This window comes from Coregonus lavaretus, assembly GCF_964263955.1.
Source record: "Coregonus lavaretus genome assembly, chromosome: 16".
NCBI lineage: Eukaryota > Metazoa > Chordata > Actinopteri > Salmoniformes > Salmonidae > Coregonus > Coregonus lavaretus.
In genome coordinates this window covers 21782640-21926818 of record NC_140003.1, presented here as the reverse complement: position 1 = coordinate 21926818, position 144179 = coordinate 21782640, and the positions used below count along the sequence as shown (strand labels likewise).

The 144179-nt window shown below is 43.1% G+C and overlaps 3 protein-coding genes across 4 annotated transcripts in view; 2 read left to right on the top strand and 1 right to left on the bottom strand.

Moving 5' to 3' along the window:
* Positions 1-25794, bottom strand: part of LOC311144057 (voltage-gated delayed rectifier potassium channel KCNH8-like) — a gene marked incomplete at its 3' end in the record, with an annotated part of 201314 nt that extends 175520 nt beyond the window's left edge. Inside the window, exon 1 of the mRNA XM_084179997.1 lies at positions 25569-25794. Coding sequence (XP_084036123.1) covers positions 25569-25644 — 76 coding nt within the window. The 5' untranslated portion in view covers positions 25645-25794. The remainder of the gene's footprint in view (positions 1-25568) is intronic.
* A 4558-nt stretch (positions 25795-30352) lies between these two features.
* On the top strand, positions 30353-52655 carry idh1 (isocitrate dehydrogenase (NADP(+)) 1). Of its 2 annotated transcripts, none has more exons than XM_084179625.1 (9): positions 30353-30498; positions 36162-36291; positions 48401-48692; positions 49752-49854; positions 50252-50429; positions 50694-50845; positions 51187-51327; positions 51534-51696; positions 51863-52655. In XM_084179625.1, the coding sequence occupies exons 1-9, from the start codon at positions 30465-30467 to the stop codon at positions 51954-51956; spliced, it is 1287 nt and encodes a 428-aa protein (XP_084035751.1). In that variant the 5' UTR covers positions 30353-30464; the 3' UTR covers positions 51957-52655. The 2 variants fall into 2 exon arrangements, with proteins under 2 accessions (XP_084035751.1, XP_084035752.1); XM_084179626.1 differs by lacking the exon at positions 30353-30498 and adding an exon at positions 31576-31681.
* A 6585-nt stretch (positions 52656-59240) lies between these two features.
* Positions 59241-126445, top strand: plekhm3 (pleckstrin homology domain containing, family M, member 3). Its single transcript, XM_084179518.1, has 9 exons — positions 59241-59270; positions 63804-64789; positions 95099-95342; positions 95604-96391; positions 108345-108490; positions 110432-110625; positions 117124-117187; positions 123691-123848; positions 125662-126445. The coding sequence occupies exons 2-9, from the start codon at positions 64279-64281 to the stop codon at positions 125822-125824; spliced, it is 2268 nt and encodes a 755-aa protein (XP_084035644.1). The 5' UTR covers positions 59241-59270; positions 63804-64278; the 3' UTR covers positions 125825-126445.
* Positions 126446-144179: the final 17734 nt, after the last annotated feature.

Sequence of the window (144179 nt, the reverse complement as noted above, 5' to 3'; positions counted from 1 at the left end):
TGTACTGTAAGGACCAGCAATGCCAAACAAGATAAACCTCGCTTATTCTCAAGTTATGCCAATACTTGTTACAGTTATAATTACAATCCAGTGAGGGATGCCCAAATGTAGAACCTAGAGTAAGGGATAAACGCTGATGTTCTGTACATTACCTTGGAAATAATGGACTCCCTTTGCGGAGTCCATTTTTCCAAGGTGATGTACAGGACGGAGGCGTTTATCCCCTACTCATTGTTCTAAACAGAGGCATTTATCCCACTTATACCACCGTTGCCAAAGAAAACAATACTAAAGAACAGATTTACCAGTAAAAATCTTGAAATTTTCATTTTTATAAGAGAATTCATACTTTTTAATCTTTCGGTTGCTAGAGACACGACCCAGTTGTTCATTTTATATGTTCCGTTGCCATGCTCCCTGGCAATGTTCTTTAACCCTTGCTTGCTTGCTAGCTAGCCAACTAGCTACGATTAACACACGACCTCTGCAGCCAATTGAATACATTTCAATTCTATATCTGACATGGTACAGGTAGGTGTCTTCTTTTTTTAAGCCAATAACCATGTGTGTGAGGTGTATACTTTTCTTTCAAAGTAGATGTGTTTAAGACTACCAAGAAACACTTTGTATGATACTGATTTGGCCAACTGCAGTAAAAGGTTAACATTTTTACATTTACATTTTAGTCATTTAGCAGACACTCTTATCCAGAGCGACTTACAGTTAGTGAATACATATCTTTTTATACTGGCCCCCCGTGGGAAACAAACCCACAACCCTAACCCTGGCGTTGCAAACGCCATGCTCTATCAACTGAGCTACATCCCTGCCGGCCATTCCCTCCCCTACCCTGGACGACGCTGGGCCAATTGTGCGCCGCCCATGAGTCTCCCGGTCGCGGCCGGCTGCGACAGAGCCTGGATTCGAACCAGGATCTCTAGTGGCACAGTTTGCACTGCGATGCAGTGCCTTAGACCACTGTGCCACTCAGGACGAGGAGATCGCATTGCATATCAAACACTAGGCTAGACGATAGCTAAATAGTTTGTTCCTAGCAAAACTGCCAATATTACAACCAAATTCTAAAATATTAGTTGCTGAAAACAGCTGGTCAAACTCTAAAAATGTGGGAGGATTTGACAGCATAGCGGCAGAGGGGACCGGAGACATTCATGTTCATCATTCACCACGTTAGGTCATCAGATGCTCAAAAAAAAAGTATCTGCAAAAACAAATCAATGCTAGCTAGCTAGCTACATTTTTCCCTTGTTGGCCATGCGTTTACAATGTATCCAATTTCAGTTTGTGTGGTCATTGATTTAGCTTTCTGTAACTTTGTAGCAAGTACAGTCTGCATGTGTAGGCGCATATTGTGCCATGATCGCAAGGTGTCCCGATATATTTTCAAACTGTCCCGTTATTTGGTTTTAATGTCCATTCTAGAATGCCCTTCTAGCCAATCAGAAACAAGCATTCAACAATGCTGTGGTATAATTAACCAATAAGGCCAGGGGAGGTGTGGTATATGGCCAATATACCATGGCTAAGGGCTGTTCTTATGCACGATGCAACGAGGAGTGCCTGGACACAGCCCTTAGCCATGGTATATTGGCGATATACCACACACCCTAGAGGTGCCTTATTGCTATTATAAACTGGTTACACACGTAATTAGAACAGTAAAATAATGTTTTGGTCATACCCGTGGTATACGGTCTGATTTACCACAGATTCAGCCAATCAGCATTCAGAGCTCAAACCACCCAGTTTATAATGCCATTTATACCATGGCATTGTTGAATACTCGTTTATGATTTGGCTTGAAGGGCATTCTAGAGTGTTTATTACTTCCCTATAACGCACGGTATTTCAGCACAGTAGAATTCAAAGGCTATAGTTCATTCTGATATGTTATTAGTTTGAGCTGCTTTTGAAAGCAAAAATCAAATTGAAAATATTATTGGCATTGTTGAATTCGATTATCATAATAGCTAGCTAGGACTGATGGTTTGGTTAGCTAAACATAAACTCAGCAAAAAAAGACACGTCCTCTCACTGTCACACCCTGGCTCTGGGACTCATTATGTTGAGCCAGGGTGTGTTCATTCTATGTTTTCTGTTTCTATGTTGGGTGTTCTAGGTTGTTTATTTCTATGTTTGACTGAGTGACTCCCAATCAGAGGCAACGAGTGTCAGCTGTGTGCTGGTTGTCTCTGATTGGGAGCCATATTTAACTGTCTGTGTTTCACTTTGTGTTTGTGGGTTTTTGTTCCGTGTTTGGTCATTGTCACTGAGGACTTCACGAGTCGTTTATTGTTTTGTGTAGTGTGCTTATTATCACTGACGGTAATAAAGTCAATCATGTTCGCTCAACACGCTGCGTATTGGTCTACTTCTCTTCAAGACAATCGTGACAGAAAAACCCACCATAAAAGGACCAAGCAGCGTGTCCAGGAGCAGGCAGACTGGACATGGGAGGAAGCGCCAGGAAAGGAGATGGAGAGGCTGGCGATGGCCCAGGTGGGCAAATCGTGGTCCTGGGAGGACATGCTCGGGGGCAAGGGACCTTGGGGTAGGATTAAGGCCCTGGCGAGAGAGGAGCAGCGGCGTCAGCAGTGCCATCGTCGGACGGACGAGAGGCACCCCCAATAATTTTTTAGGGGGGGGCACACGGCATGGGCGACTGGGCAGCAGGAGGCTGCCACAGGGCGAAATGGGAGACGAGGAGAGAAGGCCACCGGGTTACGGGAGCCATTGGCGAGAGGAGGGAAGGAAGTTGTAGAGGCACGGCGAGAGGTACTGAGGTGTATTGCCAGTCCGGTCCGGCCCGTTCCTGATCCCCGTTTAAGGCCAGTGGTGTGTGTTCCCAGTACGGTCCGGCCTGTTCCTGCTCCACGCACCAAGCCTACGGTGTGCGTCGCCAGCCCGGTCCGGCCTGTCCCTGCTCCACGCACCAAGCCTACGGTGTGCGTCGACAGCCCAGCCCGGCCTGTCCCTGCTCCACGCACCAAGCCTACGGTGTGCGTCGACAGCCCAGCCCGGCCTGTCCCTGCTCCACGCACCAAGCCTACGGTGTGCGTCGCCAGCCCGGTCCGGCCTGTCCCTGCTCCACGCACCAAGCCTACGGTGTGCGTCGACAGCCCAGCCCGGCCTGTCCCTGCTCCACGCACCAAACCTACGGTGTGCGTCGCCAGCCCAGCCCGGCCTGTTCCTGCTCCACGCACCAAGCCTACGGTGTGCGTCGCCAGCCCTGCCCGGCCTGTTCCTGCTCCACGCACCAAGCCTACGGTGTGCGTCGACAGCCCAGCCCGGCCTGTCCCTGCTCCACGCACCAAACCTACGGTGTGCGTCGCCAGCCCAGCCCGGCCTGTTCCTGCTCCACGCACCAAGCCTACGGTGTGCGTCGCCAGCCCTGCCCGGCCTGTCCCTGCTCCACGCACCAAGCCTACGGTGTGCGTCGCCAGCCCTGTCCGGCCTGTCCCTGCTCCACGCACCAAGCCTACGGTGTGCGTCGTCAGCCCAGCCCGGCCTGTCCCTGCTCCACGCACCAAGCCTACGGGGTGCGTCGCCAGCCCGGCCCGGCCTTTCCCTGCTCCACGCACCAAGTCTACGGTGCGCGTCGCCAGCCCGGTCCGGCCTGTTCCTGCCACTCGCACCAAGTCTACGGTGCGCGTCGCCAGCCCGGCCTGGCCTGTTCCTGCCACTCGCACCAAGTCTACGGTGCGCGTCGCCAGCCCGGCCCGGCCCGTTCCTGCCACTCGCACCAAGCCAGGGGTGCGAGTCGTCAGTCCGGCACAACCCGTGCCTGGGTCATCGGTGCCAATTCAGGTACCGCTCTACTGCTCCACTAAGGAGCTGAAGCCTACCGCTCCTGCTACGTCCAGTCCAGCTCCAGCCAGCGGGGCCAGACCGGACCAGGGGCGCTATGGGGGGTTTGTTGGAGGGTGGTGGGCAAGCCCGGAGCCGGAGCCGCCGCCGAGGAGGAATGCCCACCCAGCCCTCCCCTGTTTTGCTCGTATTTAGGCGCGGTCGCAGTCCGCGCCTTTAGGGGGGGGTACTGTCACACCCTGGCTCTGGGACTCATTATGTTGAGCCAGGGTGTGTTCATTCTATGTTTTCTGTTTCTATGTTGGGTGTTCTAGGTTGTTTATTTCTATGTTTGACTGAGTGACTCCCAATCAGAGGCAACGAGTGTCAGCTGTGTGCTGGTTGTCTCTGATTGGGAGCCATATTTAACTGTCTGTGTTTCACTTTGTGTTTGTGGGTTTTTGTTCCGTGTTTGGTCATTGTCACTGAGGACTTCACGAGTCGTTTATTGTTTTGTTATTTCGTGTGTATGCTTTAATTAAATAAAGCAAGTATGTTCGCAACTAACGCTGCGCTTTGGTCCACTCCTTCATACGACGTTCGTGACACTCACTGTCAACTGCGTTTACTTTCAGCAAACTTAACATGTGTAAATATTTCTATGAACATAACAAGATTCAACAACTGACACATAAACTGAACAGGTTCCACAGACATATGACTAACAGAAATTGAATAATGTGTCCCTGAACAAATGGGGGGTCAAAATCAAAAGTAACAGTCAGTATCTAGGGTGGCCACCAGCTGCATTAAGTACTGCAGTGCATCTCCTCCTCATGGACTGCACCAGATTTGCCAGTTCTTGCTGTGAGATGTTACCCCACTCTTCCACCAAGGCACCTGCAAGTTCCCGGACATTTCTGGGTGGAATGGCCCTAGTCCTCACCCTCCGATCCAAAAGGTCCCAGACGTGCCCAATGGGATTGAGATCCGGGCTCTTCACTGGCCATGGCAGAACACTGACATTCCTGTCTTGCAGGAAATCACGCACAGAACGAGCAGTATGGCTGGTGGCATTGTCATGCTGGAGGGTCATGTCAGGATGAGCCTGCAGGAAGGGTACCACATGAGGGAGAAGGATGTCTTCCCTGTAACGCACAGCATTGAGATTACCTGTAATGACAACAAGCTCAGTCCAATTATGCTATGACACACCGCTCCAGACCATGACGGACCCTGCACCTCCAAATCGATCCCGCTCCAGAGTACAGGCCTCGGTGTAACGCTCATTCCTTTGACGATAAACGCGAATCCAACCATCACCCCTGGTGAGACAAAACCGCGACTCGTCAGTGAAGAGCACTTTTTGCCAGTCCTGTCTGGTCCAGCGACAGTGGGTTTGTGCCCATAGGCGACTTTGTTGCCGGTGATGTCTGGTTAGGACCTGCCTTACAACAGGCCTACAAGCCCTCAGTCCAGCCTCTCTCAGCCTATTGCGGACAGTCTGAACACTGATGGAGGGACTGTGCGTTCCTGGTGTACCTCGGGCAGTTGTTGTTGCCATCCTGTACCTGTTCCGCAGGTGTGATGTTCGGATGTACCGATCCTGTCCAGGTGTTGTTACACGTGGTCTGCCACTGCGAGGACGATCAGCTGTCTGTCCTGTCTCCCTGTAGCGCTGTCTTAGGCTTCTCACAGTACGGACATTGCAATTTATTGCCCTGGCCACATCTGCAGTCCTCATGCCTCCTTGCAGCATGCCCAAGGCACGTTCATGCAGATGAGCAGTTTTTCAGAGTCAGTAGAAAGGCCTCTTTAGTGTCCTAAGTTTTCATAACTGTGACCTTAATTGCCTACTATCTGTAAGCTGTTAGTGTCTTAATGACTGTTCTACAGGTGCATGTTCATTCATTGTTTATGGTTCATTGAACAAGCATGGGAAACAGTGTTTAAACCCTTTCCAATGAAGATCTGTGAAGTTATTTGGATTTTTACGAATTATCTTTGAAAGTCAGGGTCCTGAAAAAGGGACGTTGTCACGGTCGTTGAGAGACGGGTCGGACCAAGGTGCAGCGTGAAAAGCGTACATGTTTATTAACTCAATAAACATAAAACAAAACAAGAAACAACGTAACGTGAAGTCCTCAGGCTATACACATACAAGCCTAAACGGAACAAGATCCCACAACTAAGGTAGGCAACCAGGCTACCTAAGTATGATCCCCAATCAGAGACAACGAGCGACAGCTGTCTCTGATTGGGAATCACACCCGGCCAAACATAGAAATACAACCTAGATCTACCACATAGAAATACACTAACATAGATATCAACAGAAAACTCACACCCTGACCCAACCAACGAGAGTTCTCACGATCAAGGCGTGACAGACGTTTCTTTTTTTGCTGAGTTTATATAGCAAGTCTGTTTGTTTGGTTACTAAGGCAATTACTGTAGCTATCTAGTAAACTTTCTACCTACTTTAATGGATGTTGAACACATTTCTACCTGCAAATGAACAAATGTTTTGTGGTAAATGTGTTAAATTATAGCCATGGTATAAAAGGGATAACCAACTCAGGGCTTTATGCATTCTCTGGAAAATAATGCAACTCCGTGGAAGGTAGTTCCACTCCGCTAGAGCGTTGTGGAACACACCTTCCACGTTGTTCATTATCTTCCATAGAACACATAGCCTCTTGTTGATTATCCCTTACATAATGCCCATCTAGTCCATAAACGAACACATAAACACACACACGCCCACTTAGCAGGTACACACACACTCAGTACACACACAAATCCAGGAGGAGCATTTTCTGAGAGAGAAGAACTACCTCCTCTGGCAGCGTCTGAAATAGTTCTGTTTACCTTCCATCTCATCAGTGACTGGGACGCTGATGGGAGGTGACAGTCCCCTGGCTGAGTCTGCCATGTTGATTTACTACTTACAGGACTTCAGTCACTACCAACAAGACAGGACAGGATGAAGACAGGACAGGACGGGACACTCCCTGCTTGGCTCAACACTTAAGTCACACAATGAGAGTCCATTGGAGTCGCTCATTGAATGAGAGACCAACTGTAGTCGTTGGATGAAATCCAGACCTCAGGCCATGTAAATGCTTACTTTAAAAGCCCAATATTAACCGTTAAGGTTCAGCTAAGGGTTGAGGGCTGGGAAGGTACGGGAAACAAAGTAGTGGTGGAGACTGGGTACATGGTATGGTGCAGGGCTCAATAACCACATCTGTAAATCTGTAAATGATTGGCCAAGCGCCTGTGAGATAATTGATAGCATCATCCCCAGCTTCCAATTGGCTCATTCATCCCCTGTAACTATTCCCCAGGTCGTTGCTGTAAATGAGAATGTGTTTTCCATCAACTTAAAATAAGGGTTAAATAAAATCAAATAAAAAATCTTATTAGAGATAGCAGGTAGATTAGTACAATTGATAATCCTAGGAATTTGACATGAAATTGATCAATGATGGTATACTTAAAGCTGCAATATGTCACTTTTTGGTTGACCCGATCAAATTCACATAGAAATGTGTGTTATAGATATGTCAGTTATTCTCATTGAAAGCAAGTCTAAGAAGCGGTAGATCTGTTCTAGGTGCGCTTCCCGTTCTTACGTTTCGGTTTTGGGTCTTTTGCTTTCGGTTTTGTACACTAGCTTCAAACAGCTGAAAATATAATATCTTTGTTATAGAAAATATATTTCACAGCAGTCTAGATGGTACAATGATTCTCTACAATATACTTGCTTGTTTTGTCACATAAACTGTAATTAAGTGAACTATTAGAATTTTTGCAACCACGAAATGGCGGAGCAATTTCTGCATAGTGCATCTTTAATCAGAACATTGTACATACATGGCATAGTATAATTTGAGATACTGGTTCCAATCAGGATCTTGTTTAGCCCCTCTCTCTCTCTCTCTCTCTCTCTCTCTCTCTCTCTCTCTCTCTCTCTCTCTCTCTCTCTCTCTCTCTCTCTCTCTCTCTCTCTCTCTCTCTCTCTCTCTCTCTCTCTCTCTCTCTCTCTCTCTCTCTATCTCTCTATCTCTCTCTCTCTCTCTCTCTCTCTCATTCCTTCCTCACATTTACATGTCTATGATAGCAGCCTGTCTTGTCTCCCCTTCAGCCAGAGGCCATTGGAAGGCCTGTCTTGTCTTGGCTGTTCATGAGGGAGGGTAGCCAGGGTAAAGGAGACAGGGGGTTGGCCCCCGGTGGCCGCAGAGCTCCATGGAGCTTCATCTGTTGCTCAGCCTCCCATGCAGCCCCAGTTATTCATCCAGACTGGAGGGGCTGAGGGGAGATACAGGGCTGTGCTCTCCCTCTCACACACTCCACTGCCTCCCACCCAGTCCCTTCCTTTCCCTAGCCTGGCCCAGCAAGCCTCAGGAGTTTGCCTACCCACATATTGTGTGTGTCCCAAATAGTAGTGCACATTAAAAGGAATAGGGTGCCATTTGGGATGCAGCCATGGTTTGAGTGCATTTTCAGAATAACTAATAACAGGCTGGATGGAGGCCAGGATATCCTCCAGGCATCTGGGGAAACAGCTCATATACTTGAAGGGATTTGTCTCTGATGTTGGTCCACCTTAAAGGCTCTATCTATTTGCCTTTCTTGCCTTTCTATGTGCTATGAAGCCATCAATGAGTGGCAGGGCATTTCTTCCCCAGTGGACCTATGAGGCTAATAAAGTACTCTCTCTCTTTCTCCCTTTCTCTCAGTATCTCTCTCCCTCTCTCTCCCTCCCTTCTTCCTCTCTCAGTCCCAAAGAACACAGTGGCCTCCATCATTCTTAAATGGAAGAAGTTTGGAACCACCAAGACTCTTCCTAGAGCTGGCCGCCCGGCCAAACTGAGCAATCGGGGGAGAAGGGCCTTGGTCAGCGAGGTGATCAAGAACCCGATGGTCACTTTGCCAGAGCTCCAGAGTTCCTCTGTGGAGATGGAAGAACCTTCCAGAAAGACAACCATCTCTACAGCACTCCACCAAGCAGGCCTTTATGGTAGAGTGGCCAGACGGAATCCAATCCTCAGTAAAAGGCACATGACAGCCCGCTTGGAGTTTGCCAAAAGGCACCTAAAGGACTCTCAGACCATGAGAAACAAGATTCTCTGGTCTGATGAAACCAACATTGAACTCTTTGGCCTGAATGCCAAGCATCACATCTGGAGGAAACCTGGCACCATCCCTACGGTGAAGCATTTTGGTAGCAGCATCATGCTGTGGGGATGTTTTTCAGTGGCAGGGACTGGGAGACTAGTCAGGAATGAAGGAAAGATGAACGGAGGAAAGTACAGAGAGATCCTTGATGAAAACCTGCTCCAGAGCGCTCAGGCCCTCAGACTGGGGTGAAGGTTCACCTTCCAACAGGACAACGACCCTAAGCACACAGCCAAGACGATGCAGAAGTGGCTTCGGGACAAGTCTCTGAATGTCCTTGAGCGGCCCAGCCAGAGCCCGGACTTGAACCCGATCGAACATCTCTGGAGAGACCTGAAAATAGCTGTGCAGCGATGCTCTCCATCCAACCTGACAGAGCTTTAGAGGATCTACAGAGAAGAATGGGAGAAACTCCCCAAATACAGGTGTGCCAAGCTTGTAGCGTCATACCCAAGAAGACACGAGGCTGTAATCGCTGCCAAAGATGCTTCAACAAAGTACTGAGTAAAGGGTCTGAATACTTATGTAAATGTAATATCTGTTTTTTATTTTTAATACATTTGCAAACATTTCTAAAAACCTGTTTTTGCTTTGTCATTATGGGGTATTGTGTGTAGATTGATGAAGAAAACAAATGATTTAATCGATTTTAGAATAAGGCTGTAACGTAACAAAATGTGGAAAAAGTCAAGGGGTCTGAATAATTTCCGAATACACTGTATCATATCTAATTTCATTTGTCACATGGGCCGAATACAACAGGTGCAGTCTTTACTGTGAAATGCTTGGTTCCCAACAATGCAGAGTTAAAATAATATATATATAAAAAGAAAAATAGTAACACAAGAGGAATAAAATACACAAGAATGGAGCCATATACAGTGAGTACCAGTACCAGATCAATGTGCTGAGGTACGAGGTAATTGAGGTAGATATTTACATGAAGGCAGGGTTTAGTGAATAGGCATCAGGATAGATAATGTGCTGAGGTATGAGGTAATTGAGGTAGATATTTACATGAAGGCAGGGTTTAGTGAATAGGCATCAGGATAGATAATCTCCTCTTATGACACTAATACTTTAGTATGGCCATATCTAATCGGCAATCAACAGGAGAGGACATCATTCACTACAATGTCACTCTCACTTTAAGCCCATTAGGCTTTTGACAGCTAGTGTCATTAAACTGTTTTGTTTTTAAAGTAATGTATTACCCCCCAGTCTTACAGGGCTCCTGAACATCAGTTCGTCTTGGTGTTCGACATTCCCATCACTTTTAATTCAGTGGTGAGACCATCAATATTGATTGGCTTAAACAAGGTTTACGCAGACAGTCATTGTTAATAATACATATGTGTTTGGGTATCTATTGATCCCAGAGAAGACAGCCTACTGGCTTCTTGACATGTAGTACTGTATATCTGACCTCACCCCAATTACTGGTGTGGTGAATTAGAATACATATGCAGAAGATACTCCAATGGTACTAGATAGGTGTACCTAATAAACTGTACATGCAATAGTAAAGATGCACTTTAATTAGGAATGCAAGAACAATAAAGAAATGCGCTGCTATAGTATAACATGCAAACACTTGGATATTCACACAGCAGAAACAGAGAGAGAGAGAAAAATAACTCAAACACACTTTCAGCAATGATAATGACCACAACACTTATTAGCATGCACAGGGTACATGCACAAACAATGCTAGCATTTAATGGTGCTAGCAAACAACATTACAACTTATCTTACTTATCTACAAACACCTAGCGCATCACACCAACTATTCCCCAGAGAATGGATGCACAACACTTTAGTTAGGAAACAGCATGTGAAAGGACCGTCAGCATCAAACACTTGCTTCTATCTCAAGACGACAAAACAGGCTCTAACATAAGTTGTGCGGGGCGGAGCCCTGGAGTGAGTCCAAGCGCCCTGATTGGTTGGAATGAGTGGAGGCTTGAAGGGTGATTGACAGGTGGGGACCCCTGGGCGAGGCCCATCAGGGATCCGAAGGCAGGGGCCAGCTGGGCCCCAGAGATGAGGTCAGGTGGTACCCCAGGTGCGAGGGCCGGAGGGTCTTCCAGTGCAGGAGGTGGGTGGCACCCCAGACCTGGAGACAGCAGGACCCCGGGTCAGGGAACAGTGGGTTCCCCAGGTCAGGGGACTGAGGGCCTAGCAGGGCAGGAAACTCAGGGCCTGACAGGGCAGGGGACTTGGAACCTACTACTAAGTGAGGACTGCAAGCCAGGTATGGCGGGAGGCTGCGAACCTAGCTGAGCAGGGAACTTGTAGCCTAGCGCTAGTATAGGAGACTGGGCGCCGACAGGGGGCTGCAAACTGGCTAGGAGCAGGGACTGCACACCTAGAGGAACAGATAACTCAGAGCCTAGCTGGACGGGACACCCAAGGCCTAGAACTATAGCAGGCGGTTTGGCGTGTAGCACTGAGGGAGCTGAGGACATCCTGCCAACTTGACACAACTGTGGGAAGCACTGGAGTGAACATAGGCTAGCATCCCTGTGGAACGCTTGATGCCTTGTAGAGTTCATGCCCTGACGAATTGAGGCTGTTCTGAGGGCAAATGGGTGAGGGCGGCGTGGGTGCAACTCAATATTAGGAAGGTGTTCCTAATGTTTGGTATACTCAGTGTATATACATACAATAGTAAAGTTGCACTTTACCTAATTAGGAATGCAAGAACAAAGAGATGCACAAACATATGCATACTGCTCTATTGGTCTAAATGTTTTAACGTGTATTTTTCCATATATAGACACATCCTATGTGTTTTAATAAAATCAACTATATGCATTGACCTTGTCTGATGTTTTAAGCTTACGGTTTGATGAAATAAGACAAATGCCTCAAGAGGGCACCAGAGATCTAGATAACGAGAAGAAAGAGAACGGACCCAACTATTCTCCTCCCACTCCTGCTGGCTTTCGCAGATTCTGCCATTACTCTCCTGAAGTTGCCGATAATAGGCTACACGAGGAGTCGGCAACCTTTCTCATGTTGAATGCCAATTTATCTTACCATTTCTACCCAACTGCGTGCCAGTTATGGTTTTCATATGCACATTATCGTGAAACAGTTTCCTTTAATTTATAATAACGTCTTCATATCTCAACATTGTCATGTGGTTAATCAACATTCTATCCAAATCTAAATGAAAATGATACAAACCTAAAAAGTAACTTCTATTGCCATTGCCAACTATGTAAAAATAGCCTACAAGAAGCTAACAAATAAAAACATTGCAGCCTGCAGGTAGAAAATATCCTGATAAAATAAATATCCTTTAAATCACATTGGCTACACATGGCCTGTCTGCAACTAACTTGACACATTGTATCAACTTGAGTCAGGCCAGAAGCACTAGCGAACTTGCAACATTGTATAAAATATTCTCGGCCCTCATGCCTCGCCGACAGTGTCACTGCATTTTGGTACACCAGAAGTACATTCATTTCCAATGGAACGCTGCGTTTGCCGTGCAGCATTGCATTGCAGAGGCAGTTGCAGTGGGTTCTGTGTGGTGCATACATTGGATATATCGAACGTATGCGTCAAACTGTATGCATTGACGGCTTGACAGAAATGGTAGCAGAAGGTGAATATTGAACTTATATATCCACATAATTTTCCTTCCTCATGATGCCATCTATTTTGTGAAGTGCACCAGTCCCTCCTGCAGCAAAGCACCCCCACAGCATGATGCTGCCACCCACGTGCTTCACGGTTGGCATGGTGTTCTTCGGCTTGCAAGCTACCCCCTTTTTCCTCCAAACATAACGATGGTCATTATGGCCAAACAGTTCTATTTTTGTTTCATCAGACCAGAGGACATTTATCCAAAAAGTACGATCTTTGTCCCCATGTGTAGTTGCAAACCGTAGTCTGGCAGTTTTATGGCCAATTCCCCCTGAAATAACAAAATATTATGTTTTACAGTGAAAATACCTGATTTAAACATATGTAAAGGCTAATGAATAATGTAACGGTTGGTGTGAGGTGTGACCCAGGTGCAGTGCAGGATATACAGTAGGCAGTAGGCAGAGAAGGTGAAACAAGGATCTTTACTGGTGGTCCCAAAGCCAGAAAACAAAATAACGGACTTATCACGATAAAAGAAAGGCGGAGCAAATAAGTCTCCAAAAACCGGCTGACAGCCTAAATAAGAAATACTACCTAAGACTGAAACAAATAACGAAACAGGGAGAACACTTCTCAAGTACCTGTTCATTGATCGCCGATCAGATACTGCGTAGTACTGCTGGACATAGAGAAACTAGCAGAGAAAACTGAGCAAGGGCATAAATACACAGTGAACAGGTAGACACAGGTGACACCAATAAGATAATGATTAGTCCAGACTATGAGTGAGGAGGTGCCTAAGGTTGTCGGAGGATGACACCTAGTGGGTCGCTCCAGAACTGCGACCCCCTCCTGTAACAAAATAATGGTAAAATGATTTCTAAGATCATCTTGATCAAGTATATACAGAACCCAAATCAACTTCAATCTACTGAAAAAAGAAATAATCTGCTATGATTAAACATACAGTACATAATAAGTTAGAGCCACTGTATTTTCCCATTGGTCACAAATGTGACCGCTAAGATATTTTCATATTTTCCACGAGCATCATGGATTCAATGTCTTAAACATGAAGGCACATATGTAAACTAGACCCTTTAAACATTATATTTACAAAGAAAATAAGCTTTTGGTGCCAAATCCGTCTTTAAAAGTAGACTTTGGAGATTTATGCTTGTGGTCTTATGACCATTTTGAGAAATCATATGAAACTTCTCTGAATCAGACTACACACCTTAAAAATGCATAATAATGACTTATTTGTTGATAAGTACTACTTTAACTTCTCTAGAGACTTTTCCCCCCACTATTGTGACCGATGGAATTAAATGGGTTAATAAAATATTTCACTTGTGTATATTAAAATGTTTTATTTGATGACTTATTAAGTCATCATCTCATCTCTGCTCAGGCAGTAGCAGCCAGTCTATCTCAGTGTTCCTCAAAGAGTCATCCTATTTAGGCTGGTAGCCTAGCTGGCTACCTGCCTGATGTCTGACAAAATCACTATTTTAGTAGTTCTTCAAAGTAGAGAAGGCATACTTTTAAGACTGCTGAATTACAACTATCAATCAATCAGATGTATTGTCGGGTAAAGATACCCAAGGGCAACGCTGAGACTCACTTTAAAAAGTATACCAAACAAAAACCATTGATTTCAAAGTTTAACAAACCATACAACTCTATGCACAAAGACTACCTTTGATAATTTTCACTGAACATTTTACAAAAACACATTTACAGGAAGAACTGTGCAGATACAAAGTTTGGTAACAGAAAACAACTGAGGGACATTTTACCGTAATTCTGTTACCAAACTTTGCATCTGCACAGTTTTTCCAGTATGTACAGTACCAGTCAAAAGTTTGGACACACCTACTCATTCCAGGGTTTTTCTTTATTTTTACTATTTTCTACATTGTAGAATAATAGTGAAGACATCAAAACTATGAAATAACACAAATGGAATCATGTAGTAACCAAAAACGTGTTAAACAAATCAAAGATTATTTTATATTTGGGATTATTCTAAGTAGCCACCCTTTGCCTAGATGACAGCTTTGCACACTCTTGGCATTCTCTCAACCAGCTTCATGAGGTAGTCACCTGGAATGCATTTCAATTAACAGGTGTGCCTTCTTAAAAGTTCATTTGTGGAATTTATTTCCTTCTTAATGCGTTTGAGCCAATCAGTTGTGTTGTGACAAGGTAGGGGGGGTATACAGAAGACCAAGTCCATATTATGGCAAGAACAGCTCAAATAAGCAAAGAGAAACGACAGTCCATCATTACTTTAAGACATGAAGGTCAGTCAATACGGAAAATGTATTCAACTGTAGTCGCAAAAACCATCAAGCGATATGATGAAACTGGCTCTCATGAGGACCGCCACAGGAAAGGAAGACCCGGAGTTTCCTCTGCTGCAGAGGATAAGTTCATTAGAGTTAACTGCACCTCAGATTGCAGCCCAAATAAATGCTTCAGAGTACAAGTAACAGACATATCTCAACATCAACTGTTCAGAGGAGACTGCGTGAATCAGACCTTTATGGTCGAATTGCTGCAAAGAAACCACTACTAAAGGACACCAATAAGAAGAAGAGACTTGCTTGGGCCAAGAAACCCAAGCAAAGGATATTAGACCGGTGGAAATCTGTGATTGATTCAACCACTCAACAAATTTCTGGTTAACAAACTATAGTTTTTGCAAGTTGGTTAGGACATCTACTTTGTGCATGACACAAGTAATTTTTCCAACAATTGTTTACAGACAGATTATTTCACTTATAATTCACTGTATCACAATTCCAGTGGGTCAGACGTTCACATACACTAAGTTGACAGTGCCTTTAAAAAGCTTGGAAAATTCCAGAAAATTATGTAATGGCTTTAAAAGCTTCTGATAGGCTAATTGACATCATTTGAGTCAATTGGAGGTGTACCTGTGGATGTATTTCAAGGCCTACCTTCAAACTCAGTGCCTCTTTGCTTGACATGGGAAAATCTAAAGAAATCAGCCAAGACCTCAGAAAGAAAATTGTAGACCTCCACAAGTCTGGTTCATCCTTGGGAGCAATTTCCAAACGCCTGAAGGTACCACGTTCATCTGTACAAACAATAGTACGCAAGTATAAACACCATGAGACCACGCAGCCGTCATACCACTCAGGAAGGAGACGCGTTCTGTCTCCTAGAGATAAACGTACTTTGGTGCGAAAAGTGCAAATCAATCCCAGAACAACAGCAAAGGAACTTGTGAAGATGCTGGAGGAAACAGGTATAAAAGTATCTACATCCACAGTAAAATGAGTCCTATATCGACATAACCTGAAAGGCCGCTCAGCAAGGAAGAAGCCACTGCTCCAAAACCACCATAAAAAAGCCAGACTACGGTATGCAACTGCACATGGGGACAAATATCGTACTTTTTGGAGAAATGTCCTCTGGTCTGATGAAAGAAAAATAGAACTGTTTAGCCATAATAACCATCGTTATGTTTGGAGGAAATAGGGGGCGGCTTGCAAGCCGAAGAACATCATCTCAACCGTGAAGCACAGGGTGGCAGCATCATGATGTGGGGGTGCTTTGCTGCAGGAGGGACTGGTGCACTTCACAAAATAGATGGCATCATGAGGAAGGAAAATTATGTGGATATATTGAAGCAACATCTCAAGATATTAGTCAGGAAGTTAAAGCTTGGTCACAAATGGGTCTTTCAAATGGACAATGACCTCAAGCATACTTCCAAAGTTGTGGCAAAATGGCTTAAGGACAACAAAGTCAAGGTATTGGAGTGGCCATCACAAAGCCCTGATCTTACTCCTATAGAACATTTGTAGGCAGAACTGAAAAGGTGTGTGGGAGCAAGGAGGCCTACAAACCTGACTCAGTTACACCAGCTCTGTCAGGAGGAATGGGCCAAAATTCACCCAACTTATTGTGGGAAGCTTGTGGAAGGCTCCCCAAAATGTTTGACCCAAGTTAAACAATTTAAAGGCAATGCTACCAAATACTAATTGAGTGTATGTAAACTTCTAACCCACTGGGAATGTGATGAAAGAAATAAAAGCTTAAATAAATCATTCTCTCTACTATTATTCTGACATTTCACATTCTTAAAATAAAGTGGTGATCTTAACTGACCTAAGACAGGGAATGTTTACTAGGATTAAATGTCAGGAATTGTGAAAAACTGAGTTTAAATGTATTTGGCTAAGGTGTATGTAAACTTCCGACTTCAACTGTATGTGGGAACTCCTTCATGACTGTTGGAAAAATATTCCTCATTAAGCTGGTTGAGAGAATGCCAAGAGTGTGCAAAGCTGTCATCAAGGCAAAGGGTGGCTACTTTGAAGAATCTAAAATCTAAAATATATTTTGATTTGTTTAACACTTTTTTGGTTACTACATGATTCCATATGTGTTATTTCATAGTTTTGATGTCTTCACTATTATTCTACAATGTAGAAAATAGTAAAAAATAAAGAGTAGGTATGTACTTTTTCACTGTGTAAATTGTTCAAAGTAGTCATTGTGCATAGAGTGTATGATATGTTAAACTTTGAAATCAATGGTTTTTGTTTGGCATACATTTTAAAGTGAAAAATCGGAGTCTCAGCATAATTCCGTTACCATGGAATTCCCCCTAAGCAACTGCTCTCTTTAGTGATGTGCAGGTTGCAAACAATTCTTTCTTTTTGAACGACTCTTTTTACTGACTCGAGAGTCATGATTCGTTTTTTCTGAGTAACTCGTTCATTTTAGTAATTCGTTTGACCTGCTGGCCGCAATGAGTCCTACAGCAGGATTGATACACGCTCCTCCCGCTCAGAGGCTCCAGAGACGTGATCCAACCAACAACTGTCTGCCATATATGCGCGCAGGAAAATAGATTGAGAAAGACATGTTTAGAACTGATAATTGATCGCATGTTGCAAGAATGAATTCAATTAATTGATTACTGAATGTTATGATGGATACAGCTTTATAGAACCGAAACATACACCACCTCTGTTCAACAAACTCGAGAACGAATCGTTTGGGGGGCTGCTGTTCGCAAACGATATTGTGCTTATCACCTTCACGGCAGTCAAGCAATGCATTCCGCCACGATTCGTTCACAATCTAGTCCGGTTGCAGCCACAACTAGACCTCGTTTCAAATGTATCAAGAAATAATCTTATTTGTATGCCTAGCAATCAACAATGCACACTTTTACAAGTCTCAGTCACAAATGACAGCTCCAATGAATAAGCCCCCTATGGTGAACGACATGTGAATGAGAGGTTTGCAGAATCATGACTCTTTCGAGTTTTCAGTTCATCATTCGCCAGTAGGGGGTTCTGCGCACCCCCTATGGTGAACGAGATATGAACTAGAGGCTTGTAGATTTATGACCAATGTTTCCTCTAAGCTGTGGCAATTGTGATCGAATCAACGCAATATTAACCACTTTCAATGCAACATACCTAAACAAAACGAACTATGCAAGAGATTTAGAGATTTTGTTGTAGGCAGAACGCATCGGAGTAGGATTCTATTGCATTGACACACATGACTCAGCCGTACTCTACACAGACCAGTGCGGCATAACCAATCAGAGCTGCAGTAGGCCGATATGCAAATAGATCATTGCCATATATGGATCTGTGCCATTTACTTTGATCTGGACTGTGTTTACAGCTGTGGTCGTGAGTAGATGTGCTTGTTTTGAGATCAAAGCGAGATATGCATGTATAGATCATTTGTAGTCAGCAATAGGGGAGGGACTGCTTCCTACAAGAGCACAAAACGTGTACATTTCTAGACATCTTTGAAAAGCGAGTCAGGTAAAAAGCTTTTTTTTATGTCTTAAAGGGGCAATGTTGTATTTTGAGACAGGCTTGAATAAGCTAAGTAGCCAATAGGCAGAGGATAGCATAATTTGTCTGATTCTCTGTAATAATGGTATGGGAATAATAATGCATTTTATTTAGTAAAGTGGTTTCTTGCATCAAACAACACAACACCATTTTCAGCCACCTCCATGTCTGAAGGACAAGTGGATAAACAGGTTAATGTCAAGCCCTGCATGTTTTTTTCAAAAGTCTCATGGAATGTAGGCCTACATTGAGCACCACACATTGGCTGCTACTGTAAGTTGAATGATATAACAGCTATTTCCATTTTAATGTTATGGGATGCATTTTCTCCATTGTTTTTTATGGTAGGCCACTCTGGTAGGCCTACATTATGATCAAATAGCCACAGTAGCCGACTTGGGTACATCCTCAGTGTTCACAATGTTCAAGTTTGCGCTCAGCAGACCTGAAATTTGCTCAGTGCCGTGAAGAATTAGAATTAGAGGGAACATTGATCATGACTCTTTTCAGTTTTCAGTTCATTATTCGCTGGTAGGGGGTCCTGCGTTCTCTGGACATTACTGACTCAAATCAAAAAATGAGTAGAAAGATTTGTTCCTCTGACTGAACGAGTCGAAAAGATCTGAGTCAGTAAAAAGAGCTGAACTTCCCATCACTACTCTCTATGAAAATGTATCCACTCACTAACTGTAAGTCGCTCTGGATAAGAGCGTCTGCTAAATGACTAAAATGTAAATGTATGCCTCTCGTCGACAACGTGTTCTGTTCCTCTCTGTGTCTGTCTGCCGGCCCCACAGGTTTGCCCGGGCAAGAACCAATGAGAACAGGCAGCTGTAGGCGCAATGGATTCTGGTCATTGTAGTTAATTACCATTGGACTGTTGAAAACTACACCTTCCTACAACGTCCCACAGTTGAGAGGAACGGCGCGTTGAGATCACAGAAAAAAACGACCTAAATGGAATTCAAATAATTGAACCGACGTCAGTCAATTAGTTATTTAAAAACAGAAAATAAACAAAAATGTTGACTAATCGCTCAGCATTGCTATGTAGGGAATAGGGTGTCATTTGGGACGCAGACCAATCTTCTTCTCATTATAAATGTGCAAGAGCAACCCTAATTGATGTGCTCATTAATTGTGCTCTTAAATCACAGTCTGAATGAAAAATGCAGTTAGGCTATTGTGTCTCTCAGAGACATGAAACAATCCTTGCTGTACTGCAGCAGGATCATGAATGTGTGTGTGTTGTTCTGTGTTCATGTGTCAAATCTTCTCTCCTTCCTCTCTCTCCTCTCTTCACCCCACTCTCCCGCCGTGAGGCCTCTTCCCTGGGGCAGCCATGATCCTGTCCACAGCTGATAATGAGAAGCAGATTGTGCCTATGACCTGGAGCTAGTGTACTGCCCTGGGGAGCAGCCTGGTACAATACAAACACGCAACACAACACACACTCTTTATACAACACTACACTGCTTCCTCCTGCCCTGCAGCCGTTTACACTGAGCCAAAACTGCTGAAATGGTGGCTGGCTCCATTCTTATTGGGATACGCTGTTGGTCCTGCGTGGCCATTCTTTCAATTAAATTATAGATGTTTCATTGACCATTCATCGAGAGACTACTAGTTGTTTCTACACATTTTCAGATAATAACATGCTCTTTGTATCCAGACAAAATGTGTAGTGTGCATCGTTCCTGTCAAGAGTGCAGAGTGCAGTACATACACTACAGCATGTTTCAAACCAGTGGCTACACTAAACCACTACCACTTCCTCATCACAATCCCCCCCCCCAGAGAACACAATGACTATTGTCTAAGACAGCCCTAGGAAAGACACCTGGCTGTGATAACCATGCTCCATTGCTAATCGGCCCAATCTCACGCCCTGCTTTCATCACCTCACAATGGACCACTTCAGCAGAGCTATAGCCTGGAGGTGTGAGCCATACAGGAAACAGTCAATGGGAATGGGTGGTGGGGACTGGAGGAGAGGGATGTAAGGGATGGAGAGGTGGTGGGAAGGGAGGTGAGGGGACTGGGTTTAGGGGAGGAGAAGGGAGTGAGGGGAGAGAGAGAACGACTGGCAAGTGAGAGAGGAAGAGGAAGCAAAAGGAGAGAAAGCAAGGTCTGGGGAGAGGAGAGGTGGCGTCTGGTCTGGTCTGTCCCTCAGAGGTCCATCTGCTGAACAGACTTACCCTAACCTGATTATCACAGACCAGGATGACAGAATGAATATGGATGATTGACGTATTACAAATCTGAGTGGTGCATGTCTGAATAAGGGGTTTTAAGGGAGAAAGAAAATAAAGTGAGCAGTGATATGGATGAAACCAATGAGATTAAAATGAGTCTGGACAGCCAGTTCTCTCTCTCTCTCTGACTCTAATCAATATAGGATTTGCAAGTGATGGTCATGGTGGTGGTTGTGATGGTCATGATGGTGCTGGTCATGGTGGTGGTGGTGGTTGTGATGGTGCTGGTCATGGTGGTGGTGGTGGTTGTGATGGTGCTGGTCATGGTGGTGGTGGTGGTTGTGATGGTGCTGGTCATGGTGGTGGTGGTGGTGGTGGTTGTGATGGTGCTGGTCATGGTGGTGGTGGTGGTTGTGATGGTGCTGGTCATGGTCATGGTGGTGGTGGTGGAGACATAGGGTTTGGCAAATGGCAGCTGTACATCCCAAAATACAGTCATGCTTGGATGGGGATGTGAGAGTGGGTGATGAGTCAATTCCGTAACCACACCATGATATGCAGACAGACGCTTTGTAGCTTGGCCTGTTGTTGTATATCAGAGAGTGGTGGTAAATGGCATGCATCACACCAAGAGGGTTGAAAGAAGGTGCAATCGTGCTCAACCGATTAGGGAAAAGTAAAAGCATGCGTCATACGGAGAGGGGCCGATAAATAAGGTCAGCATCATCACGTTTCCAGAAGTATGATTCAGGTTCAAGGTGTGACACTGGCGAGACAGGAGTGTGAAACTGGGGAGACAGGAGTGTGAATGTGAGACTAGGCATGGGTTGGCTATGGCCTTTAGGCCCCACAGCATCTCCTACAGTGTTATGATAAAGACATGAGGTGGATAAACCTTCCTTGTGAATCTGGAGTCTGGCAGTTGACCGTTTGGAGCCAACTGGGTTTGAACCGTTGTCTCCTGCGCCCTGTGCGCTACAAGGCTGTTAAAGCAAGTCTTCCAGTCTGGAAGGTTACTCATCAAACCAGTCTATGGTCCCTGGTCAAAGGTAGTGCACTATATAGGGAATATAGTGCCATTTGGGACACATCCAGGGATGAGTCCGTACAGACTGGAGACTGGGACAAAGCTAAACTCTGCTTTGATTCTCTCTCTCTCTCTTTTTACTGTGTTATCGTTGGCTTAATGAGAGCTTTAGAAGGAGGTGGGTTGCTCTGCATCTCTGTGTCAGACCGTTTATAAAACACAAAGCTCTGTGTTTGTTTGTCACAGGCAGCAACGAGATGCAAGAACAAAATGGCTTTATATTTAGCTCCGCGGGTGCTTTGTAAAACGTTTAGGCTCTGACTCTCTGCAGATCCAACTTCAGACAGCACCACGGCCACCATGAATCCTTGACATCCATGGGAGTTAATTACAATGACTGCACTTAGATTGCTGGAGGTGGATAATTACGGAGAAGAGTGAACCAACACTGCAAATGGAAAGAAAAGAAAGGCCTGTGTCTTTGTAGCTCTAAGAAGAGAAATTGAGTGGATCTCTTTTGGATGAGCCAGAGTAAATTTGGATGCTGGATAGTTGGAAAGAAAGTGTGTGGATGGATCGCTGTTGGATGAGCCAGCATTCGTTAATTGTTAATTGTCATTGTATAGCCATTTGAAGTTTAAACAAAAATATATATATATTATTATAATGTTGTACTTTTACCCCCGTGATATCCAATTGGTAGTTACAGTCTTGTCCCATCGCTGCAACTCCCCTACAGACTCAGGAGAGGCGAAGGTCGAGAGCCATGCATCCTCCGAAACATGACCCTGCCAAGCCGCACTGCTTCTTGACACACTGCTCGCTTAAACCGGAAGCCAGCCGCACCAATTTGTCAGAGGAAACACTGTCCAGCTGGCGACCGAAGTCAGCTTGCAGGTGCCGGCCCGCCACAAGGAGTTGCTAGAACGCGATGGGACAAGGAAATCCCGGCCGGCCAAACCCTCCCCTAACCCGGACGATGCTGGGCCAATTGTGCACCGCCTCATGGGTCTCCCGGTCACGGCCGGCTGTAACACAGCCTGGGATCAAACCCGGGGCTGTAGTGACGCCTAAAGCACTGCGATGCAGTGCCTTAGACCGCTGTGCCACTCGGGAGGCCCCGTCATTGGTAGTTTAAACACAGGACAGACTTTTTCCCTTCTGAGTTCTGGCTGTTCAGTGGGTACTTGAGTCACTTGGTTGGTTTGGACTACAGTCTAACCGTTGAAGCGACTACATTGTATACTTACGATTGAAGGTGCCAAATTAATTAGGCTAAATGGTTAGGATAAAGTCGGTTACTGAGGGTGGGTGTTCAAACTAATGGTAGGCCTCAACCAAGCCTATATGGCAAATTATTTATTGTGCTCAATGAAAGTCTATGGTTTAATACCAAAGAACCTACCAGCAGAGATCAATTGTTCATGGGGAGTCACATCTTTGAGGAAATCTTGGTTTGAAAGACCCCTGAAATGATAAGCAAGGTCATGCATTCTAACTCAAAAATGGAACATCTTGCCTGCTCTCAAGAAAGACCAAGGACTGTTTTTGCTCTTTAATTTAGTTTAGTTTTTCTAAGGAGAGCTCTCGTGGAGTCATACAACACAATGGACACACATGCCAATGACAGAGAATTGAATACAAATCATTGCAGACAAGGGTGAGCAGAGGAAATGTCTAGGAAATCCATTGATTGACAGGTGAAGCACACACACACTCTCTCACACTGCAGCATACACCATTCAAAAATAACAGATCACCCTGATTGCCCATATCTATCTATGTAGGCCTATGCTGGAGTTCCAATACAACAGTCCTTGTATTACAGTGACTAAATTACTGCATATACTGCTGAAGAGCCACATTAAGGTAGAAAACACAATTTGATCTTATCCAAAATTGTCAACAAAATGAAACAAGCCCACTAATAAGATTAGTTATAGCCTAAAATGTCACCAATTCCCACCAGCAGTGCCGCCTCTGCCTATACGCAGACTACGAGCTGTGCGTAGGGGCTCCGACCACTAGGGGGACCCCGACCAATTATTTTATATGAACATGGCATAAATCATGGCAAAAGGGCCCTCAAAACACAAGACGGATCGCGGCCCCGTCCATCAGACTAAGTTATTCCACATCAATCACAAGTGTTGGTAAGATGAGCTGCAGTGAGTGAGTGAGCCTTGTTCGTCTGCTCTTATCTTCCTCTAGAGGAGAGGGTGAGGACGGATCGTTGGAATGGATGAGATTGGATCTGCCTCTAAGATTGTTTGCTCTGGTGTCAGATAGCGCTTTTATCAAGCTTTCACACATAAATGGTTTATGGGGAACACTCGTTCACCCAACTCGCAAACTAAGGCAGGCTCCATCACAATGGATCAAAAGGCATCTGCAAGCTTATGATGTTATTTTTATGTTTGATAATCCAAGATTCTCCACTAACAGTATGTGATGAATTTGTTTATAATTCTTGCTAAATATTAAATCCATGAAATGAAATCCTTTCAGAAAAAAACATAATATTCAATATTTTTAAAGGTTCAATTAAATAAATACTTTGCCACATTGAATAGGCCTAATAAACTCTGTAATAATAAGAAAGTCATTAAATCTATTGATAGGCCTACTCTTGTGTTTTTGTTTGTGTGTATCTGTTGTGATGTTTTGTGTTACAATTTTTACGAAGGATGTATAGATTTTTGTAACACACCTGAATTTGTATCCTTCAAAATGCATGGAATTTCAATAAAAATCACACAAGGATCGAGCGCCCTGCTTGGAACTTGACCGCCCACATCCCCAGCATGCGCCCTAAAACCAACCAACGCGCACGGGCTGCTCATCGCATCTGTTCACAACTACCCTCCTCTGACAGAACCTGTTTGAAACTCCCGCTTTCATAAAGTGTTTACTGCTTTAATGATATAGAAATAGAGGCAGCTTTAAAAAACATGAATGAACATATCGTTTTCTGATCAAATCACATACCAAAGTTGGAGACAGCTGAGGTGAATGGTGATGTATGGACAGTAGCATCCAGTGCATTATTAAACAATGGACCTCAGTATTGCAGTTTAACAGGTGCGCTATCTCGGTATTCTCAATCACACCGACACTTATGAATCAAGCGAGCCCTGTCTATCCACGTGCACAAATGTATTAAAGCTTGGAAATGGTTTTATGCAACGTTGAAGATCCAAGCATGCGTGCGTGTGCATGTGCGCGCATCGGAATCATAAAACTAGCACCTATATTTATGAATAACCAACCCAAACATTTGTTTTCTGACCAAAGACACCATGATAACAAAACGCATATTTTCTTGGTGTTTTATTTTTCCTCTCGACAAAATAACGTCCGTGATGAAGTCCAAATGTTGAAAACAAAAACGGATTTTCTGAATGTGAAATCAGTCATTCCCGATGTAGCAATAACTGCATTTTGCTGTTTATTATTATGCAGCACATACTTAATAGTAAGCAGAGAAAGGGTTAGAATAAGATGTGTTTACAAAAGGATACATAGACCACAAAGCACCAGAACGTGCTGCCCTCAGTTGCGCCAGACAGAAACCATTGAACAAAGAAACCACACAAAAAAAAGAACAACAAAAAAAAGAAACCACACAAAGCTAGCCTACGCCAACTGTTCGTTTAAGGCAATTTTCGAAAAGGTCAGCTATCGATTATAATAATAGGTGAAGTCCAGACAATGCTTTAAAGCACGAAAATTGATGAATATATATAGGCTACTGTCAATACATTGAAGTGAAATCAATGTGGGTGCTTTGTCAATCACAGCGTACTGGGTAGGCTATAGTGCAGGCTCTGAAAGTTCAAAACAATAGAGGTTTTTAGGAGACCTATGACCTGGAGTTTGGTTACTTACGGGTGCCATCGAAGCGGGTGGCGATGGTGTCCAGGAAGGTGTTCTGCGGGGCCAGCAGACCCCTCATGACCGGCATCCTGGACCGGGTCGACTGGGTCCTCCTGCCTCGGCGACCCGGGGCAGTGGACTCCTGGTCAGACCCGAACCCGGGAAAGAACCTGGACGTTCCGGGCGCGCATCCTAGCCCCTGGAGGAGCGCGCCGATCCGAGATACGCGTGGCTCCACTTTGAGACCGGGGTTGTGACCATATCCTTCAAAAGAAAACGTGCATACTGGGTCTTGGAGAACACAAACCTGGCACCAGCTTTTAGCTATAGACAACCAGCTATAAATAACTTAGTGTGTTTATCTTTTGCAATGGCTCTGTTGTTGAACCAGCACAGGGTAAGGACAGCGCAAGTTTCGGTGCTGAGGCTGTGAACTGAACTCCGGAGGCAAGCTCCTCCTCCGCAGTATACAGTACAGCGCGCTCTCCCCCTCGCTGTTCCCTCTCCCCCTCGCGGTTGCTTGGTTTCTCTTGGTTACTACTTGGAGCAGATGTCATGTCACGTGATACATTTGGGGGACTACTTCCAAAGACCGATGCTCCTGAGTGCATTGGAGAGGCTTGGCAGGGTGATGATCCGTTGTGATGCCCACGGACTTTCCTTTGGGAATGGATGGGGATTTGACAATCGTAGGGCCCTCTTTTGAAAAGAATAAAGGAGACCCACTGTTGTAAACATGTCATATGCTATATCTCTCCAACTCACTCCATCATCCAAAAGGGTCATTCCATGAAATTAGTGCCTTTTGTGTCCCTTTGATATTTTAAGTAGAAATTGTGCACCAATATGGAATTTAAAAGCCTGCTATATTAAATGAAGTGCCCTTTAAGACCACAGAGAATTCAATAAATCCGATTTTTTAAATTAATAATGACTTGCTAAAGTGCCAAAATTCTGCATTTTGACAGGTCCCTACATGCACCCTCTGTGACTTCCAGGAAGATTTTAATCCACTTAACCCCAACGTTTTCAGCATCATTGTAAGGCCCTAGTTATTTTGTTGCTTTGACAAAGTCATTCATGAAGATTATTTATTTAATTTGATTAGTGATTAATTTTGAGGTAAAAAAAAAAAAAAGTCCCTCAGTTTAAGGGCAACCCTGTTATGTGAACTGAACTCTCGTTTTAATATGGTGAAACTATTCCTTTTCCCAGAAAAATTCTAAAGAAACATTGAACATCTAATAGTCAAATCATAGTGTAAACGCAGGTGGACTGGTTCTACCCTTTTTGGCAATTTTCTGGTGTTTTGTGGTGGAAAACTGAGTGGGTCAAGCATAGCACGTCAACCCTGTTACCCATAGACAGGCTAGACGTTTTTAAACAACTTCATCTTTTGTGAAGCTTGCATTCAATTGCCCATCCCTGTTGCACACAACAAGATTTCCATTCCCCCTGTCACAAGGGGATTTATGGCTGATTTAAGATGAATTGTCAACCCTGTTACTTTATTTGGCAGTTAATAGGCACTTACTAGTCACTTTTTTTATTTAACATCTTGAGATGGTAAAATTCGTTTTTTAATAAGTTGAACATGTGCGCTTTATGACAGAATGTTAAAATTAGGTGAACTCCAACGTTTTTTTCACCAAGTTACACATCTCAAAAGGCACCGCGAATTGGTGGAACGACCCCGACCCAAAAATATAGGCAATTTCCAAGAAGAAATCCAATTATATTTTTTTCTGGCTTAAACAAAATCAGGCCAAAAACAAAATAATATGCGTGGATAGGCCAAACAGCCCCAAAATATGTTTCTCTCCCGTGCACATCTGTTGCAATTGCTATGGTGGCAGGCAGCTGCTGCGCTTCAATGGAGCCGGTCAGATTCGGTAATCTATTTTGACCTGTCCCAACATACAATAACAAAACAAAAATAGGCCTGTAAAACATGTAAAGCATGTAGTACAGACGGTTCATCATCAATGAATAAACACAACGTGTATTCAGTCCAACATACTTCCCTTGAAAAGTAATTTGATGTGTTCATGTTTTAGTATTGACTAAAATAAAAGTTGGTTGAGAAAACATATCTCCAAGGCTTAAAAGTCCATAACGGTCCTCCAGAGAGGCCGCCTTTCTGCAAGTAAAGTGAAATCCTGCCATCTTCTGGCCAAGTTGTTCACATGTTCCTTATGGCTTCCCCTAGATAACACAGCCACAAAGTCACATTCCAATGCCACAAAGTCTAAATGTTATTTTATTTTAATTTAGGCATAAGGTTAACAGTGTGGTTAAGGTTAGGGTTAGGTTTAAAATCATATTTTAGGAAGATAAATTGTAGAAATGGGCGTGGTTGAGCCAAATGTATGACTTTGACATGTTAACACTAGAGGACTAACAGCTGGCGCTTTTTTGACGCCACCGCAAATCCGTTTTGGTACTCCTCCTCCATTGTAGAAATGCATTTATTAATGTCTACATTCATTTTTGACAAGTATATTCTATTACAGACACCTTAATGCATACTTTTAAATTATATTAAGTGAACTGAGCATGAATTATTTATTTTTAGAGTAGGCTTACTGTCCCCACCCCCCAGAAGTTTCACATTTTTGTTTTAACCTTAAACTGGCACACCTGATTCAATTAGTCTTGACAAATCATCAAGCCTTTGACTAATTGAATCAGGTGTGCCAGTTTAGTGTTAAAACAAAAATTTGAAACATCCGAGGGAACAGAGGAGAGGATTGGCAAACCCTGGTATGGAGGACTGCTCCTTCTCGGGAGTACCAATACGGCGGCCGGTGGCTTCAAAACCTCTCATTGGCTATTACATAGCATCAGCAATCCAGGCTTTATACACATCATTGGTGCTGTAATAAGATTTTCAGCCAGGCTGTATTGAAGTATGCCTCTGTGCCTTATAGCCTACAGTTTTAGTTATTTCTCCAATGTATTATTGGCTCAATACGACCTCAACCTACCATATAAGGAGTTGAAGGAGCCTATATGTAATTAGAAATTGTCCTTATGAAATTAAATGTGTTGGTTAAAGGGGCAATCTGTGGTTCAAACAATAACAAAGCAGCTCTCTGCCACAAGTTGAGAGATGGGGCTGGAGAAATGTAACCACTCTCAAATTCATAGACAGAGCTATGGATACAAGGACTGACCATTTATGATATAATAATTATAGTTAACCATGTTTTGAGGCTATACAGTATGTTTACAACTACATTGTTTATAAACAATGTAGTAAAACACGCTTACATTTTGGGTTGTGATGGGGTACGCGAGTTTAACTAAGTTAATGTGGCATTTAAAAGTTATATTCTTCAAGAATCAATGGATATACATTGAGTGTACAAAACATTAGGAACACGTTCCTAAAATTGAGTTGCACCACCTTTTGCCCTCAGAACAGCCTCAATTCGTTGGGGCATGGACTCTAAAAGGTGTCGAAAGCGTTCCATAGGGATGCTGGCCCATGTTGACTCCAATGCTTCCCACAGTTGTGTCAAGTTGGCAGGATTTCCTTTGGTTGGTGGACCATTTCTGATACACACAGGAAACTGTAGTGTGAAAAAAACTGCAACGTTGCAGTTCTTCACACACTCAAACCAGTGCTCCTTGCACCTACTACCATACCCTGTTCAAAGGCACTTAAATATTTTGTATTGCCCATTCACCCTCTGAATGGCACACATACACAATCCATGTCTCAAAGCTTAAAAATCCTTCTTTAACCTGTCCTCCTGTTCATCTACACTGATTGAAGTGAATTTAACAGGTGACATCAATAAGGGATCATAGCTTTCACCTGAATTCACCTGGTCAGTCTATGTCATGGAAAGAGCAGGTGTTCTAATGTTTTGTATGCTGTGTATATATATATTATTAATATTAAATTCCAAAAATGGACGCACCAATCGCAGATTGCCCCTTTAAGCCAAAATAATAATAATAATTTAACCATCTCTCATTTGCGTATTGTTGCACTTGTGCAGACCAATCTTTGGCATGTAAAAGTCAATGTAGGCTAGGCTTAAAACGCAATCTACGCACAAAGCAATGCATTTTGGTCATTGTTATTAGGCTAAGCCAGATCAATAAAACCAGGGTTATTTTTACAGTGGAAGAGTTGTTTGATATATAATGTTTGATATTTCCTAAAGAGTCTTCTTACTGCAGGTGCATAGCCTATCATCTCCATTTTACAGTGGTAATGAATGACAGCCATAATCTCTGACACTGAATTAGGCTACTAATCGACCTAGAACAACTGTGGTAGCACATATTTTCATATTAAATCATGATAGGCATATGCTTTCCTGGAAGTAGCAGGAAACAAGTGAAATAGTGTAGTTGATAATTAGACCTATATAACACAATCCACACGCACATCATTATAGTAGTGCATGTTGTAGACTGTGGAACCGCAACACACGTTATCATTTATATCAAAGGCGGTTTATTGGACCCTTCCAATTATTCATTTTGCCTATAAAACTATCCCGATTCAGTGAAAATAATAATACAATACATTTTTTTTAAAAACTTTAGGTGACATCTTTTTGTCTGCGGACCCATCACACCTCTTTGCTTAGCTTATCTGAATACAGTATACGGGTTTTATGCACCAACCAAACTTCTGGGAGAGCAAGATGATCCCCTTTTGATTGTCTATCAACTTGTTCCCTGAGTTAATCACATTCTATCTAGCCAAATCACCACCGGCACCCCACCCAGAATGCTCGTGTTCAATTGTGTTGCACAACGTTGCACTCTGAAACGAAGCCCCCCCACGCAATAGCAACGACACGGCCGGAATAATTGTATTTCCTAAATGTGAAGAAACCAACAAGGCTCCTAACAGATTAGGCTCCTTCGTTTACCGGAGAGGACATGCTCTGTGTCCCAGAGCGGCTACGGTTTGGAGGTCAGAATGAATTTTGTTCGTAGGCTACATTTTCACAGTTATACATAACTGATGCCACCTTCTCTTCTGATTAACCGGTTAGCAATGTCTGCAGACGACGACACGCACGACGATAAAGTAGGAACGCCAGAATTATGAGATAACACAGATAATCTTATTAACGATACTTTAGTTGCCGCTCTAACAATGGAAACGAATGTCTTAAAAAATCGAAGGCAGTCGGGAGGAGGCAAGATCAGGTGGGACCATTTTAGCCAATGAGAGGGCAGATAAGCGTGTTTAACAGGCACAATGGTTTCCACTAGTTGCCAAAGTCAAAATTGACTATATCATAAAAATTCATGAAAACAGAAATGTGCTTTTTGGTATTTAATTAAGGTTAGGCATAAGGTTAGCAGTGTGGTTAAGGTTAGGTTTAAAATCACTTTTTAAGAAGATCAATTGTAGAAATGGGTGGGGTGTGAAGACCAGACACAACTCCTAACTTAATTTTTTTCAAAGTTACCGGGATTTCACGTGTCCTACTTATCAGTACACTCGTAACAACCTAATCATTACGAAACGTATATTCGATCAAATAAGCCACGTAGCAATAAACCATTCAATTTTTTGTTAACCAAATTCGACACTCATTGACCTCCATACAAAAACTCATCACTTGGTGAACGAAAAGCGCCACCTGCTGGAGAAGACAGATTTTGGGCCCAGTTATCCCTCTCGCTTAACCCGTTCCTCTCTGGTGATAGCCTAGTAACTAAATCTATTGAAATAGGTTTATTTGAAAGCGCATGAATGTCATGTGACGCAATTTTTTTTGGGACAAAACCTACCGCAGATGATCTGATCTATAAATCAACCGAATTTCTAAATAACTTTGATATGAACAGGTCCTTATGTTGCAACAATTAGCATAGCACAAACATCTACCCGATACGATACCCGCCCATAAAGACCCTCCCACAGCTGTGTGGGGGTTACTTTATTGGCTGTTTTAGATTATACATCTCCGTTGATTGGTACAGGGAGTGTCTTTCGAGCGGGCGGATGCACGGTTGCCGACAAGGTTGACGCCTCTATTTATATGGGACCGCGCCTCTCTTTCTGGAACTCGGTGTAGAACAAGACGTTCCACTGCTTCATCGAGTATTACTTGTTCAGATTGGGGTTCAGTTAGAAAACGAAGGTAGGCATTCATAACATCTTCTTATGCATTTCAGGAGAGTCGCTCATTAGGCCGAAAAGCTTATATTTGTGCTCATCGCAAATCCCCATTGTGTTCTGCAACTGTAACCATTGTTGGATTTAACATAAGCTATCGGGTCCTTTAAACCAGTGCCCTGTAGGGTACTTGATACGGGAATATACACTACAATATGCATTGTAATGTTGCTTTCAGATCGTTTTAACGTAGCCAGAGATGTAGGCCTTTTGAAAATCAATCACAAGTGTTGAGCTTTGTCCTAAAGGATGATAATGACAGCTCTCTTCACACCCGGCTGATTGTGCACACATTCAGGAAGTAGAAAATCAGGATGAACATTAGGTCATTCAGACAGACTGTAACGTTAGATCTTAAGTGCACTAAAGGTTATAACTTCGTATAGTCTTTGCCAGTGTATCCCTAGACCACTAGCTCCTCCTCATCATACGATGTCCATGTGTGTTATCATGTAACATTCTGGGGCAGCTCTTTCTGGGTCAAATGTTGAAACATTGATACAAAGTTTTCAGAAGAAACAATGTAGACTATCTACTCCAAACTGTAGCACCAGTACTGCATTGTTGAGTAGTTATCTCAAGGGTTGTTGTTGGTCGAAGTAACTGAACAGATCCTGCCTGTCATGTATCCAATGTTCACACTTCAGAGAAATAGGAAATAGTTGTATAAATTAATTTTGGTCGAGGTATTTGTTAGACTTGTGAAACTACAGATTGCTTCGCATCCAGAGTTAACTGGGTTCATGTTAGTCTGATAAATCAGGCTGTAATACACAATTAATTGGCCTGAAACTAATGCCTGCAAAATCGTGTAAATGTTACTTAAAAGCCAGAATGTTGAATACAATTACATTTAAACTTACTCTACCGGTTTGTCCTTAAGCTGCTCGAAATTTGAGACAAAATATCCACAGGAAAGTATGGTTTACCAGACTTTTTAGAGAGCTGGGTTCCAGGGACCTAGGAAAAGTTAGTTTTATATTGGATATTCGGTTTTCTCTCGTCAATAGCAATTGAACCAAGCATGCAATGAAAATGGGGAATGGAGAACAAACCACACCTTATTTCTTGTTAGAATTTTTAAAAGATTGAAATCTGAATGAAAAAATATACAATTTTCGTTGTCATGGCATGCTTGGTTCAATAGCTATGGACAAGGGAACTGAATAGCCATTATAAAAATAACTTTACCTAGGTGCCAAACCTAACCATATAACTACCAGCTTTCCTGTGGATATTTTGTCTAAAATTTCGAGCAGCTGAAGGAAAAACCACTCAGACAACCAGTAGAGTAAGTTTAAATGTAATTTTATTCAACATTCTGGCTTGTAAGGAACATTTACATGCTTTTGCAGGCTTCAGTTTCAGACTGTATATACCAATTAATTGTGTATTACAGCCTGATTAATTTAGGAAAGGGCCCATTTTAGCTAGCTAGCTAGCTAGCCACTGGAGGACAACAACACAACGAGATGCAACAATTCAAGTTTTTCTGTCAATGACTTATACTCTCAATTTAATTTAATCAGAGTGACGCCAAAATCCACGCCGGCTTCCCTTGCCACCTTTTTTTTGGTGCGCCAGAACCATTCACAGTTGAGCATGCTCAGTTTAGCTCAACACTGATTGTCTAATTGTGTATACCTTTTTTATCAAGGGAGGCCAAATGCTCGCTGGCTTCCCTTGCCTTCAATGCTATGGGTGGTAACAATGTCATACTTGTTTGGACCAGACAGCATCAGATAGAAGGCCTACACGTAGAGAGACAGAGGGACGCGGTTTCGCTCACTCGGATGCTTTCTCCTATGAGTTACATTCAGCCTCTTGCAAATTGAAGGAAAATTATGAAACACAGAGAGACGAAAGATATGTATTTATTTTTTATATACACTACCGTTCAAAAGTTTGGGGTCACTTAGAAATTTCCTTGTTTTCCATGAAAACATACATGAAATGAGTTTGAATAGGAAATATAGCAAAATGCATAGGAAATATAGTCATTGACAATGTTAGAAATAATGTTTATAATAGAAAAAATAATTGTGTCCTTCAAACATTGCTTTCGTCAAATAATTTTCAGCAATTACAGCCTTGCAGACCTTTGGCATTCTAGTTGTCAATTTGTTGAGGTAATCTGAAGAGATTTCACCCCATGCTTCCTGAAGCACCTCCCACAAGTTGGATTGGCTTGATGGGCACTTCTTACGTACCATACGGTCAAGCTGCTCCCACAACAGCTCAATAGGGTTGAGATCCGGTGACTGTGCTGGCTACTCCATTATAGACAGAAAACCAGCTGACTGCTTCTTCCCTAAATAGTTCTTGCATAGTTTGGATCTGTGCTTTGGGTCATTGTCCTGTTGTAGGAGGAAATTGGCTCCAATCAAGTGCCGTCCACAGGGTATGGCGTTGCAAAATGGAGTGATAGCCTTCCTTATTCAAGATCCCTTTTACCCTGTACAACTCTCCCACTTTACCACCACCAAAGCACCCCCAGACCACATCGCCTCCACCATGCTTGACAGATGGCATCAAGCACTCCTCCAGCATCTTTTCATTTGGTCTGCGTCTCACAAATGTTCTTCTTTTTGATCCGAACACCTCAAACTTTGATTTGTCTGTCCTTAACACTTTTTTCCAATCTTCCTCTGTCCAGTGTCTGTGTTCTTTTGCCCATCTTAATCTTTTCTTTTTATTGGCCAGTCTGAGATATGGCTTTTTCTTTGCAACTCTGCCTAGAAGGTCAGCATCCAGGAGTCGCCTCTTCACTGTTGACGTTAAGACTGGTGTTTTGCGGGTACTGTTTAATGAAGCTGCCAGTTGAGGACCTGTGAGGCGTCTGTTGGGGCGGCAGGTAGCTTAGTGGTTAAGAGCGTTGTGCCAGTAACCGAAAGGTTACAGTGGTCTAAGGCACTGCATCGCAGTGCTAGCTGTGCCACTAGAGATCCTGGTTCGAATCCAGGCTCTGTCGTAGCCGGCCGCGACCGGGAGACCCATGGGGCGGCGCACAATTGGCCCAGCGTCGTCCAGGGTAGGGGAGGGAATGGCCGGCAGGGATGTAGCTCAGTTGGTAGAGCATGGCATTTGCAATGCCAGGGTTGTGGGTTCGATTCCCACGGGGGGCCAGTATGAAAAATAAAATAAAAAATAATGTATGCATTCACTAACTGTAAGTCACTCTGGATGACTAAAATGTAAAAATGTAAATGGTTCTAATCCCTGAGCCGACTAGGTGAAAATTCTGTCTGTGCCCTTGAGCAAGGCACCTAACCCTAATTGCTCCTGTAAGTCGCTCTGGATAAGAGCATCTGCTAAATGACTAAAATGTAAATGTTTCACAAACTAGACACTCTAATATATATGTCCTCTTGCTCAGTTGTGCACCGGGGCCTCCCACTCCTTTCTATTCTGGTTAGAGCCAGTTTGCTCTGTTCTGTGAAGGGAGTAGTACACAGCGTTGTACGAGATCTTCATTTTCTTGGCAATTTCTCGCTTGGAATAGCCTTCATTTCTCAGAACAAGAATAGACTGACGAGTTTCAGAAGAAAGTTATTTGTTTCTGGCCATTTTGAGCCTGTAATCGCTGATGTTCCAGATACTCAACTAGTCTCAAGAAGGCCAGTTTTAACAAGCACAACAGTTTTCAGCTGTGCTAACATAATTGCAAAAAGGTTTTCTAATGATCAATTAGCCTTTTTAAAATGATAAACTTGGATTAGCAAACACAACGTGCCATTGGAACACAGGACTGATGGTTGCTGATAATGGGCCTCTGTACGCCTATGTAGATATTCCATAAAAAATCAGCCGTTTCCAGCTACAATAGCCGTTTACAACATTAAGAATGTCTGTACTGTATTTCTGATCAATTTGATGTTATTTTAATGGACCAAAAAATTGCTTTTCTTTCGAGAACAAGGACATTTCTAAGTGCCCCCAAACTTTTGAACGGTAGTGTGTATTTTTTTGGTCCATTTTTTTGGGAAGCCTGGCTTCCCTTGGCATCCATGAATATACGCCACTGGTAAGCGGTAGGTAGCCTAGTGGCTTTGGGGCAGTATCCGAAAGGTCTCTGGTTCGAATCCCCAATCCGACTAGGTAAAAAATCTGTCGTCGTGCCCTTGAACAAGGCACTTAACCCTAATTGCTCCTGTAAGTCGCTCTGGATAAGAGCATCTGCTAAATGACTTAAATGTAAGAAAATGCTGACTCACTGGTCTGGTAACTTGAAGTTCCAGGTATGAATTAACTTCATTCATTCTTTATGTAGCTGGCTAAAATGGCCTTCACAGTATCACTCCTGAAATAACTTCCAATGCTCAAAAGGCTTGGCAGTATAGTCTCAAGCTTGTCAGTTGCCCCTTTCTTGTTACTATTGAGTCTGACTCTCTCTCCCCCTCTCCTGTCTCTCTCCCCCCTCTATCCCCCCACTCTCTGGCCCCCAGGTTCCAGGATGTCTCAGAAGATCAAGGCAGGGTCGGTGGTGGAGATGCAGGGGGATGAGATGACCAGAGTCATCTGGGAGCTCATTAAAGAAAAGCTCATCTTCCCCTACCTGGAGATGGACCTGCACAGGTGAGTTACACATGCTGATACACCTGGTACTGTATTCATTAGTGAACACTGTAGCAAAGCGTTTTGCAATGAAAATGAGCGCTTCTTATTGGACAAATTCAGGTAGCCCCTCCCGGTTTTGGCACATTACCCCCCCCACGTTTGCTTTCTAGTGACTATGACCCAGCTGACACACACACCTGGGACAGTGGGGTGCAATTTTTATAGAAAACACAACAGATACAACTAGAATGTATAGAGCTCAGTCGGATTTGTTCTGAATCTACGTGATAGGCAAGCATGTGTTTTTCTATACAGTATATGTCTATCTGAAGGTTCTGTAACAATGCACCAATGGGAGGGGAGGTAGGGGGTTGTTAATGGGGGGTCGGGGTAGAAGACTTGTCACACCAGATGAGCTTGTCAACACCTGCTTCAGCTCCTCTGTGATTCAGGTTTTACCTGATTGTCAATACTCTCTGTAATGCCCAGAGTTTTTCCTGGTCAGGTCAGGTCCCTATAGGTTTCAGGAGTACACACATGTGATGTGGAAATGCTAATAGTAGCTGTGCACTTCGCTAACCCTTGACACTAGCACAATATCTGGGTGTAATTGTAGTAACATACAGGAACTCAAGTCCTTTTGTTCACCCGACCTAGAATACCTCACAATCAAATGCAGACCGTATTATCTCCCAAGAGAATTTTCCTCAGTTATAGCCATGGCTGTTTATATCCCCCCTCAAGCCGATACCACGACGGCCCTCAAAGAACTTCACTGGACATCATGCAAACTGGAAACCACATATCCTGGGGCTGCATTTATTGTAGTTGGGGGTTTTAACAAAGCAAATTTTGAGGACTAAGCTGCCGAGGTTCTATCAACATGTCGACTGTAGTACTCGCGCTGCTAAAACACTGGACCACTGTTATTCAAACTTCCGCGATGCTTACAAGGCCCTCCCCCGCCCTCCTTTCGGCAAATCTGACGACAACTCAATTTTACTTCTCCCTTCCTATAGGCAGAAACTCAAACAGGAAGTACCCGTGCTAAGGACTATTAAACACTGGTCTGACCAATCGGAATCCACGCTTCAGGATTGTTTTGATCTCGCGGACTGGGATAAAAAATAATTTAGACGAATACACCGATACGGTAACTGAGTATATCAGGAAGTGTATAGGAGATGTCGTACCCACTGTGACTATTAAAACCTACCCTAACCAGAAACCGTGGATACATGGCAGCATTCGCGCAAAACTGAAAGAGCGAACCACCGCATTTAACCATGGCAAGGTGACTAGGAATATGGCAGAATGCAAACAGTGTAGTTATTCACTCCGCAAGACTATCAAACAAGCAAAACGTCAGTATAGAGACAAAGTGGATTCGCAATTCAACGGCTCTTACACGAGACGTATGTGGCAGGGTCTACAGACAATCACGGACTACAAAAGGAAAACCAGCCACGTCGCCGAGACCGACGTCTTGCTTCCGGACAAGCTAAACACCTTCTTCGCCCACTTTGAGGATAACACAGTGCCACCAACTAGGCCCACTACCAAGGACTGTGGGCTCTCCTCCTCAGTGGCCGACGTGAGTAAAACATTTAAACGTGTTAACCCTCGCAAGGCTGCCGGCCCAAACGGCATCCCTAGCCGCGTCCTCAGAGCATGCGCAGACCAGCTGGCTGGTGTGTTTACGGACATGTTCAATCTCTCCCTATCCCAGTCTGCTGTCCCCACATGCTTCAAGATGGCCACCATTGTTCCTGTACCCAAGAAAGCAAAGGTAACTGAACTAAACGACTATCGCCCAGTAGCACTCACCTCTGTCATCATGAAGTGCTTTGAGACTAGTCAAGGATGACATCACCTCTACCTTACCTGCCACCCTAGACCCACTTCAATTTGCTTACCGCCCCAATAGATCCACAGACGATGCAATCGCCATCACTCTGCACACTGCCCTATCCCATCTGGACAAGAGGAAATCCTATTTAAGAATGCTGTTCATTGACTATAGCTCAGCATTCAACACCATAGTACCCTCCAAGCTCATCATTAAGCTCGAGGCCCTGGGTCTGAACCCCGCCCTGTGCAACTGGGTCCTAGATTTCCTGACGGGCCGCTCCCAGGTGGTGAAGGTAGGAAACAACTCCTCCACTTCGCTGATCCTCAACACTGGGGCCCCACAAGGGTGCGTGTTTAGCCCACTCCAGTACTCCCTGTTCACCATGACTGCACGCCTCCAACTCAATCATCAAGTTTGCAGACGACACAACAGTAGTAGGCTTGATTACCAACAATGACGAGACAGCCTACAGGGAGGAGGTGAGGGCTCTGAGAGTGTGGTGCCAGGAAAATAGCCTCTCACTCAACGTCAACAAAACAAAGGAGATGATCGTGGACTTCAGGAAACAGCTGAGGGTCCACCACCCCCCTATCCACATCGACGGGACCGCAGTGGAGAAGGTGGAAAGCTTCAGGTTCCTTGGCGTACACATCACTGACAAACTGAAATGGACCACCCACACAGACAGCGTGGTGAAGAAGGCGCAACAGAGCCTCTTCAATCTCAGGAGGCTAAAGAAATTTGGCTTGGCACCAAAAACCCTCACAAACTTTTACAGATGCACAATTGAGAGCATCCTGTCGGGCTGTATCACCGCCTGGTACGGCAACTGCACCGCCCGCAACCGCAAGGCTCTCCAGAGTGTGGTACGGTCTGCCCAACGCATTGCAAAAATCTCTGAAGCTGGAGACACTTATCTCCCTCACTAACTTTAAGCATCAGTTGTCAGAGCACCTTACCGATCACTGCACCTGTACACAGCCCATCTGAAATTAGCCCGCCCAACTACCTCATCCCTATATTGTTATTTATTTTGCTCATTTGTACCCCAGTATCTCTATTTGCACATCATCTCTTGCACATCTATCATTCCAGTGTTAATACTAATTGTAATTATGTTGCACTATAGCCTATTTATTGCCTTACCTCCATAACTTGCTACATTTGCACACACTGTATATATATTTATTTCTGTTGTATTTTTGACTGTTTTGTTTTACCCCATATGTAACTCTGTGTTGTTGTTTTTATCGCACTGCTTTGCTTTATCTTGGCCAGGTCGCAGTTGTAAATGAGAACTTGTTCTCAACTGGTTTACCTGGTTAAATAAAGGTGAAATTAAAAAAATTACAGGGGGCAAACTACCCGCCCTACAGCACCCGATGTCACAGGAAGGCCATCAAGGACATCAACCACCCGAGCCACTGCCTGGTCACCCCGCTATTATCCAGAAGGAGAGGTCAATACAGGTGCATCAAAGCTGGGAACGAGAGGCTGAAAAACAGCTTCAATCTCAAGGCCATCAGACTGTTAAACAGCCATCACTAGCACATTAGAGGCTGCTGCCTATAGACATAAACTAGAAATCACTGGCCACTTTAAGAAATGGAACACTAGCCACTTAGTGTTTATATATCTTGCATTACATCTCCCGAGTGGCGCAGTGGTCTAAGGCACTGCATCGCAGTGCTAGCTGTGCCACTAGAGATCCTGGTTTGAATCCAGGCTCTGTAGTAGCTGGCCGTGACCGGGAGACCCATGGGGCGGCGCACAATTGGCCCAGCGTCGTCCAGGGTAGGGGAGGGAATGGCCGGCAGGGATGTAGCTCAGTTGGTAGAGCATGGCGTTTGCAACACCAGGGTTGTGGGTTCGATTCCCACGGGGGGCCAGTATGAAAATAATAATAATGTATGCACCCACTAGCACCCACTAACTGTAAGTCGCTCTGGATAAGAGTGTCTGCTAAATGACTAAAATGTAAATTACTCATCTCATATGTACAGTGGGGAAAACAAGTATTTAGTCAGCCACCAATTGTGCAAGTTCTCCCACTTAAAAGATGAGAGAGGCCTGTCATTTTCATCATAGGTACACGTCAACTATGACAGACAAATTGAGAAGAAAAAAATCCAGAAAATCACATTGTAGGATTTTTAATGAATTTATTTGCAAATTATGGTGGAAAATAAGTATTTGGTCACCTACAAACAAGCAAGATTTCTGGCTCTCACAAACCTGTAACTTCTTCTTTAAGAGGCTCCTCTGTCCTCCACTCGTTACCTGTATTAATGGCACCTGTTTGAACTTGTTATCAGTATAAAAGACACCTGTCCACAACCTCAGTCACACTCCAAATTCCACTATGGCCAAGACCAAAGAGCTGTCAAAGGAAACCAGAAACAAAATTGTAGACCTGCATCAGGCTGGGAAGACTGAATCTGCAATAGGTAAGCAGCTTGGTTTGAAGAAATCAACTGTGGGAGCAATTATTAGGAAATGGAAGACATACAAGACCACTGATAATCTCCCTCGATCTGGGGCTCCACGCAAGATCTCACCCCGTGGGGTCAAAATGATCACAAGAACAGTGAGCAAAAATCCCAGAACCACACGGGGGGACCTAGTGAATGACCTGCAGAGAGCTGGGACCAAAGTAACAAAGCCTACCATCAGTAACACACTACGCCGCCAGGGACTCAAATCCTGCAGTGCCAGACGTGTCCCCCTGCTTAAGCCAGTACATGTCCAGGCCCGTCTGAAGTTTGCTAGAGTGCATTTGGATGATCCAGAAGAGGATTGGGAGAATGTCATATGGTCAGATGAAACCAAAATATAACTTTTTGGTAAAAACTCAACTCGTCGTGTTTGGAGGACAAAGAATGCTGAGTTGCATCCAAAGAACACCATACCTACTGTGAAGCATGGGGGTGGAAACATCATGCTTTGGGGCTGTTTTTCTGCAAAGGGACCAGGACGACTGATCCGTGTAAAGGAAAGAATGAATGGGGCTATGTATCGTGAGATTTTGAGTGAAAACCTCCTTCCATCAGCAAGGGCATTGAAGATGAAACGTGGCTGGGTCTTTCAGCATGACAATGATCCCAAACACACCGCCCGGGCAACGAAGGAGTGGCTTCGTAAGAAGCATTTCAAGGTCCTGGAGTGGCCTAGCAAGTCTCCAGATCTCAACCCCATAGAAAATCTTTGGAGGGAGTTGAAAGTCCGTGTTGCCCAGCGACAGCCCCAAAACATCACTGCTCTAGAGGAGATCTGCATGGAGGAATGGGCCAAAATACCAGCAACAGTGTGTGAAAACCTTGTGAAGACTTACAGAAAACGTTTGACCTGTGTCATTGCCAACAAAGGGTATATAACAAAGTATTGAGAAACTTTTGTTATTGACCAAATACTTATTTTCCACCATAATTTGCAAATAAATTCATTAAAAATCCTACAATGTGATTTTCTGGATTCTTTTTCCTCATTTTGTCTGTCATAGTTGACGTGTACCTATGATGAAAATTACAGGCCTCTCATCTTTTTAAGTGGGAGAACTTGCACAATTGGTGGCTGACTAAATACTTTTTTCCCCCACTGTATATACAGTATTCTATACTATTCTACTGTATCATAGTCCATGCCGCTCTGACCGCTTGTCCATATATGTATATATTCTTAATTTATTCCTTACTTAGATTTGTGTGTATTGGGTATATGTTGTGAAATTGTTAGATATTACTGCACTGTCGGAGCTAGAAGCACAAACATTTCGCTACACCCGCAATAACATCTGCTAAACACGTGTATGTGACCAATAACATTTGATTTGATTTGAATATCACCAAGGACACACCTGTGTGTTAGTTGTCACTGTATATTATTGTGCATTATACAATGGGTGGGTCTAATCCTGAATGCTGATGAGTTAAAACCGCATTCCAGCCGGTGTCTATTCTACAAGTTACCACTGGCTAAATCTATGACGCTTACTCTGTTCCATCTGACTGCACAATCCACTGTCTCATCAGCCAAGCAATTTATAATATTGATCTCCACTATAAAAAAAAAAACCATCTAGACATTATCTCACATTTCTTTTAGACTATCATTTAGTTTTCAACAGCGGAGATTTGTATGAACCTTGCTGTCTGTCTCTCCGACATTTGCAACATTGTTTCAATATTTAAATTAGATCTCCAAATGTCCCGTAGTAATGAACGTGTCAGAAGTCGGGACGAGACAGACAGGCAGGCAGCTTTTCTCAGCCAGTCAAAATCATGAATTAGCTGGCATCATTTTTATGGATGTATACAAAGAAATGTCAATTGAAAAAGGTCAAACGAAACGAAGTGCAGCTATTTTGCAGTCTTTCCAGCTTCAGTTTGAAGTGATTGTGTTAGCTGTGTTGTTGGCTAGCTCATCTGAACAACAGTGTCCTGACGAGTGAGCACATTTTCTATGCCAGGCGAAATCACACCTCATTAGCTCATTGTTATGGCTGTAAATTAGCCGTAGTTGTCTAGCTAGCAAGCAAGGGATAAGAACGTTGCCAGCCAGTATGGCAATGGAACATTTAGAACGAACGACTGGGTCGCGTCCATAGATACAGAACAAAAAGACTGAACGACTGGATTGCTTCTTTAGCAACCGAACTGATAGAGAGAACGACCAGCCGGCTTGGGTAGCAACCCTAGATTTGTGTCTGGACTATATCTTGTGGAAGGATGAAAGGGTATGAATAAATTAATAAAAATAACGTCTTTGACATATTTACATTAATCATTATTTGAATATGTTGGTAACCCGTTGTATAAAAGTGATAATGCCCTTGAAGCCGGTGTTTGGAGGATATATTGGCATGGTTTGCAGGCCCTTGACCACCCATTCCAATATACCTCCAAACACCGGCTTCTCTGGCATTATCACTTAAACGTGTTCTTTATTGTACTCTTAAGCTACCCTGTGTTAGATGTCTGTTCAGCATGTGTGGAGTGTTAGATAAGAGAGAAGTGTGCTTCTGTTGTGCTGCCCAGATCAAGGGGATTTAGTATAATAATTGATCACTTGAATAGACAAATGCATATTCAAATTCTGAGGACAAGTCTGTCCCTAGGTGTAGCTGTTTTAAAGAGCAATGTATTACCCAAACCCCCAGACAATCTGATCACATGACATTGGCAGTCTAGTTGCTACTCTACTGACTGACCTAGGACAATCAAGAAAATATCGTTTTCAAGATGTACAACTTTGGTCTGTAATATCTGAACTGTTAGAGTCCTATTCACTATTACCGTTCATTGTTTCCCATTCCTCCTTTTTACACTAGACCTTTAGACTGTGGACTGATGACACACTGCCAGGTCGCAGTTGTAAATGAGAACTTGTTCTCAACTGGCTTACCTGGTTAAATAAAGGTGAAATAAAAAAATTATTAAAAAAACACACACACATACACCAGTGTTCATTTTGGCGCAATTTTTTAGATTTAGTCTTATATCATTAAGTCTTAGTCACATTTTTGTAATTTGAATATTGATTTAGTCTAGTTATTGTCAAAATGACAAACAGTGGGCCATTTTAGTCAACTAAAAGCCCTTTCATTTTAGTCACATCACATTTTTATTGCCTCATTAACTTATAGTAAACATAAATCACTTACTTCCATGTGCACAAACAGCCTTGTTCTACAAACAAATTTTTCTGCATTGCATCCTATTGCATGATTCTCTTCCCAACAGCCAAATTGGCAGAAGAACACATTACTCAGCTGCAGATTAAAAATCACCCATTGACAGGGCTCCAGACTAACATTTTCTCCTGGTGGCACTGGTGCAAATTACTTTTTCAGTTGGTGGCACCAGCCCATGATTTGGTTGCACCAATTTATTTCCCCTGGCGTTACACAATAGAAAATATTTGTTATCACCTTATAAAGTCATTCACAGTGCTTTAGACTGTGTAATAGACTACTGAGATGGTAGGCTATTCAATAAATAAGTTATTTCATCTAACATGTCCAAGCAGGAATGCATGATTCACTCGCAATGGCCGATGCCAATAGTTGCTATTGAGCTCAATATTAAGAGATGACAAATAGGAAGTTGAGAACAACATTAGTTGCATCCAAGGCTATGTATTTCCCGCAATTACATTTTGAAATGTACAACCAGAAGCTCACTCATCAATGCAGCAGGCCCCAGCAAAACAGGCCCAGGAGCTGGGCAGACTCTTTCATTACAGGAATTGTGAGGATAATGCACTTTACTGTTTGACCAAATCAAAAAAATTGAAAGTTTTTTGAAACTTTTGAGTAATGTGGCCATAATGAATGTTCAGCTGGCGCTGATGTGACCAATTCAAAATGTAACTTGCACAACCAAGTCAAAAGGTCTCAAAATGCGACTAAATGGTCGCAGTCTGGAGCCCTGCCCCTTGACATACTGTAGCTATATTGTAATCAAAGTTCTGTCATAAGTAGTGGTCTGTTAGGTTGTAGCAAACTAACTAGCTAGCATTATCAAGCTTTTATTACCTGAACATATACACACAGTATATTGGGATGGTGCACTTTCAGATTTCTCTTGAGGTTGGTAGTATTTTCCCCCCCAAACTACTTAAGTCGTACTTTAAAGTATTTTTACTAAGTACTTTACACCACTGGTCTTCTCCTGTGGAAACGTTGCATTCGGTCTTGTTTGAATCGACATGATAAGTAAAGTGTCTCCAAAAGTTGCCCCCTTTTCTACCAGGAGCTTGTGCCATGGAGAGTAGCCATGGCATGTGCCTTATTTGCATCAATGATGTGTTGCCGCCAGATTGGAGAGCGGTTGAATCTCTCCAAAACTCTTGTCCAGTCAGATTTTAGTCACAGAGATAATTTACTCTTCTCATTTTCGTCAACTGAAAATAAACAATTATTTTTGTTTAGTTATAATTTTTTCTAGGTCTATTTAGTCAGTTATCGGCTCGTTAATTGCCACTGAAGAATATGTGTTTGACCAATATTTTCATTTTTTTGTGTGACTAAATTAACACTGACACACACAGGACTTTGGCTGCAGTGCAGTGAATATCACAATTTACATGACCTTACCCTCTGTCTTAACTAAACTTCAAAACTGAGTTTTGAACTGTTAAGTTAAAGGCCCGGAATAAATGCATAAGGTCGGTTTGTAAGAGCTTATGAGTTCTTACTTATTTCACAATATTTTCAGTATTAATGCAAGAGGATTTGGTGTAATAGTAATTCTATAACCAACAGGGCCACATGAGCACGGTCAAGTCATGATACAAACCTCCCAGTGTTCCAAACCCATGACCTAACCTCTGTCATTACAAATGTCCAGGGAAGTTTTTTGGGAGTAATTAAAAAATATCAAATTATGGCATCTGTGAAGTTGGTCAAGCAAGAAGGCCTAACTGATAGCTTGAGGTGGGGGGGTTTCTTGGTGGGTTGTGTTATTCCTGCTGTCTCGGTTTCTGTGTGTCTGAAGGGCACCCTCATTAGTTTCAAAAGTCTTAGGAATGCATTCATTGTGATGTGGGTGGGGGATGTGGGGTGAGTGGACAGGTCATCTTGGTCAATCACTCCGACTGCATACACAGCCCTCTCAGGAGGCAGAGCAGCTTATCTCCATCACACACCATTACACAAAGCCTGTAGTGCTGTGTGTAACTACCTTGTGTGCTGTATCACACCGTCTCAGAGATGGTGTGTGTTTTTGTGCTGATTTCACAGTGACATTGAGTTACACCTCTACTGTGTGCTGACCTGTGGTTGTAAATAATAATAATATAAATAATATGCCATTTAGCAGACGCTTTTATCCAAAGCGACTTACAGTCATGCGTGCATACATTGTGTATCCTAATATTTCTTATCTAATGTACAGTAATTCTGTGGAGCAGCACATTGTTGTAATATTAGGCTAAGGGGGAGGGGAGGGGAGTGGAATGAGAAACTGGGTGAAAGGTAGTTACAGAAGGCCCAGTTTCCACAAGGAAATGATGGGTATTTATGCTTAGTTTTGCCTTTTTGGAAGTATGAGTGCACACACAAAGTTCTATATTTGTGGAGTGATGAAACTAGTGTTCCTTCCTACACTACCTTGTTTGTGTGAGCAGAGCATCCCCATCCCCTGCGAGGATGTGTTGGGTCTTTCAGAGGAGTAATAAATTAGTTCAGTCATGCAGCAGCCTGTAAAGACGGAGTTCTTTGTTAGCATCTTCTACAGTGCCTTCAGAAAGTATTCACACCCCTTGACTTTTTCCACAATTTGTTGTTACTAAGTGGGATTAAAAATGATTTAATTGTAATTTTTTGTCAATGATCTATACAAAACACTCATGTCAAAGTTGATATGAAAAGCCCCCCCACACACACACACACACACACACACACACACTAATATATCTTGATTAGATAAATATTCAACCCTGTAAGTCAATACTTGTTAGAATAACCTTTGGCACTGATTTACAGCTGTGAATCTTTCTGGGTAAGCCTCTAAGAGCATTCCAGACCTGGATTGTGCAACATTTGCCCATTATTATTTTAAAAATTCTTCAAGCTCTGTCATATTGGTTGTTGATCATTGCTAGACAACCATTTTCAGGTCTTGCCATAGATTGTCAAGCAGATTTAAGTCAAAACTGTAACTCGGCCACTCAGGAACATTCACTGTCTTCTTTGTAAGCAACTCCAGTGTAGATTTGGCCTTGTATTTTAGATTATTGTCCTGCTAAAAGGTGACTTAATGTCTGGTGGTTTTTATTCTGGAAGAACTCCCAGGTCCTCAACGATTACAAGCATACCCATAACATGATGGGGCGGCAGGTAGCTTAGTGGGTAAGAGCGTTGTGCCAGTAACCGAAAGGTCGCTGGTTCTAATCCCCGAGCCGACTAGGTGAAAAATCTGTCGATGTGCCCTTGAGCAAGGCACTTAACCCTAATTGCTTCTGTAAGTCGCTCTGGATAAGCGCGTCTGCTAAATGACTAAAATGTAAATGTAATGCAGCCACCACTATGCTTGATAATATGGAGAGTAGGACTCAGTAATGTGTTGTATTGGATTTGCTCCAAACATTACACTTTTGTATTCAGGACAAAAAGTGAATGAATTGCTTTTCCACATTGTTTTTTCAGTATTACTTTAGTGAGTTGCAAACAGCATGCATGTTTTGGAATATTTTTTACATTTTGTACAGGCGTCCTTCTTTTCACTCTGTCAATTAGGTTAGTATTGTGAAGTAACTACAATGTTTTTCATCCATCCTCAGTTTTCTCCTATCACAGCCATTAAACTATGTAACTGTTTTAAAGTCCCCATTGGCCTCATGTTGAAATCCCTGTGCGGTTTCCTTCCTCTCCGGCAACTGAGTTAGGAAGGACGCCTGTATCATTGTAGTGACTGGGTGTACACCATCCAAAGTGTAATTAATAACTTCATCATGCTCAAAGGGATATTCAATGTCTGTTTGTTTTTTTCATCTACCAATAGGTGCCCTTCTTTGTGAGGCGTTGGAAAACCTCCCTGGTCTTTGGTTGAATCTGTGTTTGAAATTCACTGTTCGACTGAGGGACCTTACAGATAATTGTATGTGTGGGGTACAGAGATGAGGTAGTCATTCAGAAATCTTGTTAAACACTATTAATGCACACCGAGTGAGTCAATGCAACTTATTATGTGACTTGTTTAGCACTTTTTTACTCCTGATCTTATTTAGGCTTGCCATAACAAAGGGATTGAATACTTCTTGACTCAAGACATTTCAGCTTTTCATCTGTAATTAATTTGTAAAAAATTTGAAAAACATAATTCCACTTTGACATTATGGGGTATTGTGTGTAGGCCAGTGACAAAAAAATTGAAACCGAAAGGCTTTGTTGTTTCCTGGGTCCCATGCTGCTTCGCTACAGTGTGGCTCTGTGAACTGTTAGAGCAGGGGACTCCATGGTGAGGTGGTTCAGTCATCTGAGGTAGTGGTTTGGATTGGGAATCCCCACTGACTTCATTATAGAAGGCTTAAAAGCAACATCAAACAAAAACACACAGTAATTGTATCAGAATTAAATATGATTGCATCATAATATAGCCAACTGTAAAACAAATAATATAATGTCACAGAGATTAGTTTCACAGGCCCACACACATTTCATGGCATTTGTCCTCCCATAAAACCTGAATGTAACTACATTCTCCTCCTTTCTCCCTGCCTCTCTCATCTCCCCCTCCCTGCTCCTCTCTCCTGCTACCCTCCCTGCCTTTCCATCAGCTACGACCTAGGCATGGAGAACCGCGACGCCACGGACGACAAGGTGACCGTTGAGGCGGCAGAGGCGACGCGACGATACAACGTGGGCATTAAGTGTGCCACCATCACGCCGGACGAGAACCGGGTGAAGGAGTTCAAGTTGAAACAGATGTGGCGCTCACCCAACGGAACCATCCGTAACATCCTGGGAGGCACCGTGTTCAGGGAGGCCATAATCTGTAAGAACATCCCTCGCCTGGTGCCCGGCTGGGTCAAACCCATCATCATCGGCAGGCACGCCCATGGAGACCAGGTAACCTTTTTAACCAACCGTTCAGCAGTATAACCCTTACTAACCATTCATCAACCCTTCTTTACTCCCTGCACCCCTAATGAGTGTCTCTCAAGGTTGCTCTCTAGGCCCTTCTTCCTCCCTCACTTCCTTAAATCTAACCTTTTGAAGGTAATTAATTACCTCAAAGGTGGAAGTCTGGATGCTAGGCCGTAGGTAGACGAAGCAATGTGTTAGTGGTTCCCTGTCTCTGTTAACACATTTTCAATGAAGGGAGATCTTGTACATTCCCCAGTTGATCACATGTTAACTTCATGCCGACTAGAGATGTGGTTGTCAGGCCTGCTCACAGAGAGACAGATGGGCAGGCAGGGGACTGGTGTTGTCACTGAAGGCTCAGTCAGTCACTGATTTAAATGGATGTGTTGCCCTTTGGACCATGATGTTGACACACTATCTCCCTGGATCCAAGACTCAAACTGCTACATCATTCATACTGGACTGCAACTAGAGGATAATAGAACATGTACGTGGCACCATGCCATAGTTAATATGCTTGAACTCAAATGAGAAATGTCGTGAGCACTTTGGGTTGGTTACGGATTTTGAGAATCCTGTCACGTTACGGCCTGGATGCATGATAAGCAGGATACATGTTTTGTATTACTGCTATTTCCGATTTGCTTTTTCTGTTGCATCCACACTCCTGATTGGTAGAAGTCATTCGGAACAATGTTTCATATTAGCCCAATATATCTGTTCCTCAGCTCTACAACAGCATTGTAACCTGTCATCTATTCATAAAGAACTGTTATCTAACCAGTGGATATTAGTAATAATTAGGTGGGTGCTTATATTTGTCCTATTTCATACACGTACAAGTGTGTATTAATACGCATGTGTGAATTGGAAATGTGTTTTTAGCATATCCCCCTGAGACGCCCTCGGAGAGTGGGGTCACACCCAGGGTCTGCCATTATTACCTGTTGCACCAGATGGGTTGCATTGCTGTTTTTCTCCACTAGATGGAGCCCTGTCTGTATTACATCTATTGACCTCTCATCCTGCCTCTTTTCACAGTACAAAGCCACAGACTTTGTAGTCCCGGGGCCTGGGAGATTGGAGATGAAATTCACACCGAAGACTGGGGAGCCAATGAACTTTGTCGTCCATGACTTTGAAGGTAAAACCATCTTTGTGCTTGTAAGGGAAATAATGTCCAGTACAGCTTGTCTCCCTTACATAACATTGTGTTAGTCAATACGAGATAGCCTATGGTGCCAGCCTGGGTATCTTTACATATGTTTGCAGTGTAAATATTACAAAATGAGAACATCGTTATCTGATTTAACTCTGCTTGAAGGATAAATCACCCATGTACCTCCCTTTCCTGAACATACTCTTGACAAACATTGAACTTTGATTAAGGTTGGCTCCATCGTTCTGTTTGAACCTTCAAAATGAGGAAAGGCTGTCTTAATGAGGCTGTGTGTGCATGCATGTTTCTTTGTGTGTGTTTATGTGAGTGTGTACAGTATCTTCATGAGATTGATGCATGTGTCTGTCTCTCTTCTCTCCAGGTTCAGGTGGCGTGGCTCTGGGGATGTACAACACAGACAGCTCCATCAGGGACTTTGCCCACAGCTCCTTCCAGATGGGCCTGGTTAAAGGCTGGCCTTTGTACCTCAGCACCAAGAACACCATCCTCAAGAAGTACGACGGACGCTTCAAAGATATCTTTCAGGAGATCTACGAGAAGTAAGACTGCCTAACCTCAGAACATTTAATCAACTCGAGTAAATCATTGTCCCTATTGGCAATATAATTTTCAGGAAGTAGACAATACACATGAAACATGATCATCATAAACAAAGTATGGTTGATGATATATGGTCAATGGCAGACAAGCCCCCCCAACTACCATGCCTCTTTTCAATGTATGACTCACAAGTTTAGAATGGACAGTTTTAAGGTTTAGGTGTATAAACCCTGTTCTCAGACCTGTTCCTGTGTGTGTCGTAGGGAGTACCGCTCTAAGTTTGAGCAGAAGGGGATCTGGTATGAGCATCGTCTGATTGATGACATGGTGGCTCAGGCCATGAAGTCTGATGGAGGATTCATCTGGGCCTGCAAGAATTATGACGGAGACGTCCAGTCTGACTCTGTAGCACAAGGTGAGATGGTCTACATGTATACTACAGTAGCTAGCTCTGAGGGATATACAGTATTACGTGATGATTTACTGTTTAGCTAGGCTTTCTGAATGAAAACAATGTCATTGGCTACATTGCTATATTTCTCACCTTTTAAATGTAGGTTTAAGGCAGACTATACACTGTATTCAAATAGAAATTGAGTTACACTTTTAGCAACAGGAGTTCCAGGATAATGAGGAGAATGCTTATTTAGTTGTTTTTTTCCACAGTCGCCCATTCTGGCAGAACAAGCTTTTAGATCCAGTTTGCTGTTAAGCACTTTGCGACAGATATATTTAATGCATTTGTGTGTCCACCAGGCTATGGGTCCCTGGGTATGATGACCAGTGTGCTCATCTGTCCTGACGGTCGTACAGTGGAGTCAGAGGCTGCCCACGGCACAGTTACACGCCACTACAGACAGCACCAGCAGGGCAAGGAGACCTCCACCAACCCCATTGGTAAATAACACACTTATACAATGAAATGGAACATATTATATTGTATCTCTCTGACTGATACCTGCTAAAAACCTCTAAAAACCTCTAGCCTAGCTTCTTCCTTTTCAGTGTTTTTAGATCTGAATGTACCAGCCAAGAGAAATAAAGGCAATACAAGGACCTAGGAAAAGATGGCCCTTATGTGTTGTGGTTGTGTGTGTGTGCAGCGTCCATCTTTGCGTGGTCGCGGGGGCTGCTGCACCGGGCGAAGCTGGATGACAACGCAGAGCTGCGTGTGTTTGCTGAGGCCCTGGAGGTTGTCTGCATTGAGACAATCGAGGCTGGTTTCATGACCAAGGATCTGGCTATCTGTGTCAAAGGCATGGCAGAGTGAGTATCTCTCTCACTCTCTCTCACTCACACACAGACACACAGACACACAGACACACACACACACACACACACACACAGTAAACCTGATTATGAAACTAGACTGATTCAAACTTTCTTTCTTTCTCCTCCTTCATCTTACTTTTCTCCTCTCCTCCTTTCTTAGTACCAAACGCTCAGACTACCTGAACACCTTTGAATTCTTGGATAAGCTGTCAGAGAACCTGAAGATCAAGATGTCCAACCAACCCAAACTGTGATCTCCTCATCTCCCAATCACACACACTGTTGATACCCGGACTATGGGCCCCAAGCCAATACTGAACCACTGACTGATGATTGTCATGATTTAAGAAATCTGAGAGTTAAGTGTGAGTATCCAAGTTAGGATTCCGCCAAGTAGGATCTTATGACTGTCAATACCATCACATACAGAGGGCTCCAGAAATCAGACTGGACACAGAAAGAGTCAGTGATATATTTTGCGATAATTGCACGATGGTTTTTTTAATGATGATGTGTGTGTTTTTAAGTGTTGTCTGTCAGTGATCAGTACTAGGGGATTGTCCTGCCGGAGTTTGTCCGAGGGTGGTCTTAACCTTGTTGCCTTATTTGTTTTATGTCAAGTAATCGATCTCAGTCTGTCACACATAATATATTCCATGACAACCACTGTAGTAGACAAAAGCCTGCTTGATTTTTGATTATGTTGACGGTGTCTTTGATTCACATAAAGGTATTAGCATCACTTACTCCTTATGGATGGTTGTGGAAGGGGTTGTTGTGAGCCTGCTGGTTGTCTTTGTGTGTATAATCCATAGCTTAACACTTTACCCCTCAAATACAGAAACCAGTGTCAATGTACATCTGCCAGTAAGCACATAGTATCAGGGGTTGTAGGTTTGTACTCAACGGTGTGTGTGGTTAGAATATCAACTCAATAAATGTTTTTATTTTAAGTATTTGTCTATTACCACATCGATCACAATGTTAAAAAATATATAACTATGTTTATCTAGCTCCACTATATCTTACAAGAACAGCTTTGGAAGTTTGTAGAAATACATTTTCCTCTTAAAGTTTGCCACCAGATGGTGCCATTGTAATCCATGTGACATTGTCATGATTGAGCGTCGTGATGATGTCTGTGCATATTGCTTTCTTTAACTGCTCTCAAAACACTGAATATAATGCTAGGTTTGCAAAGTAACACCTGGTACAAAGCAGTATCAGAGTAATCATGCAAACCAATATGACTACTATTAATGCACAATATCATAGGTTGACAACCTGGACTAAGCCTGTATTCAGTCACTGAAGTGGAATGAATATATAATCCATAGCTTCTTTAATTTCATGCAGAGATAAAATAATACATTGGATATGAATAGCCTATTGTCTATCAGTTGCAGCACGACATCCCTATAATCCTAATATAGCACTGTCTGGATGACTGACTGTGGGTGATGTGTCCACATGGGGAGGATAGGCCTACAGCGGTGCACTGTCCTCACATACACACTCAGGAGCACCCTTGACATGATTAGCTTTTTGCAACAGATGGAATCCACTTGGTTAATCCAACGGAAACAGAGATGGATAGATGGACCCAGAGGAAAGGAAAGCAGAGGCACTTGGACATCCAATGGTAGATGGAGAAAACCAAGGTTTCCAAAAAGGTATCAAAGCCTGCAGGGCTGCTACTATTGTCCCAAAATAATTGGATTTTGTCCGGGAGAAGGAAGTCTCATTTGCCAGTCTGAGACTCCACAAAGATGGCTGTGCCACTGAAAGACCAGGATCATTATCTGTGAATGTGAACAGTGGTTACTGTTTTCAATCAGGGATGGATGGGCCAACATGGCATGTTGTTGATGTCTCTGTCTTATTGATCTGTCAGCCCTCAGAGGGAGTAAACCCAGCTAGCACATAACATTCAGAAAATGTTTCTTAGAGCTTGGTGAGTGTGTGGTTGTCCTATGGTTATTTTGCATTCAATCGTCCCAAAACTTTCTGGGAATGGTGCAGGATAGTTGCTTGGCTTTGGAACATTCTCAGCACATTTAAGGAACTTGATAAAAAAATAATTTCATTACTTGAACAGAACGTTTCCTAAAAGTTTAAACATGGTTACATTTAATTTTGGTTGTGTTCTTGGAACATTCTCCAACTGGTTTGACATTGGGAATGTTTTCAGATTGTTCCCAGAATGTTAAGAAACAACATTCTTCTGTGGGAATTTCAATACTTCAGCATAATGTTTCCTACAGGTTTCCTCATGGTTCTATTTAAAGTCATGTTCTCATATTGTTCCAAGAACATTAAGAAAACATTCCATAAAAACCACAACTTTAGTAATGTTTAGAGAACATTCTAAGAATGTTATTTAAAAACATACGTTCCATTCTTAGCATCAACAAAACTCTATCCTCTGTCCTGTTTAGGTGTGTTGGCCTCACCCATTAATTGGCCACAACTGATCTTAATGAGTGCTGTTGCTGTTTCCTTTGAAATGGGGTCTGTTTGAATAGACTAAAATTAACAACTTTGTAAGCGTAAAAACGCTAGGCACTACCTCCATCCTGGTGGCGCAGTGGACTTATTCCATTGATGGAGAACAGAAGATTATAGGTTTGAATCTCACTGGTGCTGCTGAGGAGAGGATGGCTCATAATAATGGCTGGAATAGCGTGAATGGAATGGCAGTAACACATGGAAACCATGTGTTTGATGTACAGTATTTGGTACCATTCCACTAATTCCGCTCCAGCTATTACCACAAGTCTGTCCTACCCAATTAAGGAGCCACCAACCTCCTGTGCTTTCTAAAGCTGTATCTCTATGGAGACTACCCAGCTAGCACATCATGTTGTGAAAACCATGTTTCTTAGAGCTTGGTGAGAGCGTGATTTTCCTATGGTTCTTTTGCATACAACCTTCCCACAACTTTCTCGGAATAGTGCAGGATAGTTGCTTGGCTTTGGAACATTGTCAGCACATTTAAGGACCTTGACAAAAAATGTTATTTACTTGGTATTTCATTAATGTAACTTTATAGGTGTCTAAATTGGAATGCAGTGGCTGTACAGTAACATGCTATACGTGACGTCAGCGCTCAGGATCTCCGCTTTACAGCTCTGATTGGGTTTTGACTGACAAGACGTTGCCCCCATCCTTCCCGCTAATTGGGCAGCTTTTGTAAAATTTTTTGTTGTTTCAGTGAGGGAAATGCTGTAAATTAAGTGAACTCAATGTATTTTGAAAGATGAGACATTGAGGATTATAATAAATACCGCTTTGATGTCATACAAGGAAGCCATACACCCGTGAGTCAAAATGTGCACTTTACATTTCCATATCATAAAACTCATGTCATATACAGTGTCAACGTTTATGATCACTATGTTTGATGTACAGTTACAAGATGACATGGCATTATACCCTGGATTGTCCTGAACATAATGAGCCTGTTTGTTATATTGTGAAGAAACTTTGCTGCGGACCACGCATCTGAATGCACTCATGACTCCATTCTATGCGCACCAAAATTACGATCTGCTTCTCTGAATTGCCTTGTGAAAGCCTAACACACTGTATTTTATAATTTACCTAGTAGAACAAGCTTTCAAATGATGCCCACTGACCCAGATTGCGATTTATAATGGACCGTTTTGGGATTGTGTAAACAACAACAGTAATTGTGATTTTATTTTATAAACTTTTATTTAGCTTTTTACCACTTTTTCTCCCCAATTTTGTGATATCCAATTGGTAGTTACAGTCTTGTCCCATTGCTGCAACTCCAGTAAGGTCTCGGGAGAGGCGAAGGTCGAGAGCCATGCGTCTTCCGAAACACGACCCTGCCAAGCCGCACTGCTTCTTGACACACTGCTCGCTTAACCCGGAAGCCAGCCGCACCAATGTGTCGGAGGAAACACCGTACAACTGGCGACCGTGTCAGCGCGTATGCGCCCGGCCCGCCACAGGAGTCGCTAGAGCGTGACGGGACAAGGACATCCCGGCCGGCCAAACCCTCCCCTAACCTGGACGACGCTGGGCCAATTGTGCGTTGCCTCATTGGTCTCCCAGTCGCAGCCGGCTGCGACACAGCCCGGGATCAAACACGGATCTGCCATATAGGTCAATTCCCACTAGTGTAAAGGGTTAATAGAACGTTTCCTGGAACTTTAAACATGGCTACATTTAATTTCAAATTTGGTAATGTTCTAGGAACGTTCTCCAACTAGTTTGACATTAGGAATGTTCTCAAATAGTTCAGAGAACGTTAAGAAACAACGTTCTTCTGTGGGAATTTCAGTACTTCAGCATAATGTTTCCTGCAGGTTTCCTCATGGTTCTATTTAAAGTAATGTTCTCAAATTGTTCTGAGAACGTTAAGAAAACTTTCCATGAAAACCACAACTTTAGTAACGTTCAGAGAACGTTCTAAGAATGTTATTTAAAAACATACATTCAGTTCTCAGCATCAATTAAACTCTATCTTGTTAAGTGTGTTCAGGTGTCTTAATGAGTGCGTGTTTCCATTGAAATCTGTTTGAATAGACTAAAATTAACAGCTTTGTATATGTAAAATCTGTAAGTCGCTCTGGATAAGAGTGTCTGCTAAATGACTAAAATGTAAATGTAAAAAAAAAAACATGGCATGCTAGCTCCATCCTGGTGGCGCGGTGGACTTATTCCATTGATAGAGAACAGAAGATTATAGGTTCGAATCTCACTGGTGCTGTGTCACAATAAATAAATAAATAAATGTGTTTGCATGATGTCTAAGGAAATTAAGTTCCATGTGTCCTATGTGCTTGCAGTTCAGAAAAGTTAACCCCAAATAAACTAGCAGTGTTAATAAAAGTCATATTGAAACATTCAGTGAAAGTTAAGGAAGTTATTAAAAAACCTCCAAATAACCTATAATTTCCGTTCTCGGAGTGTTAATAAAACCTCCCAGGAAAACGTTCAAGGAACCAGAGTAAAACGTTCTCAGAACCTCCCTGTAACCTAAAAATAACATTCCCAGAAAAGTCAGGAAACATATGGCTTTGTTCCCACAACCAATGTGAAACCAAAAACATACGTTCCCACAACTTCCAAGGAACCAAATGTGCTAGCTGGGTACATCCAGCCAGGAAGCTGTCTCTTCAGGTTGGTCATATGTTGATACTGTTGGTTTAGTCAGTGCTTTGAATGAACAGATTCAGGTTTAGTTTTGTGGTCCTAAATGTTTACTGCTATACATTGGGCCCCCTTTCAATTAAGTATTTGTCCATCCTCCCTCTCATATCCTATAGTCATGATATTCATAATTATAACATACTATGCCCTTTACAGGCCCCTGTGGAACAGCATATATAATGGCAACATAATGGCATGATTATGATTGTTCTCTTTTACCTTTTTACATAGGGATTGAAATGTACTAGATGTCTACCGGTATGTGACTTAGCATTGCATAGCAAACAGACATCCTGGCAAAAAATGCCATTCTAACATTTAAAAAAAACAGATCATAATACACAGTCAAATTGCCCCTATTTCTCCTGAAATCACTTCCTTTTCATAGATTTATAAGATAAGAGCTGTGTTTTCCTTTGTGTTCTTCTGTCTGTGTTCAAACTCTGTCTCTGTTCTGTGGTGAAGACACCTTGCTCTGGTAGGGAGGACATAAGAGGCCCGTCCTGCCGTTTCCATGGGGACCCAACAGCCACTCTACTCTTCAAAAGCGGTCGAGCAGAGCAGAGGTAGCGGGCCCTTTGTGTTGGAGAGGGAGAGAGCAGAACAACACTGGCCAGATGAAAGCACTGCCATCCTTAAACCCAATCATAATTTAGTCATCAGTACAGGAGGGTATAATCAAAATACAGGGGGAGATGGATGGGAGAGACAGAGAGAGAGAAAAGAGATATAGATAGTGGAGTGCGTGGGTCAAGAAACGAGGGAGGGAAAGAGTGCTGTTAGATGGAAAAATGAGGGGGATATGGATAGAAATGGTCTTGTTCTTGATGTTGATACTCAACCTTATTTGCAATGTCAATCTCGTATCCAGGCAGTGCACTTAGATTGAAAGTTTTGTTGTGTCTTGCTGGATACAGACGCTGTGGGAGGAAGATGACATAATATGCATTATTGTATTACACAAATATAATCATTATGTGACAAATTTGTATTTATACTTTACTTGATGAATGAACAATATTTTCTTCAAGTCTCTGAAGGAAGCAACCAATACCATTCAATGTTAGTAGTGTTCGTGCTTCAACTGTGTTCAATGCCATGGTGTCCTTGAGGTTAACACATTATATACTGCTCTATTTATTTGTATATTATTTCATTATAATCCCATTTCAAAGGGTATTTATCCATTATAGTATTGAGCTATAAAACTGAACTACAAATCCTTCTCTGCCTCCTCCTGCATCTCTCCCAAAAGCAGCTAGGCCTAATCCCTGACTGCCATAATTGACTCTACTCTCAGAACAAAAAAAAAGAGAGGAGAGTTTGCTGGGACAAATAGAATTTAGCAGGAATTCACATGCAGCTCTATGTAGGTCATGCACAATATGGCGTCTGCAAGTTTACACCTGGGGCTCATAGCGCCATTATCCCACAACAATGCTTCGGAGAGGAACTTATTTGAGCCCATTAGCCCGGGCCAGTCCCCCTCATTAGAGAAGGCTTTTTTAAAGGAGCCTAGACAATAAGCACACAGAAAGGGTACAGTGGGGCGCAGAGGGACCGAGGGAGGGGAGGTCGGAGGTTTAGCTGAGAGAGCCCACGATAATTACTGTGTTTCTCTCTCTGGCCTGAAAGAGACTTGAATAATGTTTCTCTTTCTGTGGGACAAGTACAATGGACGCTGGGTAGCTTCAAGCACCGCTAGCTCTGCCCTATTAGGAAAAAATATGCTCTGTTCTCTTTCCTCCACCCCTCCACTCAGATTCATCATTAGAGAAATGTCTTTATGACCTCTGTAGGAGGACTTTCAGTTTGAAATGTTCCCCCCGCTGCTGTCACCTGCTTTAGTCATTAGATTGGTATTATACTGGTCTTGAAGCAACTGTAGGTTAATTTGTGTGAATTTAAAAATACAATAAATGTTCAATCTTTTTTTTTTTTTTTACAAAGGGGGAGAATGAGACAGGGGGATAGAGGATGAGGCAGTCACTGAAAGGTTTGGCAACTCCCCAGAAGTTTGTCAATTATTATTACACACATGTTGTTTCCATTCATGTTGAGATTATAATAACACCAGCATTATCATGTTAGTATTACCATACTATTATATTATTACTTATACAATAATTAATTACTATGCATGATATTGCAGAATTTACAACTGTGTACAGTAATTATTCTGAACTGATCTGCGGGAAATGAATGTTTGAGAATCAGGACACCGCTTCTCTAGAATGCATGGCAAACTCACACAAGCTGTAAGACCAGGAAATAATTTCCTCTGAAGAATTGAGACGGAACATTTAATGACGGAACTATCAGTTCCATCCGGTGAACGTTTTCGCTGACGGACCAGAAAATGTCATATTTGTAAACAGATTCAGGTGAGTCACGACTTTTATATTTTTTTTTTGTCGAAACCGCGGATGTGTGTATTTAGCTAGCTTTATGTTGTTTTCGAAAAACCATATTAACAAATATTGATAAATATTTGCGCGTGTAGATGGTTTTACCCCTGCAATCGAAATGACATTGTTCAAGGATGGAGGCTAGCTAACGTTAGCTATCTTGCTAAATTAGCTAGCTACAGTAGATGATGGACATTCACACCTGCTAGCTAGCTGAGTCGTTTATCTAGCTAGGTACCGTTAGGCAAGCGCTACTAGCTAGCTACTTAATTATTGTTTCAATGACGAATGTTGGAAGTGATCCAATATTATGTGTTCGTTTGGGGCTGGCTAAATAACTTGCTAACTAGTTATGTCAGTGAACCACTCAACCAAGATGCAGCTGGTCAGGATGTCTAACGTTAGGTAAATCGGAAACTAGCTAGCTAGGATACTTGCGTTGATAACAACTAGTCGACTGAAGTTATAAGAAAGACACCTGTCTTGACAGCGCTTTCCCCTTGTATTGATCAATGGATTGCAAACTACACTAGAGCCACTTCCTCTGTTAGCTAGCTACCTCCTTCATTTCAAATGAATATACACTACCGTTCAAAAGTTTGGGGTCACTTAGAAATGTCCTTGATTTCGAAAGAAAAGCAATTTTTTTGCCCATTAAAACAACATCAAATTGTACCCTCAACACCAGTCTCAACGTCAACAGTGAAGAGGCGACTCCAGGATGCTGACCTTCTAGGCAGAGTTGCAAAGAAAAAGCCATATCTCAGACTGCCCATCTTAATCTTTTCTTTTTATTGGCCACTCTGAGATATGGCTTTTTCTTTGCAACTCTGCCTAGAAGGTCAGCATCCCAGAGTCGCCTCTTCACTGTTGACTTTGAGACTGGTGTTTTGCGGGTACTATTTAATGAAGCTGCCAGTTGAGGACCTGTGAGGTGTCTGTTTCTCAAACTAGACACTCTAATGTACAGTCGTGGTCAAAAGTTGAGAATGACACAAGTATTGGTCTTCACAAAGTTTGCTGCTTCAGTGTTTTTAGATATTTTTCTCAGATGTTACTATGGTATACTGAAGTATAATTACAAGCATTCCATAAGAGTCAAAGGCTTTTATTGACAATTACATTAAGTTTATGCAAAGAGTCAATATTTGCAGTGTTGACCCTTCTTTTTCAAGACCTCTATAATTCGCCCTGGCATGCTGTCAATTAACTTCTGGGCCACATCCTGACTGATGGCAGCCCATTCTTCCATAATCAATGCTTGGAGTTTGTCAGAATTTGTGGGATTTTGTTTGTCCACCCGCCTCTTGAGGATTGACCACAAGTTCTCAATGGGATTAAGGTCTGGGGAGTTTCCTGGCCATGGACCCAAAATGTCTATGTTTTGTTCCCCGAGCCACTTAGTTATCACTTTTGCCTTATGGCAAGGTGCTCCATCATGATGGAAAAGGCATTGTTCGTCACTAAACTGTTCTTGGATGGTTGGGAGAAGTTGCTCTCTGAGGATCTGTTGGTACCATTCTTTATTCATGGCTGTGTTCTTAGGCAAAATTGTGAGTGAGCCTACTCCCTTGGCTGAGAAGCAACCCCACACATGAATGGTCTCAGGATGCTTTACTGTTGGCATGACACAGGACTGATGGTAGCGCTCACCTTGTCTTCTCCGGACAAGCTTTTTTCCGGATGCCCCAAACAATCGGAAAGGGGATTCATCAGAGAAAAGGACTTTACCTCAGTCCTCAGCAGTCCAATCCATGTACCTTTTGTAGAATATCAATCTGTCCCTGATGTTTTTCCTGGAGAGAAGTGGCTTCCTCACTGCCCTTCTTGACACCAGGCCATCCTCCAAAAGTCTTCGCCTCACTGTGCGTGCAGATGCACTCACACCTGCCTGCTGCCATTCCTGAGCAAGCTCTGCACTGGTGGTGCCCCGATCCCGCAGTTGAATCCATTTTAGGAGACAATCCTGGCTCTTGCTGGACTTTCTTGGGCGCCCTAAAGCCTTCTTCACAACAATTGAACCTCTCTCCTTGAAGTTCTTGATGATCCGATAAATGGTTGATTTAGGTGCAATCTTACTAGCAGCAATATCCTTGCCTGTGAAGGCCATTTTGTGCAAAGCAATGATGACGGCACATGTTTCCTTGCAGGTAACCATGGTTAACAGAGGAAGAACAATGATTTCAAGCACCACCCTCCTTTTTAAAGCTTCCAGTCTGTTATTCTAACTCAATCAGCATGACAGAGTGATCTCCAGCCTTGTCCTCGTCAACACTCTCAACTGTGTTAACGAGAGAATCACTGACATGATGTCAGCTGGTCCTTTTGTGGCAGGGCTGAAATGCAGTGGAAATGTTTTTGGGGGATTAAGTTCATTTTCATGGCAAAGAGGGACTTTGCAATCAATTGCAATTAATCTGATCACTCTTCATAACATTCTGGAGTATATGCAAATTGCCATCATAAAAACTGAGGCAGCAGACTTTGTGAAAATGAATATTTGTGTCATTCTCAAAACTTCTGACCACGACTGTATTTGTCCTCTTGCTCAGTTGTGCACCGGGGCCTCCCACTCCTCTTTCTATTCTGGTTAGAGCCAGTTTGCGCTGTTCTGTGAAGGGAGTAGTACACAGCGTTGTACAAGATCTTCCGTTTCTTGGCAATTTCTCGCATGGAATAGCCTTCATTTCTCAGAACAAGAATAGACTGACAAGTTTCAGAAGAAAGTTTTTTGTTTCTGGCCATTTTGAGCCTGTAATCGAACCCACAATTGCTGATGCTCCAGATACTCTTCTAGTCTCAAGAAGGCCAGTTTTATTGCTTTTTTTAATCAGCACAACAGTTTTCAGCTGTGCTAACATAATTGCAAAATGATTTTCTAATGATCAATTAGCCTTTTTTAAATGATAAACTTGGATTACCAAACACAACGTGCCATTGGAACACAGGACTGATGGTTGCTGATAATGGTCCTCTGTATGCCTATGTAGATATTCCATTAAAAATCAGCCGTTTCCAGCTACAATAGCCATTAACAACATTAACAATGTCTACACTGTATTTCTGATTTTTTTTTTTATGTTAAAAAATTGCTTTTCTTTCGAAAACAAGGATATTTCTAAGTGACCCCAAACTTTTGAACGGTAGTGTATAAAATAAAGATGTGGATAGCTATATACTATATGTTCATGCTTACAGACAGACACACACTGATGCTAGCTACTGCCCAAAGGGAGGATGCAATGCCTGCTGTGTGAGAGGGATATAAATAGTCAGTGAGGAGGCACTGTGTGATTCTGTGTCACACAGGGTTGTCTGCTAGGAAAGGTGTGAAAACACAGTCGTGACTCAGCAGCTGGTTGCTGCTGGGGGTGCTGCTAGCCTCAGACAGTCATGCACTTAACCCATCACGTCACCAGGCCATTTTGAGTCAAGGTCACTCATGTTAAATGTCACGATTTGTGTTTCCTTTTTACCGGTTGCTCTTGGGGATGGTTGAATATGTTTTCCTAGTGTTGGGCATACTCTTTAGTGCAGGATGATTGTCTGTGGGATGTTAATTTGCTACGAGCTTACAGTACATAGCCATGATGACAGTGTTTCATTGGATGCGGTGAGGTCATTGCTGAAGAGAGATTGATGAGTCCGATAGCTACTGTAGCTGAAGCTGTACCTGGAGTTGCAGAGTCACACCCTGCCCGGCCTCTTGACAGGGTTGTTGTCACTGAGACAGCATTCCAAAGCACAGCCTCATCTGGCCTGCCTGCCGTCCTTGATCCATCCACCTCCCGACCATCACCCCCTTCCTCCACCTCACCCCACCCCTTTCCCAATGAAGTACTGACTGTATGCAGTCCAGGGATTGGCTAATGGTGATGTAATGCCCTCTAAATAATTCATGTCTGGAGGAAAGTGAAAGACCCCGAGCCGGGAGGGGCAAGGGAGGGAGGGAAAATTGATGGGCCTGTCAGTGAGAGAGAGAAAGAGAGAGAGAGGTAGCGATGGATGAGGAGTCAGAGGCTGCATCACGGAGGAAGAGAAAAATAACAACAAACCCTGACAGTGAGAGGCTAAACTGGCTGGGCAGACGGAAGGGCAGGTTGGTCAATGCCTGAGGCACAGGTTAGCTGTGTGTTAGACTATTCCATTTACTCCCTCAAACTGGGATGATCCGAACAGTCGAGGGAGCATCCGATGATGAGTCTGACTGTGGGGAGATGTCCATTTGATACCCTTTTTAGGTGATGGTTGAGGGTAGGTTCAGATTGATTGTAGGTAATTGTCTTTGATTTACAATAGGTTTATTATGAGTTAAGATTGTTGGCAGTGAGTGTTTGTAAACTGTCAGAATATTGTGCAGGTTTGATGAGAATGGGAAATGTGAAGCTTGCTAAGCCTCGTTCAATGCTAAACATAACTGATGTTGACCCTGTTCTGTGTTTCTTACTATCCGATAATCAACCCTGACATGCTTCCTTTTTTTGTTCCCTCTTCTTTTCCATGACACAGTGAAGCTTCATATTGACCCCTTTTGTTGACATCATCACCCAATGTGGAGGAGGAGCATTCTTCTTTGTTACACACATATTCATGTGAGAGCTCTTTCCCCCTCTCACACACACAGACTCATTTGAAGAACTGTGGCACTATCGGCCTGTGTAAGAAAACTGTGCCATGAGAATTTCTGGCAAAGGCCAGACCTACTCCTCTTACTGTGCCAACCTCTAGCATTAACTAAATAAAATCGTCCGCCTCTAGCTAGTTGATTAACAGAGCTGTGTTAAAGAGGGATTGTTGTCCTGGAAGGAACTTCCTGCCCTCGAGGAACACCGTCCGCTCAGACTGCCTCCCTCTGAGGCTCAGACGGCAGATGCTACGGCTGAGAGTTCCAGAGCCGCTTGGATCCTCTCCTGCCCAGAGAACCACCCAGCCCCATAGAGGCCTGCCCTAACAGCCTCTAGGCAGGGCCCAGCCCGAGAGCACCATGGAGGGGCTGGAGGTGGAGGACATTAGTCCTGCCCTGGAGGCCACTGAGGACTTCCTACACTGCCTGGATGGAGGTGGAGGCCAAAGCCACTGCCAGGGAGGGGAGGGGTTCCGGCATCCCAGGCAACACCACCCCAAGCTGCAGGAGATGTCTGCAGCTCTGGGGAAGCTGAGCTCTAGCGGGGTGTGGGGCCTGCTGGCCAGGGAGCAGGGGACTGAGGTGTCCCCCCGTAACGTGGCCTGGGCTGACCAGCCCTCTGCCTTCAGCGTGCTGGGTCTGAGGCACGGGAAAAGGAGTCGTGCTCGTTCCACCAACGACCTGGCTGCCCACACCAAGGACACCAACAACACCACCTCTAACTCCTCCAACACCGCCTTTAAGAAAGGCCACAACCGCTCGCGTTCTGATGTCAACTACCGGCCGTCCTACACAGACAACGCTAACGGCCTGCCTGCTGTGGACAAGAACACGCTGAAGAACATGGCTCTCAACAACCAGAGAGAAGAAGGTAAGGCAGGAAGTTAGAGTTTGTCCTTCTTTGGTTAGCTGATAAGGACATACAGCTTATTTATTATTGGTTAGTACTAGGGCTGTGATGGTAATTGAATAACCGTGTAAGTGACAGTTATAGGCAAGACCGTCATGAAAATAAAATAACCATCAAAACCATTTAAATAGTCCTACATACATTTTTAGAACAACATATTTTTATTAACTATATTTTCATATAGATAAACTTGACCTAATAGTGGGAGTATTCGCTATTGATTATAAGCAATTGTTTTGCTAACTAAGTCTGTCTATTAAACTGTCTGCATCTCCTCTTTCCAATGGTCGTTTGATGCTCCAGCAGCTAAACCGCTAGATGCGCGGGGGTGTAGAAGAGCTAGCCTATAGACTATGGCACTTGATGTGTAGACTTTCTTTTATACAATGCATGTTTTCATTGCTGGCTAGTAAATAAATAAATCGGTCTTCTAAAAAAGGTTGGATGTGTCTGACTTCATTAATTATTCAACAGCAGTCGACAATGTTGTTCTGGCTCTGAGGCCTATAATGCGCCAATGTTGTGTCAAATGAACAATGCGCCAATCCCCCCCCCTCCCCCAACGATTATGTCAGTGACCGTGTACATTGGCCTGGCCAATTACCGCAACCTCAAATTCCAAGACCGTCACAGCCCTAGTTGATACTCAAATCAATGCTAGTGTCTATGAGCTTTAAACAAATATTTAAAACATTTGCTAAATAAGCTTATGCTATCATGACATGTACTTTTCCTTGTTGTGTCAGAGACTAGATTAAGGTTAGGACTAGTTTCCACTTTTGTCATTATGAAGATAATTTCAGCGTCCTATAGAAAAACAATTAGGCCTAGGCTATGAAACAGCTGTACTGCAGCAGCCAGTATTGGATTCTTCTGGAACACAGCAATGGCCACTCAGGATCAAATCAAATGTTCTTTGTCACATGCTTCGTAGACAACAGGTGTAGACTAACAGTGAAGTACTTACTTACGGGTTCATTTCCAACAATGCAGAGTTAAAGATAAGATATAACAAAATAGAAATAGTGACATGAGGAATAAATACACAGTGAATAACGACTAAAAATAACATGGCTATATATAGGGAGTAGAAAATAACATGGCTATATATAGGGAGTAGAAAATAACATGGCTATATATAGGGAGTAGAAAATAACATGGCTATATGCAGGGAGTAGAAAATAACATGGCTATATATAGGGAGTAGAAAATAACATGGCTATATGCAGGGAGTAGAAAATAACATGGCTATATACAGGGAGTAGAAAATAACATGGCTATATACAGGGAGTAAAAAATAACATGGCTATATACAGGGAGTAGAAAATAACATGGCTATATGCAGGGAGTAGAAAATAACATGGCTATATGCAGGGAGTAGAAAATAACATGGCTATATATAGGGAGTAGAAAATAACATGGCTATATATAGGGAGTAGAAAATAACATGGCTATATATAGGGAGTAGAAAATAACATGGCTATATATAGGGAGTACAAAATAACATGGCTATTATAGGGAGTAGAAAATAACATGGCTATATATAGGGAGTAGAAAATAACATGGCTATATATAGGGAGTAGAAAATAACATGGCTATATAGGGAGTAGAAAATAACATGGCTATATATAGGGAGTAGAAAATAACATGGCTATATATAGGGAGTAGAAAATAACATGGCTATATACAGGGAGTAGAAAATAACATGGCTATATATAGGGAGTAGAAAATAACATGGCTATATACAGGGAGTAGAAAATAACATGGCTATATGCAGGGAGTAGAAAATAACATGGCTATATGCAGGGAGTAGAAAATAACATGGCTATATATAGGTAGTAGAAAATAACATGGCTATATATAGGGAGTATAAAATAACATGGCTATATGCAGGGAGTAGAAAATAACATGGCTATATATAGGGAGTAGAAAATAACATAATAATAATAATAATAATATGCCATTTAGCAGACGCTTTTATCCAAAGCGACTTACAGTCATGCGTGCATACATTTTTGTGTATGGGTGGTCCCGGGGATCGAACCCACTACCTTGGCATGGCTATATATAGGGAGTAGAAAATAACATGGCTATTATAGGGAGTAGAAAATAACATGGCTATATATAGGGAGTAGAAAATAACATGGCTATATATAGGGAGTAGAAAATAACATGGCTATATATAGGGAGTAGAAAATAACATGGCTATATATAGGGAGTAGATAATAACATGGCTATATAGGGAGTAGAAAATAACATGGCTATATGCAGGGAGTAGAAAATAACATGGCTATATACAGGGAGTAGAAAATAACATGGCTATATACAGGGAGTAGAAAATAACATGGCTATATACAGGGAGTAGAAAATAACATTGCTATATTTACATTTACATTTAAGTCATTTAGCAGACGCTCTTATCCAGAGCGACTTACAAATTGGATGAACAGTGTCTGTCCCTTAGCTCCTCAGGGTTAATGGGAATAGCAGCAGACATTCATAAGCTTCATGTTGACCTTCCAGCAGAACTCAATAATATCACAGAAAATAATAACATCATACACAATAGAATTCAACCACCTGGAGAGAGATAGCTAGCCTAGCGTTTCCAACAGGAAATTAGATCAATTGGCCAAGCAGTACCACAGGGAAAGGGGATACCTATTCAGTTGCACAACTCAATGCATTCAACCAAAATGTGTCTTCCGCATTTAACCCAACCCCTGCTGCACCTAGGTCAGTAGGACACACAGTGTCCCAATTAGGCTTGGGCGGTATACCGTATATACCGTATAATGGGTTATTTGGAAATAGCCACGGGATGGTTTTTCAATACCGTTAATATTATTTCTTTGAAGTTTTTTAAATAAATGTGAATATTTGTTGCTACTTTTTAAGTAAATCCCTCAAGTCAACTTATACGTTAGGAGATAAAGAAGATCGCATTCTTCATTTCACCTGTCACATAATGTTTCATTATGAAGCTTACCGGTAGTCTCCAGTCACGTGGTGTTTGTTCACAAGCACACAACGACGAGAGACCAGAGGCTTGTGAGTCACTCACTGTTGTTCAGCACAAGTCAGGTGATCTAGTTACAGTATGGAATTTACAACTAAATGTTTGCCAGCGAGATATCTTATAACTATTAAGTTTACTGTCTAAAATGTGGCAAATGCTTTGGTTTGCTAATTTAGTAGCTAGTTAGCTATCTAGCTAAGTGGTTAACTTCTTCCAAAATAAAGCTTTGCTTGGTAACAGCAGAAAATCCCTACCCGGAACAAGAGCCTTGCTGTCTAATATTTGTTTTGTGCGTGCAGCAAACTGAGAGTAGCATTTTTTTGTTACTTGTATAACTTTTGCATTTAGTTAGCATTCTATATGGGTTTTTACATGTACTTGTTAGCATTGCTAACCTTTGGATTAGAGGCAGAGTGGGGTTTGAAAATAGCGCTCCTTGTGTTCAGTGCCGGTATTACCGAATATCCCGGTATGGCACAAGGTTGGTATAATAATAATAATAATAATAATAATAAGCCATTTAGCAGACGCTTTTATCCAAAGGGACTTACAGTCATGTGCGCATAAATTTTTACGTATGGGTGGTCCCGGGGATCGAACCCACTACCCTGGCGTTACAAGTGCCATGCTCTACCAATTGAGCTACAGAGGACCACATGAAGGTATGATAATCTGGATACCGCCCAAGCCCAGTCTCAATACTCAACAGTGGCTTCCTCTCACTGGCTAGAACCTATCCTACTAGTGTCGGATCAAGCCGGGTGAAGAAAAGGAAAGAAGGAAAGGAGACAAGTAAAGGAGGCCACTGTAGAGTATTGAGATAAAGCCATTGCCTCATTTTCAGTTCTGGCTTGAAAGTATTTTAAACATGTGAGATGGGACGAGGTGGTGGTAGAAGAGGTTACATTATTTATCTTCAAATATTTTGGTGTGCTACAAGTCCTGTATAACATGTTTCAAAGCTGTTGATAGACTGCTGCAGACAGATTGACTGAAAGTCTGAATATAATAATAATAATAAGTCTTACTATAATAATACTGACTACAGTATATAATATGAAATGTAACCATACTGGTAGTGGTCACCAACTGGTCGATCTTCAAGGCATTCCTAGTCGATCACCAACGATAAAGGCCTGTTGCGCTGTTGGTGGTAGATGCACTTGATTCAGAAGTCCTGTTCACCGGGTAGGCAAATTATTCCCAGTTTGAACCATTTCATATGTCTGAAAAGACAAACTCCGCCTACCTGGCAGACCGGGAGATCTGTGGCTAAATTGAGTGTGCCTACTGTGCTGGCCAATCAGATAGCTCAAATCACTGTGTCTACCTACAGCTTCCCCGGCCACAGACTAGCCTACGTGAGATTTCATAACTTTTAAAACCATGACCAGAGAGAGACTGTCAAAGAATACAGCAAAGAGCTGCTGTTTTTATGAGTGTCTAAGTTTTATTAAGCACTATTACAAAACGTAAAGCGCGCAATTCCCTCTACTTCCACTCACGCTGCAATGAATGAGTAGCCAAGTATATCAATAGCCCTGCATTTTTATTATTATTAGCAGCTCGTTGTATCTATTTTAATGTCGAGGAGTATTTCACTTTCTTTAGTCATAGGAACAACCTGAATTTATGCCTGAGGCAGATGCGGTACGACTTGAGTTTCGCCATCAGTTGAAAGATTGTGTCCCCTCTTTCTGGTCAATCTCACCTGAGGAAAGGAGAGAGCAGTGACCGTGAGAGGCGGACCCTCTGCTGCTCTCTCCCTCCCTCCATTGAGACTAATACTGTGTTCAAAAGAACTGAAATCTCCGACTTCTGAGCGTTCAAGACAACTGGGAACTCTGGGGAAAATAGTTTTGAACGGTCATCCAACTCAGTAACTCTGGCATCTTCCTAGAGCTCCGACTTTCTGACCTGAAAGCACCATACCCATCTGATGCAGGTACCACACCTCCAGTAAAATAAAAAAGCAAATTATTAGCATTTATGCTCAGCTGTGCCTCGCAGGTGCTACACCAACTGATCTAGTTGTTATCAAAGCTTGAGTTTTGAAATATAATAAGGTCTGAGGAGAACAATATTGGCAGGCCAGGCATATAGCCAATATGCTGTGATAATGTATTAGGCCTACTGCACAAACCTCATTCCTACAGAACTGTTAGGTTAATGTTAAATTTTTTAAGTAAAGTTTAAAAGAATCTGAGTGGTAGATCTCAGCTTGCTTTTTGACTGCAAAAGTGATCTTGACTCAGAAAAGGTTGGTGACCACTGGACTAGCTGATATGTATTATGTACTGAATGGAGTTCTCCTTAAGTTTGATAAGGGGGCTGAGACACAGGCAGCATCTCAAATGAAACCCTATTCCCTAAATAAGGTGTCATTTGGGATGCAAACCCAACCCCTACGTAATGCCAACGTAATGCAACCTGTGTCACCCTTGGCCCGGACTCACAGAGTAGGATGAAGTGGTCCCTAGTAGACACTGATCTTAGGTCAGTTTTGTGTTTTCCATCCTAACAGTAAAGGTTAGCATTGGGAGAGAGTGAGCTGATCCTAGATCTGTAGTTAAGGTCAACTTATTAAGGTCAACATAGCCAGGGAGTAGAAAATAACATGGCTATATACAGGGAGTAGAAAATAACATGGCTATATATAGGGAGTAGAAAATAACATGGCTATATGCAGGGAGTAGAAAATAACATGGCTATATATAGGGAGTAGAAAATAACATGGCTATATACAGGGAGTAGAAAATAACATGGCTATATATAGGGAGTAGAAAATAACATGGCTATATGCAGGGAGTAGAAAATAACATGGCTATATATAGGGAGTAGAAAATAACATGGCTATATATAGGGAGTAGAAAATAACATGGCTATATATAGGGAGTAGAAAATAACATGGCTATATATAGGGAGTAGAAAATAACATGGCTATATGCAGGGAGTAGAAAATAACATGGCTATATACAGGGAGTAGAAAATAACATGGCTATATACAGGGAGTAGAAAATAACATGGCTATATGCAGGGAGTAGAAAATAACATGGCTATATATAGGGAGTAGAAAATAACATGGCTATATATATAGAGAGTAGAAAATAACATGGCTATATGCAGGGAATAGAAAATAACATGGCTATATGCAGGGAGTAGAAAATAACATGGCTATATATAGGGAGTAGAAAATAACATGGCTATATATAGGGAGTAGAAAATAACATGGCTATATATAGGGAGTAGAAAATAACATGGCTATATATAGGGAGTAGAAAATAACATGGCTATATGCAGGGAGTAGAAAATAAATGGCTATATACAGGGAGTAGAAAATAACATGGCTATATACAGGGAGTAGAAAATAACATGGCTATATGCAGGGAGTAGAAAATAACATGGCTATATGCAGGGAGTAGAAAATAACATGGCTATATGCAGGGAGTAGAAAATAACATGGCTATATATAGGGAGTAGAAAATAACATGGCTATATACAGGGAGTAGAAAATAACATGGCTATATGCAGGGAGTAGAAAATAACATGGCTATATACAGGGAGTCGAAAATAACATGGCTATATGCAGGGAGTAGAAAATAACATGGCTATATGCAGGGAGTAGAAAATAACATGGCTATATACAGGGAGTAGAAAATAACATGGCTATATATAGGGAGTAGAAAATAACATGGCTATATATAGGGAGTAGAAAATAACATGGCTATATGCAGGGAGTAGAAAATAACATGGCTATACAGGGAGTAGAAAATAACATGGCTATATGCAGGGAGTAGAAAATAACATGGCTATATGCAGGGAGTAGAAAATAACATGGCTATATGCAGGGAGTAGAAAATAACATGGCTATATACAGGGAGTAGAAAATAACATGGCTATATACAGGGAGTAGAAAATAACATGGCTATATGCAGGGAGTAGAAAATAACATGGCTATATACAGGGAGTAGAAAATAACATGGCTATATATAGGGAGTAGAAAATAACATGGCTATACAGGGAGTAGAAAATAACATGGCTATATATAGGGAGTAGAAAATAACATGGCTATACAGGGAGTAGAAAATAACATGGCTATATGCAGGGAGTAGAAAATAACATGGCTCTACAGGGAGTAGAAAATAACATGGCTATATACAGGGAGTAGAAAATAACATGGCTATATATAGGGAGTAGAAAATAACATGGCTATGTGCAGGGAGTAGAAAATAACATGGCTATATACAGGGAGTAGAAAATAACATGGCTATAGACAGGGAGTAGAAAATAACATGGCTATATATAGGGAGTAGAAAATAACATGGCTATATGCAGGGAGTAGAAAATAACATGGCTATATATAGGGAGTAGAAAATAACATGGCTATATATAGGGAGTAGAAAATAACATGGCTATATATAGGGAGTAGAAAATAACATGGCTATATATAGGGAGTAGAAAATAACATGGCTATATGCAGGGAGTAGAAAATAACATGGCTATATGCAGGGAGTAGAAAATAACATGGCTATATATAGGGAGTAGAAAATAACATGGCTATATATAGGGAGTAGAAAATAACATGGCTATATATAGGGAGTAGAAAATAACATGGCTATATATAGGGAGTAGAAAATAACATGGCTATATGCAGGGAGTAGAAAATAAATGGCTATATACAGGGAGTAGAAAATAACATGGCTATATACAGGGAGTAGAAAATAACATGGCTATATGCAGGGAGTAGAAAATAACATGGCTATATGCAGGGAGTAGAAAATAACATGGCTATATGCAGGGAGTAGAAAATAACATGGCTATATATAGGGAGTAGAAAATAACATGGCTATATACAGGGAGTAGAAAATAACATGGCTATATGCAGGGAGTAGAAAATAACATGGCTATATACAGGGAGTAGAAAATAACATGGCTATATGCAGGGAGTAGAAAATAACATGGCTATATGCAGGGAGTAGAAAATAACATGGCTATATACAGGGAGTAGAAAATAACATGGCTATATATAGGGAGTAGAAAATAACATGGCTATATATAGGGAGTAGAAAATAACATGGCTATATGCAGGGAGTAGAAAATAACATGGCTATACAGGGAGTAGAAAATAACATGGCTATATGCAGGGAGTAGAAAATAACATGGCTATATGCAGGGAGTAGAAAATAACATGGCTATATGCAGGGAGTAGAAAATAACATGGCTATATACAGGGAGTAGAAAATAACATGGCTATATACAGGGAGTAGAAAATAACATGGCTATATGCAGGGAGTAGAAAATAACATGGCTATATACAGGGAGTAGAAAATAACATGGCTATATATAGGGAGTAGAAAATAACATGGCTATATATAGGGAGTAGAAAATAACATGGCTATATGCAGGGAGTAGAAAATAACATGGCTATATACAGGGAGTAGAAAATAACATGGCTATATACAGGGAGTAGAAAATAACATGGCTATATGCAGGGAGTAGAAAATAACATGGCTATATACAGGGAGTAGAAAATAACATGGCTATATATAGGGAGTAGAAAATAACATGGCTATACAGGGAGTAGAAAATAACATGGCTATATGCAGGGAGTAGAAAATAACATGGCTATATACAGGGAGTAGAAAATAACATGGCTATATACAGGGAGTAGAAAATAACATGGCTATATATAGGGAGTAGAAAATAACATGGCTATATACAGGGAGTAGAAAATAACATGGCTATATACAGGGAGTAGAAAATAACATGGCTCTACAGGGAGTAGAAAATAACATGGCTTTATACAGGGAGTAGAAAATAACATGGCTATATATAGGGAGTAGAAAATAACATGGCTATGTGCAGGGAGTAGAAAATAACATGGCTATATACAGGGAGTAGAAAATAACATGGCTATAGACAGGGAGTAGAAAATAACATGGCTATATATAGGGAGTAGAAAATAACATGGCTATATGCAGGGAGTAGAAAATAACATGGCTATATACAGGGAGTAGAAAATAACATGGCTATATACAGGGAGTAGAAAATAACATGGCTATATATAGGGAGTAGAAAATAACATGGCTATATGCAGGGAGTAGAAAATAACATGGCTATATATAGGGAGTAGAAAATAACATGGATATATATAGGGAGTAGAAAATAACATGGCTATATGCAGGGAGTAGAAAATAACATGGCTATATATAGGGAGTAGAAAATAACATGGCTATATATAGGGAGTAGAAAATAACATGGCTATATATAGGGAGTAGAAAATAACATGGCTATGTGCAGGGAGTAGAAAATAACATGGCTATATACAGGGAGTAGAAAATAACATGGCTATATACAGGGAGTAGAAAATAACATGGCTATATACAGGGAGTAGAAAATAACATGGCTATATGCAGGGAGTAGAAAATAACATGGCTATATACAGGGAGTAGAAAATAACATGGCTATACAGGGAGTAGAAAACAACATGGCTATATGCAGGGAGTAGAAAATAACATGGCTATATACAGGGAGTAGAAAATAACATGGCTATATACAGGGAGTAGAAAATAACATGGCTATATAGGGAGTAGAACATAACATGGCTATATATAGGGAGTAGAAAATAACATGGCTATATGCAGGGAGTAGAAAATAACATGGCTATAGACAGGGAGTAGAAAATAACATTGCTATATTTACATTTACATTTAAGTCATTTAGCAGACGCTCTTATCCAGAGCGACTTACAAATTGGATGAACAGTGTCTGTCCCTTAGCTCCTCAGGGTTAATGGGAATAGCAGCAGACATTCATAAGCTTCATGTTGACCTTCCAGCAGAACTCAATAATATCACAGAAAATAATAACATCATACACAATAGAATTCAACCACCTGGAGAGAGATAGCTAGCCTAGCGTTTCCAACAGGAAATTAGATCAATTGGCCAAGCAGTACCACAGGGAAAGGGGATACCTATTCAGTTGCACAACTCAATGCATTCAACCAAAATGTGTCTTCCGCATTTAACCCAACCCCTGCTGCACCTAGGTCAGTAGGACACACAGTGTCCCAATTAGGCTTGGGCGGTATACCGTATATACCGTATAATGGGTTATTTGGAAATAGCCACGGGATGGTTTTTCAATACCGTTAATATTATTTCTTTGAAGTTTTTTAAATAAATGTGAATATTTGTTGCTACTTTTTAAGTAAATCCCTCAAGTCAACTTATACGTTAGGAGATAAAGAAGATCGCATTGTTCATTTCACCTGTCACATAATGTTTCATTATGAAGCTTACCGGTAGTCTCCAGTCACGTGGTGTTTGTTCACAAGCACACAACGACGAGAGACCAGAGCCTTGTGAGTCACTCACTGTTGTTCAGCACAAGTCAGGTGATCTAGTTACAGTATGGAATTTACAACTAAATGTTTGCCAGCGAGATATCTTATAACTATTAAGTTTACTGTCTAAAATGTGGCAAATGCTTTGGTTTGCTAATTTAGTAGCTAGTTAGCTATCTAGCTAAGTGGTTAACTTCTTCCAAAATAAAGCTTTGCTTGGTAACAGCAGAAAATCCCTACCCGGAACAAGAGCCTTGCTGTCTAATATTTGTTTTGTGCGTGCAGCAAACTGAGAGTAGCATTTTTTTGTTACTTGTATAACTTTTGCATTTAGTTAGCATTCTATATGGGTTTTTACATGTACTTGTTAGCATTGCTAACCTTTGGATTAGAGGCAGAGTGGGGTTTGAAAATAGCGCTCCTTGTGTTCAGTGCCGGTATTACCGAATATCCCGGTATGGCACAAGGTCGGTATAATAATAATAATAATAATAATAAGCCATTTAGCAGACGCTTTTATCCAAAGGGACTTACAGTCATGTGCGCATAAATTTTTACGTATGGGTGGTCCCGGGGATCGAACCCACTACCCTGGCGTTACAAGTGCCATGCTCTACCAATTGAGCTACAGAGGACCACATGAAGGTATGATAATCTGGATACCGCCCAAGCCCAGTCTCAATACTCAACAGTGGCTTCCTCTCACTGGCTAGAACCTATCCTACTAGTGTCGGATCAAGCCGGGTGAAGAAAAGGAAAGAAGGAAAGGAGACAAGTAAAGGAGGCCACTGTAGAGTATTGAGATAAAGCCATTGCCTCATTTTCAGTTCTGGCTTGAAAGCATTTTAAACATGTGAGATGGGACGAGGTGGTGGTAGAAGAGGTTACATTATTTATCTTCAAATATTTTGGTGTGCTACAAGTCCTGTATAACATGTTTCAAAGCTGTTGATAGACTGCTGCAGACAGATTGACTGAAAGTCTGAATATAATAATAATAATAAGTCTTACTATAATAATACTGACTACAGTATATAATATGAAATGTAACCATACTGGTAGTGGTCACCAACTGGTCGATCTTCAAGGCATTCCTAGTCGATCACCAACGATAAAGGCCTGTTGCGCTGTTGGTGGTAGATGCACTTGATTCAGAAGTCCTGTTCACCGGGTAGGCAAATTATTCCCAGTTTGAACCATTTCATATGTCTGAAAAGACAAACTCCGCCTACCTGGCAGACCGGGAGATCTGTGGCTAAATTGAGTGTGCCTACTGTGCTGGCCAATCAGATAGCTCAAATCACTGTGTCTACCTACAGCTTCCCCGGCCACAGACTAGCCTACGTGAGATTTCATAACTTTTAAAACCATGACCAGAGAGAGACTGTCAAAGAATACAGCAAAGAGCTGCTGTTTTTATGAGTGTCTAAGTTTTATTAAGCACTATTACAAAACGTAAAGCGCGCAATTCCCTCTACTTCCACTCACGCTGCAATGAATGAGTAGCCAAGTATATCAATAGCCCTGCATTTTTATTATTATTAGCAGCTCGTTGTATCTATTTTAATGTCGAGGAGTATTTCACTTTCTTTAGTCATAGGAACAACCTGAATTTATGCCTGAGGCAGATGCGGTACGACTTGAGTTTCGCCATCAGTTGAAAGATTGTGTCCCCTCTTTCTGGTCAATCTCACCTGAGGAAAGGAGAGAGCAGTGACCGTGAGAGGCGGACCCTCTGCTGCTCTCTCCCTCCCTCCATTGAGACTAATACTGTGTTCAAAAGAACTGAAATCTCCGACTTCTGAGCGTTCAAGACAACTGGGAACTCTGGGGAAAATAGTTTTGAACGGTCATCCAACTCGGTAACTCTGGCATCTTCCTAGAGCTCCGACTTTCTGACCTGAAAGCACCATACCCATCTGATGCAGGTACCACACCTCCAGTAAAATAAAAAAGCAAATTATTAGCATTTATGCTCAGCTGTGCCTCGCAGGTGCTACACCAACTGATCTAGTTGTTATCAAAGCTTGAGTTTTGAAATATAATAAGGTCTGAGGAGAACAATATTGGCAGGCCAGGCATATAGCCAATATGCTGTGATAATGTATTAGGCCTACTGCACAAACCTCATTCCTACAGAACTGTTAGGTTAATGTTAAATTTTTTAAGTAAAGTTTAAAAGAATCTGAGTGGTAGATCTCAGCTTGCTTTTTGACTGCAAAAGTGATCTTGACTCAGAAAAGGTTGGTGACCACTGGACTAGCTGATATGTATTATGTACTGAATGGAGTTCTCCTTAAGTTTGATAAGGGGGCTGAGACACAGGCAGCATCTCAAATGAAACCCTATTCCCTAAATAAGGTGTCATTTGGGATGCAAACCCAACCCCTACGTAATGCCAACGTAATGCAACCTGTGTCACCCTTGGCCCGGACTCACAGAGTAGGATGAAGTGGTCCCTAGTAGACACTGATCTTAGGTCAGTTTTGTGTTTTCCATCCTAACAGTAAAGGTTAGCATTGGGAGAGAGTGAGCTGATCCTAGATCTGTAGTTAAGGTCAACTTATTAAGGTCAACATAGCCAGGGAGTAGAAAATAACATGGCTATATACAGGGAGTAGAAAATAACATGGCTATATATAGGGAGTAGAAAATAACATGGCTATATGCAGGGAGTAGAAAATAACATGGCTATATATAGGGAGTAGAAAATAACATGGCTATATACAGGGAGTAGAAAATAACATGGCTATATATAGGGAGTAGAAAATAACATGGCTATATGCAGGGAGTAGAAAATAACATGGCTATATATAGGGAGTAGAAAATAACATGGCTATATATAGGGAGTAGAAAATAACATGGCTATATATAGGGAGTAGAAAATAACATGGCTATATATAGGGAGTAGAAAATAACATGGCTATATGCAGGGAGTAGAAAATAACATGGCTATATACAGGGAGTAGAAAATAACATGGCTATATACAGGGAGTAGAAAATAACATGGCTATATGCAGGGAGTAGAAAATAACATGGCTATATACAGGGAGTAGAAAATAACATGGCTATATATAGGGAGTAGAAAATAACATGGCTATATATATAGGGAGTAGAAAATAACATGGCTATATGCAGGGAATAGAAAATAACATGGCTATATGCAGGGAGTAGAAAATAACATGGCTATATATAGGGAGTAGAAAATAACATGGCTATATATAGGGAGTAGAAAATAACATGGCTATATATAGGGAGTAGAAAATAACATGGCTATATATAGGGAGTAGAAAATAACATGGCTATATGCAGGGAGTAGAAAATAAATGGCTATATACAGGGAGTAGAAAATAACATGGCTATATACAGGGAGTAGAAAATAACATGGCTATATGCAGGGAGTAGAAAATAACATGGCTATATGCAGGGAGTAGAAAATAACATGGCTATATGCAGGGAGTAGAAAATAACATGGCTATATATAGGGAGTAGAAAATAACATGGCTATATATAGGGAGTAGAAAATAACATGGCTATATATAGGGAGTAGAAAATAACATGGCTATATATAGGGAGTAGAAAATAACATGGCTATATGCAGGGAGTAGAAAATAACATGGCTATATACAGGGAGTAGAAAATAACATGGCTATATACAGGGAGTAGAAAATAACATGGCTATATGCAGGGAGTAGAAAATAACATGGCTATATACAGGGAGTAGAAAATAACATGGCTATATATAGGGAGTAGAAAATAACATGGCTATATATATAGGGAGTAGAAAATAACATGGCTATATGCAGGGAATAGAAAATAACATGGCTATATGCAGGGAGTAGAAAATAACATGGCTATATATAGGGAGTAGAAAATAACATGGCTATATATAGGGAGTAGAAAATAACATGGCTATATATAGGGAGTAGAAAATAACATGGCTATATATAGGGAGTAGAAAATAACATGGCTATATGCAGGGAGTAGAAAATAAATGGCTATATACAGGGAGTAGAAAATAACATGGCTATATACAGGGAGTAGAAAATAACATGGCTATATGCAGGGAGTAGAAAATAACATGGCTATATGCAGGGAGTAGAAAATAACATGGCTATATGCAGGGAGTAGAAAATAACATGGCTATATATAGGGAGTAGAAAATAACATGGCTATATACAGGGAGTAGAAAATAACATGGCTATATGCAGGGAGTAGAAAATAACATGGCTATATACAGGGAGTAGAAAATAACATGGCTATATGCAGGGAGTAGAAAATAACATGGCTATATGCAGGGAGTAGAAAATAACATGGCTATACAGTGGGGAAAAAAAGTATTTAGTCAGCCACCAATTGTGCAAGTTCTCCCACTTAAAAAGATGAGAGAGGCCTGTAATTTTCATCATAGGTACACGTCAACTATGACAGACAAAATGAGGAAAAAAAACCCAGAAAATCACATTGTAGGATTTTTAATGAATTTATTTGCAAATTATGGTGGAAAATAAGTATTTGGTCAATAACAAAAGTTTCTCAATAATTTGTTATATACCCTTTGTTGGCAATGACACAGGTCAAATGTTTTCTGTAAGTCTTCACAAGGTTTTCACACACTGTTGCTGGTATTTTGGCCCAGTCCTCCATGCAGATCTCCTCTAGAGCAGTGATGTTTTGGGGCTGTCGCTGGGCAACACGAACTTTCAACTCCCTCCAAAGATTTTCTATGGGGTTGAGATCTGGAGACTGGCTAGGCCATTCCAGGACCTTGAAATGCTTCTTACGAAGCCACTCCTTCGTTGCCCGGGCGGTGTGTTTGGGATCATTGTCATACTGAAAGACCCAGCCACGTTTCATCTTCAATGCCCTTGCTGATGGAAGGAGGTTTTCACTCAAACTCTCACGATACATGGCCCCATTCATTATTTCCTTTACACGGATCAGTCGTCCTGGTCCCTTTGCAGAAAAACAGCCCCAAAGCATGATGTTTCCACCCCCATGCTTCACAGTAGGTATGGTGTTCTTTGGATGCAACTCAGCATTCTTTGTCCTCCAAACACGACGAGTTTAGTTTTTACCAAAAAGTTATATTTTGGTTTCATCTGACCATATGACATTCTCCCAATCCTTTTCTGGATCATCCAAATGCACTCTAGCACGGGCCTGGACATGTACTGGCTTAAGCAGGGGGACACGTCTGGCACTGCAGGATTTAAGTCCCTGGCGGCGTAGTGTGTTACTGATGGTAGGCTTTGTTACTTTGGTCCCAGCTCTCTGCAGGTCATTCACTAGGTCCCCCCGTGTGGTTCTGGGATTTTTGTTCACCGGTCTTGTGATCATTTTGACCCCACGGGGTGAGATCTTGCGTGGAGCCCCAGATCGAGGGAGATTATCAGTGGTCTTGTATGCCTTCCATTTCCTAATAATTGCTCCCACAGTTGATTTCTTCAAACCAAGCTGCTTACCTATTGCAGATTCAGTCTTCCCAGTCTGGTGCAGGTCTACAATTTTGTTTCTGGTGTCCTTTGACAGCTCTTTGGTCTTGGCCATAGTGGAGTTTGGAGTGTGACTGTTTGAGGTTGTGGACAGGTGTCTTTTATACTGATAACAAGTTCAAACAGGTGCCATTAATACAGGTAACGAGTGGAGGACAGAGGAGCCTCTTAAAGAAGAAGTTACAGGTCTGTGAGAGCCAGAAATCTTGCTTGTTTGTAGGTGACCAAATACTTATTTTCCACCATAATTTGCAAATAAATTCATAAAAAATCCTACAATGTGATTTTCTGGAATTTTTTTCCTCAATTTGTCTGTCATAGTTGACGTGTACCTATGATGAAAATTACAGGCCTCTCTCATTTTTTTAAGTGGGAGAACTTGCACAATTGGTGGCTGACTAAATACTTTTTTTCCCCACTGTATACAGGGAGTAGAAAATAACATGGCTATATATAGGGAGTAGAAAATAACATGGCTATATATAGGGAGTAGAAAATAACATGGCTATATGCAGGGAGTAGAAAATAACATGGCTATACAGGGAGTAGAAAATAACATGGCTATATGCAGGGAGTAGAAAATAACATGGCTATATGCAGGGAGTAGAAAATAACATGGCTATATGCAGGGAGTAGAAAATAACATGGCTATATACAGGGAGTAGAAAATAACATGGCTATATACAGGGAGTAGAAAATAACATGGCTATATGCAGGGAGTAGAAAATAACATGGCTATATACAGGGAGTAGAAAATAACATGGCTATATATAGGGAGTAGAAAATAACATGGCTATACAGGGAGTAGAAAATAACATGGCTATATGCAGGGAGTAGAAAATAACATGGCTCTACAGGGAGTAGAAAATAACATGGCTATATACAGGGAGTAGAAAATAACATGGCTATATATAGGGAGTAGAAAATAACATGGCTATGTGCAGGGAGTAGAAAATAACATGGCTATATACAGGGAGTAGAAAATAACATGGCTATAGACAGGGAGTAGAAAATAACATGGCTATATATAGGGAGTAGAAAATAACATGGCTATATGCAGGGAGTAGAAAATAACATGGCTATATACAGGGAGTAGAAAATAACATGGCTATATACAGGGAGTAGAAAATAACATGGCTATATATAGGGAGTAGAAAATAACATGGCTATATGCAGGGAGTAGAAAATAACATGGCTATATATAGGGAGTAGAAAATAACATGGATATATATATAGGGAGTAGAAAATAACATGGATATATATAGGGAGTAGAAAATAACATGGCTATATGCAGGGAGTAGAAAATAACATGGCTATATATAGGGAGTAGAAAATAACATGGCTATATATAGGGAGTAGAAAATAACATGGCTATATATAGGGAGTAGAAAATAACATGGCTATGTGCAGGGAGTAGAAAATAACATGGCTATATACAGGGAGTAGAAAATAACATGGCTATATACAGGGAGTAGAAAATAACATGGCTATATACAGGGAGTAGAAAATAACATGGCTATATGCAGGGAGTAGAAAATAACATGGCTATATACAGGGAGTAGAAAATAACATGGCTATACAGGGAGTAGAAAACAACATGGCTATATGCAGGGAGTAGAAAATAACATGGCTATACAGGGAGTAGAAAAGAACATGGATATACAGGGAGTAGAAAATAACATGGCTATATGCAGGGAGTAGAAAATAACATGGCTATACAGGGAGTAGAAAATAACATGGCTATACAGGGAGTAGAAAATAACATGGCTATACAGGGAGTAGAAAAGAACATGGATATACAGGGAGTAGAAAATAACATGGCTATATGCAGGGAGTAGAAAATAACATGGCTATATACAGGGAGTAGAAAATAACATGGCTATATACAGGGAGTAGAAAATAACATGGCTATATACAGGGAGTAGAAAATAACATGGCTATACAGGGAGTAGAAAATAACATGGCTATACAGGGAGTAGAAAATAACATGGCTATATGCAGGGAGTAGAAAATAACATGGCTATACAGGGAGTAGAAAATAACATGGCTATATACAGGGAGTAGAAAATAACATGGCTATACAGGGAGTAGAAAATAACATGGCTATACAGGGAGTACCAGTACCAGTCGATGTGCAGGGGTACGAGGTCATTGAGGTAGCTACAGTATGTACTGTACATATAGGTAGGGGTAAAGTGACTAGGCAACAGGATAGATCATGTGGTGAATAATACAAACCTCCCTGATGCATGTTGTTTAGTCTACTTGTTTGTATTTGTTTAGGGATGTGAATGTGAAGATATTCACCAAAGACCATAATAAGATGTCATTCTGTCACTAAATGGACTCAAATTAGGAGAAAGAGAGGGGCCCAATTATCCCTCATATTAGGAAGGATTAGCATACGACTGAAAAGGCATTAGTTGGCTCTAGGCAGGGAGGAGGGATGGATAGTTAGGCTTCACAAGAGGATAGTAAAATCATGGGCTGCATTCAACAGCACTTAGCATCCAAAGAGATACTGCTGTTTGCCAGTCATTATAGTTGGCAATGCTTTTATGTAGGCCTAATTGTATTCTCTCTTGTCCTGTACAACATATTTCCATGACATTTGATGTGTGTACTGTGTAGGTAGGCCCCTAGGCTATCTCTTCTCAGGACAAACTTTAGCAGAACCGTTTAATTGATAAGAGAAAACCATGAAATCCCCTAACTCCCCACCATCTTGAATAACAGGAATAAAAGTGGGGTCCACTGCAGTTGATGTTGTGACATTAGATGCAACAGGGAAAGGAGGCTTTGGAGCCACTGCTATGCAAGAATGCTTCCACCCTGTCCCACTGCCAGCGGTAAACGTTCCCTCATAACGACCCCAGCCCACGTACTTCTGCAGAGTCCCGGTGGGGTGATATTTACTGATTTCCTCAGCAGCAACACACACACACTAATGCTGATGGATCTGTTGATTTCAGCAGGGCCAGGAGCTAGCCAGGGAGAGAGAGAGTGGGCGTCACAGCGACCTTCAGCTGTCAGTGTTATAGTGCTGTAGGGATTTTACTTAATTTACCACTCTACACGTGAAGGTTTTATATTGTCGTCTTAAGACATTAGACCAGACATGTACCTCTGGGATTTTAATGTATACCCTAGCTTTGTTAGCTGTTAATTGGTATTTCCATTGGTTCACCTCATCTAATGAATCTCTCAGTTCTGTTGGCTTTTCATCTACACTGAACAAAAATATCAATGCAACATGTAAAGTGTTGGTCCCATGTTTCATGAGCTGAAATAAAAGATCCCAACAATGTTCCATACAAAGCTTATTTCTCTAAAATATTGTGCTCCAATTTGTTTACTTCCCTGTTAGTGAGCATTTTTCCTTTGCCAAGATAATCCATCCACCTGACAAGTGTGGCATATCAAGAAGCTGATTAAACAGCATGATCATTACACAGGTACACCTTGTGCTGGGGACAATAAAAGGCCACTCAAAAATTTGCAGTTTTGTCACACAACACAATGCCACAGATGTCTCAAGTTGTGAGGGAGCGTGCAATTGGCATGCTGACTGCAGGAATGTCCACCATTGCGGTTGCCAGAGAATGGAACGTTAATTTCTCTACCATAAGCCACCTCCAACATCGCTTTAGAGAATTTGGCAGTACGTCCAACTGGCCTCAACCGCAGACGGTCGTAACCGACTTCAGAGGGCAAATGCTCACCTTCGATAGCCACTGGCACCAGTGGAGGCTGGTGACTTGAAAAATTGATGAGGATGGGAGACCCACGGTATAGGCGCAGAACGCAAGGAGACGTCAAAGTGTGTTTGAAAAATCTTCAAAGACTAATTATTTTAACCTGAAGTATTTAATAATGACATTTTATATTACAATATTATGGGGAATGAGAATGGGCTACTTACACCGTTTTGGGAAGGGATCACAGCAGTGATTGAATGAGGGTATGAGGCATGTGTTGAGGTGTTCAGAGGCTTGACTTCAGGGTTTGACAAAAAACAATAACACAACACACTAGTTAGTCCAAGCAAGGAGTAAAATCGATGTATAATAATGTAATTGTGTTTGTGTATGTGATTGACTCTACATACAGTAATGAGAGAAAATTGATAGGGGTACTCACAGTGCTTGGAGAGGAAACATTCAATGTGCTAGTGGATGAGCGGGCACATGAGACGTGGCTTCAGTTCATGTCAGGACAGAGTTGACAATGGTAGTAGAGTGGTCACCTCTTAATCAGGGAACAGGAGAGGACTTAGCTGGAAATACAAACAGCAGATACATTCCATTACAGCTGCGCCATCATAGGATTGAACAACAAGTTTCTCCATGAAGTTAAACACAGACTGCGCATCTCGCCCACTTGACACTTCAAAGTAGCCCAAGAAACATTCCTGAATAAAGCCCTGATCATCCACATAACTGACAACTGCAAGCAGACTGGTGATACCATAGGTCCCAGAGTTCCAATTTTTACCCCCTGGGGCCCAGAGTTTTCCTTATCTGTTAACCTACCCAGGAAAACTCTGGACCCTATAAGGTATGACAGTGATTAATCAGTTGTTTTTACTAATCAGGTCACATGGTTTTTTTTTTAACTGGGGGGAAAACTCCTGGCCCTATGGGGGGATGCAAACCCTGTCAAACTGCAGCAACCTTATACTTGTTCATATTAATTATATTTAGACTAGATTAGGAGGGGGATTTCCTCTACCCAGACACAGAGACAACAACTGATAGACAATAGAACTCACAGGGCTGAGCTTGCTTTATGCATCATGCAGTTCTATGCAACTGTAGGCCTTATAGAAAATTAACTCACATCTGTCATCACTATTATGTTGATTGATTTAATTCCAGTTAATAATGAATAGGCAGCCTAGCCAGCCCAATTTTGAATATAAACCAAATTTGATCACATTCACATTTTCTCCTGACACACAAATGGACTATAAATACATAACGTTACCAATTAGTTACCTGACCAAATGGACAGCGCACATAGGCTGTCTGCAGCTGCTCTTATTAGTAGCCTACAGTTGATCAGACTGAAATATTGTCTCGTTTTCATCCCATACACAGTGGCGATTTTAGCATGTAAATCTTGGTGGGACAAACAAACAAACAAATGTTGGGGATGCATGCCAGCAAAGCCACTGCACAACACAACACAAAACAATACATTAATTGCACTATAACGGTGACAAACTGTACCCACAAACTGTTAGGGCCTACATAAAGCTGTCCCAACAGCAGAGTCCCAACAGCAGTCCCAACACCTTACCACTGCTACACCTGGTTATCAGCGGAGCCTTGTCTGGCAGCGAAACATTCAGCCTCATTTACTGCCTTTAAAAAAACATAGCTGATATGGCTGACTTGCTTAAACAAATGTGGTTGCTACTGACAATTGAGATGTACAACCTATGGCATAAGGGGATGACGAGCAGATAAGAGGCAATCCATGATTTCGATTAAGACAAAAATGAGCGAGCTAGGACGGACGTAGTCAATATAACTATTTGTTCAGCACTTTTGAAATGTACAGCGACAGAATTCAGAACATGGTCCGTTCTTACAGTGTTCTCCCTGTACACCAAGTCAGAACCGTAGGATAAATAAAGGGGGCATATAAGCAGAAAATGAAAGCTCTTATATTTGATGATTACATTTCTCTAAAACAGATTATAGGCTGCATGTGCACCACCAAATCAGAACAGTAGGCAAAATTAAGAGGGGAAAATAGACCAAATTATTAGGGTAAGGCACATGGGCTACTAACAGCTTACTACACAACATACACTTAGTATTACTTTCTTAGCTACAGTATACATATCTCCCTGGCATATTACATAATTTATGCAGCAGCATATAATACATTTTTGGAATCACCTTGTTGTGCTGTGCTCACTTGAACAGGAAGGTGGTGCGGCAGTCCTTCATGGGCAAATTTTGTCATCAAAGTCTGGCATTCTCTGGATTTATGGTGCTTTCAAGACAACTGGGAACTCAGGAAAAAAACAAGGTCGAATCATGATGACGTCAGTTTCCAACTTACAATTCTGAGTTGGATGACCGTTCAAAACGTATTTTCACAGTCGGAGCACATTTTTCCCGAGTTCCCAGTTGTCTTGAACTCATTGAAGTCAGATTTCCCAGTTCCGAGTTAACAGTTGTTTTGAACGCGGCAGAAATCATGCTGGATTGACAGCATGGCCAATGTTGAATTGAAAAAAACTTAAACCCAGAATTGGGACCACACACCCACTCCACTGAATAGCAGGCTAGTGATTGCTTTGTAATGCTTGCAGTTAGCCACTGATTCCTTCCAAACCACTATTTGTTGAATTTGCGATTTCCAACTTATTGTGTAATGTTTATGTCCAATGGCCGATGAGCACCGATATGTTTTATCTATCATTCCTCTTCATATGACAAGGATTAAAAAGGATTTGCCAGTAGATTGTCGACTTGATTCATGATGATTACTGTTAGCTAAGATTTTGAAAGTATGACGTTGACATGATCAGTCCAATCAAAGCTACTGTAGATATAACGTGATTTGACGTCATTTTATCTGTGGCCAATGACCTTGAGCCTTCTTGGATGGGCACTTCTAATGTAACTCTATGGCAGCACCCCAGGGGCTTGAATTTTCGAGCTCTACCCTTAGATTTGGCAGTGACAGAACACTGAGCCAATCACTGCGCAACTAGAGAACATTAACAACCCCTAGGCTCTGTATTTTCCGCAGGCTGCCCCACAACCACAGAAAGCACTGAGCTAGGCTGAAACACCTGCATTTTGGAGCTGCCTTACTCAAGAAAGCAAAAAAGAGACCATGTTTGTATGCAGCTTCATTAACTCATGTTTTTTATTTATTTACATTGTTTGCAAACTGATGTGTGACAAGTATTAATGCCAAAATAACATGCAAAACAGGCTCTGCCCCACCTGCTCTGAATGACGGGTCGCCACTGCCCATACAGCATGTCAGATCTCTAATGTTTAAGTGTAGCCTAGGCTGCTGCAACATTTGTGTCTGTCCGGAGTGATTATGTGTTATCATCTTTGCTAAATAAATACAGGAGGAAAGTGGAAAGCCTACTTGAGCGCGCGTGAAAAAAATGTGCTGCGTCAACCTCTCTCTTTAAACGGATGATGCGATGGAAGCTATCAAATCATTCTGAATTTATTTCGACATCCCAGAAAAGACAGTGGAAAGTTCCATATGATCAGCAAGTAAAGCATCACAACGAGCAATTACCACTGCAAGCTCCTTGTAGTTGCACTTGTTTGCGGAACTTTCCCTCTCGTCGTGTCCTCTAAAAGCCAATTCTTGCATGCCCAAAAACGCAGTGGTGTTGATAAGCCGCTTGAGAACATGCCTGTTTCTTCTTACATTGTCGTTGTGTTGCGCAGTTTGAATAGGCAGACCTTCGTCATGATCGATGCGGCTTTTTCCCAGAAGCTTGAATCTAATGTGGGCATTTATATGCTCCCTGCTTATGTTTTGCCGTTTAGCTGAACAATCGATGTTCTTCAGGTTCTTTGTACCCCTATTTCGCCCAAGGCTCAGACTTTCTAAAAAGCAGGCAAGGCCAGCAATACAGGTGGCTTGATGAAAGGCTCTCTGTTAACCAGCTATACTTTTGATACCAATTGGTATTGAACGCCCTCACCTTTTCATCCTTCTTCATGAAACTGATCTCAGGCAGAGGTAGACCCTCGGTTTTAATTCGCACCTTTTCCGTGTACCCCAGAGAATGAAAGGGGTTCTTCAACAAAAAGTCAACTAAATTTGTGGTAGTGTTGGCGGCGAAAACTGCACACTGGAGCTGGTAACTAGCTAGCTACTGCTATTGAGGTTAGCAAGGCAAATTGAAATAAATTTGACACAAAAATAAAGTTATAAAACCAAGAAAACAATTTTATAATGTACCTCCCCCGTCTCCTGTAATTTTAAGAAACTAATTTGAATGTAATAATCTAAAAAAAATGCTCAACTATCACTTTTCAATCTCTATCCAATAATGTCACCAAGTTTATCTTCTTCTTCCATGAGGTTTAAAGAGTGGTTGGCATCCACCAAGCTTCTCAACACAGGTCACCCCCCCCCCATAATGCTCTGCCAACCCCAATACAACACTCTAGGTTCATTCTCTAATCCTAATCCTATGATTGGATGGACAACATGTCAATTCATAACGCAAAAGCTTTGATTGGTTGGAGGTCGTCCTCCGGAAGTGGTCATAATTACCATGTAGGTCTATGGAAGGGGGTGAGGCCTACGAGCCTCCTAGGTTTTGTATTGAAGTCAATGTACCCAGAGGAGGACAGAAGCTAGCTGTCCTCAGGCTACACCATGGTGCTACCCCAGAGAGTGCTGTTGAAGTTACTATAGACCTTAATTGCAAAACAGTGTGTGTTAATCAATTATTTGGTGACATATTAATATATTTAGTATAGTTTTATCTAAAAAGGATAACTTTTTTAGTGTTTCACTATTTTTATGTTTATGAAATTTCACTGTGGAGGATGGTCCTTCCCTTCCTCCTTTGAGGAGCCTCCACTGATTGGCATGCTGGAGAAGTGTGCTCTTCACAGATGAATCCTGGGTTCAACTGTACCGGGCAGATGGCAGACAGCATGTATGGCTTTGTGTGGGCGAACGGTTTACTGATGTCAACGCTGTGAACAGAGTGTCCCATGGTGGTGGTGGGGTTATGGTATGGGCTAAGTATAAGCTACGGACAACGAAAAAATTAGCATTTTATCAATGGCAATTTGAATGCACAGAGATACCGTGACAAGATCCTGAGGCCCATTGACTTGCCATTCATCCGCCACCATCACCTCATGTTTCAGCATGATAATGCACAGCCCCATGTATCAAGGATCTGCACGCAATTCCTGGAAGCTGAAAATATCCCAGTTCTTCCATGGCCTGCATACTCACCATACATGTCACTCATTGAGCATGTTTGGGATGCTCTGGATCGATGTGTACAACAGCGTGTTCCAGTTCCCGCCAATATCCAGCAACTTTGCACAGCCATTGAAGAGGAGTGGGACAACATTCCACAGGCCATAATCAACAGCCTGATCAACTCTATGCGAAGGAGATGAGTTGCACTGCATGAGGCAAATGGTGGTCACACCAGATACTGACTGGTTTTCTGATCCACGCCCCTACCTTTTTTTAAGGTATCTGTGACCTAATGAATTTATTTCAATTGACTGATTTCCTTATATGAACTATAACTCTTTGAAATTGTTGCATGTTGCGTTTATATTTTTGTTCAGTGTAATTAGGGACCAGAGAATTAAATAGAACACTAATAATATATACAGTGCTATGAAAAAGTATTTGCCCCCTTTCTAATTTTCTCTACTTTTACATATTTGTGATACTGAATGTTATCAGATCTTCAACCAAAACCTAATATTAGATCAAGGGAACATAAGTGAACAAATAACACAACAATTACATATTTATTTCATTTATTTCATAAACAAAGTTATGCAACACCCAATTCCCCTGTGTGAAAAAGTAATTGCCCCCTTACACTCAATAACTGGTTGTGCCACCTTTAGCTGCAATGACTCCAACCAAATACTTCCTGTAGTTGTTGATCAGTCTCTCACGTCGCTGTGGAGGAATTTTGGCCCACTCTTCCATGCAGAACAGCTTTAACTCAGTGACGTATGGGTTTTCAAGCATGAACTGCTCGTTTCAAGTCCTGCCACAACATCTCAATTGGGATTAGGTCTGGACTTTGACTAGGCCATTCCAAAACGTCCAATTTGTTGCTTTTTAGCAATTTTCATGTAGACTTGATTGTGTGTTTTGGATCATTGTCTTGCTGCATGACCCAGCTGCGCTTCAGCTTCAGCTCACAGACGGATGGTCTGACATTCTCCTGTAGAATTCTCTGATACAGAGCAGAATTCATGGTTCCTTCCACTAAGGCATGTCATCCAGGTCCTGAGGCAGCAAAGCATCCCCAAACCATCACACCACCACCACCATGCTTGACCTTTGGTATGATGTTCTTACTGTGGAATGCAGTGTTTGGTTTTCGCCAGGCATAATGGGACCCATCTCGTCCAAAAAGTTGACTCAAGTTTGCCAAAAAGCACCTGGATGATCATCAAGACTCTTGGAAGAACGTTCTATGGACAGATGATTCAAAAGTATAACTTTTTGGACGACATGGCTCCAGTAATGCCTGGCAAAAACCAAACTCTGCATTCCACAGTAAGAACATCATACCAAAGGTCAAGCATGGTGGTGGTGGTGTGATGGTTTGGGGATGCTTTGCTGCCTCAGGACCTGGACGACTTGCCTTAATAGAAGGAACCATGAATTCTGCTCTGTATCAGAGAATTCTACAGGAGAATGTCAGACCATCCGTCTGTGAGCTGAAGCTGAAGCGCACGTTACAAGTGCCATGCTCTACCAATTGAGCTACAGAGGACCACAATGTTGTGGCAGGACTTGAAACGAGCAGTTCATGCTTGAAAACCCACACATCACTGAGTTAAAGCAGTTCTGCATGGAAGAGTGGGCCAAAATTCCTCCACAGCGACGTGAGAGACTGATCAACAACTACAGGAATCATTTGCTTGGAGTCATTGCAGCTAAAGGTGGCACAACCAGTTATTGAGTGTAAGGGGGCAATTACTTCTTCACACAGGGGAATTGGGTGTTTCATAACTTTGTTTATGAAATAAATGAAATAAATATGTAATTATTGGGTTATTTGTTCACTTATGTTTCCTTTATCTAATATTAGGTTTTGGTTGAAGATCTGATAACATACAGTATCACAAATATGCAAAAGTAGAGAAAATTAGAAAGGGGGCAAATACTTTTTCATAGCACTGTATGTATCTCTATGTTTTGGATGTTTTCCTTACTGGAAAAACATTATTCCTGTCTGTTCTCTTTGAGTCTGTCTGTCCTGTCATGATGTCCAGGAATCACCAGGGGGTCCATTGGTACAACATCTTGTCTCTAAAGTCCAAAGTTATAAAATGGCACTTGTTCTGTTATGATTGGCTGTCCTTGGTCTGTCTGGGTGTGGCAGTCAGTCATTACAGTAAGAGTGACTGCTCTAGCAATTCTGTCTGGACTTTGGCAGCCTAACCGGTACTCCCTATTCCTGGTACAACCCTCCCCCCAAATTACACCCTAGCCCATGTACAGTGTTTATTGTCACGTCGCCGTGTAAGCCTTAAGGCAGCTGCTTTAGTGTGATTACAGCTCTGGGTGGACTGATATCCTATTTCAGCGTTTTAGCTGCAGGACCGAGGCAAGCGTTAGCTATGTGTTGGCGGTTTAACAGAATGTCAATTTTGATTTCAGGCTGTTGGGGCCCAAGGCTGCGTGGCGTAACGTTAGCTTGTTTAGGTCTCACAGCGTTACCGGAGCATAATGTCATGACACACAAGTGGTGGTGTAGTATTTGAACAGCGTGTGTGTGTGTGTGTGTCCCACCTCTTAATTCTGCTTCACACTCCCCGAGCGTGGCGACTGCCGATCGGAGGCTGAATCTCAATCAGGATCCTGGCTGCATTTACATATTTATTAGTCCCTAAAGAGTATTTTAGCATGCAAGTGCAAGACTCAAAGTGACACCTTGTCTGTCAGTGTTTTTGTGCAGTAAGATGGATGGGACACCCCACCACCACCTTCATTTACCTCAGTAGTTAAGAAAGAAGGAAGGAAAGGGACCATTGCCCATTTTAACCACATTTAGCCTAGTTTTTAGAAGCATTTCCCCATCTTATTAGGCTAGTTCATCTAGTGAATCTATTAGACTATCACTAGGGGACAAGGCACAGCTAAAACACACAGTTTTGAGTTGAGTATAATATGAACTGATGGCTCAGACACCAACAATGAGTTCATAACAAGATGTCCTCTCCTCACCTGCCTCTGGGCCAGACCATTCACATCACGTTAATGTTAAGTCCCTGTGATGTTTCAGCAACGCTATCGCATCAGGTGGCACTAACGGCCATGCAGGGCCAGGACAGCCAGTTAAATCCAGTGGAGGTGTAGGGCCGTGTAGGGCTAGGATGCTGCTGGTTGACCAAGGCCAGCAAAGCAAAGCACCAACTGTGACTCTACTAATTGAGTCATGTCCGTGCGCCTCGCCTCCTTTGTAGCGTGAAATGAACAGTGACCTACACCGCACCCACGTGCTCACAGGAGCCTTTGAAGCCCAGGGGGACAGGCGAGCCCCCTAGCACCCCCCACCCTTGCCTGAGGGGCTCCCGAAGGCCAAAGCACAGCGGCCCACCGGCCTGGTCGTCTGTCCCGGGCTCCTGGCATCTGCTCCTATCCGTCTGACAAACTTAGACAAATTAGCCTACAGACCCACAGCCGCCTTTGGCCACCCTCGATTGACAGAGGAGAACAGGGAGTAGGTTGGGTCAGAGCCTATTGAGCCTGTTGTGTTTTTAAAGGGGAGTGAAACAGCAGGTAGGCTACATAACAGTATAGTAGAAGATACATTGAACTGAACTCCAGTCATATTTTACATTTGTTGGTCAGTTGATTATCAGTTATTATCATTGATTGGTCAATGATTACACCCACCTGTTAACCCTGGTATAACTACATTTCTGATAAGGATAAGGACAAAAACAAGTATATGTTGAGGCCCTCAAGGACCAGAGTTGTGCTCCAATGACAACGAGTGTATGCTGGAGCACTACAGATAAGTAAAGTGGCTCCTATATGTCTCACAGACAATTCTATTTGCGTGCCATGCTATTTGACTTCAGCAATGCTCCTGGGCCACTGGTAGGTGGAGACACATCTGCCCGTCTACACCATACGTGCAGCCACAGCACAAGTCAAAATCCACCATAACCACTGAACAGGAAGCTGAGAGATGAGATGCAAAAAGGAGGAATGGAAAGGAAAAGAGATAAAGAAAGGAGTGTGTGAAAGAAACGGATGAAGGGAGGAAGGGCAGAGAGAGGGTGTGCCCCAGATAAGTGAGTTTCTCCTGGTTCTCTGTGTTTGCACAGCGTTCTGGGTAACAATGCTGTTTCTTCCTGCTGGCCTCACAGGAAGCACTTTCAAAGCTAACCGTGCTAGCTGCTATCACAAACCAAAATATCATCGCTCACGTTCAGACCTGAACATCTGTGTTTGGCTCCGATAAATAACGTGTCAAAAGCTATCAGATTTGTGGCCCTCAAATGGTGGGAGTTGCATAGTAGCCTAATTCATTTAGTGAAAACGCTGGCTAAGCAAGCTGACCCAGAATAGGCTAGACAGTTAGAAGCTTGCCCCTGCTCTTAGTAATGTGTTGCATACGTTGATAATACGTTGATAATACGTTGAGAATTCTAGACTACGGTTTGAAGATGTGTCTTTAATGACGGGAGAATTAATGTACTATGCAGTGTATTAGCCAAGAGCACACTGCTGAGGGCTGACTGTTGAATGGAGGCCAGTGTTATTGATCAAATGAGCAGATAATACGATGAAATTGTTGCAGAGACATTCTGTAAGTGGTAATAGCATAGGTGGCTGGCAGCGTAGCCCATTGGAAGGGCCTGCCCCGCCCCCACTCCCCCTCGTCCATTTACAATCAGATAATCGCTGTTCTTTTGTCTGCCCTCTGAATCTTTCTAAGGCAGTTAGCTTCTACTTGTAACCTCTTCCAGTAGGCTATATTTATTAGTAGGCTACATTTATTTGGCCTTACTTGTTATATTGAACATGTTGTTCAATATAACAAGTAAGGCCTAATAAATGTAGTTCTAGCCTATGTGTTTAGCAGTGGCGTAAAAATTATTTAAAGTACTACTTAAGTCGTTTTTTGGGGTATCTGTACTTTACTTTACTATTTATATTTTTGGCAACTTTTACTTTTACTTCATTACATTCTTAAAGATAATAATGTACTTTTTTTAATCCATACATTTAGCTTGAAACGCAAAAGTAGTCGTTACATTTTGAATGCTTAGCAGGACAGAAAAAATGTAATTCACACACTTATCAAGAGAACATACCTGGTCATCCCTACTGCCTCTGATCTGGCGGACTCACTAAATACAAATGCTTAGTTTGTAAAGATGTCTGGCTATCCGTAAAATGGTGCCGTCTGGTTTGCTTAATATAAGGAATTTGAAATGATTTCTACTTTTACTTTTGATACTTAAGTATATTTAAAAACAAATACTTTTAGACTTTTACTCAAGTAGTATTTTACTGGGTGACTTTTGCTTTTACTTTAGTCATTTTCAATTAAGGTATCTTTACTTTTACTGAAGTATGACAATTGGGTACTTTTTCCAGCCGTATATCAAATGGTGTTTTCTGCAGATGATCCTGTTGCTGAATATATGTTGTGTTTGTTCCAGCCCATAAGGACAGCAGCAGCGGCAGTGTGGTGAAGCAGGGCTCCCTGGAGCATCGTGAGGGTCAGAAGGGTCGTTGGAGCATCTGCCACCTAGAGCTGACCCCCTGTGAGTTGCGTCTCTACAGCCTGGACAGCAGTGGTAACCGCCAGCTCTGCACCGCCTACTCCCTGTCCCACTGCCAGGGGGTCAGCCAGCCCCAGCCACCCCATGACGGACGAGTCCTCCAGGCCCTCTTCTTCAACAGGTAAAGGTAGAGAACCATGGTGCTCAACTCTTAGGAGACCTATTGCCAGGTCTCCTTCCTAAAATAGGTTTTCTGACCTCAACGGAACTTCCTGGATAAATAAAGGTTAAATAAAATAAATCAAATATTGTTGGAGCCAACAGTCAATCACATAAACATGAAAAAAGGGCCTGCACCCACTTGAATATAAGTTGCAATTGAAGTTCTTTCTCTCATAGCAATATGTTTTAATAGACCACTCACTGACCTCATCTTCAACAGCTCCACCCGCCTGCAGTTACGTGCCGCCTGCCAGTGGGAGGCGCTAGACTGGAGGAGGCTGATCTGGGAGAGAGTATTGGCTGCCCGGCCCGCCCACAAACAAGCAGAGCCGCCTCCAGCCTTATCCCCGTCATCATCCATCTCCTCTGGAGGTCTCGACACCAGACCAGACCCAAGTGGTCCTGCTGAGGCTGCCCCGGCCCCTCGTACCTCGCATCTCCCCCCAGCCCGGCCCACGGCCCTGCCCCTGTTCACCAAGCGCTGTGCTGATGTCCTCAAGGCGGGTCTGCTCCACCAGCGGACTGACCTCAACAACTGGAGGGCCTTCACCTTCGTGCTGAGTCGTTCCACGCTGCAGGCCTTCCCAACCGAGGGCCGGGGGCCCGTGTCAGAGCCTGTCCTCCGCTACCCGCTGGCCTCCTGCCTGGTCGTGCAGAGGGACGAGGCCGAAGGGGCCAGCTCCGCCCATTTCCAGGCAGTCTTCCCCAGAGAGGTCCTCCGTCTACGGGCTGAGAGCCAACTCAAGGCCCATGACTGGGTGGAGGCCCTACGTACAGCCGTGGGGGCCCAGAGGCCCCAGGGGGAGGAGGGTCAGGGCTCCAGCCAGGCCCAGCCGGGTGCAGTGTCGATGGGGACGGGGGTGCTGCTGAGGACGAAGCCCTCCAGGGAGAGGAGGCAGAGGGACGCCCAGAGGGCCAAGAGACAGTCAGTCACCACCAGCTTCCTCAGTATCCTCACCTGCCTGGCTGTGGAGAAGGGCCTGACCACCCAGAGCTTCAGGTGTGCAGGTAGAGACCTCCACCTGTTACCACACACACACACACACACACACACACACACACACACACACACACACACACACACACACATACACATACAGACACACACACACACACACACACACACAGTCAGTCTGGGTTAAGTGCCTTGAGCAAGGCACTTACCCCTAATTGCTCAAGGGTCGCCATTGATAATGGCCGACCCTGGCCATGACCCCACTCTCTGAGGGTGTCTCAGGGGGAGTTGGGAATGCTAAAAACACGTTTCCAATTCACACCTGCATGTTAATACACACTTGCACACATGTAAAATATAAGCACACAGAAAAGTATTACTACACACACACTAAAGTGACACATTCTTCACTAAAGTTCCAAAAATATCATGTCATATCTCTACTCTTTATGGAAAGATTTTTACAACATAATCCATCAAAACCGTGGCTTTGTATTGACTCAAGAAGTAACCACTGTCATTAGTAAAACATCTATTAATATTACTACTGAAAGAGACAGCATAGGTTAGTAGTGCTCTGCAAACATGTCCTGAGGTTTGCATACATTACACAATCTCAATGTGTTAATGAGTGTGTTCAAGACGTCTACTTGTCAACTGGGTGCATACTTCCGTGACGGTATCTAGCTAATGACTGTCAGATGGTGCAATATACAGTGAAGGAATTAAGTATTTGATCCCCTGCTGATTTTGTACGTTTTCCCACTGACAAAGACATGATCAGTCTATAATTTTAATGGTAGGTTTATTTGAACAGTGAGAGACAGAATAACAACAACAAAATCCAGAAAAACGCATGTCAAAAATGTTATAAATTGATTTGCATTTTAATGAGGGAAATAAGTATTTGACCCCCTCTCAATCAGAAAGATTTCTGGCTCCCAGGTGTCTTTTATACAGGTAACGAGCTGAGATTATGAGCACACTCTTAAAGGGAGTGCTCCTAATCTCAGTTTGTTACCTGTATAAAAGACACCTGTCCACAGAAGCAATCAATCAATCAGATTCCAAACTCTCCACCATGGCCAAGACCAAAGAGCTCTCCAAGGATGTCAGGGACAAGATTGTAGGCCTACACAAGGCTGGAATGGGCTACAAGACCATCGCCAAGCAGCTTGGTCAGAAGGTGACAACAGTTGGTGTGATTATTCGCAAATGGAAGAAGCACAAAATAACTGTCAATCTCCCTCTGCCTGGGGCTCCATGCAAGATCTCACCTCGTGGAGTTGCAATGATCATGAGAACGGTGAGGAATCAGCCCAGAACTACACGGGAGGATCTTGTCAATGATCTCAAGGCAGCTGGGACCATAGTCACCAAGAAAACAATTGGTAACACACTACGCAGTGAAGGACTGAAATCCTGCAGCGCCCGCAAGGTCCCCCTGCTCAAGAAAGCACATACACAGGCCCGTCTGAAGTTTGCCAATGAACATCTGAATGATTCAGAGGAGATCTGGGTGAAAGTGTTGTGGTCAGATGAGACCAAAATCGAGCTCTTTGGCATCAACTCAACTCGCCATGTTTGGAGGAGGAGGAATGCTGCCTATGACCCCAAGAACACCATCCCCACCGTCAAACATGGAGGTGGAAACTTTATAATTTGGGGGTGTTTTTCTGCTAAGGGGACAGGACAACTTCACTGCATCAAAGGGACGATGGACGGGGCCATGTCCCGTCAAATCTTGGGTGAGAACCTCCTTCCCTCCGCCAGGGCATTGAAAATGGGTCGTGGATGGATATTCCAGCATGACAATGACCCAAAACACACGGCCAAGGCAACAAAGGAGTGGCTCAAGAAGAAGCACATTAAGGTCCTGGAGTGGCCTAGCCAGTCTCCAGACCTTAATCCCATAGAAAATCTGTGGAGGGAGCTGAAGGTTCGAGTTGCCAAACGTCAGCTTCGAAACCTTAATGACTTGGAGAACATCTGCAAAGAGGAGTGGGACAAAATCCCTCCTGAGATGTGTGTAAACCTGGTGGCCAACTACATGAAACGTCTGACCTCTGTGATTGCCAACAAGGGTTTTGCCACCAAGTACTAAGTCATGTTTTGCAGAGGGGTCAAATACTTATTTCCCTCATTAAATTGCAAATCAATTTATAACATTTTTGACATGCGTTTTTCAGGATTTTTTTGTTGTTATTCTGTCTCTCACTGTTCAAATAAACCTACCATTAAAATTATAGACTGATCATGTCTTTGTCAGTGGGCAAACGTACAAAATCAGCAGGGGATCAAATACCTAATTCCCTCACTGTAGGCCTTGTATCTCTCATTCCAATCTACAGTGCCTTCAGAAAGTATTCACACACCTTGACTTTTTCCACATTTTGTTGGTTTTTAGTCACTGGCCTACACACAATACCCCGTAATGTCAAAGTGGAATTATGATTTTCGAATTTTTACAAATTCATAAAAAAATGCTGAAATGTCTTGAGTCAGTAAGTATTCAACCCCTTTGTTTTGGCAAGCCTAAATAAGTTCAGAAGTAAAAATGTGCTTAACAAGTCACATAATAAGTTCCATGGACTCACTCTGTGTGCAATAATAGTGTTTAACATTCTTTTTTTATTACTACCTCATCTCTGTCCCCCACACATACAATTATCTGTAAGGTCCCTCAGTTGAGAAGTGGATTTCAAACACAGATTCAACCACAAAGACCAGGGAGTTTTTCCAATGCCTTGTAAAGAAGGGCACCTATTGGTAGATGGGTAAAAAAAAGAAAAGCAGACATTGAATATCCCTTTGAGCATGATGAAGTTATTAATTACACTTTGGATGGTGTATCAATATATCCAGTCACTGCCCCTTTCCCTCAAACTAAACAAACACAAACAGACAGACAAACAGCAACCCTCCAATGGAACACTTGGTAGACCATCAGATTTTTGGGGGTCTGTAATTTTATGAGTTCACCTCACCTCAACCCAAACAAACACACACCCCTATTTTGTTTCTCTTTATTTTCCACTGCATGACAACATGGCATTACCCAGAGTCCTGTGCGGTGGCGTTGCCTTTGTTGGCAAGGCAGCTTTGTTGTGGTTGGCTTCAAAAGGGCGGCTGGGAGACGGCTGGGGATCAAGGTGTCTGGGGATCTCACCCACCACCACCAGTCCTTTGAGCTTAGACCAGTCACCTGTTACACCACTGGGGGTCACAGACCCCCCTCCCCAAATAACCACCTTTCTCACACACACACACTGGCTGGCTGGCTGGCTGGCTGACTGACTAACTGTAGCAGCTTTTTTTTGTATTTACTAGGCTTATGACCTGTATGTTTGTAGGAGTTATAGAGAGGTAGCTACAGTTCATAATTCCCCCTAGAGATGTCTCCACCACTATATCAGTTTCATTCCCTCAGCCTCAGTGTACCCTAACTGATATCTCACTACCAGATAGCCCTCTCTTCTGTCTGACAGCTCAGTAAATGGTGCTATGGCGGCTCTGTGTTTGGTCTTTCTGGGTGTGAAATCAGTGCTCACTAAAAGGGGATGAATGAGGTGCTTTCCTCCTCTTCTGTAACCAGTGCTCTATTAATGCATGCCATCTGAAAGGCCCACTGAACAAGGGGAGCGGGCACCTGACGATAATTGGCCGGCATAAAGCGGAGGAAAGAATTCATTTTTTATAATCAAAGACAGGCGCCCAGGAAGCCGGGATGCTATCGTCAATGCGGAAGCTAATTGTTTGATACAGGGGCTCTTTTCGCTCTGGCTGCAGACCTGTTTGAATGAGAGACAAGCAAAGAATAACAGCTGGATACAGCTTGTTCCATGCTCTGTTCACAAAACCCTTTTATTATGCGCTCTCTTTCTCTCCCTATTTCTCCTTTCTCTCTTTCTCGTTCATTCAGACTCACGCAGTCTCTCATGCTGTCACTGTGTTCACTGAACTCTACTCTTTCCCTCTCTCTTTCTCTCTGGCTCATTCTCACCCTCTGTCCCCCCTCTATCTCCCTCTCTCGCTCTCTCTCTTTTTCCTGTCTCTATCTCTTCCCGCCCTCCCCAATCCCCTTGCCTGGCTCCTTGGTAGAGTGCCAGTTTCCTTTTGACTGCTTGTTCTTGTCAGTCACTTAGCTTTGGATGGAGAGTCAGGAGCCAGCCTGTTGTATTACAGTTTAATGGCTTTTCCCTAAACAAATATCCCTGGCCTCTGTTAGGGGGATTAGGGGACGTGCGGTGAGGAGGGGTGAGGACAACAGGCAAATAGAGGGAAAGTGGGAGAAAGAGAGGAGAGTGGGAAAGTTACCATTGTGGGGTCTGATAGAGAGCACAATGTCCAGGGAGTGTAGGGGGGGGGGGGGTTCAGGGGTCCCCATTACTGTAGCGTTTGCCCCTCTGTCTATTTGGGGGCTGTGATTGAGCACCCTGTGCCTCTTCTGTCCCCCATTGCCCCACCGGCCGACACCCTCTGGCCCCAATTTGTTAGCCCACATAAAGGATAGATGATGGATGGTGGATTGGCCCCGCCTCATCCTGTGCCTGTGTGTGTGATTCTGGGGGGGAGGGGCTCTGGGGGGAAGGTTGAGGGAGCATGTGCACCCTCTTTTCAACTGGGCTCTGGTGTCTACTAATTACCCATCAGGCCTCAGCAACTTAGTGGCCTAGGAATGTGTAAAGAGGCCAGAGCACAATAGACCAAAAAAAATGCTACAAAACAACCAAAAACAATCCTTGAGTTGAATCTCCCTGCCTTCATTCCCACTGCCTTGCCCTGTCCTTCCATGTGCTAGCCAAATCAATCAAATGTATTTAGAAAGCCCTTTTTACATAAGCAGATGTCACAAAGTGCTATACAGAAACACAGCCTAAAACCCCAAACAGCAAGCAATGCAGATGAAGAAGCACGGTGGCCAGGAAAAACTCCCTAGAAAGGCAGCAACCTAGGAAGAAACCTAGAGAGGAACCAGGCTCTGAGGGGTGGCCAGTCCTCTTCTGGCTGTGAGTACATGGCATTAAGGACAGATTGGGGAGGAGAAGCTGACTCAAATCTCATGTGCTGTACCATTTCTTTCTCGGCTATTCTTTTGACTGGAGAGCGAAGTCAAAATATCCTTGTTAGAACAGCGGCCTGTAATGAGGACTTTTGGCATGGCGTCTTAAAGCTTCAGATGAAGGGTCTTAATTTCATCACCCTGTTATTGCAGGAAACTTGTAGTGTATTCTAGGTTTAAAAAAGCTTCTAGAGTTTGTAATTTCCACATTAAAATGTTAGACTTCATTTGCCTTAACTAAAAATATATCAACCCCTACAAAAATATCTGTTCATTATAATCCACACAATAATTTACATTTTCACATTATGTTCCTGCTGTGAGAAATGGGTCAAATTAAGATCTTACATCTGTACTCACATCAACCAGAAACAAAATTTCAAAAACATTTCTGGGCATGGCTAAACACACACATTTTTAATCAGTTCTTGATGAATATTGAACTGAAGACCTACAGTGAGGGAAAAAAGTATTTGATCCCCTGCTGATTTTGTACGTTTGCCCACTGACAGAGAAATGATCAGTCTATAATTTTAATGGTAGGTTTATTTGAACAGTGAGAGACAGAATAACAACAAAAAAATCCAGAAAAACGCATGTCAGAAATGTTATAAATTGATTTGCATTTTAATGAGGGAAATAAGTATTTGACCCCACTCTAGGACCTTGATCTTTTTGGTACAAGGCAGGCTTAAAGTATCTGTCCAGTGAACATCTCACTTTTAAAAGTTCATATTCTGTTTACTCATTCCCAAATAATGTTGTTGACTCGTCCTATACTCCTATTTGTGACCATTTAAAAAAAATACTTACTATTTCCTCATAGACCATGTTGTCATTTCCCTGAGGAGGAGGAGCTGGCCAATCAGCGGTCTAGAGGACAATGAGCTGGCCAATCAGCGGTCTACTTGCATGAACACCAGTCCAACACAGAAAAGCAGATTTTTAACATACTTGATTACCATTTTTTTTAAATACAGTGGGGGAAAAAAGTATTTAGTCAGCCACCAATTGTGCAAGTTCTCCCACTTAAAAAGATGAGAGAGGCCTGTAATTTTCATCATACGTACACGTCAACTATGACAGACAAAATTAGAAAAAAAATCCAGAAAATCACATTGTAGGATTTGTAATGAATTTATTTGCAAATTATGGTGGAAAGTAAGTATTTGGTCAATAACAAAAGTTTCTCAATACTTTGTTATATACCCTTTGTTGGCAATGACACAGGTCAAACGTTTTCAGTAAGTCTTCACAAGGTTTTCACACACTGTTGCTGGTATTTTGGCCCATTCCTCCATGCAGATCTCCTCTAGAGCAGTGATGTTTTGGGGCTGTCGCTGGGCAACACGGACTTTCAACTCCCTCCAAAGATTTTCTATGGGGTTGAGATCTGGAGACTGGCTAGGCCACTCCAGGACCTTGAAATGCTTCTTACGAAGCCACTCCTTCGTTGCCCGGGCGGTGTGTTTGGGATCATTGTCATGCTGAAAGACCCAGCCACGTTTCATCTTCAATGCCCTTGCTGATGGAAGGAGGTTTTCACTCAAAATCTCACGATACATGGCCCCATTCATTCTTTCCTTTACATAGATCAGTCGTCCTGGTCCCTTTGCAGAAAAACAGCCCCAAAGCATAATGTTTCCACCCCCATGCTTCACAGTAGGTATGGTGTTCTTTGGATGCAACTCAGCATTCTTTGTCCTCCAAACACGACGAGTTGAGTTTTTACCAACAAGTTATATTTTGGTTTCATCTGACCATATGACATTCTCCCAATCCTCTTCTGGATCATCCAAATGCACTCTAGCAAACTTCAGACGGGCCTGGACATGTACTGGCTTAAGCAGGGGGACACGTCTGGCACTGCAGGATTTGAGTCCCTGGCGGCGTAGTGTGTTACTGATGGTAGGCTTTGTTACTTTGGTCCCAGCTCTCTGCAGGTTATTCACTAGGTCCCCCCGTGTGGTTCTTGGATTTTTGCTCACCGTTCTTGTGATCATTTTGACCCCACGGGGTGAGATCTTGCGTGGAGCCCCAGATCGAGGGAGATTATCAGTGGTCTTGTATGTCTTCCATTTCCTAATAATTGCTCCCACAGTAGATTTCTTCAAACCAAGCTGCTTACCTATTGCAGATTCAGTCTTCCCAGCCTGGTGCAGGTCTACAATTCTGTTTCTGGTGTCCTTTGACAGCTCTTTGGTCTTGGCCATAGTGGAGTTTGGAGTGTGACTGTTTGAGGTTGTGGACAGGTGTCTTTTATACTGATAACAAGTTCAAACAGGTGCCATTAATACAGGTAACGAGTGGAGGACAGAGGAGCCTCTTAAAGAAGAAGTTACAGGTCTGTGAGAGCCAGAAATCTTGCTTGTTTGTAGGTGACCAAATACTTATTTTCCACCATAATTTACAAATAAATTCATAAAAAATCATTCAATGTGATTTTTGGGATTTTTTTCCTCAATTTGTCTGTCATAGTTGACGTGTACCTATGATGAAAATTACAGGCCTCTCTCATCTTTTTAAGTGGGAAAACTTGTACAATTGGTGGCTGACTAAATACTTTTTTTCCCCACTGTACTATTTCACTCATTGTTAGTAATTCTAGGTAATATTTAATAGAAATCTGGAATCACTGGGCAGTTACTTTTGCTTACCAGTCATGCAGGCCAGGACCCTACCATGAAAGGCCAGTGCCCCTCCACCCACGTGTTGTCTTTGTCATATTATTTCATAAGAATTGCGCCACATGCATATGTGGCAAGTGATTGTTCACATCAAACCCATACTGAAACAGCATTTAATAAGCAATATTTATTCAGCTAATTGCACATGGGGAAACACAGGGTTGTTTTTTTGTTGCCGATGTTCGTTTGAAGCCTGATTACCCCCCAACACCACCTCTACCCCTCTATAGGGGGCTGAATGTACCCCCAGGTTCCTCTCAAAGTTTGCTTGACCCCGGTCATTTAGCCTGTGTGGATTCACAGGGTCCTCAGAGGAGAGGGCTTTGTAGGGACAAGGAGGACTGCAGTATGCAGAGGGACAACCAGGGAGAGGTTGGGAAAGGAGAGAGGCTTTGGGGTTGGGTGGGAATCTGTATGTGGAAGGGGGTGTTAGGGGAAGAGGTGGGCGTTCACATCAAAAGATGGGCAGCGCATCCCCCACCCTTCCCACACACACAAGCACTCTCACTCTCCCTCACACACAAGTGTTCGTCTGCCTGAATGAGATACATCAAAGCAGAGGCCTCTTGTCTTTGCCCCCTGTGCATGCAGACACACACACACACAGACACACACTGGTCAATGTCCCCTCAGCAGTGCGGTGGTGTAAACCGTCGGACAGTTGAAAGCGTGGCTGAGTAGGAGCCCCTCTCTGGGGACGACAGAACAGAATGACCCTCTCTAGCTGTGGGACTGGGACCTGAGGGGCTACAGCTTCATCATAGCAGCAGGTAGACCTGGGGTGCCTCAGTATTACAACAGTGGAATTCTCTCTCGTTCCATCTCCTCCCATCACCTCTCCTCCCCTCAGTGTCAGCCATTTTGAGGCGACACTGGAGGTTTTGGGGAATCCCTACGGTGGCCTCTCAAGTGGGAGCATGAGATGGTGGGTCCATGGTTTTATTCCTCTTCTTTCCCACACTGGTGTGCATAGGCTATCCTAGAGGGCATGTTGTTCCCATGAGCACCACTGCTCTGTCCCTCTGCCCTCTACCCTAGAAGTCTACTAGAATGTGCCTAGCTGTGTTAGTGAGCTGTGGCTTTGGGGAGGACATAGCCATGAAGTATGGCATCCCGAGTGGCGCAGTGGTCTAAGGCACTGCATTGCAGTGATAGCTGTGCCACTAGAGATCCTGGTTCGAATCCAGGCTCTGTCGTAGCCGGCCGCGACCGGGAGACCCATGGGGCGGCGCACAATTGGCCCAGCGTCGTCCAGGGTAGGGCAGGGAATGGCCGGCAGGGATGTAGCTCAGTTGGTAGAGCATGGCGCTTGCAACACCAGGGTTGTTGGTTCGATTCCCATCGGAGACCAGTACGGAAGTCGCTCTGGATAAGCGCATCTGCTATATGACTAAAATGTCAAATGTTAAAATGTAGATCGATATGCGTTTTATGATTGTTTTTTTTGTGTGAGTTTTTCTTTTTTCTTTTTTTACTGACAGTGACAGCAGACCCAGCGGCCGGGCCGGCTGTGGTTCGCTAGTGGCCAGCTCCTTCCCAGCAGTTACAGAGCATTTGGCCGCTGGCACTGACCATCCTCTCCTCTCTGCTGGACGTTGTCCATGGAGGCCTTAGCATCCATCACACACTCACTAAAATAAGCCACATCATCCACATCATTAGTATAGGATCTGCATCGCCAAGGCACCATCCAACACAACAAGTTACCGTCCAGATTTAGACATGCTGGATCCTAGTTCATAGATTCTAGCCTATACAGAAGCCAAGGTGTAGTTGTGTAAACGACAATGTTAGTGAATGCTGTCAATAATTTCCGAGGACACTTGGAGGAACCCTTTTCAGAAAACCCCAATGGCTAAATCCAGCCCTAGTGAGTTGAGTTGATGGGCATCAGAGCAGCAGCAGGCTGGTTTGTTTTCTGGGGGAGTGGATGGGATGTGTGTATGTATTTATGGAGCGGAGTGGTTAGTGTGGGTTTGTGCTGCGCTCCTACACTGATTACAGGGCAGCCCCGACACACAACACCCCGCCGCGTGGTCTGTGGTACACGCCGCACTGCAGCCTCCAGGACCAGAGCATGTGTGTGTGTGTGTAAGCTCAGGGTTGGATGGTAAAGAGGGGACTAGAGTTGAGGGGGGAAGACACCAACTCTCTTTTTATAGCTTGGGGTCCCTGCCCCAAAAACCTCAAGTTGACATTAGCTCCAGTGTGCCTGATGGCGGCTGAATGATGCGTGGCTAGCGCCTAACCTCAGCCAGAGTGTTTATGCCATATTGCTTTGGGTTTAGGAAGGCATAAGGAGGAGATGGTCTCTCTCTCCAAGAGAAACAGGGGCACAGCACATCGGTCCCTGCTTAGTCATTTATCTGACTAATTTATAATGGAGCCTCTTCTATTGCTTTGGGTTGTGTTCTCCACCAGCTTTCACTCTGACTGAATCATACTAGAAACTAATGGGCCTCAAAGTTTGTCCCCAGAGTTTGTAATTAAGATGTTGGCTAGAGAGGTTATTGGGTTAATGTAATCTTTGCAATCTGTAAGGTTTTTACATTGATGTCCCTTATGTACACAGTGGTGAATGTTAAACCAATTACTCCCAAATTCATCTTACGCCTGAACTAAAAAGAATGCTCATTGAAGAATCTCCGTTAAAAGTGCTAGGCCTGGGGCCTCCCGAGTGGCGCAGCGGTCTAAGGCACTGCATCGCAGTGCTTGAGGCGTCACTACAGACCCAGGCTGTGTCACAACCGGGAGTCAGATAGGGCGGTGCACAATTGGCCCAGCGTCGTCCGGGTTAGGGGAGGGTTTGACCGGGGCTCATCGCGCTCTAGCGACTCCTTGTGGCAGGCCTGTTGAATTATGTTTCCTCCGACACTTTGGTGCAGCTGGCTTCCGGGTTAAGCGGGCGGGTGTTAAGAAGCGCGGTTTGGCGGGTCATGTTTCGGAGGACGCATGACTCGACCTTTGCCTCTCCCGAGCCTGTTGGGGAGTTGCAGCGATGAGATAAGATCGAAATTGGGGAGAAAAAGGGGGAAAATACACCCCCAAAAAAGTGCTAGGCCTAATGTCGGTCCAGGAATAGGCTTGAGCCAGCCTGATATATTTTTATTTGGCACGCATTACCCTTTGGTTTCTCTCTGTATCCACTAGAGCACTAGCGCCAGTCTATCAGTTCCTCCAGGTCTGTGTTGACAGAGCTTCAACAACAACATCCCATAGAAAGCCTCAGCAGATAAAGCAGAAGAAATCAGAGACTTGTATTATGTTCATTCTAAGTCTCTTAGGTCCTGATCTGCTGCTCTGATAGCCGCCGTCAGTGTCCGGCTATGGAGACTCTCTGTCTTTTTCCTCTCCTCTGACTCTTTTCTTTCTTTCTCTCTATCCATGTCTGATCTCTTCCCCCTCTCTTGTCTCTGTGAAGTAAAGAGGACGGCACCACGCTCCACCGAAAAAGAGCAAGAGCGTGCAAGTCTGTATCCGTCGGAGGTCCTTCCTCCATTTCCTTCTCCCTCTTCCCTTATTCCTTTCTTCCTCCGTGGCGCTCCCGGCCCTACCAGATCGTCCTGGGGATAAGAGATACCTGCCATTGCCGTGTTCACCTGTTTGGGTTCCGATCGTCGCCCGTGGCGAGGGCCCCGAGTGTTTGGGGGAATGCAGACAGGAACAATAAAAGAGAGCGAGACAAAGCAGAGGGTTTTCAGAGGATAGCAGCACTACTAAACCTCTAGAAGCCTAGGATCTCTCTCTTTAGTGTTCATTAGACAGCAGAGCATTGAAGTCCCTTCTTGTTGTGACTACAGGTAGGAGTGGGGAAACCTATTGATCTCTGCCTCAGTCTCAACTGGGTTTGAGGAATTCACTGAACAGGGGATGTTGCTGGAATTCGATGGTTCTCATAGTTATAGATGTTTGTTTGCTTGGTTGGACGTGGTTAGTGTGGCAATTAAGAGGTGCCATAAACTGATACATATTAACACTGTGTTTAAGAGCCCAGACTGACTGGGTCTCTCCTCTCTAATCATTAGCCATAGCAAATGGGATTTTCAATCTCTCTGTGACCTGAATATGAGCTGTCTTTAGTGCCTTACCCAACAGGTCATTTTTAATAAATGAGGGACTTTATTGCTCACCTTTGAGCTCCAGATACAGAGAGCATTTTGTGCTTTAGTTCAGCTGTAGACACACGCACCGACACACACGCAGACACTCCCTCACACACACTCCCTTACCCACTATCTCCCCTCTATCTCTGTGCAGGGTGTCAGAAGCCAGTGGGGTTGTCGCGGGGCAAGGCCAAGGTGTGCTGCTACAGTGGCTGGTACTACTGCCAGAGCTGTCACCAAGACAACCTGTTCCTCATCCCTGCCCGCCTGCTGCACAACTGGGACACCAACAGACACAAGGTGAGAATCTATGGTGATATATGCACACATTTCAGAAGTATGTCCAGCATATTCAGATACAGTAAACATACAGAAACACTCTAAAATACACTTGTGAACGTTCCTTAGTTACACATGCTTATCTTAAATTGGGAAGTCGACCCATGCACAGTATATGGTGGAGAATATGGCCAGGTTACATTTTCCCTCCAAACAACCCCACGTGGTGCCACAACCCAAAACCATACACATACACACACATACACATATGTACAGTTGAAGTCGGAAGTTTACATACACTTAGGTTGGAGTCATTAAAACTTGTTTTTCAACCACTCCACACATTTCTTGTTAACAAACTATAGTTTGTGCATGACACAAGTAATTTTTCCAACAATTGTTTACAGACAGATTATTTCACTTATAATTCACTGTATCACAATTCCAGTGGGTCAAAAGTTTACATACACTAAGTTCACTGTGCCTTTAAACAGCTTGGAAAATTCCAGAAAATGATGTCATGGCTTTAGAAGCTTCTGATAGGCTAATTGACATCATTTGAGTCAATTGGAGGTGTACTTGTTGATGTATTTCAAGGCCTACCTTCAAACTCAGTGCCTCTTTGCTTGACATCATGGGAAAATCAAAAGAAATCAGCCAAGACCTCAAAAAACATTGTAGACCTCCAAAAGTCTGGTTCATACTTGGGAGCAAATTCCAAATGCCTGAAGGTACCACGTTCATCTGTACAAGCAATAGTACGCAAGTATAAACACCATGGGACCACACAGCCGTCATACCGCTCAGGAAGGAGACGCGTTCTGTCTCCTAGAGATTAACGTACTTTGGTGCGAAAAGTGCAAATCAATCCCAGAACCACAGCAAAGGACCTTGTGAAGATGCTGGAGGAAACAGGTACAAAAGTATCTATATCCATAGTAAAACGAGTCCTATATCGACATAACCTGAAAGGCCGCTCAGCAAGGAGGAAGCCACTGCTCCAAAACCGCCATAAAAAAGACAGATTACGGTTTGGGGACAAAGATTGTACCTTTTGGAGAAATGTCCTCTGGTCTGATGAAACAAAAATAGAACTGTTTGGCCATAATGACCATCGTTATGTTTGGAGGAAAAAGGGGGGTGATTGCAAGCCGAAGAACACCATCCCAACATTGAAGCACGGGGGTGGCAGCATCATGCTGTGGGGGTGCTTTGCTGCAGGAGGGACTGGTGCACTTCACAAAATAGATGGCATCATGAGGAAGGAAAATTACGTGGATATATTGAAGCAACATCTCAAAACATCAGTCAAGAACTTAAAGCTTGGTCGCAAATGGGTCTTCCAAATGGACAATGACCCCAAGCATACTTACAGTGTTGTAGCAAAATGGCTTAAGGACAAGAAAGTCAAGGTATTGGAGTGGCCATCACAAAGCCCTGACCTCAATCCTATAGAACATTTGTGGGCAGAACTGAAAAAGCGTGTGCGAGCAAGGAGGCCTACAAACCTGACTCAGTTACACCAGCTCTGTCAGGAGGAATGGGCCAAAATTCACCCAACTTATTTTGGGAAGCTTGTGGAAGGCTACCCGAAACGTTTGACCCAAGTTAAACAATTTAAAGGCAATGCTACCAAATACTAATTGAGTGTATGTAAACCTATGACCCACTGGGAATGTAATGAAATAAATAAAAGCTGAAATAAATCATTCTCTCTACTATTATTCTGACATTTCACATTCTTAAAATAAAGTGGATATCCTAACTGACCTAAGACAGCGAATTTTTACTAGGATTAAATGTCAGGAATTGTGAAAAACTGAGTTTAAATGTATTTGGCTAAGGTGTATGTAAACTTCCAACTTCAACTGTATGTATACACAGTCAAAACCCCACATCCCTATGCGTTCTCCACCACTCAGCCCTCCCATCCCTCCCCTGTGTGTGTCCTGTCCTGTCCAGGTGTCCAAGCAGGCCAAGGAGTTCCTGGAGTTTGTGTATGAGGAACCCCTGCTGGACGTGCAGCAGCTGAACCCGTGTCTGTATGAACACTGTGAAGGCCTGGCTGCAGTACTACGCCTGAGACAGCAGCTCCAGTCCCTCAGAGCATACCTGTTCAGCTGCCGTGCTGCCGTTGCTGAGGACCTCCGTAGAAGGTGAGAGTGGGGGGGGGGGGGGGGTAGAACCAGTTCCTCCTTAGAGCATACCTGTTCAGCTGCTGCTCTGCCAGCCGAGGACCTCGGGGAGAGGGGCGTTGAAGGTGAGGGGCAGGGGAGAGGGGAGGAGTTAAAGAATGATTAATCAAGGCCTTGATTGTTAATTGAGTCCGGTGTATTAGCACTGAACTAAAACTCCCAAGACGTTATTTTGTGACTACAGATATAAAGAGTTGTGAATGGGCAAGATGTTGTGGGGCCAAGACAGTGAAGGGTGATGGAGGAAGATCAAGGAGGAAGAGAGAGAATGGTGTGTTATGAGACTGGAAACTTCAAAGTAGGATTTAATAAAACACATGAATCTAGTGAAGAAGTTTGGAATGGTAATTGTATGTCTGATGTCCATTGAAAGACCCTTTGTTGACTTCATTCCTAGCCCATGTTGAGTATGAATGTGTGAATGTAGGCCTAAAGGCCTCTACATGCTCTCTCTGTATGAGGGGATTGTGTTTATGTGAGGGGGTCCAGACTAAAAGGCCTGTCTCTGGGGTGATGGACGCTCACTGCCCTGGATGGGGTCACTCCCATGGACTGCAGACACTCTTCGTACCCCCTCCCCACACTATACTCTTGTACTCGCACTTTGTGAAGTACACTCAACACATCTCTAAAGAACTGGTTAGAAGCTTCTCATATTGTCCAGGTTAGTCACTTTGTTTTTAAAGACAGTCCTGGTCAATATACTAAAACTTGTCCTTCTTATGTGTTTTTGAGAGTGTGACTGACAGGTTTATGTCCTCTGTCTACAGTGAGTGTAGACTTTAGACCATCCCAGGTTCACCTGTCCTTTTGACGTCTGTCTCTCTGCTGTGCTGAGGTCTGTTTGAAGTAGCCTACTGACAGAAACCAACAGAGAGGGCGGGGCTCTGAGACCCTCCTACTCCTCCACACACACAGACACACACACCCTGGGCCCACAGAGCTATCCCAGCTGGCTGTCGGAAAGAAGGCGTGACTTTATCTAGCCATGATGTTTACGGCAGTGGTGGTGAACCCGGAACGCTGCTCTCTCACCGGGGGCCCATGTTTACCGCTACACCATTAGCCCGCAGTGGCTAATGCCCTGCACTTCAAAACACTACAGGATTAATGAGGCCGGTGGCGCTAAAACCTTCCCCCGGCCATCCATCGGCCCTCTATAGGCCTACCATGGCCCTGGAGAGGGCTAAAGGGCTAGGGAGCTTGGAGGAAGCCTGCCCTGTGTTTATACTCAACCCCTGGGAGAGGGGAGAGAGCTGTCATGGCCCACACCGCCTGCGCTGATCTAACACACACCTCTGAACCCCACGGGTACCCCACACACACAAACACACGAATGCATACACACACATATTACACGCTCAGACACACAGAAATACTGCACATGTGTGGATAGTCTGCACACATACATATGAACACACAGGCATGCACCATACTGTTTACAGACATTGTTCATAGTTCACACTAAGTGTACAATACTTTATCTCCTCTCCTATTCACATAAGCCGAAGTCAGAACCTCCATTAAACAGTGAACCTGTTGTAATCAATATATAATAGTTGTAGCCTTATCAAACCACACACTGACTGACTGGATGTGATCTTACCCCAGCAGGGTGTGCTGGTCAGTTACACTGCCAGAGCCAGCACTGATACCCTCAGGAAGAGTCAACACTGCAGAATCAACACTGTGTGTGTGTGTGTGTGTGTGTGTGTGTGTGTGTGTGTGTGTGTGTGTGTGTGTGTGTGTGTGTGTGTGACAGACGTGATACAGTCCCGTCGAGGTGCTAAGTCACCACTGATAAGTGTCCTCCTAGCTGGCTCTGCTCTGTTTGCTAGCCATGCCTGTTTCTGGGGGTTACCACCACTGCAAACACTTGACCAATGAGAGGAAAGGAGACGAGGAGAGAAGGAGAGTTACTGTCCAGCCCTTGTGGACAGACAGACAGGCAGACAGACCGACAGGCCGACAGGCAGGCAGGCAGGCCCCTGAGAAAATGACACAGTCACATAAACCAGGGGATTTAGCAGGGATTCACACGGCAGACTGGCCGGCTACTGGATGTCTCTATTGGAGGCTTAAAAACACTCAGGTTAGATATCAGAGTTATGATGCAGATTTTTTTTTACCACTTTTTCTGTCTCCAGTGATTTGTCGTTTTGGGAAGAGGTTCTCTGAGGGTATGTTCTTTAGAACGTAGAACGAAGGTGCTTATGAAGACCCATAGTGGGTTGTCATGTAATTTGGCCAAAACATATTTTGCAGCAATCAGGGTGAGAGGCAGGTAGTCTCCCCTAAATATGTCTGCAGTAGAGATACGCCATATGCTCCTGCTTCTCTGAACATACAGTTGAAGTCGGAAGTTTACATACACCTTAGCCAAATACATTTCAACTCAGTTTTTCACAATTCCTGACATTTAATCCTAGTAAAAATGCCCTGTTTTAGGTCAGTTAGGATCACCACTTTATTTTAAGAATTTGAAATGTCAGGATAATAGTAGAAATAATTATTTATTTAAGCTTTTATTTCTTTCATCACATTCCCAGTGGGTCAGAAGTTTACATACACTCAATTAGTATTTGGTAGCATTGCCTTTAAATTGTTTATCTTGGGTCAAACGTTTCGGGTAGCCTTCCAACAATAAGTTGGGTGAATTTTGTCCCATTCCTCCTGACAGAGCTGGTTTAACTGAGTCAGGTTTGTAGGCCTCCTTGCTTGCGCACGCTTTTTCAGTTCTGCCCACAAATGTTCTAATGAACATTGTTATGTTTGGAGGAAAAAGGGGGTAAACTTGCAAGCCGAAGAACACCATCCCAACCGTGAAGCACGGGGGTGGCAGCATCATGCTGTGGGGGTGCATACTTCCAAAGTTGTGGCAAAATGTCAGGGCTTTGTGAGGGCCACTCCAATACCTTGACTTTGTTGTTCTTAAGCCATTTTGCCACAACTTTGGAAGTATGCTTGGGGTCGTTGTTCATTTGGAAGACCCATTTGCGACCAAGCTTTAACTTCCTGACTGAGGTCTTGAGATGTTGCTTCAATATATCCACATAATTTTCCTTCCTCATGATGCCATCTATTTTGTGAAGTGCACCAGTCCCTCCTGCAGCAAAGCACCCCCACAGCATGATGCTGCCACCCCCGTGCTTCACGGTTGGGATGGTGTTCTTCAGCTTGCAAGTTTACCCCCTTTTTCCTCCAAACATAACAATGTTCATTATGGCCAAACAGTTCTATTTTTGTTTCATCAGACCAGAGGACATTTCTCCAAAAAGTACGAGCTTTGTCCCCATGTGCAGTTGCAAACCGTAGTCTGGTTTTTTTATGGCGGTTTTGGAGCAGTGGCTTCTTCCTTGTTGAGCGGCCTTTCAGGTTATGTCGATATATGACTTGTTTTACTGTGGATATAGATGCTTTTGTACCTGTTTCCTCCAGAATCTTAACAAGGTCCTTTGCTGTTGTTCTGGGATTGATTTGCACTTTTCGCACCAAAGTACATTAATATCTACGAGACAGAACACGTCTCCATCCTGAGCGGTATGACGGCTGCATGGTCCCATGGTGTTTATACTTGCGTACTATTGTTTGTACAGATGAACGTGGTACCTTCAGGTGTTTGGAAATTGCTCCCAAGGATGAACCAGACTTGTGGAGGTCTACAATTCTATTTCTGAGGTCTTGGCTGATTTCTTTTGATTTTCCCATTATGTCAAGCAAAGAGGCACTGAGTTTGAAGGTAGGCCTTGAAATACATCCACAGGTACACCTCCAATTGACTCAAATTATGTCAATTAGCCTATCAGAAGCTTCTAAAGCCATGACATCATTTTCTGGAATTTTCCAATCTGTTTAAAGGCACAGTCAACTTAGTGTATGTAAACTTCTGACCCACTGGAATTGTGATACAGTGAATTATAAGTGAATGCACAAAGTAGATTTCCTAACCGACTTGCCAAAACTATAGTTTGTTAACAAGAAATTTGTGGAGTGGTTGAAAAATGAGTTTTAATGACTCCAACCTAAGTGTATGTAAACTTCCGACTTCAACTGTAACACTGATATCTTCCAATTAAAGCTGTTTCTGTCCGTCTGCTGAACCCTGTACTGTAGCAGTTAGATTAGTCAGTTATGGCATGGACTGTACATTCTCTGGCTGTGTGTCTGGTATGTATGTATGCTTTACTTTGTTCTGACTCTGGTTACGTTCCATATAGTACCCTTTTCTCTATGAAGTGCACTACTGTTGACCAGGGCCCATAGGGCTCTGATCAAAAGTTGTGCACTATGCAGGGAATAGGGTGACATTTGGGACGAAGCCTCTGACTGCTGGCTTCACTCTCTCAGTAGGGGCTAGTCTCTCTGACAGTTCAGCACTAATGAAAGTCCCCCCACCTCTCTGTCTATCGCTTACTGACTGAAAAGCTACACACACACACACACACACACACACACACACACACCTCCCTGGCTATCTCTTAATAACTATAAAGCTTCCCACAAACACATGAAAAGGGAATTCATCCTCAGCTAAACAAATAGCCCGCCCTCTGAGCCTGTGTGTGTCTCTGTGCGTGCGAGCGTGCGCTCCTGCCTGCCCGCCCGCCTGTGTATGTGTCAGGTTAGTGCTGTAATGAAGCCTGTCTAATGAGGCCTGAGGCTGATGTGTGAATGGGGCTTTGCTCTCTCTGACTGGACCTCTGCCATGCCTCCTCTCACAATGACCACATAAAGCCTGCCTGTCTGTGGGCACACACACACACTGCCTCTATATCTGAACAAACTCATACATGCTTGTTCACACACACTCTCTATCCCTCTCTCTCTCTGTTGAACACTGATGTATACACACACACATTTCACGTAATTTATATAGATATTGCAACCCCCTTCGGATAAAAGCTTGCCATAGAACCTGCATAGAGCTGTGTATGTGCACCTCTCTCCACTCTCAGGAGTCGTATTAGGGCTGAGTGTGTACCTCCCTTCACAGTGTTATTAGTGCCGAGAGTGAGTGCACCCAAATTGTCCATATGATCCCATATCTCCCCCTCTCCATCTTCCACTCTACCTCTGTCTCTCTCTCTCTCACTATGTCACTTTGTGGATCCTTGAGCTGTAATGTGAGCTGGCGTGGGCGAAAGTGTGTGTGTGAATGAGTGTGTGTATGTTTGTCTGAGTATGTATGCTAACGTTTGTGTGTATGTAGTTTAGGCAGATGAGCATAGAGAGAGCTGTAGTAGCGAGACAGGCAGGATGGAGAGAGCAGAGAGAGCATCCCACTTCACCCCATAATAAGGCAGAGGGATTTTAAACACCTATTCCCCAGCCTCCACTGCCTCCCCAACCCAGCTCACACTCTGTTGAATTGACCCCCATTTTCAGGGCAATTTGGCCACTCCTTGCCACAGTTACACAGGCCCGATCATGGCGTGTGTGTGAGACGTGATTCATAGTGTACATTCTGTTATCGTCCTATATGAATCTGAACATGAAAGCGCAGAATCTTCCTGTCATGTATGATATACTCTCATGTTGATGCATGGATATACTTTAATGTTTAATATACTGTATGAAATACTGTCATGTTTAATGTATGATATGCCATTAAACGGTGTTCACATTTACATACGAGTACTTTGAAGCTCCCGGTCAGTTTAGTTATAATATAATAATAATAATATGCCATTTAGCAGACGCTTTTATCCAAAGCGACTTACAGTCATGCGTGCATACATTTTTGTGTATGGGTGGTCCCGGGGATCGAACCCACTACCTTGGCGTTACAAGCGCCGTGCTCTACCAGCTGAGCTACAAAATTACAAAATAAAACATGAAAATATATGCACGCACTGCTGTAAAGCGTCTGTTAAATGGTATGTATTATTATATATTATGAAAGGATATAAGTTATGGTTCTAAGAAAATATTCCATTAATTGAATGAATACAAAGAGGTCAATCTAACTCTACCAAAACAATGGAAATGCCATGGAAACGCGTGGGGGAAAGATCCAGAATCTCCTCATTTCCCCCCAGCAAAATTACCCTACATTTAGGCTATTGTTTATATGTGTATTTCACACTATGTTGAGGTAAAAATTGAAGTATAATGCTTTTATGGACGTCAACCCCAATACATGTTCATTTCATCGTCAAAACGACTTTGACTACCACCACCAATTTCTGTATGCTAACTATGCTACCAGCTTGTACGAACGGGAGTTAGCATTTAGCAGTCACTTCTTATTATCCTGAAAAGGACCATTTCTAAATGTTATGCAGCGAAAACAGCCTGATAGATACAAATCAGACTTTAGTAACCACATTGTGGGCCTGTTGATCATATTTGTTGAACGTGCAGCAATCCAACGTCCTCCTTCTATTCCCCACAGTCTGTGTTCCATTGACCTCTTTACTGCATCTATGCATTGACGTAATGCTCTCTCTCTCCCCATAGGATCTTCCCCAGAGAATACCTACTGCAACACATCCACCTTTACTCACTGGCTGACCTGCAGCAGGTAAGACACGTAGGCTGAGTTTAGGTCATGTCTATACTTGATAGTTCATGCAGCTTTTGTATTCTGATCATGGAGTTCTGATCATGGAATTACGAACATGTCATGCTTCTACACCAGGGATCATCAACTAGATTTTTGTCTTGAGCGGATGGTCAGTGGGCCGGAATATAATTACAAATAATTTGTAGACTGCAAATTGACTGCAAGAAGCACAAACAGTTATAATATTGGACTAAACCATAATAATTTCAAACTTTTCTTACATTTGTATACGATCATGTGTCTCTCTATTATATGTGGGAATTCTTGGGAACAGGTATCCTAAATTAAAATGACTTGGAGTTGATTTCCTGGTGTTTTTACAACAATGAAAATTCATTTATTTTTTATTAATTTTTTTTTAAACTTTGGGGGCCAAATAAAACCACCAGTAGGGGAACCCTGGTCTACACCTACATTTTAAATGTGTCTACCGTGTCCACATTGTGTCCAGATTCCCTTTCCCCACGCTATATTCAAATGCCTGTATGCATTCTGCAAACGGTAGAAAAGGCTAAATCTGATAATAACACAACAACAACTTGATGGCAGTAGCCAACTACTGTAGCTAACTAGCCAGCCAACCTCTCTAACTAGCCAGCAAGCTAGCTAGCAAAGCTAAAGCGATTGCAAACAGGTTAGCAAAACAATTTTTCTAAAAAGCTAGCTGGCTAGCATTTATGAAGCCATCAAACACATTCCTCACATGCTAGGAATGCATTTCCTCCAACGTTTAAAAGGATACTTCGGGATTTTAGCAATGAGGCCCTTTATCTACTTCCCCCAGAGTCAGATGAACTCAGGGATACCATTTTTATGTCTCTGTCTCCAGTATGAAGGAAGTTAGAGGTAGTTTTGCGAGCCAATGCTACCTAGTGTATGCTAGCAGATAGCAATGGACTTCCAGTCCTTGTGCTAACGCTAGTTAGCATTGGTTCACGAAACTACTTCTAACATCCTTCTTAACTCTGGAGAATTAGATAAAGGGCTCATTGCCAAAATCCTGAAGTATCCCTTTATTAACCCCCTAAGGTCGATCTAATTAGCATACTATTTTTTTTCTTCTCCATAGCAATCTGGCAGTTTAAACTAGAGATATCTGTTTTTTTGCATTGGATGCATCTGTCTCCCGCATCCGCCTATGTCACACTTCCAAATTTTGGGGGGGACTATCTGTTGTTCCATGTAGTGAATCTGTTATTCAGTGCGTTTGTATGAGCTAATAGCAGTTTTTTTAAATCAAATTATTTTTTCATATTTTTGGGGGGGGACTTCAAGGGTCTTAAAATTCTAAATCAAATAGCAAAATTATCCTTGGTATGACCTTCTTAAAACAATTCCATATACACTATATATACAAAAGTATGTGGACACCCCTTCAAATTTGTGGATTTGGCTATTTCAGCCACACCCTTTGCTGACAGGTGTATAAAATCGAGCACACAGCCATGCAATCTCCATAGACAAACATTGCCAGTAGAATGGCCTTACTGAAGAGCTCAGTGACTTTCAATGTGGCACCGTCATAGGATGTCACCTTTCCAACAAGTCAGTTAATCAAATTTCTGCCCTGCTAGAGCTGCCTCGGTCAACTGTAAGTGCTGTTATTGTGAAGTGGAAACGTCTAGGAGCAACAACGGCTCAGCCACGAAGTGGTAGGCCACACAAGCTCACAGAACGGGAGTGCCGATTGCTGAAGCACGTAGCGCGTAAAAATCATCTGTCCTCTGTTGCGACACTCAGTTCCAAACTGCCTCTGGAAGCAATGTCACCACAAGAACTGTTCGTCAGGAGCTTCATGAAATGGGTTTCCATGGCCGAGCAGCCTCACACAAGCCTAAGATCACCATGCGCAATACTAAGTGTCAGCTGGAGTGGTGTAAAGCTCGCCGCCATTGGACTATGGAGCAGTGGAAATGCGTTCTCTGGAGTGATGAATCACACTTCACCATCTGGCAGTCTGACGGACAAATCTGGGTTTGGCAGATGCCAGGAGAACGCTACCTGCCCCAATGCATAGTGCCAACAGTAAAGTTTGTTGGAGGAGGAATAATGGTTTGGGGCTGTTTTTCATGGTTCGGGCTAGGCCCCTTAGTTCCAGGGAAGGGAAATCTTAACACTACAGTATACAATGACATTCTAGACGATTCTGTGCTTCCAACTTTGTGGCAACAGTTTCAGCATGACAATGCCCCCGTGCACAAAGCGAGGTCCATACAGAAATGGTTTGTCGAGATCGGTGTGGAAGAACTTGACTGGACTGCACAGAGCCCTGACCTCAACCCCATCGAATATCTTTGGGATGAATTGGAATGCCGACTGCAAGCCAGGCCTAGTCACATCAGTGCCCGACCTCACTAATGCTCTTGTGGCTGAATGGAAGCAATGTTTCAACATCTAGTGGAAAGCCTTCTCAGAGGAGTGGAGGCTGTTATAGCAGCAAAGGCAAAGGGGGGACCAACTCCATGTTAATGCTCATGATTTTGGAATGAGATGTTCAATGAGCAGGTGTCCACATACTTTTAGTCATTCAGTGGTGTACCCCTCTCTCGCTCGCTCTCTCTCTGACCCCCCCCCCCCCCCCCCCCCCCCCTCCTCTCAACAACCCAGTGAGAGTCCACAGCCCTCTGCTACCCCTTCCCTGCTCCCTCCATGTCCCCATCTCCCCTTGGCCCGTTCACTAATTACACACATTCAGAATCAACAGGCAGGAAAACAAGAGTGTGACAGTCCACCATTCTTTCCTACATCCGCTGGCCTGACACAGTCTCTCTCTTCCCCCTCTTTTGCTATCCTTCTATCTCCTTTCTCCTCCTCTTTACCCCCTCTATACTTCTATCCCCTCTCACCCCTCTCTCCATCCCTCTCTCCCTCCCAATCTCTCTCCCCCTCTGTCTCTCTTTCTCTCTCTAGGTCTGTGTGTGTCACTCTCACATTCTCTAGTGGACTGCACACAACACTCAGCGAGGTTGTGATGTCCATGTCAAACAAACTAAAAGACGGCTCAAAGATTACCTCAAGTTTAGGACACAGCAACATGCTACTACAGACATGCTGCTACAAGCAACTTACTCACTGCTTGACAACTGCTTTCAAAGTTACAAACAGCTCAACAATTCAGTGATTAACAATGATTAATCAATGGACGGCTGCATTTGTTTTCCCCTTAATCGATTAATTCGATTAGAACCTATTTGCCAAGTACACTTTCCCCCATATGTTTTCCCCCATTATCTCTCTCTCTATCTCTCTCTCTCACTCACTCTCTTTGCTTCCTCTCTTACAGCTTCTTAATTCGCTTTCCATATTAACGAGCTGTTTCTTTTATTTCACCTGAATAATCAGAGCTCCTTCATCAAGCCTGGCTTTTATTGTTGCCCAGCGAGATCAATGAAGACTGAACCGTCTCTCCCTGGCTAGTTATAGACTAGACCCAGTCCTTCATAGAAAGCAGCAGTGCACTTGTCTCTTTGCTATTGAACTCCCAACAAACGCGTCCTATTTGGAGCAGCCTCCGTCTTTAAACCATCAGACTGTTGGCCATATTTGTTTGCCCAGAGGCTGGACTTGTTTGGCTACTGGCCCTTTTGTTGCTGCATTGAACCGTTTTTGCTTTTCCAGTTGTAAAGTAGTGGGATGGGGAGATGGGCTTGTTGTGGAGGACTGAGGAGTGCCATATAGATGCTAATTGTATTGTGTGTCGTGTACCGGGGCAGCAGTCCTAGTCCTGCCAACGACCTACAAACAACTGGAGGGACAAAGGGGCATTGAGCAGCCCCGGCCCGAATTGCACGGTGGCCACGGTGACACGCACATACGTGCAATAGGGCAGATTCCCACACTGACACTCTGGCATGCAACTTACGCACATCACAGGCTATCTAGTAGCCACATTGACGTAGACACAAGGACCAGACACTAGTAGAGACCAGACACTTTCTCATAGGCACCCTGCAGGCATAGACACAGACTTTAGGCATGTATGCCCTTACACTGGCACGCTCACTGGGTTAGGGGCATGTTGGTCATTTTGAGAGCTGTTGGTAAATGGTAATTATGCAGCTTTTTCTTAACTGTAAGATGTTGATTTTAAACTCAAAAGTTGCACATATTTCTGCATTTTAAAATAACAAAGCTCAAACACCACTGCCTCCAAGTCCCACATGCATACATAGACATTCTTACTCTCTATCTCTATCTCTCACTCGCTCTCGTCCATAATCACACTCCCCACTACACGTCTTCCACAATCAAACGCTCTCACTCACTGGCAGACGCACACACACACACACACACACACACACACACACACACACACACACACACACACACACTGGGGCTGGTAGTAATCCTGTTTGGTGAGAGGGGTGTTATCCAAACAGAGCTCACCCTGTCTTTATGTGTGTAATCCGGGTGGCTTTCTGAGCATCGCTAATGGAGGCCCGGCCTTCATCAGGGGAACACTGGGGAGGGATAAAGTAGTGGATGTTAAACAGAGGTTTTAGGGGATTAAGCCTTTTGGACCACAAAGCCCCCCGCACGGGACAGGGCCAGAGGGGTGTGACTTTATGAGGGGTGGGGGGTGAGGAGGATTTGGTTGGGGGGTGTTGGTGGAAGGAGGTGGGGGGGAGGAAGGCAGCGAAGGAGGAAGGCAGCTGCAGGCAGGACAAACGAATGGTGGCCCCTCTCCTCCCCACTCTGACTGCACCCCTTCCTCAGACTAGCTGTAGGTGGGGGGTCACTTCTCTGAGGAGAATGTATCCACCTGGTTGGCAAAGAAAGGGAAACCTAGGGCTACTGCCATTTTCTGCTTTCTTTTTCTCCGAAAGCATCTCCCATTCACACCTCTCCTGCCATTTCTCTCCCTTCAATTCAAACTCTCTCCATCTCTCTCCCTCTGCAACTTTCTCCTTCCCTCTGTCTCTTTCCATCCTCTCTCCCTCCCTCTGTTTCCCTTAATCTCCCTCTCTCCTTGTCCACTGAGCATCAGTCCCAGTCAGAACCCGGTGTGGTGTGTTGCCAGCCGTTTCATTCTGCTAAGCTAAATTATGGAGTGTCTTAATTACCCCAGGTGTCAGCATTGATCAGGGGTGGCATATATCATCTGTGCTGGCCTTGGCTAGGGGATGGGGCACGCACTGCCTGGCTGGCTGGCAGGCCGCTCTGCCTGACTGGCTCTCTGGATTTCTGGCTGACTGACTGACTGATTGGCTGCTCTGCCTGACTGGCTGCCTGCCTGCCTACTCCACACTACACACAGCCTTTGATTGCTGGGCTAAAGCCTGACTCATGTCACCATGCTAAACAGCATTATTCACAGTGTTGTAGCTCTCTCAGACTGGGGTTGCCACAGCCTCCGGGCTGGAAGGATGGAAAGATGGAGGGATGGTGTGGTGTGTTTTCAGCCACTGCTTGAAGAGTTATAAGGACTGTTCCTGGTTGTCGCCCATTCTCTAGGTAGTTAGTCATGAGCTGTTAGTATTACATCATGTAATCTCTCATTCTCTGTCCAAACCAAACAGACATAACCTCCCCCTCCCCTGCAGAGTACCTTTTCAGTTATCCATCTCCATTGTGTGTACGTATGCATGTGCGTGTGTAGGAGTGGGGGTCGGTGGGTTCTCCTCCTTTCTTCGTTCTCCTTTCTCCTTCAACCCCCTCCCTATCCCCATCCTCCTTCTTCAGCCTCTCCTTCCCTCTGTCCCTCTCTCTCTCTCTCGTCCTTTCTCCTTCTCTTCTCTCCTCCAGGCTGAAGAATGCCTGGCAGGACTTAATTGGTGCAGTCCCAGCGCTGCCAGGTGTAGCCACTTGTGTCTGCCCCCCAGCCTCCCTCAGTGTTCTCTGGAGGTCCACTCAGGCCAGGCCCATTCCCTTCCCCAGCCCCATTCAACAGAGCCACAATGCTCTCTACCAGGCCCCCATGAATCAAAGGCCCTGCCGGTTTTAACTACTTGCCCGCCGGCCCAGTAAACGGCATTCACATATAATATTTTGCTAAAACGGCCCCCCAAAAAAGTACTTCCCCCTCCGTTATCCCCCCGCCCCCCAGGCCCCTCCAGCCAGCCTTTCTCCCAGGGCCTTCATTAGTTTTGATGTAAATTCCCGATGTGAATTCCTGACGTGAACTCTTGTCCATCTCCTCCCAGCGCTGCGCTGCAGTGGTTCCCGTTGGGACCTGTATTAAAAGTGTTTATCCTCCCAGGGAAAATTCTGCTGTCTTCTTCTCTCTGTATAGGATAATATATTACAGCAGTGCATTCTTATAGATGGGAAATAGAATGGTTGATTTAGAATGAGAATTTAGAAAATGTATAATTTGTATTCTATAATGTAGAATGAGGAAGAGAATGTTTTGGAAAGTACATTGTATTTCACTTAATCCACTATTCCTTTTTTTCCTTCTCTCTCTTCTCTGTCTATCTCCATCCCTCCTTCCTTCCTTCCCTACCTCTCTCTCTCTACAGGTGATTGATGGGAAGCTGGCCCCCTTTCTCTCCAAGGTGATTAAGTTTGCCAGTTCCCACGTCTTCAGCTGCAGCCAGTGCAGAGAGAAGGGCTTCATCTGTGAGATGTGTCAGAACGGACAGGTCATCTACCCCTTCCAGGAGAGCACCACCAAGAGGTGAGGCCCCTTTATGCACCGATATAGGATCAGCTTAATACTCCCACAATCTTAACCTTATTAACTATTCAAGGTAACAGAGAAAACTGATCTCAGATCAGCTACTTGCATGATGGCATCCTGGAAGAATGAATGGAGTAAAGAGGAGTGTGTCTCTGTCTCTTGTTAGTTACACCGGCTGGCAGGGGCATGGGTGACAGGGAGAACATGGCACCCTGCTGGAGAGTAACAGTTAATCCCCCTAGTGCCTCGCTCTATCCCTGTTTCTGTCCTTGTCTCCCTCTGCCTGAGCCTTATGACATGCCACTGATAAGGAATGGCCCTCTCTCACCTCAGGGTGGTTTGATGTCCCCTTTGCTGAGCCACAGAGTGGAGAGAACATTGCAGGAAGGTGGAGAAGAGGAGAAAAGAGCACAGAGGAGAGGACAGCGTAGAGGACAGAGGAGAGGACAGCGTAGAGCACAGAGGAGAGGACAGCGTAGAGGACAGAGGAGAGGACAGCGTAGAGGACAGAGGAGAGGACAGCGTAGAGGACAGAGGAGAGGACAGCGTAGAGGACAGAGGAGAGGAGAGATTGCCAGACGTGGCTGTGCTGCTCTAGGCCAGAAGCCAGAGAGAGAGACAGACAGCAGGCAGATAAAACATTCATTAGTGTCTAGTCTGTCCACACACTCTTGAATTATTGATCTCTGCTGCCTCAGCTCAGCTCACACATCTCTCTTCTGGGTTAACGGAGAACCTCTGAAGGCAGGGCCGTGAGAAGCAGAGGTGTGTGTGTGTGTCAGTTACGGTCTTTGCTGAAGTGAATATATTATATTAATGTGTGCTCAACTAGCTTTAAAGATATCAACACCCCACATAAGCATTATGTGGTTTCTTCAGCTTACTGAATATGTTGTAGACTAGAGCTAATGATTTAATTGCAGTGCTCGCTACACACACACCCTTCACTATCAGGCTGGATGGCACACCTCAACTGTTACTTGACCAGGGTTTATTGCCCTTGGCAAGGAAGTATCATGTTAACTGATAGTGATAGTAAACCAGTTGTAGTAAGAGTAACAGCCTAGTCCCTGGGCCAGACTTTGACCCCCGAGGGCAGGACCTGCTCCTCTCCTGATCTGGTTGCATCAGCTTTACCACCCCATCCATAACATAGCCTGGGACACTCAGTTAGGTAGCCCGCCATATAGACACTGTTAACCATCAATAGGTGAAGAATTGGATTCTATGGGACTGGTGCCACATGTTGGTGCAAGTGGCTATGGATATGTTGTATCTGATGCATTCCATAATAATTTTTGAAATATGTTCTACATAGTTTATTCCAATTTATGGTATTTTTAAAAACTTTCTAAATGTCACTCCAAATGTTGTTATTTTCAGGCAAAGTAAATGCTTTCACCATTCTGTGTTCCATAAGTTTTAAGGTGTACTGTGTAGCCTAGTTAAATGGATGCAAAACAAGGTGTATCTCATCTTATCTTCTAGCAGTTAAGATACACGTGTTGCTCAGCAGATCGCTAGATACTGCCACCTGTGTATAATGCTGTCTTGTCCTATAGATACCTGGGAGGGTGGCAACGTGATCAAGCTTACAGACAGGGCTGGACAGGCCTTGGTGAAACTAATGTTAATCCAGTCTTTTAGTACAGTGATGTGTTAATCTAGAAATCTATATTTCCAGCTCATAAATGTCAGACATCCAGTGAAATTGACCAACCTACAAGCTGAAACTAATATGCTTTTTTCCCCCTTCAGATTTGTGTTGTATTGATGTTTGTGACTCTGTGCTTGGTGTGTATGTGTCCAGATGTGATGGTTGTGGAGCGGTGTTCCATACAGAGTGTTTTCAGAAGGCCCAGCCGTGTCCACGCTGCGTACACAGAGAGCTCCACCATAAGACACCCTCGTCCTTCTGGAGCCCTGACGATGATACACCAGGCTGCTTCACACTGCCTTACCAGTACACCTGATCACAAATACACACACCCTGGGACGCACACACACTCCCCATACACCCGGAGATACACACACACAGATTGAAACAGCGGTGCCACTCCACAGAGCTACTCTCTCCAAAGTCAATGGAAGCATGTGTGTTTTGTGTGTGTGTGAGCTGGCCAGGATACACAGTGAGAGTGTTGATGACTAAGAAAGGGTTATGCTCTTTCACACACACCTGCTTTGTGAGCTAAGCTGACGTCACTCTCACCTGGGAGATGGACACCAACGCAACACCCACCGGGAGAGGAACTGCTCTGCCTCTTAGCCTCTCTGCTTTCTGCTGTCTTCATTGTGCTCCACATACACATAAACACAAACACACAAACACAAACACAGACAAACACACACACAGACACACGCAAACACACACAACAAATAAAGGGAGACGGACTATGCTGACTCAACAGCAGTGATGCGTCCTCAACAGCAGTGATGGCTCTTCTTGATGTTCTTGGACACACACACACAGTCGCACACACACCACCTGAAGGTTTTACGGGTGACCTGTCCACACAGACGTACACACACCAGGTGACCAAACAGCTGCTTAAAAGATAGAACAGCTGGTGTGTTGTCACTATAGGCTATATCTATAGCCTATATTCTGGACTATGTGTGTGATGTACTAATATAGCCTATATCTATAGCTATATCTGGACTATTGTGTGATGTCACTATAGCCTTATATCTATAGCCTATATCTGGACTCTGTTGGTGTGATGTCACTATAGGCCTATATCTATAGCCTATATCTATAAGCCTATATCTGGACTATTCGTGTGATGTCACTATAGACTATATCTGGACTATGTTGGTGTGATGTCGCAACTCCCTATATATTTTGGACTATATAATCCAACTTTACATTAGGATACATGTCCCTCCTTCCCTACACTGTCTCTCTGCACTTCACTCTCCTTTTCCTCCCATTCACATGTTTCTGCACTATTTATGCATGTTCATTAGGATTCAAGCCACAGACTGGGCTAGTAGCCACTGTATTGAAGGATGAGTTTGCTTATTTAACTCACCTATTACCCCTTGGAGCCCCTCTAACCCACCAACCCTTTATCCAGACATATTCAATAAGAGGGTCCAAGTGGGGGACACATTTATTATGATCAAGACAGACTTGAAACTAGAATGAGATTGAGTCATAGTTATTTTCAAATCACATATCATCCTATCATGTATACTTTTTCCTGGAGAGGATAGGGGCAGCTACTCCCTACTGCTGTCCTATAGGGCTAGAGGCTGGTGGATTTTTTGGCTGTCTCCATTATACTCAGTAGGAAAAGTTCCATCAGGTCAGCCCTACATCTCACAGGCCTCAGCCACAGAGGGCCCAAATTACAGTCCATGGAAAAGACCATGCAGGGCTTAGTTATGTTACACAAGCCATCTCAAACTCACAGGAGCTGGGACTCGTTCTACTGCTATGACTCAGTGCTCTCACTCTAGAGCCATATCAGTCGTGTGTGTGTGTGTGTGTGTGAGAAAGGTGGTTATTTGGGGGGATCTATGACCCCCAGTAGTGTGACTGGTCTAAGCTCAAATGACTGGTGGTGGAGGATGAGGGCCCCAGTGTGTGTAAGAATTTGCTTGAGTGTGTGTGTACTGTATATGTGTTTTTGGATCCCCTTTTTCCATTACTTGAACTACACTTGGGCAATAATATATGTTTTCTCTGCATTGTTGCCTTTTCCTCTCCTATCTTTCTTCTTCTACTTTCTGAGGTACTGTACTTTAATCGTACAAAACTTTAAAAGACAGAAGCTTTAGCTTGAGTTGTGTCTTCCCTATGCAACTAGGCCTTTATATTCAGATTCTGCTTTCCCTAGAATGTCTCTGTTTATCACTGTTTGTCCCATCTCTACTGGAAGGGCCTTAGTACCCCTTGAGCTGGTCATCCAAGTTTTGGTTTGTTTATTTATCCACGTATTTGTATGTAAGTGTATGGTTTACATTTTAAGTTACAAGTCATATCACCTTCTGGAAAAAGGCTTGATTGAAAGCTGGATAACGGCTAACTCTGTCTGGTTCAGTCTGTTTGTGTGGCTTGCTAACTCTGAGCCAGTGTTATCAAGCAGCACTAATGCCCTGGACAAGAGCAAGATAATGGCTAGCTAAGTGGGTGTGCTTGTTTAAATGCAGCTACGTTATCATTTTGTTTTCACTATTTTTACATTTTGCACTATTAATTATTTTGCTATTATAATTTTTTGGGTTGTATGCTAGTATTTGCAGTAAATCAATTGCTTGTTTTTTGTGTGAGTGTGTGAATTATGATTACCTGCTCTGACCATTTCATTAATTATATTTATTGAGTGTCTGTTCGCCTGCCTTAAAATGAAAGCCAATCCTGTTACAGCGATAATGTAGTTTGTGTGAGACTGACGTGTGAGCTTCCATCTTTAAACATACAATGCCTCAGATGCCCATGTAGTATTAAGCCATGTTTCTGTTTTTCATTGTATAGAAGAGGTCCGAAACCGATGGTTACTGTTGCTTGAATAAAGGTGTCTACTCGAATCTGGAAAGCAAAGGAGATAATATCTTAAATATTCTATTTTCTTTTAATTGGCTTCTAGCAAAGCTCCTCAATGTACTATTAGTAATGTGCTAAGAGCAGAAAGGGAAGGCTTATTAAACCATCTGTTCTTTTAAGTAAAACTCTGTACATACTTGCAGTAAAATGTACATTACTAAAGTCAGAGTGCAGGCTTTAATAAACTGTCTTACAGAGCTTAAATGACTAGTAGTGTTACGGCTTCTCTTAATGTATGTTGAGCTTAAACATCAGGAATTCCCTGCACTGGAAACGGTGGACAATATAGTCACTACTGAGGGACTGATGAGGGCATTGAACCTAAGGGAAGGATTCTCCTGGTCATGTTTTTCCTGTTCAGACGGACCACCAAATAGGGATTTCTTTCTTTCCACATACTTTCTCCAACCTTCGCACCATGAGCACTTGGTTTCTGGATTAATGAATACACCCTGCTTTTCAATATTGGGTTTTTATTGTGTCTTTTACTCTGCCATTGTTACATTTTGTTATTTTGCATGACTATTTATTTTATTTATGTTGTGCACCAACCAGCACTTTGTCTGGACTTCAGCACTGTTTCAGGTTTACCTACCGGTCTATCTTTCTGTTTCAATATGTATCACAGCCAACAGCCAACCTCTTACAGAGATGTGTTTCAGTACCTGATCCCTCCAGCTTTTCTTTTTCTTGATTTTTTTTTTGGACCACTGATGCCAATAAACAAACTACTTAATACAGTGTGGTGTGGACAGTGATTTTATGATCTGTAGTGAATATTCATTGGAGGCAGGTGTATGATGATACTATAGGGACAGGAGTTTTTTCCATAACAGGTAAAAATACAGTCCCTAGAGATTTACCTTCACTGGCCCTAGTTAGATAATACATTGTGAAATACATAATTATACCCCGGTTGTGTGTCAGAACCAACCTAAGAATGGTAAGAGTGGAACAAATGATTCAGTCCTGTCTATTTCTATTTGTAGTCCTGTTAATGGCCCTGAATGATGTTTCCTATTGTGCTTGGTTGGGCTTGGTTTGGTTTAGGGCCAGAGCAGGTCCAAACACTGATTCTGTGACTCAATAATCCCAAATTACAAACCTGACTGGATGGATCTGGTTCCTTTCCTCATGGAGGAGAACCAATACCCAGTCAGCCTGAGGACCTGTCACAAACCACATTTTATTAGCAGCCTTGTAATTTCATGTAAGATCATCAAGGATCTGATTGAGTTCTACCACTCGCTTTTGTGTCTTTTTTTAATACTGAATTGCATTATATTGTTTACGCTGGCACAGGCTGGTACATTACCTTGTTCTGTCCTTATCAAAGGTTAAGATCTGGAAAAATCCTTGAAAGAATCGATTAATCCAATGGCCTCACGGGTGAGGCAGGGTCCACCTGGCATCACCCAGGCACACCTCTGCAGCCTGGCATAGGATTAGGGAGGAGTTGCCCCTAACCACTGATACAGGGTCAGATATTATTTCATCCAACCCAATGGTTAAGAGTAGGACTGGATGCAGGGTAATCTCATCCTAGATATGTGGTTAGTGCCAACTTCTACCTCGAGCCCTGGCATACAGCAGCTAATGGGATCTCTGCTCCATCTGTCAGAGCAAACCACTGAGTCCACACAAAGCCTGAGAAACTCACTCTCCCACCCCCCCCCCCCCCCCCCCTCCCCCCCCCTCCCCCCTTTACTCCTGCCTTTTTGGCAGCAGCAGTTCCTCCAGGTCTTGTCCAGGAGAGAGAAAGAGGGGAAGAGAGAGAGAGCACTAAAGCTTTCCTCCTGACAGACAGTAATCCACCGGGATCTGAGGACCCATCTGAGGCCCGCCGATGGGCCGGAACTTGTCCGCCCGCCGTGTGTGCGTGCGTGTGTGCTCGCCACTTATTTTGTTCTCTGAAGTGGCAGAGAGGTCTGAAAGGTTTGGGTGGTTTTTAGAGGGGCCTTGCGCCTCGCCGCTCTGTTGATTCCAAACTCCATTAAGTTCTTAATGTTGGACAGGCCAGAGTTGAATTCTCACCTCTGTTCTCTCTCTCTCTCTCTTTCCTAAATGGAGCCCTCACACATTTCTTTCCCTAGGGGACACGGGGGTTACAGGCGTTGTAACCCTCTAAGATTTTAAACAGATTTTCAGTGTGAGGTTGTTTTAACGACACCAAGTGTTTTAACAACACAAGAGTGTTTTTCCTCTGTACATGTATGCAATGAGTGAGTGGAGGGGTTGACACATTCCTTCCCTTCTATTGGAAATACATCTACTGTAGTTACCAGAGGAATGAAAGCCCTGTAAAATGTCATTGGACTTTGAAACAATAACTCTGTATGTAAAATCTTTATGTAGTTTGCCGAAGTGACAAAAGATATGTGTCCAAACATGGTTGGGGAAATTTTTTGCTCAGCCTTTATAGTTCCTATCCTTATTTTCCTTCTTGAGTCTCACAGCAGGCTTCCCAACCAGTCCCAAACAAGACGAGTAAAAGTGTAACAAAACTGTGTGTGTGTGTGTTGATGTAAGTGTGTGTGTGGGTGAGAGGGTGGGGGGGCACGTGCATGTGTGTCCGTGTGTGTGTGTGTGTGTGTGCGGACTGTGTATTGCCTGACTCATTTGCCTGTGATTTGTATTGAGGAGAGGGCAAATTGAACCTGAGTGTCGACCGCGCTTAATTGTCATCGCCAATTAGTGCATTGTCAGCGGCCACAATGGCTCAACTGTAGCGAGTGGAACATGGTCCTTTGTGCTTCTCCAGTGGCCCGGGGGCCAGTCAAGACTCATTTAGGGCCTTGACAACAAGAGAGTAGAAATGCCATCAAAAAAAAGAAAACAAAAGGCGGTTTAAGGAGAAAAAGACGATTGGAGAGAGGAGGGGTGGATAGAAGGAGGAGGGCGGTGGACAACAGTAACATGGGATGGAACGCAAGGGTGAGGGTCCTTTTGAAAGGGGGAAGAGAGTAGGGCTATTACCCCCCTACCAACCCTCCCCTTCTCTGACACACACACACACACACACAAACTGGCCCCCTGACATGGAGCAGCCACACAAAGGCACACAGGACCCTGCTGTTCTGGGTGACCTGGATCAGAGGAGAGAGAGTAGCTAGTACTGCTGCTCTGTAGAATTACAACTGTTGCCTTACGGTGCATTCTGACTGGGGCCTCTAGCATAGACCTATGTCCTTGTGTAAAAGCCTATGAATCTAAACTAGGTCGTTGCTCTGCTCAGTCCACATTATCAGAAAACATTGTGCTTTACTTGAGTGAGTAGCTACACTATTTTTGATTGGTTGGGGTCAGTTCCATTTTATTTCAATTAAGAAGATAGATAAAAGAGGCCATTTATTTTCAATGAGGATTCCATTCCATTCCTGAAGTGGAATTCCAATCCACTTCTCTAGTTTACTGAATAGAGATGGAGACGACCCCTGGTTGCTAATGGCTACTGATGGCTGCTGTGATTAGTGTTGCTTTCTGTTGGACAGACAGGGACATACCCTCCTGATGGTCTTTTACCTGCTCTGACAGAGATGGACTGCTGCGAACACACACACCCTTTTCTGTTTCCTATCTCTGACCGGCAGTTCCAGTGACTTCCCCAGGTAGACGCTAAATTCCCACAGCAGCACCCTAACCAACACCAACCCAACCCTCTCTACAACATGTCACACCACTCTCAGTTTTAGTGATGCTCTCTTTGCCCTCTGACTAAAGGTTTGAACTGGTTATTAAGTCATTTGTAGGGCCCAGGCTCATGGATAGTCACGTAGCAGGATATACTCCTGGCCCCAGGTATGCGTTATAAATAGGGCCAGGGTTGTTTTCCTAACCATGTTAACTGACCAGAAAAAACTGTGGTCCCTAGCTGAGGCGCCTCACTGTATGACAACACTGAACAGAGAAAACATTACTGTTATACAAAATACTCATGCTATTATAAAAGTGGGGATTGGAGTTACGTAATCTTATCACACAAAAAGTGGGATTAACACACGATTGTAGGTCCCTAAATGGGGTATTATGGTTGTTTTGAGTAATTATGTCCGGTATTGTGTAACCCTGACCTCATGTCTATGTATATAAAGGATAAATCAGAGAGTGGGAGGGGGAGTGGAGACAGGAAAATGAGAATGCATTTGCAAATGTAACATTGTGTCATCAGCCTTTTGTGTGTGTGTGTGTGTGTGTGTGTGTGTGTGTGTGTGTGTGTGTGTGTGTGTGTGTGTGTGTGTGTGTGTGTGTGTGTGTGTGTGTGTGTGTGTGTGTGTGTGTGTGTGTGTGTGTGTGTGTGTGTGTGTGTGTGTGTCTTTGGAGAAGGCTGAATGAGGAGCAGGATAAAGGCTTTTGTGTAGACACCTGTACGGGCATGCAGGCTCATCCCTGGCCCTGGAAGGAGGGAGGGAGGTAGTGAAAGAGAGAAGGGAGGTAGGGAGGGAGGGAGGAAGGGGGAACAGAAGAGCCAGGGTGGTGAACATTGTGCCACAGATTTTGCCACGACACTCCATTTTACTCACATACCCAAGCTAACTGATATGGAACGCACAATCATTACTGTGTGTGTTTTGTAAGTGAGCTCAGGTCGTTATTTTGATTCCAAAGAAATCAGAAGACCTAAATAAACTGGTCTGTGATTAGTTGTTGTGTCACTCTGTCCAATCTCTGAGCAGCTTTGCCTGTGTGGTCAATTGTTGACTAGGTTTGCCTAGCTGTCAGATTTGTTGATATGCTGTGCTCTGTAACCCATGGTTACCAGACTGGTCAATGATGCAGGTCAGGGTTTGTTTGAATGTGTCAAGTCTTAGTCAAACATCTCAGGCACCAGGGAAATTTACCAAGAGTGACCCAGCGTATGTGTGTTTGTGTGTGTGTGTGTGTGTGTGTGTGTGTGTGTGTGTGAGTTTTAGTGTGTGTGTGTATGTCACTGTCTTTTGATTGATACCACAGAGTCTTTCAGGAATGTGGACCTTTCTATTGACTCTCATTTATCTTGGTAACATGCAGTTTAGCCAATGTAATCTGGGTGTTAACAGGCAATACAAACGCTTGACTTGGCAGTTAAGAAAGAAACAGTCAGTCAGAAAGACACACAGACGCATTGGCGCGCACACACACACACACACACCCTGCAAGACCTTTGGACTTCAGAAAGCCTCAACACCTCTTTGTCACCTGAACAGGGAAAAAAAAGGGTGTGTGTGTGTGCGTGCGTGCGTGCAAGAGAAAGACCAACCAACCCTCTCCTCCACAAACAAATCCAAAACATTACTCAAGTCTACATGTGTTTATTTGACTGCACATATTAATAAAGAAACAATAACCATTCTCCTGAGCAATGTTATAACTCATGTAGTTCAGAAGGTGTGGCATACTAATGAGTCTCTAGTACCGACACATCAACCATACTACACACGCATGCTAATGCTATCTACTGTATCTATACCTATTTGGTATACTTTGTATTTGAAAGCAATTAGGTAAATATTGTACAGTCAGTTTATATCAGAGTGGCAAACCACGCCTTTAGTTGGAGTCTGGCTGAGCGGTAGGACAATTTCACGAAAATGATGTGCGCACATCGATGAGGCAGAAGGCCGTGTGGTGTTATGATTCTAAACGGTCAGATACCTAGCAACAATAACAAGAAGCTGTCATGTGGGGAAATTGTAAGTGGCTTGTTTCAGCTCGCTGTATGTTGTTATTGATACCGTGTCTTGTTTTGAGGAGTTTTGACTCACGTCATGTCTAAAATTCGCTCTCCAGCTTACCAACAACTGTGACGATATATTTGAGAGACAACAAGTGCTCATTGTGCAAATGCACTTATGTTTTCAATAAACATTTGGAGACAAAATATAGTTTACGTGTTGTCAGCAATCTAAGCCAACCTCATCTGTTTTGCCCCATAGTTGCGCATACATAGGTTTTGTGAGAAAATATCAACCCCATCATGTATGTATGTTCCCTGACCTTAAAGAGACAGGTCAAGAGAAACAGGCTGAGTGAAAACATGGGCTACGTCCCAAATGGCACCCTATTTCCTATATAGTGCACTACTTTTGACCAGGGTCCAAAAGTAGTGCATTATATAGGGAATAGGGTGCCATTTGGGACACAGAATGCTTTGTGGAGGGGCCTTTTTATTTAACCTTTACTTAACTAACTAGAACAAATTTTTATTTACAATGACGGTCTACACCGGCCAAACCTGGACAACGCTGGGCCAATTGTGCGCTGCCCTATGGGACTCCCAATCACGGCCGGTTGAGATACAGCCTGGAATCAAACCAGGGGGTCTGTAGTGGCGCCTCAAGCACTGAGATGCAGTGCCTTAGACCGCTGCACCACTCGGGAGCCTTCCATGTGATCACAGTGTACAGTGGGGGAAAAAAGTATTTAGTCAGCCACCAATTGTGCAAGTTCTCCCACTTAAAAAGATGAGAGAGGCCTATAATTTTCATCATAGGTACACGTCAACTATGACAGACAAATTGAGAAAAAAATTCCAGAAAATCACACTGCAGGATTTTTAATGAATTTATTTGCAAATTATGGTGGAAAATAAGTATTTGGTCACCTACAAACAAGCACGATTTCTGGCTCTCACAGACCTGTAACTTCTTCTTTAAGAGGCTCCTCTGTCCTCCACTCGTTACCTGTATTAATGGCACCTGTTTGAACTTGTTATCAGTATAAAAGACACCTGTCCACAACCTCAAACAGTCACACTCCAAACTCCACTATGGCCAAGACCAAAGAGCTGTCAAAGGACACCAGAAACAAAATTGTAGACCTGCACCAGGCTGGGAAGACTGAATCGGCAATAGGTAAGCAGCTTGGTTTGAAGAAATCAACTGTGGGAGCAATTATTAGGAAATGGAAGACATACAAGACCACTGATAATCTCCCTCGATCTGGGGCTCCACGCAAGATCTCACCCCGTGGGGTCAAAATGATCACAAGAACGGTGAGCAAAAATCCCAGAACCACACGGGGGGACCTAATGAATGACCTGCAGAGAGCTGGGACCAAAGTAACAAAGCCTACCATCAGTAACACACTACACCGCCAGGGACTCAAATCCTGCAGTGCCAGACGTGTCCCCCTGCTTAAGCCAGTACATGTCCAGGCCCGTCTGAAGTTTGCTAGAGTGCATTTGGATGATCCAGAAGAGGATTGGGAGAATGTCATATGGTCAGATGAAACCAAAATATAACTTTTTGGTAAAAACTCAACTCGTCGTGTTTGGAGGACAAAGAATGCTGAGTTGCATCCAAAGAACACCATACCTACTGTGAAGCATGGGGGTGGAAACATCATGCTTTGGGGCTGTTTTTCTGCAAAGGGACCAGGACGACTGATCCGTGTAAAGGAAAGAATGAATGGGGCTATGTATCATGAGATTTTGAGTGAAAACCTCCTTCCATCAGCAAGGGCATTGAAGATGAAATGTGGCTGGGTCTTTCAGCATGACAATGATCCCAAACACACCGCCCGGGCAACGAAGGAGTGGCTTCGTAAGAAGCATTTCGAGGTCCTGGAGTGGCCTAGCCAGTCTCCAGATCTCAACCCCATAGAAAATCTTTGGAGGGAGTTGAAAGTCCGTGTTGACCAGCGACAGCCCCAAAACATCACTGCTCTAGAGAAGATATGCATGGAGGAATGGGCCAAAATAACAGCAACAGTGTGTGAAAACCTTGTGAAGACTTACAGAAAACGTTTGACCTGTGTCATTGCCAACAAAGGGTATATAACAAAGTATTGAGAAACTTTTGTTATTGACCAGATACTTATTTTCCACCATAATTTGCAAATAAATTCATTAAAAATCCTACAATGTGATTTTCTGGATTTGTTTTTCTCATTTTGTCTGTCATAGTTGACGTGTACCTATGATGAAAATTACAGGCCTCTCTCATCTTTTTAAGTGGGAGAACTTGCACAATTGGTGGCTGACTAAATACTTTTTTTCCCCACTGTATACACCTGTTCTGAAAGGCCCCAGAGTCTGCAACACCACTAAGCAAGGGGCACCACCAAGCAAGCGGCACCATGAAGACCAAGGAGCTCCCCAAACAGGTCAGGAATAAAGTTGTGGAGAAGTACAGATCAGGGTTGGGTTATAAAAAATGTCTGAAACTTTGAACATCCCACGGAGCACCATTATATCCATTATTAAAAAATTCAAAGAATATGGCACCACAACAAACCTGCCAAGAGAGGGCTGCCCACCAAAACTCACGGACCAGGCAAGGAGGGCATTAATCAGAGATGCAACAAAGAGACCAAAGATAACCCTGAAGGAGCTGCAAAGCTCCACAGCGGAGATTGGATTATCTGTTCATAGGACCACTTTAAGCTATACACTCCACAGAGCTGGGCTTTATGGAAGAGTAGCCAGATTAAAGAAATAAGCAAACACGTTTGGTGTTCGACAAAAGGCATGTGGGAGACTCCCCAAATATATGGAAGAAGGTATTCTGGTCAGATGAGACTAAAATTGATCTTTTTGGCCATCAAGGAAAATGTCTGGCGCAACCCAACACCTCTCATCACCCCGAGAACACCATCCCCACAGCATGATGCTGCCACCCCCATGCTTCACTGTGGGGATGTTTTTCATCGGCAGGGACTGGGAAACTGGTCAGAATTGAAGGAATGATGGATGGCGCTAAATACAGGGAAATTCTTGACAGAAACCTGTTTCAGTCTTTCAGAGATTTGAGACTGGGACGGAGGTTCACCTTCCAGCAAGACAATGACCCTAAGCATACTGCTAAAGCAACACTTGAGTGGTTTAAGGGGAAACTTTTAAATGTATTGGAATGGCCTAGTCAAAGCCCAGACCTCAATCCAATTGAGTATCTGTGGTATGACTTAAAGATTGCTGTACACCAGCGGAACCCATCCAATTTGAAGGAGCTGGAGCAGTTTTGCCTTGAAGAATGGGCAAAAATCCCAGTGGCTAGATGTGCCAAGCTTATAGAGACATACCCCAAGAGACTTGCAGCTGTAATTGCTGCAAAAGGTGGATCTACAAAGTATTGACTTTGGGGGGGTGAATAGTTATGCACGCTCAAGTTCTGTTTTTTTGTCTTATTTCTTGTTTGTTTCACAAGATAAAATATTTTGCATCTTCAAAGTGGTAGGCATGTTGTGTAAATCAAATGATACAAACCCCCCAAAAATCCATTTTAATTCCAGGTTGTAAGGGAACAAAATAGGAAAAATGCAAACAGGGTTGAATACTTTCGCAAGCCACTGTATCATACTAAATTGAGTGTCCTGGATTTACATACATAATAATACAAAATGGTCTGAGACCAGGCTGCCCTACCTACCTACTTCCCTCCCTACCTACCTACCTACCTACCTCGGCCTGCACTGATTGAGAAATCATGAGAGTTTTCTGAGAGCCATAATGGCGCCGGAGGGGATGGCTGCCGTTTCATGGACTCTTGACCAACCGTGCTATTTTGCGGGGTTTTTCTCATTGTTTGTAACTTATTTTGTACATAATGTTGCTGCTATCGTATTATTTTATATTGTATTTTTTTGTGTGATTTTTTTTTGGTATTCTTTCTTAAAAGAATTTCACTGTAAGGTCTACACCTGTTGTATTCGGCGCATGTGACAAATAACATTTGATTTGATTTGATTTAGACAGGTCTGGTAATAAGGAGTGATTCAGTGAGTATGCAGTAATTTTGTTGTTGTTCTTTGGTGAGTCCATGCATACTATCCCTTAAAGCTGCAATATGTAACTTTTTGGGTGACCCAACCAAATTCACATTGAAAGCAAGTCTAAGCAATAGGTATGTTCTATATGCACTATTTCTATGCTTTCTGTTCTTAAGTTTCGTTTTTGCATCTTTTACTTTTGGTTTTGTACACCAGCTTCAAACAGCTGAAAACACAATATTTTTGGTTATGAAGAAGATATTTTACAGTGGTTTAGATGGTATTAGGCAAACTATTAGAATTTTAGCAACCAGGAAATGGCGGAGCAATTTCTGCATAGTGTATCTTTAAAAACCATCTGCAGACCAGTGAGTATAGCAGGTTGGTAAGAATTGGACTGGTCCAATAATGCAGGGTTTTCCTAACTCGGTCCAACAGTAGAAGTTGAAGGAACCAATGGAATGCCCACATGCAGGAACGCCCCGAATTGTGGGCTGCAGCTGCAAACTATTGGCCAATGCGGGCAACAGGCCAGCTCCACGGCAGAAGAGGTGGTATGACCTCTTTCAGAAGGTATGTATTATGTCAAGAGATAATGGCAAAACATGCATAGGCCTATGACATTTGAACTTTTTGTTCATCTAGAAAACATACTGTGTAACTAGAAATACCTGTCATTAAATGTAGGCCTTTACTATAATAATAATAATAATATGCCATTTAGCAGACGCTTTTATCCAAAGCGACTTACAGTCATGCGTGCATACATTTTTTTTTTTTTTTTGTGTATGGGTGGTCCCGGGGATCGAACCCACTACCTTTACTACTAATGAACAGCAACTTTATTATAATATTTGGCCATCAAATTGTCATTGCATACTGTAACAAAGAAAGTATACAAAGTGTCAAAGTCCCAAGCTATGATCTTGTCAACCAATCACAACAGGTTAAGGAAAGTTCCAGAGAGAGCTGGAGTTCATCAACGCTTGACTCAAGGTTTCGGGTGTGGGGGATGGGTAGTGGGGTGAGCTACTTGAGAGTGCTGTGAGATGGTGAAGTCACCAGCAGCAGGGGACTTCCTAACACAGGCTTCATTATGTATTGTTACAGATGGAGAATTGTCCAATGCAGGTCCATGGACAACTCTGCTAGGGGGGCTTCAGAGATGTGTCTGTGGATTTCACCCCCAGGAGGTAAAATTAATCAAGCTTACAGGCTAAACCAACATGCATTCTCTTTTCTGATTTACTGAAATTAGATACCATACTCTAGTGTTGTCTCTATATTTACCCCCTATATTTTAAGCAGGTCTCTACCAGTGACATGCTGGGCCAGCACCTACAGCTCTGCCAGAGCCTGCGTCTGTGTCTGCTGTTCATACTCCTCCATTGAGGACTGCATTGAACTTGTTGTCAATGGCAAATAATACATTTTTTGTCACATTATTTTTCCTCAACTACTATGGCTCTGCTGCCATGATAGAACACTGACTCAGGTTGTCCTTTCGACAGGTGACTTGGTTTCCTCCTCTGTTCATTGTGACTATTAGGTTTTTCTCTCTCTTTTGCAGTTCAATAAGCAAAGGTTTTGGGGGATCTCATATCTGCAGCAAGACCAAACCTTAACTTGGCAAGGAAGCCTGCTCAGGTAAATAAAATACAGACTAACCTGTCAAAAGCTTGGCTTGTATTGATCTGTTTTTATAACAATATAAGCTTAAATAATCTTAATGCAACTACATATTTTTTTACATATTAGATGTCCATAGCCCGACCAAGTTGTCTACAGCCTCTGTGAGTGCTCCCACCCATGCTATGGCCTCTGTAAGTGCCCCCACCCCCAGGGGCGCAACTTTGGTTTTAGAAGTGGGGGGGACATACAGTTGAAGTTGGAAGTTTACATACACTTAGGTTGGAGTCATTAAAACTCGTTTTTCAACCACTCCACTAATGTCTTGTTAACAAACTATAGTTTTGGCAAGTCGGTTAGGACATCTACTTTGTACATGACACAATAATTTTTCCAACAATTGTTTACAGACAGATTATTTCACTTATAATTCACTGTATCACAATTCCAGTGGGTCAGAAGTTTACATACACTAAGTTGACTGTGCCTATAAACAGCTTGGAAAATTCCAGAAAATGATGTCATGGCTTTAGAAGCTTCTGATAGGCTAATTGACATCATTTGAGTCAATTGGAGGTGTACCTGTGGATGTATTTCAAGGCCTACCTTCAAACTCAGTGCCTCTTTGCTTGACATCATGGGAAAATCAAAAGAAATCAGCCAAGACCTCAGAAAAAAAAATGTAGACCTCCACAAGTCTGGTTCATCCTTGGGAGCAATTTCCAAATGCCTGAAAGTACCATGTTCAGCTGTACAAACAATAGTACGGAAGTATAAACACCATGGGACCATGCAGCCGTCATACCGCTCAGGAAGGAGACGCGTTCTGTCTCCTAGAGATAAACGTACTTTGGTGCGAAAAGTGCAAATCAATCCCAGAACAACAGCAAAGGACCTTGTGAAGACGCTGGAGGAAACAGGTACAAAAGTATCTATATCCACAGTAAAACGAGTCCTATATCGTCATAACCTGAAAGGCCGCTCAGCAAGGAAGATGACACTGCTCCAAAACCGCCATAAAAAAGCCAGACTACAGTTTGCAACTGCACATGGGGACAAATATCGTACTTTTTGGAGAAATGTCCTCTGGTCTGATGAAACAAAAATAGAACTGTTTGGCCATAATGACCATCGTTATGTTTGGAGGAAAGGGGGGGACGCTTGCAAGCCGAAGAACACCATCCCAAACGTGAAGCACGGGGGTGGCAGCATCATGCTGTGGGGGTGCTTTGCTGCAGGAGGGACTGAGGCACTTCACAAAATAGATGGCATCACGAGGAAGGAAAATTATGTGGATATATTGAAGCAACATCTCAAGACATCAGTCAGGAAGTTAAAGCTTGGTCGCAAATGGGTCTTCCAAATGGACAATGACCCCGAGCATACTTCCAAAGTTATGGCAAAATGGCTTAAGGACAACAAAGTCAAGGTATTGGAGTGGCCATCACAAAGCCCTGACCTCAATCCTATAGAACATTTGTGGGCAGAACTGAAAAAGCGTGTGCGAGCAAGGAGGCCTACAAACCTGACTCTGTTACAACAGCTCTGTCAGAAGGAATGGGCCAAAATTCACCCAACTTATTGTGGGAAGCTTGTGGAAGGCTACCCGAAATGTTTGACCCAAGTTAAACAATTTAAAGGTAATGCTACCAAATACTAATTGAGTGTATGTAAACTTCTTACCCACTGGGAATGTGATGAAAGAAATAAAAGCTGAAATAAATCATTATCTCTACAATTATTCTGACATTTCACATTCTTAAAATAAAGTGGGGATCCTAACTGACCTAAGACAGGGAATTTTTACTAGGATTAAATGTCAGGAGTTGTGAAAAACTGAGTTGAAATGTATTTGGCTAAGGTGTATGTAAACTTCTGACTTCAACTGTATATATATATATATATATATATATATATATATATATATATATATATATATATATCCAATCGGATAAACACCCCAAACAGCCTACTCGGAGGCATCCGCATGGTCCTAAAGCACACTGTTGCTTCGTTTTGCATCACATTCCAATGATAAAACTGGGGGGGGGGGTCAAAAATGCAATTTCAGAATGTTGGGGGGACATGCCCCCCCCCCCGTCCCCAGTGAAAGTTGCACCCCTGCTCACCCCTATACAGCATATGTGAGTGGCATTTTACCTACTACATCATGCACTGTTTTCATTTTAGAAGTAATACCTAGAACTTACATCAATCAAAACATGATGGAGAAAAACAATTGTGTGTCATGTTTTAAATATCACATGACCGTATTGTCGGTATTCTTATGCATCTTTTCGTTTAGCATTTCAGCATGATGTGCCTAGGAACCATGCTCAGGAAAATATTATATAGCTTAACCTGTCAAGAGCTTGTTTGATTACATATTTGTTTTTAATACTGTTTACCATCAAATAATTGTCATATTAGGTTATATAATAATCTTCTACCATTTCCCCTTTCTCCCGGCCCTTCTCCAGCCCTGCTACAGCCTCTGTGAAGATCATCTCGCCTTTCTCCCAGACCCCCTCTGCTACATCCTCTGTAAAGACCACCACTGCCTCTGCTGTTTCTCAGGGCACCGACAGAGCTACTAGAGCTTCTAAGTGCTGTCCTCTGATATAGCCTCCAAGAGGAACCTCAGTACATAACACACTGTCTTTTTCTTAACTAATGTTAATACATCCATTAAAAACATGGCAGAAAAAAACTATGTCAGTGTTTTGATTTTATTAAGATATTGTGAGTAATCATAATAATCTATTTAGGCTTGTTTTGCATTCTGTTGTCTTTTTCATTTTCAGGTGAGCTGATTGGTGTGTGGACAACCTGCTCAAGCAGACTGGGAAGGCCATACAGGACATGGACCCTGACTCGGAGCAGACTGATTTTCAGGACTACTCAATGGACCCCACAGTTGCTAGTCTTCTAGTTGACTTCACTACCACCACCGCTGCTGACTTCTCTGCTGCCAGCCCCACCCAAGCTGCTCCCACTATAGTGTCACTAGTTTCCTTATAGATCCTTATCAATCAGATCGAGCATTAACCTGCGGTTGCTCTTGTGTGTCACAAACCACTACCTTCCTTCCCACTGGGCACACACTGGTTGAATAATTTTTTTTCCACGTCATTTCAGTGAAACTACGTTGAACCAATGTGGAATAGACGTTGAATTGACATCTGTGCCCAGTGGAATGTGATGTATTTATAATTATATCAGGTAATATGCAGTCCACAAGAAACCGCAACAGATAACTGAATATTTAAGATACTAATTGCATAAACAAGGTAACAGGAGTATAGTACAGTAATAAACCAACCTCATTAGAACAACCCTTCTATATGTAATGATTATGCTACCATAATCGTTTCATTAACTCAGGTGATCTTAAATTCACCAATGTGAAAAATAATAACACTTTTGCAGACTATAGTGGTTGTTTAGAAATGTTATTTCTGTCCAAACTGGGGACCTTAGGGTCCACTCTTCCCCTTCCTCAAACATAGGACTTTTGTTGTTTTTCAGCTTATAATAATGAATAATAAACACTTTTAAGAAGAACCCTACATTTTTCCCTTTTCCTTATTTTTCTCACTTTTTCCTCCATTTTCTTCTGCCCTCTTCTTCCCTTTCTTTCTCCCTTCTTCCATATATTATATTATTATATGAATTAGTTTTTCCTGACCATGTGCAAACCTGAGACTGAACCTAGGGACCTATAGGAAGTGATGTCAAGGGGATGTAGTTCCTTTTTCCGCAGGTGTGTGTTGATCATTCAGGCTGCATTTTAATAGCTAAACAGACGAGTTTCATGCCACTTCATTCCTTTGCTGGAATGGGCCCTTAGGGTAAACACATACCCAATACAGGAACCCATGAACACACACACACCCTCTCCAAGACAATCCCCACCCTTAATTTGTCCCTACATTGACGCTTTAGCTATTTATTTGACCCACGGTGCATATACATATACATCCTGCTCCTTATGCCCGCTGGCTGCAAGACACTAGGGTCTTCCTGCCATCCTCTGGGTCACAAGTTCACATACTGAGGTGATGTAGGCTATATTTCCCCACATACTCCTCAAAAAGTTGTATTCATCCCACAGTATCTCTAGAGTATGTGATATTTGGTGTGTGTCATCATATTTAATTGTTTTCACCATCATACTTTTCCTTGAAGTGCAGGTGCGTTACGTCTCCAAATGCCACCTGTCCCTCCACATCCGGTAGGCTACATCTTGGTCCATAAATTAACTGATTTGGTCAATACCGTAGCCCACAACTCAGGTCCTGATTGGCACAAAAGGTACAAGGGGCGCGGCGTTGAAGTGCGAGTAGGCGTGGTAAAACTATCCAAACAGTCCTTGGTCAATGAAACTGAGTGCTCGAGGGCTGGCGCTCTGGATGAGGTGGGCGTTCTGTAGCGGGACGGGAGGGGTCTCTTCCACTTAAGCA

Bases quoted from the DNA above. Each gene is read 5' to 3' on its own strand.
- plekhm3 (XM_084179518.1), top strand. From the start codon at position 64,279: ATGGAGGGGCTGGAGGTGGAGGACATTAGTCCTGCCCTGGAGGCCACT. The intron at 95,343-95,603 runs GTAAAGGTAGAG...CATCTTCAACAG, and splicing joins CAGGCCCTCTTCTTCAACAG to CTCCACCCGCCTGCAGTTAC. The intron at 110,626-117,123 runs GTGAGAGTGGGG...CTCTCCCCATAG, and splicing joins GCTGAGGACCTCCGTAGAAG to GATCTTCCCCAGAGAATACC.
- idh1 (XM_084179625.1), top strand. From the start codon at position 30,465: ATGCTCTGTGTCCCAGAGCGGCTACGGTTTGGAG. The intron at 50,846-51,186 runs GTGAGATGGTCT...TGTGTCCACCAG, and splicing joins GTCTGACTCTGTAGCACAAG to GCTATGGGTCCCTGGGTATG. The intron at 51,328-51,533 runs GTAAATAACACA...GTGTGTGTGCAG, and splicing joins GACCTCCACCAACCCCATTG to CGTCCATCTTTGCGTGGTCG.